The 144,179-nt window shown below is 41.6% G+C and overlaps 4 protein-coding genes and 1 pseudogene across 4 annotated transcripts; 2 read left to right on the top strand and 3 right to left on the bottom strand.

The window, feature by feature from the left end:
• The first annotated feature begins 10,945 nt into the window (after window positions 1–10,945).
• On the top strand, window positions 10,946–12,924 carry LOC123725616 (zinc finger protein 239-like). The gene is made up of 2 exons (XM_045692071.1): window positions 10,946–10,957; window positions 11,206–12,924. Exons 1-2 carry the CDS (start codon window positions 10,946–10,948, stop codon window positions 12,337–12,339), a joined length of 1,146 nt encoding a protein of 381 aa, XP_045548027.1. The 3' UTR covers window positions 12,340–12,924.
• A 26,472-nt stretch (window positions 12,925–39,396) lies between these two features.
• Window positions 39,397–57,015, bottom strand: LOC106564413 (zinc finger protein 271-like). The gene is made up of 2 exons (XM_014130503.2): window positions 56,900–57,015; window positions 39,397–41,406 (listed from the first exon to the last, which is right to left on the bottom strand). The coding sequence occupies exons 1-2, from the start codon at window positions 57,012–57,014 to the stop codon at window positions 40,121–40,123; spliced, it is 1,401 nt and encodes a 466-aa protein (XP_013985978.2). The 5' UTR covers window position 57,015; the 3' UTR covers window positions 39,397–40,120.
• A 10,619-nt stretch (window positions 57,016–67,634) lies between these two features.
• LOC106564398 (zinc finger protein 271-like) lies at window positions 67,635–86,617 on the top strand. The gene is made up of 2 exons (XM_045690979.1): window positions 67,635–67,982; window positions 84,016–86,617. Exons 1-2 carry the CDS (start codon window positions 67,831–67,833, stop codon window positions 85,199–85,201), a joined length of 1,338 nt encoding a protein of 445 aa, XP_045546935.1. The 5' UTR covers window positions 67,635–67,830; the 3' UTR covers window positions 85,202–86,617.
• A 4,283-nt stretch (window positions 86,618–90,900) lies between these two features.
• Window positions 90,901–114,478, bottom strand: LOC123725615 (zinc finger protein 2 homolog). The gene is made up of 5 exons (XM_045692070.1): window positions 114,245–114,478; window positions 109,271–109,456; window positions 108,939–109,166; window positions 108,638–108,875; window positions 90,901–92,762 (listed from the first exon to the last, which is right to left on the bottom strand). The coding sequence occupies exons 1-5, from the start codon at window positions 114,476–114,478 to the stop codon at window positions 91,555–91,557; spliced, it is 2,094 nt and encodes a 697-aa protein (XP_045548026.1). The 3' UTR covers window positions 90,901–91,554.
• Window positions 114,479–119,348: 4,870 nt separating this feature from the next.
• LOC123725445 (zinc finger protein 180-like) lies at window positions 119,349–120,662 on the bottom strand (annotated as a pseudogene).
• Window positions 120,663–144,179: the final 23,517 nt, after the last annotated feature.

The following is a 144,179-nucleotide window of genomic DNA, read 5'->3' as shown; positions in this document are numbered from 1 at the left end:
ATTGCACATGGACCGTAAGAAATCCTGAATGTATTGAAATGCCTGGGCTCGCAGGGGATGTGTTAATTTATAGCTGTTAGTTCATAACCCATAATTTATACCTGTTAATTCACAACCCATCATTTATACCTGTTTGTTCATAACCCATCATTTATACCTGTTCATTCGCAACCCATCATTTATACCTGTTAATTCATAACCCATCATTTATATCTGTTAATTCACAACCCATCATTTATACCTGTTAATTCATAACCCATCATTTATACCTGTTAGTTCATAACCCATCATTTATACCTTTTTGCTTGAAAGGGGTGGTTCAGGCAGGCTGGCACGCTCCCTGACCTTATTCGGCAGGAACTAATGGAGGATCCATAATAAACCCCAGGAAGAGTAGCTGCTGCCTTGACAGGAAATAATGGGGATCCACAATAAACCCCAGGAAGAGTAGCTGCTGCCTTGGCAGGAACTAATGGGGATCCATAATAAATACAACAACTTTATCAATATATTTGTCCCTCTTTACTCTCGGATTCTAAAATGCTAATTAGCATCAAAGTAGACGACATGCAAGACAACAAATCCCTGCAAGCTCCTGCATGTCATCTCTAGCTGACACCTTTCACAGAACAGTTCACTGAATTGTCCATTGAAATAAATGTTGACAATTTAATCATTGCTACATTAAGGCCTGATTTGTAGAGTGCTGCAGAGATGGTTGTCCTTCTGGAAGGTTCTCCCGTCTCCACAGAGGAAATCTGGAGCTCTGTCAGAGTGAACATAGGGTTCTTGTTCACCTCCCTGACCAAGGCCCTTCTCCTCCGATTTCTCAGTTTGGCCAGGCGGCCAGCTCTAGTAAGAATCTTAGTGGTTCCAAACTTCTCCCATTAAAGAATGATGGAGGCCACTGTGTTCTTGGGGACCTTCAATGCTGCAGACATTTTTTGGTACCTTTCCCCAGATCTGTGCCTCAACACAATCCTGTCTCAAAGCTCTATGGACAATTCCTTTGACCTTATGGCTTTGTTTTTGCTCTGACATGCACTGTAAACTGTGGGACCTTATATAGACAGGTGTGTGCCTTTCCAAATCATGTCTAATCAATTGAATTTACCTGAAGTGGACTCCAGTCAAGTTGTAGAAACATCTCAAGGATCATCAATGGAATCAGGATGCATCTGAGCTCAGTTTCGAGTCTCATAGCAAAGGGTCTGAATACTTAAGTAAATACATTTGCAAAAATGTCTAAAAATCTGTTTTTGGTTTGTCATTATGGGGTATTGTGTGTAGATTGATGAGGGTGGAAAATTATTCAATTTTAGAATAAGGCTATAACGTAACAAAATGTGGAAATAGTGAAGGGGTCTGAATTCTTAACTAATGCACCGTATACCACTGACAGAGTTTTCTACCTCTGGCAGAATTTTCTACCGCTCGCAGAGTTTTCTACCATTGTCAGTTTTGTACAAAGTCATGTGATACGTGGTACAGAAAAGTCCAATCTTAGGAGAGTACATGGGAAGCACGATACCGTGTGTCTGCAGGTGTCTATCTGGTCAAAACCACTGATACAGGTGCCCCTCCACCCTCTGGTGGGATGGATCATGTCTACAGAGAAACCTAGGTTCAAATATTTAGATTTGTGTGTATTGGGTATATGTTGTGAAATTGTTAGATATTACTTGTTAGATATTACTGCACTGTTGGAGCTAGAACCACAAGCATTTCGCTATACCCGCAATAACATCTGCTAAACACGTGTATGTGACCAATAAAATTTGATTCAATTTTGATTTGAAATAAACGTCCTATTTATCAAAGGTGCTTTTGGTTGGGGTCAAAATGACTCCAAAGGATTTTAATTTGTTACAAGTCCATATTGATACAGAAACACTAAACCATGATTTAGATTTATTAACAACAAGTTGATTGACAAAGTCATGATAAATTGGAAGAATTGAATAAACCACATTTTGGCTATGATAAAAGATATGCCTCTGGGGTCAAAATGATCCATGTCAGAAGTATGGTTCAACGCAAATATGTAGTGGGTGTAAAGTTTGTTTTAAATTCTCACTCATTAAACACGAATCAATCAACACATGCTTCTCTTTGAACAACAGAATATAATATTAACCTTTAATGAAATAAATTTAAAATACAATTTTGGTTCCCCACTCCAGTAAGCAGATGGCGATGTGCGTCTTTTATGTTCAGGCGATGCTGCCAGTGTGACGTATAATCTAGTGGGCGGGACGCTCCTTCAACAACAACATCTAGTCAGACACCTCCGTAGCTTTCTAGCAAACATAGCTACAACATTCACGCTATTTACATTGTTTTGGTGTATATTAGTCGCTGTGTATTAAACACACTTCTGTCGTATGTACTTGTTGGCCCATTTAATTATATATTTACGTTGTTTGTCAACTAGCTGGTTTGCTAAATTAGCTTAGAACTAAGCTTGTCGCTAATGCTAGCTAGCTAACATCCCCGACCATGAGTTCACTAAGCTACTCTCCTCCTGCTAAAGAAGAGGTCTGCTGGACGGAGAAAGAAACTCTCGTGAAAGAGGAGGAAGAAGAGGAGGCTGTTACAATACAAAAACAAGTAGAGGGTGAGGCTGTTACCGTGAAAGAAGAGGAAGACGCGTTCAGAGTGAAAGAGGAGGAGGATTTCGTTTTTGGAGTGAAAGATGAGGAGGGGGAGATGACTGTCACATTGAAAGAGGAGAAGGAGGAAGAACAGGAGGGTGGAGATCTGTTTAACACCAGTAAGTACCGTCTCTGCAGAACCAATATGCAGTAAAGGGGGTTCTACACTTTAATGTTCTGTAGGAATGGCTGAAGCTACACTAACGTGTAGAACAGTAAGAGTGTAGAGTTAACAATTGATCAAATTCATCCAATGACAATGTCTGACATACTGTAGTCCTCAATATCTCCTTTTAGCTTCGCCCAAGATGTTCTCTTAAAGGGGCAATCAGCAGTTGTTACATCCATTTTGGGACTTATACATTAATGATATGTACCCATTGTTTCTTGAAGAATTATAAATGCCTCATGAGCTTAGTTCAACTGTCGTACCCCATCAGAATCCAGAATGTGAAAATTGAAATTTTAAATATAAACTTTTTTTTTTACTCCAATGTTTGTCAGTAAATATGAACAAACACCGTATATCTTCAAAACATGGTTAAAACTATAATGTTGATATCATGGATGGTTGCATTTCTCCAGCCACATCCCTCAGCTTTTTACCGAAACTGGCGGGGAGTACTCTTTGTTTTTGTTTCTACTGCTTGTTGCTGCTTTAAACAACTTCTTCAGGATCTGTGTCCCGTCCACAGGACGGCTGAGCTAACTTATGCTGATGCAATTAGCGGTTGTAAGGTTGTAAGTAACAAGAACAATTTCCAGAACATAGACATATATGATATTGGCAGAAAGCTTAAATTCTTGTTAATCTGCACTGTCCAATTTACAGTAGCTATTACAGTGAAAGAATACCATGCTATTGTTTGAGGAGAGTGCACAGTTTTGAAAATGAAAAGTTATTAATAAACAAATTAGGTACATTTGGGCAGTCTTGATAGACAATTTTGAGCAGAAATGCAATGGCTCATTGGATAAGTCTAAAACTTTGCACATAGACTGCTGCCATCTAGTGGACAAAATCTAAATTGCTCATGGCCTCGAATAATGCACTGTTGCCTTTCTCTTGCATTTCAAAGATGATGGTACAAAAAAATACAAAATAACCTTTTTTTATTTTCTTTGTTATCTTTTACCAGATCTAATGTGTTATATTCTCCTACATTCCTTTCACATTTCCACAAACTTCAAAGTGTTTCCTTTCAAATGGTACCAAGAATATGCATATCCTTGCTTCAGGGCCTGAGCTACAGGCAGTTAGATTTGGCAATGTCATTTTAGGTGAAAATTGAAGGGAAAAAAAGAGGCGGATCCTTAAGAGGGTTTACCGTTACTCATCAAGGTCCAAGGACTGTATGTTATTTTCAGAGGTAGACTGGCTCTGGCAGCTAAAATACCGTAATTTCCGGACTATTGAGCGCACCTGAATATAAGCCGCACCCACTGAATTAAAAAAAATATATTATTTTGAACATAAATAAGCCGCACATGTCTATAAGCCGCAGGTGCCTACCGGTACATTGAAACAAATTAACTTTACACAGGCTTTAACGAAACACGGCTTGTAACAAAAATAAATAGGCTTTAACGAAACACGGCCTACCAAGAAAGTCATTGGTCACTATCTTCCTCCTCCTGTGCCCTGAAACCACTGAAGTCATCTCCTTCGGTGTCAGAGTTGAATAGCCTCAATTGCTTCATCCGATATTGGATCGTTTTCATTGTCGCTCTCGTCACTGTTTGACCTTAACCCGTTCGGCAATTTCATTGGTCTAATGAAAGCTTAAAAAAAACTGAGCACGTCACAGAATGTGTTTTTTTGTAGAAAAAAAAATTGAAAGCGGGAAAAATCCAAAATATTAACCGCGTCACTGTTTAAGCCGCGAGGTTCAAAGCGTGGGAAAAAAGTTGCGGCTTATAGTCCGTAATTTACGGTAGTCAAATATTCCATCTAAATGTGAATTGATTCTCAGTTGCGATACGTTTCTAGAAACATAAATCGCTCTACTTTCATATCACATCAAAATAATTTCACATAATACTTTCATATCACATCAAAATAATTTCAAATACTATCACATGAAAATAATTTCAATTTCTTTCACATCAAAATAATTTCACATTGTACTTTTATATCACATCAATAATTTCACATAATACCTTCATATCACATCACGATACTTTCAAACAATACTTGCATATCACATCAAGGTAATTTCAGATACTTTCATATCACATCAAAATCATTTCACATAATACTTGCATATCACATCCAAATAGGTAACCAGTAGCAACGCCCCATACTGTCCTAGATGGCAGTAGTGCCTTGCGGTCGAACCAAATGAGTTTCTCATCATCTCTCCTCCTTCCTTCAGGCTTCTTTGTCTTCTTTGGACTTTATATGGTGGTTGGCAACCAACTTTAAGGTGCATTACCACCACCAACTGGACTGGAGTGTGGACCTCAGCTCATCTTTCAATCACCCACGTGGGTATATGCTCCTAAAAAACAATGAGGAGATGGGAGAGGCCGGACTTGCAGCGCTTCGAGAGTCACAAATAGAAGCAAGTTCTATTTTAGCACCTGGCTACGCAGAAGCTCGTTGACGCGCGCAAGCAGTGTGGGTGCAATGATTGATTAACATGTATGTGTACATTTATTTTGCAATGCTCGCGCACGTGACGCGAGCACTGTGGTCAGCAGGTTAGTGGTAGAAAGTGCTCACCCCCTGGACTTTGTGTGGTTCTCATAGTTTCCTAATCACAAACAATGAGTTATTCTTCGGATTGCTTGTCCTGGCTAAAGCAATGAGTGAGATGGGTAAAAATGTGACCTAGACGATGAAGGTTAAGACAGATTCGGGTAAGCAACCATGCCCAAGTGAATAAAGAGATTCTCACATTTGTTGTCTTGTATGTCTCAGCTAGGTGCATGATTAGGCTGCCCTCACTCGAATCAGTTCATGTATGAGACTAGGGGACGTCTGGCACTGTTTCCCTGCTAGTCCACCCTCAAGTTCTCTTGACAATCGTGTCGTTTATTTATGAGGCTTAGTGTTTCTGATAGTGACTTCCTCTCCTTGGTGCCCGTACCTCGGCTAAGTCTGAGTTGCGGGACACGGAGATGGATTGGGTCTTTGGTCAGATCAAACGTATTGTCTGCCTGAGTGTGGTGTGTATGGTGCCTGCCCACGCTCAACCTAGCCTTGGGGCTGGGCGGAAAACCGTATTTTACTATATACCAGTATTGATGCACGGACCAGTTTGAGTTTTTATTTTGCCTTCTATAAGGGTATTTCAATGTTTGGTTTGTTAAATGTGATTCATTTAATGTCCGTTTTCATAGTTTAGTCCTGCATGTCACTAACCACACCAAGCCCTGCCCCCTGTCACTCAAGGAGAGAGCAGTTACTCAGTCATGAGCCCTTTCTTGCTGTTCACTCTGCTTGGTCAGATGATGTAACAATGTTGGAGACATACTGCTCTCCACAAGCGTTCTATACACTATTAGTTTGTCTATCTTACTGTCTGCAAACTACTCTCTGCTAGTTTGTCTTTTCTTAGCAAGGTGTTGCTAAAATAATGTGTTATCCGCTAATGCTAATCACTAGCTAATACTGCCTGCTACCAGTGCTGGTGTAGAGCTAGATAAGAATGATTGTGCAGGTGTATCTTACCAGAGAGGAATAAGAGAGTATGAATATGTTGGCTGGCTAGCCGGCTACATGACGTAAGAAAACATGTAAAATCGAATTAGTGTCACCTGGAAACACTGACCAACACTTTGGTTCCTACCATGTCTTCTTCTCTGAGTTTACCCGGCTACATGGTCCAAACACTTAAAAGACACCCTCGTCCACTTACACGCTGCTCAAACCGGATGTGTCGTGTGTGCGAACGTTGCAAAATCAATTTACACGTACATGTTATTCAATCATTGCACCCACACTGCTTGCGCGCGCCAACTAGCGTCTGCGTTGCCAGGCGCTAAAATACACAGCCAGGTCTCTGACCTCCTCCCTATAGGCTGTCTTGTCGGTGGTCAGGCCTACCACTGTTGTGTCATCGGCAAACTTAATGATGGTGTTGTAGTCGTGCCTGGCCGTGCAGTCATGAGTGAACAGGGAGTACAGGAGGGGACTGAGCACGCACCCCTGAGGGTGCCCTGTGTTGAGGATCCGCGTGGTGGATGTGTTGTTACCTACCCTTACCACCTGGGGGCATCCCGTCAAGAGGTCCAGGATCATGTTGCAGAGAGAGGTGTTTAGTCCCAGGGTCCTTAACTTATTGATGAACTTTGAGGGCACTATGGTGTTGAACGCTGAGTTGTAGTCAATGAATAGCATTCTCACATATGTGTACCTTTTGTCCAGATGGGAAAGGGCATTGTGGAGTGCAATAGAGATTGCATCATCAGTGGATCTGTTAGGGTGGTATGCAAAATGGAGTGGGTCTAGGGTTTCTGCGATGATGGTGTTGATGTGAGCCATGTCAGCCTTTCAAAGCACTTCATGGCTACAGACGTGAGTGCTATGGGTCGGTAGTCATTTAGGCAGGTTCCCTTAGTGTTCCTGGGCACAGGGACTATGGTGGTCTGCTTAAAACATGTTGGTATTACAGACTCGGACAGGGAGAGGTTGAAAATGTCAGTGAAGACACTTGCCAGTTGGTCAGCGCATGCTTGCAGTACACGTCCTGGTAATCTGTCTGACCCTGCTGATCACACAGTCTTCCGGAACAGCTGGTGCTCTCATGCATGTTTTAGTGTTATTTGCCTCAAAGCGAGCATAGAAGTAGTTTAGCTCATCTGGTAGGCTCGTGTCACTGGCAGCTGTCGGCTGTGCTTCCCTTTGTAGTCTAATGGTTTGCAAGCCCTGCCACATCCGACGAGCGTCAGAGCCGGTGTAGTATGATTCGATCTTAGTCCTGTATTTACGCTTTGCCTGTTTGATGGTTTGTCGGAGGGCATAGCGGGATTTCTTATAAGCTCCCTGGGTTAGAGTCCCACTCCTTGAAAGCGGCAGCTCTAACCTTTAGCTCAGTGCAAATGTTGCCTGTAATCTATGGCTTCTGGTTGGGGTGTGGGGACAACGTCATCGATGCACTTATTGATGAAGCCAGTGACTGATGTGGTGTACTCCTCAATGCCATCGGAAGAATCCCGGAACATTTTCCAGTCTGTGCTAGCAAAACAGTCTTGTAGCTTGACAACTTTTTTATTGATCTAGTCACTGGTGCTTCCTGCTTTAGTTTTCGCTTGGAAGCAGAAATCAGGAGGATAGAATTATGGTCAAATTTGCCAAATGGAGGGTGAGGGAGAGCTTTGTATGCGTCTCTGTGTGTGGAGTGAAGGTGGTCTAGAGCTTTGTGACATGCTGGTAGAAATGAAGAAAAAAACGGATTTGAGTTTCCCGGCATTAAAGTCCCCGACTACTAGGAGCGCCGCCTCTAGCTGAGCGTTTTCCTGTTTGCTTATGACCTTATACAGCTCGTTGAGTGCGGTCTTAGTACCAGCATCGGTTTGTGGTGGTAAATAGACAGCTACGAAAAATATAGATGAAAACTCTCTTGGTAGATAGTGTGGTCTACAGCTTATCATGAGGTACTCTATCTCAGACGAGCAAAACCTTGAAACTTCCTTAGATTTTGTGCACCAGCTGTTGTTTACAAATATACATACAGTGGCAAGAAAAAGTATGTGAACCCTTTGGAATTACCTAGATTTCTGCATAAATTGGTCATAAAATTTGATCTTCATCTAAGTCACAACAATAGACAAACACAGTCTGTTTAAACTAATAACACACATACATTTTCATGTCTTAATTAAACACACCGTGTAAACATTCACAGTGCAGGGTGGGAAAAGTATGTGAACCCTTGGATTTAATAACTGTTTGACCCTCCTTTGGCAGCAATAACCTCAACCAAATGTTTTCTGTAGTTGCGGATTAGACCTGCACAAGGAAGAATTTTGGACCATTCCTCTTTACAAAACTGTTTCAGTTCAGCAATATTCTTGGGATGTCTGGTGTGAACCGCACTCTTGAGGTCATGCCACTACATCTCAATCGGGTTGAGGTCAGGACTCTGACTGGGCCACTTCTGTTGAAGCCATTCTGTTGTTGATTTACTTCTGTGTTTTGGGTCGTTGTCTTGTTGCATCACTCAACTTCTGTTGAGCTTCAATTGGCGGACAGACAGCCTTATATTCTCCTGCAAAATGTCTTGATAAACTTTTCCATCGACGATCGCAAGCTGTCCAGGTCCTGAGGCAGCAAAGCAGCCCCAAACCATGATGCTCCCTCCACCATACTTTACAGTTGGGATAAGTTTTTAATGTATTTTTTTCTCCACACGTGGTGTGTGTTCCTTGCAAACAACTGAACTGTAGTTTCATATGTCCACATAATATTTTCCCAGTAGCGCTGTGGAAAATCCAGGCGCACTTTTGCAAACTTCAGACGTGCAGCATTTTTTTTTTGGACAACAGTGGCTTCTTCCGTAGTCTCCTCCTATGAACACCATTCTTGTTTAGTGTTTTACATATCGTAGACTTGTCAACAGAGATGTTAACATGTTCCAGAGATTACTGTAAGTCTTATGCTGCCACTCTAGGATTCTTCTTAACCTCATTGAGCATTCTGCACTTTGCTCTTGCAGTCATCTTCGCAGTATGGCTACTCCTAGGGAGAGTAGCAACAGTGCTGAACTTTCTCTATGTATAGACAATGTGTCTTACTGTGGACTGATGAACATTAAGGACCTGCCTTGTTGATAGCAGAGCAGCACTTTATTATTGACTTCTCCCCTTGACAGTTTACAATCCAGGGTTACACCAAACATTTAGTCACCTCAACTTGCTCAATTTCCACATTATTTATTACAAGATTTAGTTGAGGTTTCCGGTTTAGTGAATGATTTGTACAATGCTTTTAGTTTTTATAATATTTAGGACTAACTTATTCCTTGCCACCCATTCTGGAACTAGCTGTAGCTCTTTGTTAAGTGTTGCTGTCATTTCAGTTGCTGTGGTAGCTGACGTGTATAGTGTTGAGTCATCCGCATACATAGACACACTGGCTTTACTCAAAGAGCAAGGGGCCTAAACAGCTACCCTGGGGGATTCCTGCTTCTACCTGGATTATGTTGAGGCTTCCATTAAAGAATACCCTCTGTGTTCTGTTAGACAAGTAACTCTTTATCCACAATATAGCAGGAGGTGTAAAGCCATAACACGTAAGTTTTTCCAGCAGCAGACTATGATCGATAATGTCAAAAGCCGCACTGAAGTCTTTTTATCATCAAGTTCTCATCAGTCATTTGTGTAAGTGCTTGTTGAATGTCTGTAATCATGGCCGAGTGTGGCCTGATATCATTGGTCAATTTACAGATATAAATAGAACGTATAAAAAACATAAATGGATAGCATACGGTCATAGATACAATTTGGCTACATAGACCTACAAACATTTACAATGAATAGCAATATTACAATAACGGCTACGTTGAGACCGACGGAAGCAAGGGTCTTTAAATTAAAGATCCAGGCAGCCTCTCGTTTTAACGAGACAATTTTTTGTATTCAGATCTCTGAAATGCTCTCTAACTACGTAACATTTAGTGTCTCCTTATGTTACGCTGGGAAAACAGTTTTCATGGGCACAGAAATTATAAATCATTTCAGTGTTTGCTAAATCCAATGGTTTTAACCGAGAATCACCTTAACTTTATTGACGACACCCAAATGGATACTGTCATTAATGTGGTTCTTCAATAATTACTCATAATTCTTAATACAGTAGCTGTTTAGTTACAGTCACGTGTTCAACTATCATCAGCTGATCCAGGAAATCATTTTCTGAATGCCAGTCAAATGACAAACATCACGACATGCAACAACAACCAAAGTGCTTTTTCAGCCATTACTATGGTAAAGACAATTATGCCGTGCTCCATGTTGGATCAACATCCCAAACAAATTGATGTTATTATCAGCTTGATTTACAGTAGGGTCTCGTTAGTCAGTTTGGACACGAAGATACTTAGCTCATAATGTGTAGACAACTGTTCCTTGGTGGATAGGCTATTGTACAACACACATAGCTATTTTCCTTTATTCAGGACATTTAGAATGACAACACATTACAGAGTAGCCTAGTGGGATTATTCCCAAAATTATCTGGTGATTAGTTTATGAAATTTCATGACAAAGACATTTTAGTTTCGATGTTTCACCTGAAATATTAAAGGATTTATAGTTCTAGGTCTATGATGTTGTTTGGTGAAGTTATGGGTCCTACCGTAGGTCTATGTTATTGTTAGGTGAAGTTATGGGTCCTACAGTAGTTATCACTAATGTGAAAACAAGACAAAAGAAAAGAAAATGACTATTGTTGCTCACTTGACTGTCTTAATTGTCAAGATTTCAGACGTCTTTTGTTGTACAACTTCATGGCTATGCTCTGGGCATCACCTTTTACCTCAAATAAACAGTGGATTTCTGCAGTTGTGGGCATTTAACCATCTGTCTGACTTTGTCGTTCACACAGGAGAGAGACGTGACTATCGTGGATTTCTCTTGGGAGCCTCAACTACATCATGATGCTGACGAGGCAGAGAAGATTCTTTCCAGATCAGAACACCTCAAGAAACATCAGCAGAGACCCACAGGGAAGAAGCCCCACTGCTGCTCTGACTGTGGGAAACATTGTAAATGTTCATCAGAACTAAAAATACACCAGCGAGTACACACAGGAGAGAAGCCTTATAGCTGTACTCAATGTGGGAAGAGTTTTACTACGTCTTCCAATCTGACTAAACACCAGAGAAGACACACAGAAGAGAAGCCTTATAGCTGTACTCAATGTGGGAAGAGTTTTGTTACATCTAGCTATCTGACTTTACACCAGAGAACACACACAGGAGAGAACTCTTATAGCTGTGATCAATGTGGGAAGAGTTATGTTACATCTAGCTCTCTGAAGGTACACCAGAGAACACACACAGGAGAGAAACCATATAGCTGTACTCAATGTGGGAAGAGTTTTACTACATCGAGCTCTCAGAAGGCACACAAGAGAACACACACAGGAGAGAAGCCATATAGCTGTAATCAATGTGGGAAAAGTTTTACTCGGTCAAGCTCCCTGATAATGCACCAGAGAACACACACAGGAGAGAAACCATATAGATGTAATGAATGTGGGAAGAGTTTTACTCAGCCAAATGGATTGATATTACACAAGCGGACACACACAGGAGAGAAACCGTGTAGTTGTACTCAATGTGGGAAGAGTTTTATTCAGGCAAGCTGCCTGAAAGTACACCTGAGAACACACACAGGAGAGAAACCTTACCACTGCTCTGATTGCGGAAAGAGTTTTGTTAGATCAAGTGATTTAAAATCACACCGGAGAACACACACAGGAGAGAAATCACCATATAGCTGTACTCAATGTGAGAAGAGTTTTAATCAGTCATGCTCCCTGATATCACACCAGAGAACACACACAGGAGAGAAACCTTTTAGCTGTATTCAATGTGGGAAGAGTTTTACTCAGTCAAGCAGCCTGATAGCACACCAGAGAACACACATAGGAGAGAAATCTCATAACTGTCATCAATGTGACAAGAGATACTCTGTTAAAAGATCTCTGATCAAACATCAGAAAATACATAAATGAAGGAGTTGTTTTAATAATCTCACAGTGTAGAATGTTTTAACATTGTAGTATGAGTATTTTAATGATGTCACAATGTAGAACCTTAAAATGTTTGCCCCCTGTTCTATTGATTTCAGCATGATATGGATATTAGCATCACGGAAAAATACAAGCTCTGAATTGAAAGAGTACTATTTATGTGATTTAACAAAAAGTGACTAACAAAAAAAGAGTTGTGTTGCACTTCCCACATTGGCCACCCACTTGAATCAAAATGCAACACTTGAAAATGTAGCGAGCTGTCTACAAAGTTTACTCATTTTCCCCAGATTCTGTGTGGTTTTTGAGCTGTTAGTTTTAACAGGACATGCAATCTCAACTCGCTCCTGTCGCACAATTGATTTCAACATGATATCGATGTGGTGATGACAAATAAGTGTTCCATTCCTTTGTTTAGCGACCCCTTCATTTAAATGCATCACTCCAAAATGTAGCTGACTGTCTTCTGCAGGTTGTCCTCTAACCAGTGAGGTAAAATATAATGACTGAGTCGGGACATTGTAAAGTAATAGCCTATTTTGCTGTATAAAGAGAAAGAGAGCGACAGAGAGAGCTTGTTTCCCTTGAGATGGGTCTGAGTCTCAGAACTGAATTCATGGGGGGAGGGGGGTCACAGAAACATGCGACGGAAAAAGAGCTCTGTGGAACGAGGACATACATTACTCACACTTTTAACGCCCCAGAACTAAAGCTAAAGACAACCAATATATTTCTGAAAAAACTAAAAACGCTCCTTTATACATCTTAAGACTATGGTGATAGAAATATATACATTATAATGATTCCTTTGTTTGGGATGTTTATAGACAATACAGGCGGATCGATCAATCCCGATTGCTTTTATTGTAAGCAACACATTTTGATAGATTAAATAATTATTCATACATCTAATCAACAATCGAGACCGGAATCTCAACCCTGCACCTGACACTACAGGCCCTACCTTCATGAATAATTCATTCTAAACAAATATATATATACTGCTCAAAAAAATAAAGGGAACACTTAAACAACACATCCTAGATCTGAATGAAAGAAATAATCTTATTAAATACTTTTTTCTTTACATAGTTGAATGTGCTGACAACAAAATCACACAAAATTAATCAATGGAAATCCAATTTATCAACCCATGGAGGTCTGGATTTGGAGTCACACTCAAAATTAAAGTGGAAAACCACACTACAGGCTGATCCAACTTTGATGTAATGTCCTTAAAACAAGTCAAAATGAGGCTCAGTAGTGTGTGTGGCCTCCACGTGCCTGTATGACCTCCCTGCAACGCCTGGGCATGCTCCTGATGAGGTGGCGGATGGTCTCCTGAGGGATCTCCTCCCAGACCTGGACTAAAGCATCCGCCAACTCCTGGACAGTCTGTGGTGCAACGTGGCGTTGGTGGATGGAGCAAGACATGATGTCCCAGATGTGCTCAATTGGATTCAGGTCTGGGGAACGGGCGGGCCAGTCCATAGCATCAATGCCTTCCTCTTGCAGGAACTGCTGACACACTCCAGCCACATGAGGTCTAGCATTGTCTTGCATTAGGAGGAACCCAGGGCCAACTGCACCAGCATATGGTCTCACAAGGGGTCTGAGGATCTCATCTGAGGATCTCATCACAGCCCTCCATGGCGAGCACATGGAGGGCTATGCGGCCCCCCAAAGAAATGCCACCCCACACCATGACTGACCCACTGCCAAACCGGTCATGCTGGAGGATGTTGCAGGCAGCAGAACGTTCTCCACGGCGTCTCCGGTCTCTGTCACGTCTGTCACATGTGCTCAGTGTGAACCTGCTTTCATCTGTGAAGAGCACAGGGCGCCAGTGGCGAATTTGCCAATCTTGGTGTTCTCTGGCAAATGCCAAACGTCCTGCACGGTGTTGGGCTGTAAGCACAGCCCCCACCTGTGGACGTCGGGCCCTCATACCACCCTCATGGAGTCTGTTTCTGGCCGTTTGAGCAGACACATGCACATTTGTGGCCTGCTGGAGGTCATTTTGCAGGACTCTGGCAGTGCTCCGCCTGCTCCCCCTTGCACAAAGGCGGAGGTAGTGGTCCTGCTGCTGGGTTGTTGCCCTCCTACGGCCTCCTCCACGTCTCCTGATGTACTGGCCTGTCTCCTGGTAGCGCATCCATGCTCTGGACACTACGCTGACAGACACAGCAAACCTTCTTGCCACAGCTCGCATTGATGTGCCATCCTGGATGAGCTGCACTACCTGAGCCACTTGTGTGGGTTGTAGACTCCGTCTCATGCTACCACTAGAGTGAAAGCACCGCCAGCATTCAAAAGTGACCAAAACATCAGCCAGGAAGCATAGGAAGCATAGGAACTGAGAAGTGGTCTGTGGTCCCCACCTGCAGAACCACTCCTTTATTGGGGGTGTCTTGCTAATTGCCTATAATTTCCACATGTTGTCTATTCCATTTGCACAACAGCATGTGACATTTATTGTCAATCAGTGTTGCTTCCTAAGTGGACAGTTTCATTTCACAGAAGTGTGATTGACTTGGATTTACATTGTGTTGTTTAAGTGTTCCCTTTATTTTTTTGAGCAGTGTATATCTCCCATTTCCATGTGTTTTTTTGTTGTTGTTAGTTTCAACAGAACAACTCAAATCAAATCAAATGTATTTATATAGCCCTTCGTACATCAGCTGATATCTCAAAGTGCTGTACAGAAACCCAGCCTAAAACCCCAAACAGCAAGCAATGCATGTGAAAGAAGCACGGTGGCTAGGAAAAATTCCCTAGGAAAAACTCCCTCGAAAGGCCAAAAACCTAGGAAGAAACCTAGAGAGGAACCAGGCTATGAGGGGTGGCCAGTCCTCTTCTGGCTGTGCAGGGTGGATATTATAACAGAACATGGTCAAGATGTTAAAATGTTCATAAATGACCAGCATGGTCAAATAATAATAATCATAGTAGTTGTCGAGGGTGCAACAAGCACGTCCGGTGAACAGGTCAGGGTTCCATAGCCGCAGGCAGAACAGTTGAAACTGGAGCAGCAGCACGGCCAGGTGGACTGGGGACAGCAAGGAGTCATCATACCAGGTAGTCCTGAGGCATGGTCCTAGGGCTCAGGTCCTCCGAGAGAAAGACAGAAAGAGAGAATTAGAGAGAGCATATTTAAATTCACATAAGACAAGAGAAATACTCCAGATGTAACAGACTGACCCTAGCCCCCCGACACATAAACTACTGCAGCATAAATACTGGAGGCTGAGACAGGAGGGATCAGAAGACACTGTGGCCCCATCCGATGATACCCCGGACAGGGCCAAACAGGCAGGATATAACCCCACCCACTTTGCCAAAGCACAGCCCCCACACCACTAGAGGGATGTCTCCAACCATCAACTTACCGTCCTAAGACAAGGCCGAGTATAGCCCACAACGATCTCCGCCATGGCACAACCCAAGGGGGGGGGGCGCCAACCCAGACAGGAAGACCACGTCAGTGACTCAACCCACTCAAGTGACGCACCCCTCCCATGGACGGCATGGAAGAACACCAGTAAGCCAGTGACTCAGCCCCTGTAAAAGGGTTAGCGGCAGAGAATCCCAGTGGAAAGAGGGGAACCGGCAAGGCAGAGACAGCAAGGGCGGTTCGTTGCTCCAGCCTTTCCGTTCACCTTCACACTCCTGGGCCAGACTATACTTAATCATAGGACCTACTGAAGAGATAAGTCTTCAGTAAAGACTTAAAGGTTGAGACTGAGTCTGCGTCTCTCACATTGGTAGGCAGACCTACCTCCAGCCGTTTGCTTAGAAATTCTAGGGACAATTAGGAGGCCTGCGTCTTGTGACCGTAGCGTACGTGTAGGTATGTACGGCAGGACCAAATCGGAAAGATAGGTAGGAGCAAGCCCATGTAATGCTTTGTAGGTTAGCAGTAAAACCTTGAAATCAGCCCTTGCCTTAACAGGAAGCCAGTGTAGGGAGGCTAGCACTGGAGTAATATGATCAAATTTTTTGGTTCTAGTCAGGATTCTAGCAGCCGTATTTAGCACTAACTGAAGTTTGTTTAGTGCTTTATCCGGGTAGCCGGAAAGTAGAGCATTGCAGTAGTCCAGCCTAGAAGTAACAAAAGCAGGGATTAATTTTTCTGCGTCATTTTTGGACAGAAAGTTTCTGATTTTTGCAATGTTACGTAGATGGAAAAAAGCTGTCCTTGAAACAGTCTTGATATGTTCTTCAAAAGAGAGATCAGGGTCCAGAGTAACGCCGAGGTCCTTCACAGTTTTATTTGAGACGACTGTACAACCATCCAGATTAATTGTCAGATTCAACAGAAGATCTCTTTGTTTCTTGGGACCTAGAACAAGCATCTCTGTTTTGTCCGAGTTTAAAAGTAGAAAGTTTGCAGCCATCCACTTCTTTATGTCTGAAACACAGGCTTCTAGCGAGGGCAATTTTGGGGCTTCACCATGTTTCATTGAAATGTACAGCTGTGTGTCGTCCGCATAGCAGTGAAATTTAACATTATGTTTTCGAATGACATCCCCAAGAGGTAAACTATATAGTGAAAACAATAGTGGTCCTAAAACGGAACCTTGAGGAACACCGAAATTTACAATTGATTTGTCAGAGGACAAACCATTCACAGAGACAAACTGATATCTTTCCGACAGATAAGATCTAAACCAGGCCAGAACTTGTCCATGTAGACCAATTTGGGTTTCCAATCTCTCCAAAAGAATGTGGTGATCGATGGTATCAAAAGCGGCACTAAGATCTAGGAGCACGAGGACAGATGCAGAGCCTCGGCCTCAGATTTTTTCCCCCTAATCGATATCAGTGATTTATTGCTACTTGTCAAAACAACAGCGTTTTTGGTGCTTGTGCAGTTTATAAGGTGCTTGTTTAAAAAAATACAAGTAATATGATTGTGGCAGATGTTTGTGTAAATAATACATTTTATGTTTAGGTTTTCAATATAACACAGTTTCTGCGTATTGGTTATTGATTTTGATACGTTAACTTTGTTTTAAAACTGGGTTTTGACCAGTTCAAAGTCTCACCTCATACTGTATTGGAGCCGCAGCAGCTGACTGCCCGGTTCAACATCAGTTCACTGTCTCACCTCATACTGTATTGGAGCAGCAGCTGACTGCCCGGTTCAACATCAGTTCACTGTCTCACCTCATACTGTATTGGAGCAGCAGCAGCTGACTGCCCGGTTCAACATCAGTTCACTGTCTCACCTCATACTGTATTGGAGCAGCTGACTGCTCGGTTCAACATCAGTTCACCGTCTCACCTCATACTGTATTTGAGCAGCAGCAGCTGACTTGATCGTTGATGCTAATTATCATTTTTGAATCTGAGAGTAAATAGAGCCGACTACACTCTAAAAGTGAAGGGTTCAACTGGAGTTGTTCTCAGATCCCCTAAGAACCGTAGGGTTCTTGGTCAATGAAAAACAGCTCCAAAAGGTTCTTCAAAGAACTTGTTAGAAGGTGGGTTCATCGAGGAACCTCCGTTGTTGCTGGACTTCTTCCGGGAACTTCGCAATTACAACTGAAAACTCTGGTGACAAGTTTGGATGCGACAACAGTTAAAAAGGTACGTTTGGGTCGATGTTTGGCTCTGAATATGTATCGAAATAATTTATATAATAATATAACATACTAATGAATAACGAAGACAATGATGGTTTTCTGTGAATAGCTTCCATAACGTTACTGTAGCTAATTAACGTTAAAAAAAAGCTGGGTTTGACCGTCGGCGTTGTATGAGCTACAGTACAGTACCGTTAGCTAGCTAGCTAACGTTATGTCCTAACTAGGCAAAACTAGGTTTGGATTATTTCCTCAACTATATTCTTTCCCATATATTGTATATCGTTTCCATAAAGCCAACATGGCTTTACACTCATTAAAGTAAATTTCCAATCTAGAGCAGTTCTCACTTTTGTGATAATGAACTAGCTAACGTTAGCTTCGTTGACGTTAACTAACTAAGGACGGTGACCTGTCCAGACGAGATGTTACAACGAACTGAATCGTCAATGGAGGGCTTCCTCTTTATATAGCCTGCTACAGCATGCAATACTATTAACTCACAAGGGGGCATAACGTTACATGTACAATACTATCCCATTTTGGAAACAGTACATGTACAATACTATCCCATTTTGGAAACGTTACATGTACAATACTATCCCATTTTGGAAACGAGACATGTACAATACTATCCCATTTTGGAAACGTGACATGTACAATACTATCCCATTTTGGAAACGTTACATGTACAATACTATCCCATTTTGGAAACGTTACATGTACAATACTATCCCATTTTGGAAACGTTACATGTACGCCCCCTTGTGGAGGGAAATTAACAGCTAAGAAGAACCCCCACCCACACTCCTCTCATACTGGGAATAACCCCCCCAACTCCTCTCATACTGAGAATAACCCCCCCCCAATTCCTTTCATACTGGGAAGAGCCCCCCCCAACTCCCCTCATACTGGGAATAACCCCCCCCCCAACTCCTCTCATACTTGGAATAACCCCCCCCAAACTCCTCTCATTCTGGGAAGAACCCCCACCCCAACTCCTCTCATACTGGGAATAACCCCCCCCCAACTCCTCTCATACTGGGAAGAATGCCCCCCCCCAACTCCTCTCATACTGGGAAGAACCCCCCAACTCCCCTCATACTGGGAATAACCCCCCCCCCACCTCCCCTCATACTGGGAATAACCCTCCCCCCAACTCCTCTCATACTGGGAATGCCCCCCCAACTCCTCTCATACTGGGAAGAACCCCCCCCACTCCTCTCATACTGGGAAGAACCCCCCCCCAACTCCTCTCATACTGGGAATAACCCCCCCCCAACTCCTCTCATACTGGGAATAACCCCCCCCAACTCCTCTCATACTGGGAAGAACCACCCTAACTCCCCTCATACTGGGAATAAACCCCCCCAACTCCTCTCATACTGGGAATAACCCCCCCCCAACTCCTCTCATACTGGGAATAACCCCCCCCCAACTCCTCTCATACTGGGAATAACCCCCCCCAACTCCTCTCATACTGGGAAGAACCCCCCCCAACTCCTCTCATACTGGGAATAACCCCCCCAACTCCTCTCATACTGGGAATAACACCCCCCCCAACTCCTCTCATACTGGGAATAACCCCCCCAACTCCCCTCATACTGGGAATAACCCCCCCCCCAACTCCCCTCATACTGGGAATGCCCCCCCAACTCCTCTCATACTGGGAAGAACCCCCCCCCAACTCCCCTCATACTGGGAATAACCCCCCCCCAACTCCTCTCATACTGGGAAGAATGCCCCCCCCCAACTCCTCTCATACTGGGAAGAACCCCCCCAACTCCCCTCATACTGGGAATAACCCCCCCCCACCTCCCCTCATACTGGGAATAACCCCCCAACTCCTCTCATACTGGGAATACCCCCCCCAACTCCTCTCATACTGGGAAGAACCCCCCCAACTCCTCTCATACTGGGAATAACCCCCCCCCAACTCCTCTCATACTGGGAATGCCCCCCCAACTCCTCTCATACTGGGAATACCCCCCCCCAACTCCTCTCATACTGGGAAGAATGCCCCCCCAACTCCTCTCATACTGGGAATAACCCCCTCCCCCAACTCCCCTCATACTGGGAATGCCCCCCCAACTCCTCTCATACTGGGAATACCCCCCCCAACTCCTCTCATACTGGGAAGAATGCCCCCCCAACTCCCCTCATACTGGGAATAACCCTCCCCCCAACTCCCCTCATACTGGGAATGACCCCCCCAACTCCTCTCATACTGGGAAGAACCCCGCCCACCCCCCCAACTCCTCTCATACTGGGAATAACCCCCCCCAACTCCTCTCATACTGGGAATAACCCCCCCCAACTCCTCTCATACTGGGAATAACCCCCCCAACTCCTCTCATACTGGGAATAACCCCCCCCCAACTCCTCTCATACTGGGAAGAACCCCCCAACTCCTCTCATACTGGGAAGAACACCCCCCCCCCAACTCCTCTCATACTGGGAAGAACCCCCCCCCAACTCCTTCCATACTGGGAAGAATCCCCCCCAATTCCTCTCATACTGGGAAAATCGCCCCCCCCAACTCCTCTCATACTGGGAATAACCCCCCCAACTCCTCTCATACTGGGAATAACCCTCCCAACTCCTCTCATACTGGGAAGAACCCCCTCCCCCAATTCCTCTCATACTGGGAAAATCACCCCCCCCAACTCCTCTGATACTGAGAATAATTCCACCCACAATTCCTCTCATACTGGGAAGAACACCCCCCAAATCCTTTCATACTGGGAAGAACCCCCCCAACTTCCCTCATACTGGGAAAATCGCCCCCCCCCACCAATTCCTCTCATACTGGGAAAATCCCCCCCCAACTCCTCATACCTGGAATAATCCCCCCAATTCCTCTCATACTGGGAATAAACCCCCCCCAACTCCTCTCATACTGGGAAGAACACCCCCAACTCCTCTCATACTGGGAAGAACCCCCACCCCAAATCCTCTCATACTGGGAATAACCCCCCAACTCCTCTCATACTGGGAATAACCCCCCTCCCCCAACTCCTCTCATACTGAGAAGAACCCCCCCCAACTCCTCTCATACTGGGAATAACCCCCCCCAACTCCTCTCATACTGGGAAGAACCCCCCCAACTCCTCTCATACTGGGAAGAACCCCCCCCAACTCCCCTCATACTGGGAAGAACCCCCCCAACTCCTCTCATACTGGGAAGAACCCCCCCAACTCCTCATACCGGGAATAATACCCCCAATTCCTCTCATACTGGGAATAACCCCCCCCAACTCCTCTCATACTGGGAATAACCCCCCAACTCCCCTCATACTGGGAATAACCCCCCCAACTCCCGTCATACTTGGAATGCCCCCCCCAACTCCTCTCATACTGGGAAGAACCCCCCAACTCCTCTCATACTAGGAAGAACCCCCACCCCAAATCCTCTCATACTGGGAATACCCCCACCCCCCACCTCCTCTCATACTGGGAATAACCCCCCCCCAACTCCTCTCATACTGGGAAGAATGCCCCCCCCAACTCCCCTCATACTGGGAGTAACCCTCCCCCAACTCCCCTCATACTGGGAATAACCCCCCCCAAACTCCTCTCATACTGGGAATGCCCCCCCCAAACTCCTCTCATACTGGGAAGAACCCCCCCAACTCGTCTCATAATGGGAAGAACCAACCTAACTCCCCTCATACTGAGAATAAATCCCCCCAACTCCTCATACCGGGAATAATCCCCCCACAATTAATCTCATACTGGGAAGAGCACCCCCAACTCCTTTCATACTGGGAAGAGCCCCCCCACTCCTTTCATACTGGGACCCCCCCCCCCAATTCCTCTCATACTGGGAATAACCCCCCCCAATTCCTCTCATACTGGGAAGAACCCCCCCCCAATTCCTCTCATACTGGGAATAACCCCCCCCAACTCCTCTCATACTGGGAAGAAACCCCCCAACTCCTCTCATACTGAGAATTACCCCCTCCCCCCTCAACTCCTTAAATACTGGGAAGCACACCCCCCAACTCCTCTCATACTGGGAATAACCCCCCCACCTCCTCTCATACTGGGAATAATCCCCCCCAACTCCTCTCATACTGAGAAGAACCCCCCCCCCAATTCCTCTCATACTGGGAAAATCGCCCCCCCCAACTCGTCTCATACTGGGAATAATTCCCCCCAACTCCTCATACCGGGAATAATCCCCCCCAATTCCTCTCATACTGGGAATAACCCCCCCCCAACTCCTCTCATACTGGGAAGAACCCCCCCAACTCCTCTCATACTAGGAAGAACTCCCCCCCCAAACTCCTCTCATACTGGGAAGAATGCCCCCCCAAACTCCCCTCATACTGGGAATAACCCCCCCAACTCCCCTCATACTGGGAATAACCCCCCAACTCCCCTCATACTGGGAATGCCCCCCCAAACTCCTCTCATACTGGGAAGAACCCCCCCCCAACTCCCCTCATACTGGGAATAACCCCCCCCCAACTCCTCTCATACTGGGAATAACCCCCCCCCAACTCCTCTCATACTGGGAAGAAACCCCCCCAACTCCTCTCATACTGAGAATAACCCCCCCCAACTCCTCTCATACTGGGAAGAAACCCCCCCAACTCCTCTCATACTGGGAATAACCCCCCTCCCCCAACTCCTCTCATACTGGGAAGAATGCCCCCGCCAACTCCCCTCATACTGGGAATAACCCCCCCCACTTCCTCTCATACTGGGAATAACCCTCCCCCAACTCCCCTCATACTGGGAATAATCCCCCCACAATTAATCTCATACTGGGAAGAGCACCCACCAACTCCTTTCATACTGGGAAGAGACCCCCCCCCATTCCTTTCATACTGGGAACCCCCCCCAATTCCTCTCATACTGGGAATAACCCCCCCCAATTCCTCTCATACTGGGAAGAAACCCCCCCCCAACTCCTCTCATACTGAGAATAACCCCCCCTCCCCCTCCCCCCAACTCCTTTCATACTGGGAAGCACACCCCCCAACTCCTCTCATACTGGGAAGCACACCCCCCAACTCCTCTCATACTGGGAATAACCCCCCCCCCACCTCCTCTCATACTGGGAATAATCCCCCCACCTCCTCTCATACTGGGAATAATCCCCCCAACTCCCCTCATACTGGGAAGAACCCCCCCAACTCCTCTCATACTGGGAAGAACCCCCCCCCCAACTCCTCATACCGGGAATAATACCCCCCAATTCCTCTCATACTGGGAATAACCCCCCCAACTCCTCTCATACTGGGAATAACCCCCCAACTCCCCTCATACTGGGAATAACCCCCCCAACTCCCGTCATACTGGGAATGCCCCCCCCCAAACTCCTCTCATACTGGGAAGAACCCCCCCAACTCCTCTCATACTAGGAAGAACCCCCACCCCAAATCCTCTCATACTGGGAAGACCCCCCCCCCACCTCCTCTCATACTGGGAATAACCCCCCCCCCACCTCCTCTCATACTGGGAATAACCCCCCCCCCAACTCCTCTCATACTGGGAAGAATGCCCCCCCCCAACTCCCCTCATACTGGGAATAACCCTCCCCCCAACTCCCCTCATACTGGGAATGCCCCCCCAACTCCTCTCATACTGGGAATGCCCCCCCAACTCCCCTCATACTGGGAATGCCCCCCCCAACTCCCCTCATACTGGGAATAGCCCCCCCCAACTCCTCTCATACTGGGAAGAACCAACCTAACTCCTCTCATACTGAGAATAAATCCCCCCCAACTCCTCATACCGGGAATAATCCCCCCACAATTAATCTCATTCTTGGAAGAGCACCCCCCAACTCCTTTCATACTGGGAATAATCCCCCCCAACTCCCCTCATACTGGGAATGCCCCCCAACTCCTCTCATACTGGGAATAACCTCCCCCCCCAACTCCTCTCATACTGGGAAGAATGCCCCCCCAACTCCTCTCATACTGGGAAGAACCCCCCCCAACTCCTCTCATACTGGGAATAATCCCCCCCCAACTCCTCTCATACTGGGAAGAATCCCCCCCAACTCCTTTCATACTGGGAATAATCCCCCCAACTCCCCTCATACTGGGAATGCCCCCCACCTCCTCTCATACTGGGAATAATCCCCCCAACTCCTCTCATACTGGGAAGAACCCCCCAACTCCCCTCATACTGGGAATAACCCCCCCAACTCCCCTCATACTGGGAATATCCCTCCCCCCAACTCCTCTCATACTGGGAATAACCCCCCCCAACTCCTCTCATACTGGGAAGAACCCCCTCCCCCAACTCCTCTCATACTGGGAAAATCGCCCCCCAACTCCTCTCATACTGGGAATAACCCCCCCCAACTCCTCTCATACTGGGAATAACCCCCCCAAACTCCTCTCATACTGGGAAGAACCCCCCAACTCCCCTCATACTGGGAATAACCCCCCCCCCAACTCCCCTCATACTGGGAATGCCCCCCCACCTCCTCTCATACTGGGAATAATCCCCCCCAACTCCCCTCATACTGGGAATGCCCCCCACCTCCTCTCATACTGGGAATAATCCCCCCCAACTCCTCTCATAGTGGGAAGAATGCCCCCCAACTTCTTTCATACTGGGAAGAACCCCCCTACTCCCCTCATACTGGGAATAACCCCCCCAACTCCCCTCATACTGGCAATATCCCTCCCCCCAACTCCTCTCATACTGGGAATAACTCCCCCAACTCCTCTCATACTGGGAAGAACACCCCTCCCCCAATTCCTCTCATACTGGGAAAATCGCCCCCCCCAACTCCTCTCATACTGGGAATAACCACCCCCCAACTCCTCTCATACTGGGAAAATCCCCCCCCCAACTCCTCTCATACTGGGAATAACCCCCCCCAAACTCCTCTCATACTGGGAAGAACCCCCCCCAACTCCTCTCATACTGGGAATAACCCCCCCCAACTCCTCTCATACTGGGAAGAACCCCCTCCCCCATTTTATTTCAAATGTAGCACCCGGACAGAGAAAATCAAATAAGTGTTTTATAGTTACATCGCTAGGGTAAGTTAACCTAAAGTGGACACACTCCAGTCAGTTGCTGAGACAATTGACCAGACTTTGTAGACAGTTTAATGATGCTTAAACCTCTTTATCTTTATCTTTATCAAATGACCCATTAAAGATACCAACTCAAAACCTATGTTCGTCTACATATGGGTTGTTTAAATTGTATCTATTTATATTCCCAGTATTACTTAATCAAATCTCTAGTAATCATTATACACACATACAATTCATCATATTTTCATATATTCACAGAATCCATATAAAACGTAAGAAATTCTCAGATACTTACGACAACCATTCCATTTGCTTTTTCAAGGACTCTCCACAGCTACGAAGCAGCTCTCCAAACATACTCCCAGCGAACCAAAAAAATATAAGTTTGGTTCCGGGGCAACGACCGGATCGTCAACGGTTCTCTAACCTCCCAGAGACCGCGGCAAAATCAAGCCTCCCAGGAACTAGAGACCTTCCTCTGCTTTCTAAAATATCATCCCGCTCTCAATACCACCCAGTGATATTCTACGATGGAAGTGAAGGAACGGAACCCCAAGATAACGTTATATCAAAGCTTATTATCCAAATGTCAATCATCTGATTAAGCATATTTCTATACGTTACTATCCAAACTTCAGATTAAGACTCAGTCACACAACTCTCAGATCGCAGTCACACAACTCTCAGATCGCAGTCACACAACTCTCAGATCGCAGTCACACAACTCTCACATCACAGTTACACAACTCTCACATCACAGTCACAACTCTCGCAGTCACACAACTTTCATATCGCAGTCACACAACTCTCGGCCATGTTTACACCTCCAAGGTGACCCCCTCACACAGGAAAACACACTCAGAGCATACGAGGCTTTTCTAAAAACTCCACTTTGTGTGTTTCGCTCTCCTCTTTCTATTTTTAAAACTATGTTTGAGATGTGGTATCCACTCGGCTCGCTGCCTCTCAGATCAAATGTGGGTCCATCTGCTCCGTTCCCAAAGTGTGGTCTCCCTGGTGCACCAGGTCGTCAGGAGCGGTCACCAAGTGAAGATTAACATCCCCAAATGTGGTTCATTTCTTTCATATCAAATGAGACGACAAACTTTTCACAAGTCAGAGTTATTCTTAAACTAAATCTTTATTCACTTAATAAGGGAGCAGGTCGATACAACGCACACATATAAAGTGAATCAGTTAAGTGCTCTACGATAATGATGGCTGGTTGACGAATCACCCGTTGAGAGCCCCGAGACAAAAGTCTTTTACAGCCAAGATACTCCCCTTTCAACCTACATGATGAACGACAGATGTATAGAACGGGTCACAAGGTTAAGATTTGTATGAAAGATACTTATAATTCTCAGCAGACAGTATCTGCTGTAAAAACAGTACTCTTTGTGTAGAGACCAGGGTCTGGCCCTGGGGTCATCTCTCCCTGATACCATATAGAACAGAAACATTAACTCATGCTCTGGAATGCGGTCCCTTTAGGTTTTATCACCCAAAAGACATAAATCTCCTGTCAGTGTTTTCTCCCTGAGGCCCATCCTCAGTAGAACACACAGACACAATAGTAATAAGAACCCTCTAATCTGTTGCATAAAACAACCATTTGGTGAAATATATATTATAACATAAGATTGCAATTTTGCTCTCAGTGTCCATGGAAAGTTAAATAGTAACAACAACTGGGACATAAAAGTCACCCACCATGAGACCCACTAAATCTGCCCAAGAAGAGGCTAACGAAAGAAAAACCCACACCAAACTTAAAGACAGGAAGCAAACTTAAATGGTGGAGCAACTAAAGGTGTTGACTCTACACATCTATCAAGACAACTGGAGTACTGGGCCAGACACTCTTAAATAGAACCTGGACCAGCTCAGGTGAAACACCTTCCCACTAATGAGATGGACAAGCCAGCACAGGTGTAACACATACTGACTAACGAGGTGACACCAATCAGTGCACCCTACGTGCTAACGAGCTATACGTGCTAACAAGCTATACGTGCTAACAAGCTATACGTGCTAAAGTCCAACCTCAAAACATGAATGGAAAAACCAAAGCCTGTAACACCTTCCCCCTTAAGACAACAAATGTATCCTATATTTTTGTTGGACATGTTTGCTCACCACCAACAGAAAACAACTTCCATTTCACATTATAATAAACTACAATGCTTCACCAATATAAACATGGTGTCTACTGGCTCTCAACAATTAAAAACAAGTTTTTTTTCCCCCCGCCACTAGCTTCTAGAACTCTCGTCTTTCTAAAACTCACGAGCTTCTAGAACTCTCGTCGCCTTGGAACGAGCCCAAACAAAACTCATCTCCAAAACGGAAAACCGTGCAGTCAAAATAAATTGTGATCCATGGTAACTCACTGGCTAAAAGCAAAACACAAAACTTTTTGACTGCCCACCCTTGAGACAATCAGAAACCAAGTTGTCCTTACCATGGACATGTCTGATTTCAAGAGGAAACTCCTGCAATATCCGTAGTTACTTTACACTTCACTGCGGAGCTTCTCTCTCTTTTCAGGGTTCACTAGATAGGCATGTTGTTGGATCGGGGCCCAGTCCCCAATGTCATGCTCTAGTACATTTGGGTTGACACATCTGAGAATGAACCCTGATATTCTAAAAGCAGGGCAACAATGTCAATATAATTGTAGCCAAAAAATGTCAGTGGGTTGCATTAATAATAATCATTACTAAATGTTACATGAAATGTAAATATGAAATATTTGATTGCATAGTCCACTTTCAACAGCTTTTCAATTACATTTTGCTAGGTGGGATAGCCCAACATCAAAACACAGTTTTAACGTGTCCAAATCAATAACCAATATGCAGACAGTTTGGGATAAATTGAAAACCTAAACATAAAATGTGTTATATACATAAACATCTGCCACAATAACCACATTACTTAGATTTTTTTAAACAAGCACCTTATAAACTGCACAAGCACCAAAAACGTTGTGGTTCTGACAAGTAGCAATAAATCACTGATATCGATTAGGGGGAAAATCAGGTTGTACATGCTGTTGAAAGTAACAACTAAAAAAACACATGGAAATGAGGGATATCTGTTCCCACACTGATTAGAGGACAACCTGCAAAAGCGTAGCCATGATGTTGTACAAACATTTGACGTCTGTAATGAATGTTCAAATTATTTGACAATTGTCTTAAGACAGTCAAGTCAGAAACTATAGTAATATTTTGTCTTGTTTTCACATTAGCAGAAACATCGATGATTGTAGGCTAGAAATAAGTTATTAAAGTTGTTGAAATGCTAAGCAGTGTGCCAGACAACTTTTGGTCTCCAATATAGACCCCTTTCTGTGTTTGCTAAAATTGGCGCACGAGGGCGATGCACATGCAATTTGGTTGCAGAAACTCCTCCATGCTAATGCGGAAACTGCTAGTTATACCAATACCATAGACCTACTGTAGGACCCATAACATCACCAAACAACAGACCTACTGTAGGACCCATAACTTCACCTAACAATAACATAGATCTACTGTAGGACCCATAACTTCACCTAACAATAACATAGACCTACTGTAGGACCCATAATTTCACCAAACAATAACAAAGGCCTACTGTAGGACCCATAACTTCACCTAACAATAACATAGACCGAGGACTAAAGATAATTTAATATTTCAGGTGAAACATGGAAACTAAAATGTCTTTGTCATGACATTTCATAACCTGATCACCAGATAATTTTGTCAATAATCCCACTAGGCTACACTTAAATGTGTTTTCATTCTAAATGTCCTATTGTGTTGTACAATAGCCTATCCATCAAGGAACAGTTCTCTACACATTATGAGGTAAGTATCTCTGTGTGCAAACTGACTAACGAGACCCTACTGTAAATCAATCAGACAATAACACACTATAAACATCAATTTGTTTGGGATGTTGGAGCCAACGTGGAGCACGCCATAACTGTCTTTACCAGAGTAACGAATGAAGAAGCACTTTGGTTGTTGTTGCATGTCGTGATGTTTGTCATGTGACTGTCATTCAGAAAATGATTTCCTGGATCAGGTGATGATAGTTGAACATGTGACTAACTAAATTGCTGTAGTATTAAGAATGATGTGTAATTATTGAAGAACCGCATAAATGACAGTATCCATTTGGGTGTTGTCAATAAAGTTAAGGTGACTCTTGGTTTGAACCATTGGATTTAGCAAACTCTGAAATGCTTTAGGATTTCTGTGCCCTTGAAAACTGTTTTCCCAGCGTAACATAAGGAGACACTAAATGTTACGTAGTTAGAGTGCATTTCAGAGATCTGAATACAAAAATCTGTCCCACAGCAAGACCCAGTATTTAAGTTGAAGTTCATCATATGACAAGATTAACGTTATGACAATAACTACTGCTCCCTGAAGGAGTGAAACTTGGTACAACATACTATTAAATCCACACATTATGACTATAACTACTTGTCCCTGAAGGAGGGAAATGAGGTACAACATACTATTAAATCCACACGTTATGACTATAACTACTGTTCTCTGAAGGAGGGAAACTAGGTACAACATACTATTAAATCCGTGCCTCGCTGGAAGCCCGGCCTTCCACAGGTGATGAGCATGAGGCTTGGATTTATTCCTTAAATGTAATACCGCTCTTCACTGACCCAGGAAAGGGGTGGGGACAAACAGGTGTTGTACCTCGTTTCCCTCCTTCAGGGAAGAGTAAATATAATCAAAGTTACACTCCCTTTCAGTCGGTCAACTTCGGTACAACATACTATGGGGAAATACAATCATACCCCATGCCGACCCAAACGGATACTAAATGAAACGGCCCATGGCAGACCACCCAGACCTGACCCCGCAAGATGCATTAGTTTTGTCAATTTATTTGTCTTTTGTTTGAAACACTCCTGTCAATGTTGAGTAAGGACGCACACCTGTCCTGCGCGCAAATGTAGGCGTATAAATGTGCCCATTTGGGGATGTTTGATAGTATTTCTGATTGTCTTAACGCACCACCACTAATAAGTTGTGGAGCTTCTCAAATAAATGTTTTCTTCACCTCAAACAGCAAGTAAACAAAGTCTAATCAAAATCAATTGCGAATAACAATAGTTCCTCAAAGTATTTCAGTAAAAGATTTCCAGCTCTCGCCCTTTCGATAACCCCTTAGCATAAAAGGGAAAAATGTAATGCTCTGATCCAGTGGAAATGTCATAAATACCTGATTACTTCTTATTCTTTGCAAAAATAGCCGACAGCTGTGTCTGTCCCAAATTCACTGGCACGGGATACTGAGGGCCGAGAATATTTTATACAATGTTGCAAGCTTGCTATCACAACTTTTGGGCCGACCCAATTGATAGTTGATACAATGTTTCAAGTTCGTTGTAGACAGGCCATGTGAACAAATGTTATTTATAGGATATTTTCTACCTGCAGGCTGCAATGTTTTTATTTGTTTGCTTTATGTAGGCTATTTTTACATAGTTGGCAATGGCAATAAAAGTTACTTTTAGATTTGTATAATTTTCATTAAGATAGAATGTATATTAATCACAGACAATGATATTGAGATACTATTATAAATTAAATGAAACTGTTCTAGTAAAATGTGAATATGAAAACCATAACTGGCACCAGATCAGTAGAAACGGTCAGATAAATTGGCACCAAATGGAAAAGGTTGCTGACTGCTGGTGTAGTCTATTACTGAAAACGTCAGGAGCATAACAGCAGTCGGGAAGAGTTTTTCTTCTTCTGGATAGGTTATATTGATGACTGGCTCCCTCTAGTCATTTGTGCATCTGTAATTATTTAATAAAACAGCGTGCTTAAAGCATCAGATAAATTAAGTACATATAGTTGATTTTATTAAAACACATGGGGCGATTGGTAGAAAGAACAGACAACTCTTGGTTGACCTAGATATATTTTAGTTGGGGACAGCACTAGAACATGATTTTGGGGCTCCCGAGTGGCCAGCGGTCTAAGACACTGCATCTCGGTGCTTCCTCCTCTGCTTTTACTGTAACATCCTCCTCCTCTTTCACTCTGAACGCGTCTTCCTCTAATTTCACTGTAACAGCCTCATCCTCTACTTGTTTTTGTATTGTAACTTCTTTCTCTTCCACCTCCTCTTTCATGAGAGTTTCTTTCTCCATCCAGCAGACCTCCTCTTCTTTAGCAGGAGGAGAGTAGCTTAGTGACCTCATGGTCGGGATGTTCGCTAGCTAGCATTAGCGACTAGCCTAGTTCTAAGCTAACTTAGCAAACCAGCTAGCTGACAAACAACGTAAATATTTCATTAAATTGGCCAACAAGTACATACGACAGACGTGTGTTTAATACACAGCGACTAATATACACCAAAACAGTGTAAATAGCGTGAATGTTGTAGCTATGTTTGCTAGAAAGCTACCGAGATGTCAGACTAGCTGTTGTTGTTGAAGGAGTGTCCCATCCACTAGATTATACGTCACACTGGCAGCTTCTCCTGAACCTAAAAGATGCACATCGCCATCTGCTGACTGGAGTGGGCAATGCAGTTGAGGAATCAAACGTTAATTTTTAATTTATTTCATAAAAGTTTAATATTATATTAAGTCATTCAAAGAGAAGCATGTGTTGACTGATTCGTTTTTAATGAGTGAGAATTTAAAACAAACTTTACACCCACTACATATTTGCATTGAACCATACTTCTGACATGGATCATTTTGACCCCAGAGGCATATCTTTTATCATAGCCAAAATGTGGTTAATTCAATTCTTCCAATTTTTCATGACTTTGTCAATCAACTTGTTCTTAATAAATCTAAATCATGGTTTAGTGTTTCTGTATCAATATGGACTTTTAACAAATTCAAATCCTTTGGAGCCATTTTGACCCCAGCCGAAAGTACTGAGTAAAGGGTCTGAATACTTCTGTAAATGTAATATTTAAGTTTTTTATTTTGTATAAATTTGCAAACATTGGTTTGTCATCATGGTGTGTGTAGATTGATTAGGAAATAAAACAATTTAATCCATTTTAGAACAAGGCTGTAACGTCACAAAATGTGGAAAAAGTCAAGTGGTCTGAATACTTTATGAATGCACTGTACGCCAAAATGTGCATGCGCCAGTATTCATGCAAAAGTTGACGTGAGAATGTTCAAACTTTAGACTAGTGTTGTCACAATACCACATTTGACTTCGATACTGATACCAGGTTTAGTATCATAATATTCAATACCAAAATTATACTCAATACCAAAACGATACTCGATACCAAAACGATACTTGATACCATGGCAACACAAAATAAAGTTTATTAACTAAAGCCACTATATATATATTTAACAATATGTTGATAACTGGTAGAACAAATTAACTTAAAATAAATATATTCTGTTCTATATTCCATTTCTTAATGAAATCAAACCATATTAAATAACAGAAGAACCTGATGTTCCTGATGCAAAACCATATCAGAGACTCAGAGCTGATAAAATACTTTTACAATTACATCTAAACTGTTTTAAAATGTCATTTTTTACATATCAAGGTTATTTACTATCTGTAGTCATTTGTAGTCTTGAATGTAATCTACTTTGATGCTAATAAGCATTTTAGAATCCGAGAGTAAAGAGAGACAAAAATATTGATACAAGTATTTGTATTTATTACGGATCCCCATAAGTTCCTGCCAAGGCAACAGCTACTCTTCCTGGGTTTTATTATGGATCCCCATTAGTTCCTGCCAAGGCAGCAGCTACTCTTCCTGGGGTTTATTATGGATCCCCATTAGTTCCTGCCAAGGCAGCAGCTACTCTTCCTGGGGTTTATTGTGGATCCCCATTAGTTCCTGCCAAGGCAGCAGCTCCTCTTCCTGGGGTTTATTGTGGATCCCCATTAGTTCCTGCCAAGGCAGCAGCTCCTCTTCCTGGGGTTTATTGTGGATTCCCATTAGTTCCTGCCAAGGCAGCAGCTCCTCTTCCTGGGGTTTATTGTGGATCCCCATTAGTTCCTGCCAAGGCAGCAGCTCCTCTTCCTGGGGTTTATTATGGATCCCCATTAGTTCCTGCCAAGGGAGCAGCTACTCTTCCTAGGGTCTAGCAAAAATTAAGGCAGTTATACCATTTTAAAAACATTACAATAAATTCACAACACACTGTGTGCCCTCAGCCATCTTGTCCTAGAGAGATTTACATAGTTATCAAAACGTCACACCAGGGTAAGCCTAAACAAAACACAGCCCTATGGGAAAAATGAATGGTGGAAAAACGATTGGAACCATTTCCTCGTTTGACCTGTAGTTGTTATGGATATTATGACTCTGCAGAGCCCCACAGTGGACGTGTCAAAAGATGTTACATTGATAAAGCTCAGTTTATTTAACCTCAATGTCATCTTGTTTTTACATGGCGTTGTAGATTTTAGCAGTATACAGGATGTATTTTGGATGTTTTCAGTGTATTTCCAACGCTTTCAGACAATGGATTGATTGCAATAAAAAAATGGTGCACTAACATTACACAAAGTGAACTCAAGTCTGACAGTCCAAACAAAATCACTAATTCTCAGTCAAAAACACAAGTCAGAACACAGCCTCTCTATTCTCTCATGTGATTTCAGGTCCTCTGACTGGGAAAATGTCTTTCCACAATGAGAGCAGTGGTATGTCTTCTCCTCCTGTATATTTGTATGTATTCTTTCATGCTCTTTCAGGTACCTTAACCGGGTAAATCTCTCTCCACACTGGGAGCAGCAGTACATCTTCTTACCTGTGTGTGTCCTGTCATGCTTGTTCAGGTTTCCTACCTGGCCAAAACTCTTTCCACAATGGGAACATTGGAAAAGCTTTTCCCCTGTGTATCCCCTCTCATGTCTTTGCAGGCTCCCTAACTGGTTAAATGTCATTCCACATTGGGAACAGTGGTAAGGCTTCTCTCTGGTGTGTATTCTCTTATGTGTTCTCAGGCTCCCTAACTGAGTAAAACTCTTTCCATACTGGGAGCAGTGATGTCGTCCTGCTGGTTTGGACGTCTCAGGGTCTGGTTCCCCTGAAGGACTCTTCCTGCTGTCAGAAGGAGAGTCTGGTCTCTCCCCTGTCAAAGACAGTTTAATTAATTAAACAGAGACCTGAATGAAACCTCCACATGATAAAACTTCCTATGACGTTTAATCTAGACTAGATCCCTCAATCACCTGAAGTCAGTTTTCACACATATTATTAAACTGACTACAAAATGCAGGTCTCTGTGTGGTTCTTAGTCAGAGAGGCCTTCAGTCAGTATGGTCAGGAGGAGTTCAGGAGTCTGGTTGCCTTTTACAAGGAGCTCTTGACTAAGGCATGATTACACCAGAGGAAGTCATGTCAGAGTACTTCCAGTACAAGAGATTTGCCCAGGGCCCATCAGCTGGCCCAATGAGACATTTTCCTCAATGTCCTGCAGGCAGGTGTGTACTAGGATAATGTTCAATGCCCTTTGCCCTCACAGATCATTGTATAGTAGAGTTATGAACAGTACCTTCCTAGACAATGTGCTGGACAGTAATTATTTATGTTGATCTAAACTCCGAAAGTGTGAGGAAGGGTAGATTTAGACTCAACATCATGCTGTTACAAGATGAGATATTTAGCCAGTCACCAGCAGAGGAAGGGTAGATTTAGACTCAACATCATGATATTACAAGATGAGATATTTAGCCAGTCACTAGCAGAGGAAGGGTAGATTTAGACTCAACATCATGATATTACAAGATGAGATATTTAGCCAGTCACTAGCAGAGGAAGGGTAGATTTAGACTCAACACAATGATATTACAAGATGAGATATTTAGCCAGTCACTAGCAGATGGGCTCAACTGAAAGGATTTCCCCAGTGTGGGAAACCTCTAAAGCATGTATTATGGTAGGCTCTGGTGTATTAGAGGGGAAATAACATGTGTCCAGAAAGAAGAGAGAAGGGTCTGAAGCAGTAAAAAGATTAGAAACAGATATGTGGCCTGGAAAGGGATTTGGAAAGACATTTCACAGATAGCACATTTCAAAAACTGCCTGCAAATTCACATTTCCGATGCAAGAAATGTATAACAAAAAGGCAGAATATGCTCTGTTTAGACTTAGAACCAGTTTAATGAGGGAGGTGAGAAGACAGGCAGGCTACTAGCAAGACAAGAAAAAATGCACAACACTTGGAACGGAACTCCAGCAATTGAGAAGGACACTAAGATGGTGACCTCATCCAAAGAGATTAACAGTGTGTTATAATGTTATTATGAAGATTTATATAAATCCTCCTGTTCAGCGAGCCCCGTAGATATGGATACTTCTTTGTCTGGTGTAGAATTACCTAGATTATCAGATAGCCAGGTAGAGGACCTGGACTGTTCTATAACAGAAGAGGAGGTTAGAGCCGCCATTTCATCTATGAAAGCAGGAAAATCACCAGGTCTGGATGGCCTTCCTGTAGAATATTATAAAAGTATATTGACATTCTTGTACCTGTATTGACAGTGGTTTACCAGGAGACATTTAAAAATGTCTCCCTTCCGGACACCTTTAATGAGGCTTTGTTATTGCTGATTCCTAAAAAGGATAGAGATACTACAGAACCTGGGAATTTTAGCGCTATCAGCCTCCTTCATGTGGACTGTAAGATTCTCAATGAGACCCTTGTGATGCGCTTAGAGAAGGTACTACCTAATATTATACATAGCAATCAAGTAGGATTTATTAAGAACAGGACCTCAACTGATAATATGAGGAGGCTCTTACATCTCATGTGGTTAAACCGCTCAAATAAACTTCCTACCACTGCGGTCTCCTTAGATGCTGAGAAGGCATTTGATAGGGTAGAGTGGGGTTCTCTTCAGAACCCTTTGAAAATGTGGTTCTGGACCTGACTTTTGTAAATGATAGCGGTCCTCTATTCCAATCCTAAAGCAACAGAACTTACCAATGGAATTATGTCTCTTTTTTTGTCTTTCTGAGGCACAAAGCAGTGTTGCTCTCTCTCCCCTCTCCTATTCCAATCCTAAAGCAACAGTACTTACCAATGGAATCAATGTCTCTTTTTTGTCTTTCTGAGGCACAAGGCAGGGTTGCTGTCTCTCCCCTCTCCTAGTTACCAGTTTTAGAGCCTCTTGCGACAATGATCAGAACAGATCCAGAAATTAGGGGTGTCCATGGCGGAGGAAAAGAACACAAACTGCTTATGTATGCAGACGGTATTCTACTGCTGGTCTCTGATCCTCTTCGGTCTCTACCACCATTACTTACTTCTATTGAATCATATTGTAGTTTGTCAGGCTACAAAATGTATTGAAATAAAGTGGGAAGCAATGCCAATTAACGCCATGTATTACTCTGGAACCGTTACCCCATATCATTTCAAATGGGTTCCATACTGGGACTAAATATTGGGGTATTAAGTTGAGCTCAAATTTGGACAAAGTCAAAGTAGTCAAGATTAAGATTAAGACCAATTTAGACAAATTGGAAAATATGAAACTTTCTTTATGGGGAAAAGATCAACGTAATTAAAATGGTTGTGGTCCCACAATTTAATGAGATCTCTGCAATGTTACCTATGAATATTACAGACCGGTATTTTAAACAGTTGAACTAAATCCTTGATGTGGGAAAGGAAAAACCCCAGGATTAATATGAAGAAGATGTGCTCACCAAGGGATGTAGAAGGCTGTACTAGATATTACATTGTACCACTTATCATTTGAAATGGCTAAATCGGCAAAGCATTGGGGCAAATGGGATGCTGGCTTGGATTGGATAACAATAGAACGGTAACAAAGTTATCCTTTCATCTCTGTTGATACTCTGTCACATAGTCTTACAGAGGTCTGTTGAAACTCCCAACCCAATTTTGTTACACTCAAAAGAAGTATTGAGAACAGTACACAAGATATGTGGAATTTCACATCTAAAACAAGGATCTTCATCATGGTGGAACAATCCTAGGCTATGGATTGGAAAGAAGTCTGTGTACTGGAAATAGTGGGTAATGAAAGGAATTCATACTAAAGGTGATCTGTACAATGAAGTTGTTTAACTTCTCAAATTTGGTAAAAAAAAACATGATGTGGGAAACAAGGGACATTTCTGGAAATATTTACAATTGAGAGAATGTTTGTTAACCGGCTTTCAACAAAATCCAGGAAAGAACCCAATAGCTGAGTATTTGGAATTACCCAAACATAAAGCAGATGTTTTTTACTCAATATTTAGTCATCTGCAGAGTAAAGACTATAAAAACCTCAGAACAATTTATCAAATTGACCTTTACTGTGAAATTGAGGATGATACCTGGTTGAAAATATTGTCCAGCTCAGGGAGGAACATAAGGGAAGCCAGGGGAAAACTTACTCAATATAAGAGAGGTTTCATTGGACCCCAACAAGGCTTCATAAGATGGTGCTTATCAACAATTCTGTCTTGTTAATGCCAAAAAGACACTAGGACATTTTTTCACACAATATGGGAATGTACATTAGCGCTAGCTTTCTGGAACGATGTTTTGAAATATCTGGAGGAATTGAAGAGTTAAAGTTGATTTTGGGGGTCTTCTAAAGACCCCCACCACTGATTATGTTGTTATTAATTTGCTTACGTGCCATTGTACCTATTCTCACTGTATAGCTGAATATTGAGGCCTCTGTCTGTGTCTAGCTCTCTGCCAAAACCCGCAGCCCCGCGTCTGTGAGAAAAGGTGAGAAAAGGGACTGAGGGTGATAGCGAGACACAGAGAGACAGTGTCTGTTTGTCTCTTAAACAAGGGCAGATTTGCATACCGGTGAGACAGGTTCTCAGAAACCTTGTGTTAAGAATAACTTGTTCTTTTAGCTGCACATGCAGGTTTTGGACATAGGAGATAAGGTGTGATCTATATAAGATCCTGTCTTTCTTTTGTTCGGGGCAGAACTCAGGAGAGACATCAGTTGTATGTCTGATGTTTGATCTTTGACTTCTGTCTACAGCTGTATTTTGATGGAAATTGTTATGATTTATAAGTGCACATTGAGTATTACTTACTTGTTAAGTAAATAACGGAGCCCAGAAAAGTGGAACCAACACTTACCTTACTCCAGGACTCCAGTCTCTGACTAACTAAGCCAAATTTAAGACACGTTCACAAAAGCTACTTAAATGTCCTAGTTGAACTAGTCCTGGCTTAATCTATGCCCTGCAGGGTCTGAATCAAACCCAATGTCCAGTGGGATTGATCTGTTTGATCCAATTGTTTGTTTCAGTTTTCAGTTGTTGAATCCTTGACGTATTGTTGATTTCAAAACTTTTCAGTTTCAACAAATGCACTGGATTGGTTGAAAAGTGATACTAAACTTACATACCATGCACTATTTTGACATAGTGGAAGATATACTGAATTGATACTGTTTTTCATACTAAGATGGACCAAAATATGTGCTCATTGGTTTTGCAAGAGGGCATAAAAATGTTGTTCTGCCCCTGAACAAGGAAGTTAACCCATTGTTCCCTGGTAGGCAATCATTATAAATAAGAATTTGTTCTTAACTGACTTGCCTAGTTAAATAAAGGTTAAAAAAAATAAAAAATTAAGTCTGTTGATTGTCGGTCATTAAAGGTTTATTTACATAGCACATTTCAGACATGGATGCAACGCAATGGCTTCACAGGAAAAAAACTATGAAAATAAACAGAAATATTTAGTACACAACAAACAGAAGAGGATAACAAAAACAGAAGATTAACAACTGAAAGACTAATGAGCATCCTAAGGAAAATCCATTGATTAAAATATTAACAACTGGATGCAATATTCAACCCTAATGAGATGGACAAGCCAGAACAGGTGTAACACATACTGACTAAAGAGGTGACACCAATCGGTGCTCCCTACGTGCTAACGAGCTATACGTTCTAAAGTCCAACCTCAAAACATAAATGGAAAAACCAAAGCCTGTAACACCTTCCCCCTTAAGACAAAAAATATATCCTATATTTTTGTTGGACAAGTTTGCTCACCACCAACAGAAAACAACTAAAATGCTTCACCAATATAAACATGGTGTCTACTGGCTGTCAATTAAAAACAAGCAAAAACACATTTTTAAATATATTTTTATACAATCTTATTTTTTTCTCCTTTTTCTTTCTGAAAAACATACTAGCTTCTAGAACTCTCGTCTTCCTAAAACTCACTAGCTTCTAGAAGTCTCGTCTTCCTAAAACTCACTAGCTTCTAGAAATCTCGTCCCCTTGGAACGAGCCCAAACAAAACTCATCTCCAATATGAAAAAACGTGGATTCAAATAAATTGTGATCCATGGCAACGCACTGACAAAAATACAAATATTTTTGACTGCCCACCCTTGAGATAATCAGCAACCAAGTTGTCCTTACCACGGACATGTCTGATTTCAAGAGGAAACTCCTGCAATATCCGTAGTAACTTTCCACCTCACTGGAACTTCTCTCTCTTTTCAGGGTTCACTCGATAGGCATGTTGTTGGATCGGGGCCCAGTCCCCAATGTCATGCTCTAGTACATTTGGGTTGGCACATCTGAGAATTAACCCTGATATTCTAAAAGCAGGGCGACAATGTCAATATAATTGTACCCAAAAATTGTCAGTTGGTTGCATAAATAATTATGATTACTAAATATTACATGAATTGTAAACATGAAATATCAAAACCAAATGTACACCCCTTTGTTAATATGTATTGGCAATAATTCACTTAATGGTGAGGCATGGAATAATAAAACGTATCTTTCGTCAGGCTGAATGTTTGAAATATGAGGTGATTTGAGACCTGCTTCTTCAGTAGTGGAATAAAGACAATTAGCACTTGGATGTTGTCAAGAAATACTGGTGATGTAGGATTGTTAATAAAATTGATTATAGACTAATTTATTATACTGTGTCCATGTGTATAGGCTGCAAGTATGTTGAAATTAAGTTGTTTTCAAGTAATTTAAAAAAACGACCAGAAAAACATCTTCGGACTTAGTCTTATTTTCAACATCTTTTCAATTACATTTTGCAAAGTGGGATATTTCATTGATATCATGAAACAACTGCTTCATGTATGTATTTTCTGATGTTTGATGAGATGTCTTTTATCGGAGAATCTCTTGTCACATTGATCACAGCTACAAAGTTTGTCCACCTGTGTGTGTTCTCTGGTGTATAGTCAGATAGCCAGATGTACTAAAACTCTTCCCACATTGAACACAGCTAAAAGGTTTCTCTCCTGTGTGTGTCCGCTGGTGTACTATCAGGCTGCTGAAGTGAGTAAAACTCTTCCCACATTTACCACAGCTATAAGGTTTCTCTCCTGTGTGTGTTCTCTGGTGTGTCTTCAGACAGCCAGATGTACCAAAACTCTTCCCACATTGATCACAGCTATAAGGTTTCTCTCCTGTGTGTGTTCTCTGGTGTACAATTAGATGGCTAGATGTAGTACAACTCTTCCCACATTGATAACAGATAAAAGGTTTCTCTCCTGTGTGTATTCTCTGGTGCACTATCAAGGAGCTTGACACAGTAAATTTCTTCCCACATTGGTCACAGCCAAAAGGTTTCTCTCCTGTGTGTGTCCGCTGGTGTACTATCAGGCTGTCTGGTTGAGTAAAACTCTTCCCACATTGACTACAGCTATAAGATTTCTCTCCTGTATGTATTCTCTGGTGCACTATCAAGGAGTTTGACACAGTAAATTTCTTCCCACATTGATCACAGCCATAAGGTTTCTCTCCTGTGTGTGTTCTATGGTGCACCTTCAATGACCATGATGTTGAAAAGCTTTTCCCACAATCTGAACAATGGTGAAGATTCTTTCCTGTGTGTATTCTCTGGTGCACTGTCAAGGAGTTAGACACAGTAAATTTCTTCCCACATTGATCACAGCCATAAGATTTCTTTCCTGTGTGTGTCCGCTGGTGTACTTTCAGGCTGTTTGGTTGAGTAAAACTCTTCCCACATTGACTACAGCTATAAGGTTTCTCTCCCGTGTGTATTCTCTGGTGCACTATCAAGGAGTTTGACACAGTAAATTTCTTCCCACATTGATCACAGACATATGGTTTCTCTCCTGTGTGTGTCCGCTGGTGTACTATCAGGCTGTTTGGTTGAGTAAAACTCTTCCCACATTGATCACAGCCAAAAGGTTTCTCTCCAGTGTGAATTCTCAGGTGTACTTTAAGTGCATCTGATCTTGAGTAACTCTTCCCACAATCAAAACAGTGGTGAGCTTTCTCTCCTGTGTGTACTCGCTGGTGTATTTTAAGTTCCGATGAAGATTTGCAGTAAGATTTCTTCCCTGTGGGTTTCTGCTGGTGTTTCTTGAGGTGTTCTGATCTGAAGAGACTCTCTGCCTCATCAGCTTCATGATGTTGTTGAGGATCCCCAGAGAATCCATGATAGTCCCGTCTCTGTCCTGTGTGAACAACAAAGTCAGACAGATGGTTAACCTCTTACATCTAGACTGCTCCAATATCCAATGATAGGCGTGGCGCGAATGACAAATTCCTCAAAAATACAAAAACTTCAATTTTTCAAACATATGACTATTTCACAGCATTTTAAAGACAAGACTCTCCTTTATCTAACCACACTGTCCGATTTCAAAAAGGCTTTACAGCGAAAGCAAAACATTAGATTATGTCAGCAGAGTACCCAGCCAGAAAATCAGACACCCATTTTTCAAGCTAGCATATAATGTCACAAAAACCCAGAAGACAGCTAAATGCAGCACTAACCTTTGATGATCTTCATCAGATGACACACCTAGGACATTATGTTATACAATACATGCATGTTTTGTTCAATCAAGTTCATATTTATATCAAAAAACAGCTTTTTACATTAGCATGTGACGTTCAGAACTAGCAAACTTCCGGGGAATTTACTAACAATTTACTAAATTACTCACGATAAACGTTCACAAAAAGCATAACAATTATTTTAAGAATTATAGATACAGAACTCCTCTATGCACTCGATATGTCCGAAAGCACATTTTGCAATATTCTAAGTACATAGCCCAGCCATCACGGGCTAGCTATTTAGACACCCGGCAAGTTTAGCCTTCACCAAAATCAGATTTACTATTACAAAAGTTTGATTACCTTTTGTTGTCTTCGTCAGAATGCACTCCCAGGACTGCTACTTCAATAACAAATGTTGGTTTGGTCCAAAATAATCCATCGTTATATCCGAATAGCGGCGTTTTGTTCGTGCGTTCCAGAAACTATCCGAAATGGTAAATCAGGGTCGTGCGCATGGCGCATTTCGTGACAAAAAAATTCTAAATATTCCATTACCGTACTTCGAAGCATGTCAACCGCTGTTTAAAATCAATTTTTATGCAATTTATCTCGTAAAAAAGCGATAATATTCCGACCGGGAATCTCCTTTTCGGCAAACAGAGGAAAAAACACAAAGACGGGGGCGGCCAGTGCACACGCCTAAGCCCACAGTCCCTTGACCGGCCACTTGAGAAAGGCGATAATGTGTTTCAGCCTGGGGCTGAAATGACGACATTCAGGTTTTTCCCGGGCTCTGAGAGCCTATTGGAGCCGTGAGAAGTGTCACGTTACCGCAGAGATCCTTTGTAATTGAATGAGATGTCAAAGAAAGACAATAAATGGTCAGACAGGCCACTTCCTGTAAAGGAATCTCTCAGGTTTTGACCTGCCATTTGAGTTCTGTTATACTCACAGACACCATTCAAACAGTTTTAGAAAATTTGGGGTGTTTTCTATCCATAGGCCAATAAGTATATGCATATTCTAGTTACTGGGCAGGAGTGGTAACCAGATTAAATCGGGTATGTTTTTTATCCAGCCGTGTCAATACTGCCCCCTATCCTAAACAGGTTAAACTCTTTGACTATTGATACCGACAGAATAATAACAAGTCTTTGATATTAATTACTAGTCTGCAGCTAGGAATTCGGTATCATTGAACGCGAAGACCGACGAAACATCTGTCCTATAACGACAATAATGAATGTCACTTTGAAATATCCATTCTAACCGAGAGAGAGACAGAGAGAGAACGCGAGGACAAAACACACTAACAGAAACAAACTTTTCAACAAAGATCCCGACGACACACTCAGCGTAAATATATATATTGATTGCAATTGTTCCCGAATGAGTGAGCGTTCATGTGCAAAGGTTTAGCATATCAATTGCTATAATTATCAACTCTTTTGTCTAACAAGCCACCATGCTGGTTTAGCCCACTAGGGCACATTCTCCTATCATTTCCTTGTAACCATATCTGTTTGTTATGCATTTCTGTGAATTACTTAGTTAGTAAATAAATGATTTTAAGACAATTGATGTATGGATGACTCATAGTGAAGACTGGGTTCGTGCAGATAACCAACAATTTACGACGTTTGGAATGAGACTGACGAGGTAAAGAATACATCATTAATCCGAAGACTAATAGATCAGATATTATGATATCTGAAAGTTATATTAGGAAAATTATAACTTTGTAATCTGAATATTTTCCTTGTTGACCCGACCTCCTAGTTAATTACAGTTACACAATTAATTAGTTTAATCGCGTAATAATAATTACAGAGAGTTATTTGATAAACATGACTTCCATTTTAATGATGCCAAAGACACAACATTTATGGCGCCCCCTGTGAGGACTCTAAAACAAGGACGCACGTTTGGGTCATTTTGATAATATACATTTATGATGCCCCCGTGCGAGGAATCTAAGATAGAATTGGACTTTGCTGTGGAATTCTATATATCAATTGTGAAAACAGAATTGTACACAGGCTGCTATCTATACAAATTGGTTGTGTGTGTATTCCCATTGGAACAAGCTATTTTGAAGAGTGGATCTGGTCGTATGTCGATAGCAATGAGGGATAAATTCCAGATTTAGTCCGTTAGGCCAAACGGTACTATTTCTGTCGGTCAATATTAACTTCTAGAGCAAGGGCATAGAGCCAGTAAGGTTAGAAATTAGTAGATATTTGTTCGGTGACCGAGACGAACTATTCCCCTACTGCACTAAGACAGTGTGGGCAGACCACATGCGTATCTGTATTTATGTACCGTGTCGCTCCGGTCAACATAAACGCTAGCAAAGTATGCCGAATGGGTTAATGTGAGACGTCACTAGTAAACCCACCCTTTCCATTGTGAGAGGACCCTATTTTTGTGCTTGGAAGTGAGATTTCTGAACAAAGTAGGAATAGCTTGCACTTGATGCTAAGCTAAACAAAGGGGAAATTATTTCCTCTTCCTGTGCCCCGTTTAAATTCCTCCGCCTGGCGCGACGGAAGTCCCGCCCTTTGTACTTCCGTTTGATTTCAGCATTCTGCATCACTGGTGGTGAAGAATCGCCAGTACATCTTTTGGGAAAAGTAGGGGAAATCCAAACGTGGATCATGGTAAGATATCCAGCCAATCGCAATTGACTGGATATCGACGTCTCGTTCAATTTAACTAACAAGTGAAATTGCCAGATTTACCTTTTCAAGCGGATCTTTTAAATAATATCCAAATTGATTAGGCATCTACAATGAGACAAGATTAACTTTTTCCACATTTAACTTAGAAGAAGCAAAGCTCTCAGGTTAACTGAAAGTTAATTCCCAGATAGCCTATACAGGTTTGATTTATCATAAATAGATTAATCAGTAAAATCTGCTTTAGCAAAGCACATTCAGTAAAACCCATTACTGACGGGAGTGAATCCCATGTGGCTTCGGCCCTAGGGGAAATATACCATAGTGGTGAATTAAACTACATTACTTTTATGATAATCCAGCAATCTCAATTGCTTGGGTATCATTGTCTCATTCAATTTATTTATTTAAATTGTCGAACATACCTTTCTAGGTTCTTCCAATTAAATGAGACATCTTAAACTTTGCAATAGTAACCTATATGAACCAACTTCCCAGGTTAATTTAACGTTTAATTCCCAGATAGCCTATCCAGGTATGATTAATCATTATCATTGATTAATTAAATTTGCTTTTGCAAATTCATTCACGTCCAACTCCCACAGTACTGTACAGTACTGATGGGTCATTAACGTCTATAAATAGATTAAAATTGTCTTTGCAGCTCCCAACATTCCAAAACCAAATTTTGGAAAACTAGGAAAAACATTTTTCCTTTCAAATGTTCTAATAATGTGCAAGCTATCAGAGGGGGTAGTCCCCACTCGCCCGCTAATTAGTGAACCTCCACCCGTAAATGGATTGATCTCTGACCTCAGCAGCGATACCAACCCTAATTATGCCATTAGTGGAAAAGCAGACAACGCTTTCCAAAATCAACCATCGGGCGCAGGCCTCGTAAAGGTTCTCTCCAGTCTAGCCCTGATGTCTTGCCATCCGAGATTGGCATCTGTCCAATACCGCAGTGCACAGCTGAAGCACGAGCAGGTAACGGTAGACATAAAGGGACAGGTGGAGAGAACCGGGAAACCAATGACAAATGCAGAAAAGGGAAAAATTCTGCTAGCTATGGAACTGCGTTTGAAAACTGAACAATTAAATGTAATTGCAAAAACGTATGACGATGAACAAGCACAAGCTCTTCAACAAAATCATCTTCTACAGGAACAAAATCATATGCTACAGGAACAACTCGATATAGCCAAAACTAAATACGATGATGTCCACGCCAAACTAGATAAATCTGAAGAGTTATCTACAAACAGGAGCGCTCAACTTGATAACATGCATGCAGTTTTGTTGAACGTTACTCAAAGTAACACGGTTCTACTCAAAGCACTGCAGACCAAAGAAGATCAGTTAATGAACACAATGACAAAGTTGGATGACAAATCAGCAGAACTTATTGAAGTCGCTGACCAAATGAATGATGAGAGAACTCAGGTGATGAAGATGGAAATATTGATTTCTAAGCAAGCGGAGGAAATCTCATCACTGAATCTCTCACTCCGTACTCAAGACCTCTATCTGCAAACCATGACAGATAAGTTTGAGACCGAAAGGAGCAGGTGTGACACTCACGTGTCAAAAATCGGTACTCTAAACACTCAAGTGGACTCTGCAATGCAGCAGAATACCACCCTTAGGTACCATCTGGAGGAAATCCAGAATGGTCACGCTCTACAGCGCGACTACCCACCCAAGCAACTGGAGCCCTGTACTCAAAGGAGTAAAGACGATAGGTTTCAGACCTTGCCTCCCTCATGTGTCCCTCAGTCTTCTCCTCTTGGCCCTTCGGCACTGAGTAATATGGCGCCTCTTGGCCAACAACAAAAAGGCTTGGCTTCTCCTTTTGGCCCCAATCTCTCCACAGGATGAAGCCAACCCTCTCTGCCCGCTTGGCGCGGAATACCTTGACAAACTTTGACCCCGTTCCAGGTCAGCGAAACGATACTGAGACGTTCCTAGCTGACAGAGGACGCGTTGGATGGCTACCCGATCGCTATGGGTTCTGACAGGGTTTACCTGTTGAAGCGAACGTCGAATAGACACGTGACAAGGTTCATTCGTCTACAACAGCAACACGTGCTAAATTACTACGCTAAACTTACCACAGCTTTGAAATTAGAATTCAGTGGTTCTGCGACTCGCAAACACGATAGCTCACTGTCTAACACCGTCAAACAAGCTCGGAACGAACATCCACAAGCTTACTATCATAGGCTCCGTTCAGCTTACTTTGGCCTACTCATTGAAACAGGAATGGACGAGCTGTTACCATTCAAACAAATGTTTCTGTCAAACATGTATCCTACCTTCATTACCTACTTGGGCCCTGCTGCCCACGTTGGCTTGCCTATCCTACAACTCAGAGAGCTTGCAAGCACAGCTTTTGAGGCATCAAAAGTTCACAACGCTAAGAGCCCTGACCACTCGGTTTTGAAGTTTGACCAGGAGCACTCACTCCAGTTAGAGGATGCATTATCAGGTATTGGAGCGTTGAGAGATGACGCACAACAACAGTTTCTACCACGAAACCATGATTCCAATAACCTCCGCGGTCGAAATAACTAAATTATGTTGCCATCAACATGACTACCGCTACAATTGACTTTTTCGCTACGTTCCTGCACCCAACCCACAAACAGTGTCAGAGCACAAGGGTAACAAAGGGTTGAAGGACGATCAAAACGTAGACCAATGTTCTCCAGAAGTCCCACTACAGGAAGAACTAAAGCGAGAACAATTTGAGAAAAGGGTAAAAGAGAAGTCACAAGGACTAGACGGGGAATTACCGAACACCAGGTCCGCAGGAATTAACACACATAGCAAGGACGTTAAAGTTCAAATTTCTCCCGCTCTCATTCAAGACCCTATCCAGGGCCCGCTTGATCAAGAAACAAGCCCCCGGGCTTTGTCTACAGACTCTGATACAAAGGTTGCGAAGAAAAAGGTCAAATGCTTCGTTAAAGCCAAGCCCACTCAAAATCGGAAAAGTCAATCTGCTTCCACCTTGAACAGAAATGGCACATCACGTCGTTGCGAACGACCACTCCACTTTGTGGGGAATATGTCCACTAACCACGAATCTAAACGGCCATACCTGGAAACAGTCCTGGAGGACTGCTTAACTTGTCATGCGCTAATTGATTCGGGTGAGACAATATCACTCATCTCTCAAACATTGTTCGATGATCTCAAAAGGGCTTTGAAGCCAATTAAACGTTGGTTAACAGTGGAACGATGTGACACTACACTTTGAGGGGTCACTCAGACTACCTCGCCTCTCACATTGAGAGTCATGCTGAAACTACACTTCAAGGACGTATCGCTCGTTCACCCTGTGTATGTTACCAGCCTCGAAACTGTACCCCTGCTACTTGGAGCAGACTTGATGGATCGATTACTCCCATTGATGGATTGGAAAACCAACCAGGTATGGTCACAGGCCACAGTGCCTTCTCCACTGACCACACTGTCTTCCCCTAACGCTAGCTGCAACGCAGTCATTCACGAGGGGTATCTGTCGAAAGCACCCCTTGGGAAAAAGACGTTTAGAAACCTCTTGGTGCAGAATCCGATCCAAGGAGATATTACGATATCTCGACACATTCCATCAGCCAACTGGATTGACCATTCTTTTCATGATTTCGAGCCAGCTGTCTGTTAATAAGCAACTTCCCTCCTCCTTGCAGTCGTGCAATACGATAGTTGAGATGAACTTCTCTTGCCCTTCGGGCACTTCCGCAAGCACTGCAGCCGTCTCAGCAAGAAAAACATCGATGTGCACAGTATATTCTGCTTCCGATGATACACCTTCCTCTTTGTTGGGGACTGTCAACCCTTACAATTACACTAATGGTGTCAGTCCAGCAACTGACCCGATGACTCCCACTGGTGAAACACTTTGCGATATCACAGACCGATATCCTCGTCTCAGTTCGCAGGTACTGAAGAGGTTGCCACACGCGGACGCGGTGGTGACTGACATGCCTCGACAGCCACTGAGCGTTTTGAAGCACAAACACCAGGAGATTTGGTTGAAAGGTTACAACCATTCTCATAAAAAACTCATACATAGGGTCCGATCTTTTCGTTTGCGCCTCGGAAACCAACACCACCTGCTGGTGGGGGGGGTCACAAAGGGGGGGGAATAGTAGCCCAGACCCATGATGAGCCTCATCGAGGCCGGTGGGGGGGGTCGAGACTACGGACAACACCGTACGAGGCCGCCAGAGCATAAATCAAATCTAGTTGTAAACTCCCCTATGAGAACAGTGAGGAGCAGACAGGCCCCTAGATGGGGATTATCTTAGAACACATCTAAGATAGTACTGAGGTGTACCACACTGGTCGAAAAGGAAGTCCAGTGGACTTGTCCACCTCCAAAACAAATGGCAACAATAATCATTCCTTGCCATGTGTAGGTTCAACTACAATACAACTAGTAAAATGCTCCAATCATGTGTTCCGGTAGTATAATATTTCAGAATAAATCAGTAGGATAACTGGTCCCCTTGAGTACCAGTACCAATACCAGCAACAGTCAGTCCAGCTACAATCAGTAAGAAGGTTAGAGACCTAACCAATCAAATTACCCTTGACAACAGCCACATAGAAGTCACTCAGAGTGCAACACGCGGAGGGGAATCTCCAGTGCACTCTTCCAATGGTTAACACACGTCACTAATAAATGGGACCCTCCATTCAGGAGGAAAATTATTAAAAGTCATGAACGATGATCACACCACGTACGACTGGTCCAATACTTAAAAAGAGTACTTCCGTCGTGAGGTTAGCTCCTCCGTGGATAACATAGCTATGAAATAGACTTCATACCTATCGCCACTACAATAGTGGAAGACACAGTGACTTGTAGAAAAACTACTACAGACTCCCTTGACACCAATTCTGACTGACCTCCAGGCATTGACCTGAAAATTACCTGACTACGTCAGACTCATTCTGAACAAGTTGTAATCTGCTAGGATACTTGGTTTTCTTCCCTTGACATGCGTGCTTGTGTAAGCATAAATGCACATGCACAACGGAACATCCAATTAGGATTTATGCTACGATCACTTAAGGGTCCAAGCAAAATACCAGCCTTAGTAAAGTTGAACATTTACTTCTAGGCCTTTGACTCTACAGCACTCACCAGTTTTCTTCCCAAAAGTCCATAGGTAATCCCTGTCGACTGCCCAAAACTAGTGCATTACAGCTGTAGACTTATCATATAGTTATCAACGTAGGATAGTGTCTAAGCAACACAACACACCAAGTAGGAAAACCCTAGATATGGCATTAGAGACAATGCCATGATAATCATTTTGCCAGAACATTGGACGTATATAGAATACAGTCCAATTAGATGATTTTGTGTGAGAACTATATTTTGTATATCTTTTGTTTATGCTTTCATTCCTTTTCGGTTCAGTTCCTTTGACACTTAGGAAGTGATAGAGCCATAAACAAAGTCCCCATACAACCATCACTTAGTACCACAACGCCGCTCATTGGGGAATGAATGTAATTATATATATTTCATGAGTGTGTGTGCGTTGTTAACATCTGCCTAAGTTACTGGGTTTTCTATGCACCATCCCCCTACCTCTGTCTCCCCCACACAGGCTCTGTGAGAGCGGTCGTAAATTCCTAAGAAAATGTCCTGTCTCATGGCCACAGTATAAAGAGAGAGTGGGTTTCATAGAAAGAACCAAGGAGTTCTTCCACCTCACAGGATTGGAGAACCGAACGACATTTATGTTCTGGAGAAGGTATAAAAGATCGGTGAAGAATCCAGCTACAAACTGGCCCGTTTGGTACAATTTTGTGAAACTCATGAGAGACAATATGGCCATATTACCATAATCATGTTTATATAATAGCCTCAGTTGTGAGACTTACATCTAATGGTTGTATAAAAATTAATGAATAAGGATAAAGCTATTTGGAATATGTTGGGATGGTTGTAAGATGTTAATGTGAGAGAATTGTATTTCTGTTTAAAGTTTCACCAAGTCATCGGCACGCCCCCATGAACAGACGGGACCTGGCGTCATGAGACAGCCTTTTCTATCAGCAGACCGAGCTTATCTCCATTACGAGTGGCTAAAGGTTGGAGACCAGCTTACCTCGATAACGAGAGGGCCAAGGTTTGACCATGCATTCCTTGTTCTGAACTTTAACCATACCATGTGGTTAAACTCTTAGACTATTGATACCGACAGAATAATAACAAGTCTTTGATATTAATTACTAGTCTGCAGCTAGGAATTCGGTATCATTGAACGCGAAGACCGACGAAACATCTGTCCTATAACAACATTAATGAATGTCACTTTGAAATATCCATTCTAACCAAGAGAGAGAGAGAGAGAACGCGAGGACAAAACTCTCCAACAGAAACAAACTTTTCAACAAAGATCCCGATGAGACACTGAGCGTAAATATATATATTGATTGCAATTGTTCCCGAATGAGTGAGCGTTCATGTGCAAAGGATTAGCATATCAATTGTTATAATTATCAACTCTTTTGTTTAACAAGCCGCCATGCCGGTTTAGCCCACTAGGGCACATTCTCCTATCATTTCCTTGTAACCATATCTGTTTGTTATGCATTTCTGTGAATTCCTTAGTTAGTAAATAAATGATTTTAAGACAATTGATGTATGGATGATGTATGGATGACTCATAGTGAAGACTGGGTTCGTGCAGATAACCAACAATTTACGACGTTTGTAATGAGACTGACGAGGTAAAGAATACATTATTAATCCGAAGACTAATAGATCAGATATTATGATATCGGAAAGTTATATTAGGAAAATTATTACTTTGTAATCTGAATATTTTCCTTGGTGCCCCGACCTCCTAGTTAATTACAGTTACACGATTAATCAGTTTAATCGCGTAATAATAATTACAGAGAGTTATTTGATAAACATGTCTTCCGTTTTAATGATGCCAAAGACACGACAGAGGAAACCACTAGTTATGGATGTAGTATATCTGGTAATGAGGAAACCACTAGTTATGGATGTAGTATATCTGGTAATGAGGAAACCACTAGTTATGGATGTAGTATATCTGGTAATAAAGAAACCACTAGTTATGGATGTAGTATATATCTGCCTGGAGCAAAAATGGTGAGCAAAGATTTGAGTTTTTCACAATGTATTCTGAATATTACAGCACAATATCAGCACAAAATCAGTAGTGCTACTCAAGGAAACTCACATTCAGCACTGTCTATTTACTAATTCACCATCATGGGGAAAGCTCAGGGGAGTTCTCATAGGCTGACAGCAAAAATAGCTTCCATTTCCAGGTTGCTTATGAGTGCATTTCACATTACCTTTGGATTATAATTGGAAGGCTCGCTTGAATCACCTGCTTAATATGTTTGTGTTATTGCCATAAATCCACTGCTTTATACTTAAACACTTCAACTAGAAAAATGCTCTTTGTCTAGCTTTGCCATCAGCCTGACAATAAGGGTTTGTACACTAAGTTTTTAACCAATTGGCCCATAACTTCACCTAACAATAACATAGACCTACTGTAGTACCCATAACTTCACCTAACAACAACATAGACCTACTGTAGGACCCATAACTTCACCTAACAATAACATAGACTGACTGTAGGACCCATAACTTCACCTAACAACAACATAAACCTACTGTTGGACCCATAACTTGACATAACAGTGGTTAACTGCCTTGCTCAGGGGCAGAACAACACATTTTTACCTTGTCAGCTCGGGGATTCGATCTGGCAACCTCTCGGTTACTGGCCCAACACTTTAACCACAAGGCTACCTTCCGACCCACTTCACCTAACAATAACATAGACCTACTGTAGGACCCATAACTTCACCAAACAACAACTTAGATATAGGACTATAAATCATTTAATATTTCAGGTGAAACATGGAAACTAAAATGTCTTTGTCGTGACATTTCATAACCTAACCACCAGATAATTTTGTGAATAATCCTACTAGACTACTCTGTAATGTGTTGTCATTCTAAATGTCCTGAATAAAGGAAAATATCTCTGTGTATTGTACAATAGCCTATCCATCAAGGAACAGTTCTCTACACATGAGCTAAGTATCTCCGTGTCAAACAGACTAATGAGACCCTACTGTAAATCAAGCAGACAACAACACATTATAAACATCAATTTGTTAGGGATGTTGAATCCAACGTGGAGCACAGCATAACTGTCTTTACCAGAGTAATGAATGAAGAAGCACTTTGGTTGTTGTTGCATGTCGTGATGTTTGTCATTTGACTGTCATTCAGAAAATGATTTCCTGGATCAGCTGATGATAGTTGAACATGTGACTAACAAAACAGCTACAGTATTAAGAATTATGTGTAATTATTATATAACTGCGTTAATGACAGTATCCATTTGGGTGTTGTCTATAAAGTTAACGTGAATCAGAAACATTGGATTTTGCAAACTCTGAAATGATTTTGGATTTCTGTGCCCATGAAACCTGTTTTCCCAGTGTAATATAAGGAGTCACTAAATGTTACGTAGTTAGAGTGCATTTCAGGGATCTGAATACAAAAAACTGTCCCACAGCAAGATCTAGTATTTAAGTTGAAGTTCATCATATGACAAGCTTAACGAAGATTTCCTATCCCGACCGTTCATCACTGTGTGTGCTCCTAGAGGTGTGAGTATGGGGTGGTACCTAGCAGAGAGACTAAGGGCAGGAGAGGGTTGGCGGTTTTTGGGAAGAGTAGAGACTCTAAGCTGCATCATAGTTTTGGTAACCTTTCTGATACATTCAGATCCACCACCTTCCGGTACTAATCATAGGACACCGTTGTCATTGAGAAGAAGTAGAAGATAAACTATATAATACACTGATGAATGACATACAGAATAAGGAATCAAAGAAGATCAAGATGTAGAATTTAAGGTAAACATTAAACAATTTCCTGGGGAAGCAGACAACTGTACAGGAATTGGGGTTGGCCAGATTGAAGTACTCAGCCAACCCACCTCGGTTCACCTAAATTCCGGATGAATACCAGTGTTATAGATACAAGAATGGCACCAAGAACTAAGATGATTTTAATGGCTGAAAGTAATCGTTAATGTGACTGACTTAGGTTTGAAAGATGAATAAAAAAAATTTAACCTCACAGCACCTATAACTGATGAAGGGTGGGCTAGTACCAGTAAAGGACGCATACGACAGAAATTACCACAAAGGGTGGTTAGGAACTTGCGCCCTGGGGTTATTGGTCCAACCAGTTCGAGTTAGTCATCAGAGGCCAGTTATAGGAGGCTAAAGTAGGCACAGGAGGAGTTTTGACCAGGATGGGAGTGGTTTTGTCTAGAGGGATGCTATTGGCATCCTCAGGGAAGTTCCAGATGAATACAAAGCTATGAATCAAATATGTGAAGGCTTTAACACTACATTATTTTGGTGGTTGACAATAAATAGAAATGTGGATTGGATTAATGACATCTTTAATAATCAACAGAGATTCATGAATGAAAACAGGGATGCAGTAAAGAGGTTCTCTGACCAATTATCCGCCACCCCCCTCATGACCTGGTAAAATAGACTGACTCTCGATATGTTATTGGCAGAAGAGGGCAGTGTAGGTAGAATGATTAGGTTCATTGCTGCACGTACATTCCTGATAACACATCCCATGTTTGGGAAATGGTAAAGTGTTGTAAGAACTGTATTATGGGCTGCTTTCACCTGTATGAGTGTGTTTGTGTTGTGTGGATGTTGTCTCGTCCCATGTATGAGAGGTTTAATCACCAGGACTCTAGAGAGATCGATGACGCAGCAGATGGTGAGATATGGACGAATTCCGAGCTCCGATCAGTGGGATGGCGAATGCGGGCCTCCAGGCCAGGAAGATGGCTCCGTCTCTTTCAATAACGAGGAGCCAATGTTTGATGAAAGAATTTTCAACGTTTTGATAGACTGTTCCTTTAATGAAAATGATGATGAAAATCCTGAATCGAAGTGTCATAATTGGAAAGAGGCCTAGGACTGTCATTGATGGGTATAGGAGGTATAATTAATGTATTGGTTTTGTTTAATCCTTGTATCACAATTAAATTCCATATAGCGTGTGATTTCACAATTATGTATTTCCATATAGCGCATGATTATTGTATTTCCATATAGTGTGTGATTATTGTATTTCCATATAGCGTGTGATTATTAGTGATTACTTATAGCATGTGATCATCATGGTGAATTAGTGAATCATTTAAGGGTGGAATTGATAAGAGAATTATCTAATAAAGGTAAATGAATCAATAAACCATGATGAAATATTAGTCATACAGCATGGTTAATGAATAATCAATGTAATGATCAATGTAGGGATCGATTGGTCTGATTAGTTCCGGAAAGTCCAGGAACCACTGGAGAGGGAAAGAAATGTGTGTATGCAATTAGTATAGCTACAGAAGCAGATGGTCAAGGGAGTAAAACTTCAGAGAGTTCCTAACCTTGAAGGAAAGGAACAGGCTGAGCCAGAAGGTGATAAACAGTGTGAGAAGTTTATGGGGGTTGCAGGTCACCAACGGATTGTGTGTAAATGCATGTGCATAAGTTAGCAAGAACTATATAATGACTGTTTTGTTATCCTGACGGCAGAACATTCTCTGAATAAAGCTACAGAAACCTTTTGCAGAAAGCTGAGTCCTTGCCTAATTATTTTAACCCATTGTCTTACAAACCTTGGGCATTAGTCAAGGCGAATTGATTATTGATTATTATCATCAAGATATTAAATTCCTTCAACAACGCTCCGGCCGAGGAGTTGGGTTGATTTGACCGTTCTGACCTTAGCTTGCTAGCTACTTCCAGACACAAATGAGACTCTGACCATTTTACTCGCCCTAGCAGAGCTGGTTAGGCAGTTTTCATGTTATCCAGAGTGACTGTAACTGTGCTGCTGGAAAACATTTAAATTATGCTTTTTTTGCCTACGTTTACTGACACCTGGACATATTCAACGGGTGTTGAGGGCTAGTAAATTCATTATTCTGCACTCTGGTTCACTCAGACGAGAGTGCTCTGAAATCAGAGTAGATAGCCAGAGCGAATTTTAGTTAAAATTCCAGTACATACTGCTGTAATAACATGCTAACAAATTGTCTGCCAAAATAACGTGTAAGGTAACTTATTTGAAAAGTCATTACTTTATTACATTGTTCAACATTTTCTTAACATTTGTCATAATCAGTTAAAGGAATGAATTTGTATCGGCTCTCGTTGGACTTCGGCTGAATATTTTACGCCATTTTCTTCAAATCTGAAAACGATGTGAAGCCACGCCCATTTCCTGAAGAATTTCATTATGGGTCCTAAAGTACTGCGTGTATACGTCATATTTTGGCGAATTTAGTACGACATCCGGGAACTTTTGGCATACTAACTGCATCATACTATAACCAATAAGCATGCTATATACTCAATTCACGTCACAAATAGTACAGTTAGTATGAGTACTCTAAAACAGCTAATGACTTATCAACAGCTCTAACAAATTTGACCCCCTAAGGAAATCTACACTGGCAGGTATAGAAAGACCCATTTACTGTATAACCATTGATCCTTGAAGAATATAACATATAAACACCTCAAATGTTTCAACTGTATTACCCCACCAGAAACAAAAACATAAGCTCGTATAATGCCACTGTTAGTAAACAAGCACTGTATAGCCTTGAAATCTTGTTAAAACTATCATTTTGACCTTATGGATGGCCAGTCCTTGTATTTATAGTGTAGTCAATTCAGGGGGTAGCCCTGAGCTGGACTCAGGTCCAGCGACTGTCAAGCCAACACCTTATAACTGTTACACCAAGATGTCTGAACTTCTTGACGAGGTCGCTAGGTTTTGGGTTACGTTTGCTACAATAGCTTTCTCTATGAATGTGAGAGTGGTTACATTTCTCTAGCCCCCATCCCTCAGCTGTTTACCAAACCAAGTCTCAGGGCTGACATTTTGTTGCTGTTTAAATCCTAGGGTTCCCCTTTAAAAAAGACACACAATCAACCAACCAATCTGCAGTTCAAACAATAACAAAGCTGTAATTCCACCACTGTTTAGGTAATAAGATGATGATGGGGCTGGAGAAATGTAACTACTCTCAAATTCATAGACAGACCTACGGATGCAAGGACTGACCATCCATGATATCAGCATTATAGTTTTAACCATGTTGAGGCTATACAGTGTTGATTTACATTGTTTCTAAACATTGGAGTAAAAAAGCTTCTTTGGGGTTCTGATGGGGTACAACAGTTAAACTAAGCTCATGAGGCATGTGTTATATTCTTCAAGAATCAATGGCTATAAATTAACAATTAAAAAAGTCTAAATATGGATGTAGCTATTGCATATTTCCCCTTTAACACCACACATCAGCTCAACAACTGCAGAGTTTGTGCCTGTTTTTAAGACAGTACTTACTAGTGTTAATCAGGGTCCGTTCACCGTTAGAACCATTGGATGCCTTAACATGCCCTTGGGAAACCTGGCCCAGATATCCAGTTTCCTCCTCCTCTTCTTCCAATGTGACAGTCATCTCCCCCTCCTCCTCCTCTTTCACTTCCTCCTCTTCTTTCACAGTAACGTCCTCTTCCTCTTTCACTTTGAACGGGTCTTCCTCTTCTTTCACTGAAACGTCTTTCTCTTCTTCTTTCACTGTAACAGCCTCACCCTCTACTTCTTTTTTTATTGTAACAGCCTCCTCTTCCTCCTCCTCTTTCACGAGAGCATCTTTCTCCGTCCAGCAGACCTCTTCTTTAGCAGGAGGAGAGTAGCTTAGTGAACTCATGGTCGGGGATGCTATCTAGCTAGGCTAATGCTAACTTAACCAGTCCGCTAGCTGACTAATAACAACAACACCGTAAATATGAAATTAAAACGCATAACTAACTAGACGACAGAAGTGGGTTTAAAACACAGTGGCTAATATACACTAAAGCGTCTAAAGAGCTTAATTGGTTCGGCAATTTTGGCTAGCAAGCTACGGAGGTGGCTGACTGTTAATACTGTTGAAAGAAGCATTCCGTCCACTAGATTATACGTCACACTAGCAGCATTGCCTTAAAGCCCCACATGATGTATTGTTGCACCATGTAGGAGCAGTACAGACCTAGTCTGTTCATTATATACATCTACATGATGTATTGTTACACCTTGTACGAGCAGTATAGACCTACAGTAGCTAGCTGCCAATTTAGATGTAGTATGACTTAATGAAACTGCCTTACATATGCTGTTAAACATTTTTTTATTCGCACTAATCAATCAACACATTCCTGTCTTTGTATGTCTCAAATAATGGTATTATTTAATTAAATTCATTTAAAATAATCTTTGTCTGAAAATAAAATATTTCCTCAACTGCGTTTCCCACTCCAGTCAGCAGACGGCGATGTGCGTCTTTCAGGCGATGCTGCTAGCGTGACGTATAATCTAGTGGACGGTTCTTCATAAACAGCTAGTCAACCACCTCGGTAGCTTGCTAGCCAACATAGCCGACGGATTCAAGCTATTTATACGCTTTCGGTGTATATTAGCTGCTGTGTTTTAGACACACTTCTGTCGTATCTTCTTGTTAACCCATTTCATGTAATATTACGTTATTTTGTATTAGTCAGCTATAGTAGCTGGCTGGTTAAGTTAGCACTAGCTTAGTCGCTAATGATAGCTAGCTAGCTAACATATCCGAACATGAGCTCCCTAAACTACTCCCCTCCTGTTAAAGAAGAGGACGTCGGCTGGACGGAGAAAGAAGCTCTGGGGCTGTACATTGTCGTGAAAGAGGAGAAGGAAGAGGAGGATGTCACAGTTAAAAAAGAAGAGAAAGACGTTACAGTGAAAGAAGAGGAAGACGCGTTCAGAGTGAAAGAGGAGGAGGATGTTACTGTGAAAGAGGAGGATGTCGTTTTTGGAGTGAAGAAGGAAGGGGAGATTACTGTCACATTGAAGGATGAAGAGGTGGAGATAGGAGATCTGATTAACACCAGTAAGTGCCGCCTTCAATTTGTTTTTAACTTTGGATATTCGGAGTTGGCTCGTCAATACCTCTTCAACGGAGGGCCCTAGGATGATGACTGATATGTCTAGAATCAGACGATGTAGAGAGCAAGCTACCTCTTGTTTTCTCCGTTCCGTTTCCGACCCTTCTCAAATATATATCTGGGGGGCACATCATGTTGTGATTTTCGTGTAGTGATGTTTTACTACACACCGTGCCCCCCAATAGTGCCATGCGAGAGTTGGGTTGGCTACACCAAAGATTATGGATATACTGACAAGATGACTCTCCGCCCAAACAAGGGGAGTCGTTGTCCACAAAGCGGCACTGCTGGTTCTCTAGCTCCCTGTCAAAGGAATTTTATATCTTGATGATAATAATCAATAATCAATTCGCCTTGACTAATGTCCAAAGTTTGTAAGACAATGGGTTAAAATAATTAGGCAAGGACTCAGCTTTTTGCAAAAGGTTTCTGTAGCTTTATTCATGAGAACGTTCTGGCGTCAGGATAACAAAACAGTCATTATATAGTTCTTGCTTACTTACGCACATGCATTTACACACAATCCGTTGGTGACCTGCAACCCCCATAAACTTCTCACACTGTTTATCACCTTCTGGCTCAGCCTGTTCCTTTCCTTCAAGGTTAGGAACTCTTTGAAGTTTTACTCCCTTGACCATCTGCTTCTGTAGCTCTCTATACTAATTGCATACACACACATTTCTTTCCCTCTCCAGTGGTTCCTGGACTTTCCGGAACTAGTCAGACCAATCGCTCCCTACATTGATCATTACATTGATTATTCATTAACCATGCTGTATGACTAATAATTCATCATGGTTTATTGATTCATTTACCTTCATTAGAAAATTCTCTTATCACTCCCGCCTACCCTTTCTTTGGTTTGGTGGATACTTCTTATTATTGTAATCTATTTTTTTATATATTCTATGAGGGTTGTTGACGTCAACCGCCTGTATTCAATGGATAGAAATGCAAAGCTAGTACTCATGGCATGAATATGCATCGCCATCTCGAGACAACTCCTATAGTGTTTTTATTAGAACACATCGTTCTATACAGTCCACCTGATAGAGGTTCATATCTGACAGAGATGAACACACCGTTCTATACAGTCCACCTGGTAGAGGTTCATATCTGACAGAGATGAACACACCGTTCTATACAGTCCACCTGATAGAGGTTCATGTCTGACAGTTAGAAACTTAGAAAGAGGGGGAGTCTAAAGCTGCAACAACTAGGATTGTACCTTTTGGCTTGTGGACAACGAAATAAAGTTGATATGAAAACCAATAGAACAGGAGAGAAATGGCATAGTGGTGGGTCCAATAGAACAGAAGAGAAATGGCGTAGTGGTGGGTCCAATAGAACAGGAGAGAAATGGCGTAGTGGTGGGTCTAATAGAACAGGAGAGAAATGGCATAGTGGTGGGTCCAATAGAGCAGGAGAGAAATGGCATAGTGGTGGGTCTAATAGAACAGGAGAGAAATGACATAGTGGTGGGTCTAATAGAACAGGAGAGAAATGGCATAGTGGTGGGTCTAATAGAACAGGAGAGAAATGACATAGTGGTGGGTCCAATAGAACAGGAGAGAAATGGCATAGTGGTGGGTCCAATAGAACAGGAGAGAAATGACATAGTGGTGGGTCTAATAGAACAGAAGAGAAATGACATAGTGGTGGGTCTAATAGAACAGGAGAGAAACGACATAGTGGTGGGTCTTATAGAACAGGAGAGAAATGGCATAGTGGTGGGTCTAATAGAACAGAAGAGAAATGACATAGTGGTGGGTCCAACAGGTAAATAATTTGAAATAAATTTGCCTAAATGATATAATTACTCCTGTCTATACAGAAATAAATAAAATACTTCACCAGAAAGCATGACGTTGCCACAGAGGAATCGGGGATCATTACCTTCTTTAAAACAAATACCTGCGTTTGGTTTAAAATCACAAGCTTGGAGGCTTATGCCTATTTGGGCAGTGCGTGTGGCAATAGGCCTCGCTGATTATTGAGTTGTGGCTGTCAGTGAAAAGCATCTCAAATAGGTGTGAAGATAATGTCTCTTGAGTGTAATTTAAAATGTTGAGACAAGAAGAAGGGGAGGGTTGTGTGGTGAAGATATAGGTGAGTCTCTCTTCAGAATGTCCTCCGCTGGCTTCTACCAATTCTTGCTCCTTCGTTGTTTCATTGTGTGAATTGACTGCCCTTAGATTGAGTTTATTATATCAATTCCCCATTACAAATGTCACCAGTAGTAAATGTACTGTTACTTCCTGTCATTTGGTTACATTCATTTCTGTTAATGCATGTATTAATTACAATAATTTACTGTTGTCATTCTCGGAGTGGACACGTTGTCTGTTTAAAACCTGCTACACTTGTGAGAAACAAGTTTTGGTTTATTTCATAACCATCATTTACAATTTTGTACATTTTTTTCATTGTCTTTTTGTTTGGAGTGCTCCATGTGAGCAATGAGCATGTCTGGTTTCTCTGTCCTGATCATGTTGAGGGAGCGCCCACCTGAGCATAGAACTACTTGGCCTGCTGCGCGGAAATGTAGGAAAGCGTTTTTTTAAACATCCATTGTGACGTTTCCCGGCAAGAAAGCCAAAAATGTCTCTCAACCAGAAGAGTACACTCTACCAGTAATACATATGAACTACTATATAATGTCTGCATTATCAAATCAAATTTATTTATATAGCCCTTCTTACATCAGCTGATATCTCAAAGTGCTGTATAGAAACAGCCTAAAACCCCAAACAGCAAGTAATGCAGGTGTAGAAGCATGGTGGCTAGGAAAAACTCCCTAGAAAGGCCAAAACATAGCCTGGTTCCTCTCTAGGTTTCTTCCTATGAGGGGTGGCCAGTCCTCTTCTGGCTGTGCCGGGTGGAGATTATAACAGAACATGGCCAAGATGTTCAAATGTTCATAAATGACCAGCATGGTCAAATAATAATAATCACAGTTGTTGTCGAGGGTGCAACAAGTCAGCACCTCAAGAGTAAATGTCAGTTGGCTTTTCATAGCCGATCATTGAGAGTATCTCTACCACTCCTGCTGTCTCTAGAGAGTTGAAAACTGCAGGTCTGGGACAGGTAGCACGTCCGGTGAACAGGTCAGGGTTCCATAGCCGCAGGCAGAACAGTTGAAACTGGAGCAGGTGGACTGGGGACAGCAAGGAGTCATCATGCCAGGTAGTCCTGAGGCATGGTCCTAGGGCTCAGGTCCTCCGAGAAAGAAAGAAAGAAAGCGAGAATTAGAGAGAGCGTACTAAAATTCACACAGGACACCAGATAAGACAGGAGAAATACTCCAGATATAATAGCCCCCCGACACATAAACTACTGCAGGATAAATACTGGAGGCTGAGACAGGAGGGGTCAGGAGACACTGTGGCCCCATCCGATGATACCCCCGGACAGGGCCAAACAGGCAGGATATAACCCCACCCACTTTGCCAAAGCACAGCCCCCACACCACTAGAGGGATATCTTCAACCACCAACTTACCATCCTGAGACAAGGCCGAGTATAGCCCACAAAGATCTCCGCCACGGCATAACCCAAGGGGGTGCGCCAACCCAGACAGGAAGACCACATCAGTGACTCAACCCACTCAAGTGACGCACCCCTCCTAGGGATGGCATGGAAGAACACCAATAAGCCAGTGACTCAGCCCCTGTAATTGGGTTAGAGGCAGAGAATCCCAGTGGAGAGAGGGGAACCGGCCAGGCAGAGACAGCAAGGGCGGTTCGTTGCTCCAGAGCCTTTCCGTTCACCTTCACACTCCTGGGCCAGACGACACTCAATCATAGGACCTACTGAAGAGATGAGTCTTCAGTAAAGACTTAAAGGTTGAGACAGAGTCTGTGTCTCTCACATGGGTAGGCAGACCATTCCATAAAAATGGAGCTCTATAGGAGAAATCCCTGCCTCCAGCTGTTTGCTTAGAAATTCTAGGGACAATTAGGAGGCCTGCGTCTTGTGACCGTAGCGTATGTGTAGGTATGTACGGCAGGACCAAATCGGAAAGATAGGTAGGAGCAAGCCCATGTAATGCTTTGTAGGTTAGCAGTAAATCCTTGAAATCAGCCCTTGCCTTAACATGAAGCCAGTGTAGGGAGGCTAGCACTGGAGTAATATGATCACATTTTTTGGTTCTAGTCAGGATTCTAGCAGCTGTATTTAGCACTAACTGAAGTTTATTTAGTGCTTTATCCAGGTAGCCGGAAAGTAGAGCATTGCAGTAGTCCAACCTAGAAGTAACAAAGGCATGGATTAATTTTTCTGCATTATTTTTGGACAGAAAGTTAATGATTTTTGCAATGTTACGTAGATGGAAAAAAGCTGTCCTTGAAACAGTCTTGATATGTTCTTCAAAAGAGAGATCAGGGTCCAGAGTAACGCCTAGGTCCTTCACAGTTTTATTTGAGACAACTGTACAACCATCAAGATTAATTGTCAGATTCAACAGATTCTGACTGTTTCATCCTAACATCGTTGGTGCCAACGTGGATAGCAATAGCTCTATACTCACCAGTTTTAGCTTTAGCCAGCACCATCTTCAGATTAGCCTTAACGTCGGTAGCCCTGCCCCCTGGTAAACAGTGTATGATTGCTGGATGATTTGTTTATAAATAGTCTATCACTAGTTAACTGAAATATCGCTCTTGGCTTTGGGCAAAGGACCAACACAGTCCACCACAACCCTGCTGAAAGGTTTGTCAAAAGCAGGAATAGGCTGCAAAGGTGCAACCGGTACAGCTTGGTTCAGTTCACCTGTCCGCTGGCAAACGCCACAGGATTTACAGTGAGCCACAACATCCTGTTTCAGACGTCTTGTTGACCCCAAGATGGCCTGCCATACTACCATCGTGAGCCAACCTCAGTATCTCTTGTCGAAGTGTCACTGGAACAACAATTTGAGATAAACTGGGCCAATCGTCTTGTCCAGAAGTGGCGGGAGAATGCCATTTCCTCATTAGAACGCCATTTCCTCGTTAGAACGCCATGCCATTTCCTCGTTAGAGTGCCATTTCCTCAATAGATCACCATGTCCTCGTTAGAGCGCCATTTCCTCGTTAGAGCGCCATTTCCTTATTAGAACACCATCTCTGTCAAAATTACCAACGGAAACTTCATTAAACTCCTCTTCTGGATATATCTCAGCAAAAAGAGGGTAGAGGGAAACATCTTTACTCTTTTCAGCAATCAGCTGCTTCCTAGAAACATCTTTACTCTGTTCATCAATCAGCCTCTCCCTAGAAACATATTTACTCTGTTCAGCAATCAGCTGCTTCCTAGAAACATCTTTACTCTGGTCATCAATCTGCTGCTTCCTAGAAACATCTTTACTCTGTTCAGCAATATGCTGCTTCCTAGAAACATCTTTACTCTGTTCAGCAATCTGATGCTTCCTAGACATCCAAGTGTCAACTGTAGGGATCCCCTCTTCATTCAGAGGTTCTACAAACTCTCACCTTTGTGGTTTTCAAAGGAGAGATCAACTCAGGAGGTTTACCGAAATCAGGATCACCCATAAACGTCTCAGACAGATGGACCATGGTGGGATCGCTGACATCCTCAACACTAGACTTGCTCCCGGTGACTTTCTTAGACAGAGCACGTGTAATGGCACATGCTGGGAACACTGTAGGGTACTTTTCTGATAACCCATCAGGTTCCTCAATTCTGAGTTCTTTACTGTCGTGTCTTTGGCTATGCCGGATTAAGTGATATGACATGCTAACCTATAAAATTCTTTCTCTGTAATTAATATTACCTGATTAAGCTAATAATGTAAATGTAATTAACTAGAAAGTCGGGACACCACGGAAGAGTGTTTATAGAGCCGTTATCTTCCGAAATAAACTCTTAAAGACCTATTTATATTTTACATCGATAGCAGTCAATATTAACCCTTATGTTATTTTCAGTCTCATAATGAAAGTTGTAAATTCTTGGCTATCTTCACGAACCCTGACTAACAAGTTGAATCAGCAATACAAAATTGGGTTTAATTATTTATTTACTAAATACCTAAACTAATCACACAGAATTACAAATACACAGAATACAAATGATGTCATACAGAAAACGTCCCTGGTGGACGGAACCTGTATGATGGCTGGTTACACAAAGGAAAGGGGGTTGGGCTTGAATGAAAGAGCGGGAAGATTTAGGAACAAAGAAACAGCAGCTATGCTATCGTAAATACATTATCATATGCATTATTAAATTACCGCCCATTTGGAAAAGGAAAATGCAATAAATATTTACTCTGAGCTGCGCTTCGGTATATTGGTCGTAGATGCTGGCCGGGTTGGCCAACAGATCTTCCTGTCCTCGGAAGAATGACTCTGGTGGTAAATTGGGTACTGGTGGTATCTTCGTCTGTGGTAGACTGGATCCTCCGTCCTTTCCTAGCCCACGTCTACAGCGGCCGCTGCTAACTCAACGGCTAGGAAGTATCACTTCTGTAGTGAATAAGCTCAAAGTTCATACCATTCGCCACCAAAGCTCACGCCGAGGTTGGCTTAGTTCTGTACTTGACATGTGTGTCCTTCTAACGTAGAGGCTGCAGACCTCACGTACTGGAACATGTGGTTATCTTTTCGTCAAAGGCTTATATAGTGGAGAGGGGGAAGGATGTGTTTCATCGTTTATAACCCCTGTCTCTTCACAGGGGCAGGCCACTGATCAAGCAGGGCACTTTCCTTATGAAAACCCAATTCTCTCATTTGGAAGCTAAAATTACATTTAATCTCCTAACAAACAATTTCAATATCAAACATTTCAATTGCATAACAATTCCATGTGACTCTGATAACTAGAGGGTGTATACTTTTCCAGGTACAGTTTGTCGTCCTGTCATCAGTCATAATGTCTCAGATGACAACCGAACTGACATCCATACTCATTACGTTCCAAAGCATATTTCCAACTGGTTTTATTACCAAAATATGGTTCCTTTTCCCCATTTGTTTGATGTTCCCAGACTCTCTATATTTAACAAAGGCTATTCAACAGTCCTTCAGTAGGGTCAGAAAGAGAGGGGAAGGGAGAAAGGTATTTATGGGGGGGGGTCATACACCTTACCCACAGGCCAACGTCATGACATTACAAACCACAGGATTTGGCACAACCTTCCCTCCAGCCAAATCATTTCCCAATATGAATGAGACCCCCTTCACCAGTAGGCTAGGCCTCACTCCAACGACAACGGAATGAGACATAAGATCAGATTCCAGTTCCACATTATATAAAGGAACTTCCATGCAACCATCTCCACGCCTTGTACTAACACACTGGAACCAGTTACTGAAGTGTCAAAGGCAAAACACCCAACAACATGAAGGGTTTCCCCAGTATAGTACTGTAGAAACACCCTCCAATATGAAGGGCTTCCCCAGTGTAGAACTGTAGAATCACCCTCCAATATGAAGGGCTTCCCCAGTGTAGAACTGTAGAATCACCCTCCAATATGAAGGGCTTCCCCAGTGTAGAACTGTAGAATCACCCTCCAACGTGAAGGGCTTCCCCAGTATAGTACTGTAGAAACACCCTCCAACATGAAGGGCTTCCCCAGTATAGTACTGTTTTAAGGTTAAACCAAGGATAATTTGGCTTTCTGATTTTGAGTTGTAAGATGCCTTGAAGTATCAACAAAAAAATATTCAAAAGTTAATTTATGTCAAAAAGTTATTTGTCCATACTACTGTAACCCATAGTAACACATTGGATAACATTCACAACATGGAACAACAGTAACCATAGTAACACATGGGATAACATTCACAACATGGAACAACAGTAACCATAGTAACATTGTTTCCCCCCCAAAACATCTAAAGTATGTTTGTTCTGAAGTGTCGGTGCTATATCTGAGAGATATTAAAAAAATTACTTAACCCCTTTTTTTGTAACTTAAGTCTTTCCACATTTTATTACTTTACAGCCTTATTCTACAATGGATTAAATAAATACTAATCCTCATCAATCTACACACAATACCCCATAATGACATCACAATACCCCATAATGACAAAGAGAAAATAGGTTTTTAGAAAAAGAATCACGTTTATTAAAAATAAAAACCAGAAATACCTTATTTACATAAGTATTCAGGCCATTTGCTATGAGACTCAAAATTGAGCTTAGGTGTGTATACTGTTTCCATTGATCATCGTTGAGATGTTTCTACCACTTGGAGTCCACCTGTGGTAAATTCAATTGATTGGACATGATTTGGAAAGGCACACACCTGTCTGGCTACCACAGCATTCTGAAGCAATACACCATCCCATCTGGTTTGCGCTTTGTGGGACTATCATTTGTTTTTCAGCAGGACAATGAGCCAACACACCTCCAGGCTGTGTAAGGGCTATTTGACCAAAAAGAAGAGTGATGGATTGCTGCATCAGATGACCTGGCCTCCACAATCACCCGATCTCAACCCAATTGAGATGGTTTGGGATGAGTTGGACCGCCAAGTGAAGGAAAAGCAGCCAACAAGTGCTCAGCATATGTGGGAACTCCTTCAACACTGTTGGAAAAGCATTCCAGGTGAAGCTGGTTGAGAGAATGCCAAGAGTGTGCAAAGCTGTCATCAAGGGAAAGGGTGGCTAATTTGAAGAATCTAAAATATATTTTGATTTGTTTACCACTTTTTTGGTTACATGATTCCATATGTGTTTTCATGTCTTCACTATTATTCTACAATGTAGAAAATAGTAAAAATAAAGAAAACCCCTGGAATGAGTAGGTGTGTCCCAACTTTTGACTGGTACTGTATATCTCATGAATATTTTTACATTCAGTTACAAAAAGTCACTTTCTTATCACTTCTTCCATAGGCAAACATGTAAGGAAAGCTTTTTTTTTAAATCAAAAGGGATGCTGTCAAAAATGTATTGAATTCAAATGGATTTACCCAGCCTACAAAGCACTACAGCCACTCTGTGATGACCAGTCCTGCTCTTTTATTGAGGGATCTAGTCTAGATTAAACCTCATAGGAAGACAGTTTTATCATGTGGAGGTTTCATTCAGGTCTCTGTTTAACGAGATACTCTCTCACTCTGACAGCGGGAAGACTCCTTCAGGGGAACCAGACCCAGAGACGCCCAAACCAGTGAGACATCACCACTGTGAAAAGAGTTTTCTCTGGTTAGGGAACCTGAAACTGCATGAGAGGACACACACTGGAGAAAAGCCTTTCCAATGCTCCCAGTGTGGAAAGAGTTTTGCTGTGTTAGCTAACCTGAAGAGGCACGAGAGAATACACACAGGAGAAAAGCCTTATCACTGTTCCCAATGTGGAATGAGTTTTAATCAGGATGGGGACCTAAAAGCTCATAAGAGGATACACACAGGAGAAAAGCCTTTCCAATGTTCCCAGTGTGAAAAGAGTTTTACCATGTTAATTAACCTGAAAAGGCATGAGAGAATACACACAGGAGAAAAGCATTTTCTGCTCCCAGTGTAAATATAGATTTTCATGAATGGCGGACCTAAAAGCTCATGAGAGGATACAGTGGAGAAAAGCCTTTCCAATGCTCCCAGTCTGGAAAGGGTTTTACCTGGTTAGGGAGCCTGAAAGAGCATAAGAGGACACACAAGATAAAAGTCCTACCACTGCTCTCTCTCTGTGTGGAAGGACATTCAGAGAACCTGAAATCAAATGAGAGAATAGAAAGGCTGTATTCTGACTTATATTTTAGACTGAGAATGTGTTTTTGTTTATGCCACATGAAATCATATTGTGTATGATGACACCTGTCTATATAAGGTCCCACAGTTGACAATGTACGTCAGAGCAAACACAAAGCACATGAGGTCGAAGAAATTGTCCTTAGAGCTCCGAGACAGGATTGTGTCGAGGCACAGATCTGGGGAATGGTACCAAAAATTGTCTGCAGCATTGGTCCCCAAGAACACAGTTGCCACCATCATTCGTTAATGGAAGAAGTTTGGAAGACTCTTCCAAGAGCTGGCCGCCCAGCAGAACTGAGCAATCGGTGGAGAAGGGCCTTTGTCAGGGAAGGGACCATGAACCCGATGGTCACTCTGACAGAGCTCTAGAGTTCCTCTGTGGGGATGGGAAAACCTTCCAGAAGGACAACCATCTCTGCAGCACTCCACCAATCAGTCCTTTGGCCACTCTACCATAGATGGAAGCCACTCCTCAGTATAAGGGACATGGCAGCCTGCTTGGAGTTTTCCAAAAAGGCACCTAAAGGACTCTCCGACCATGAGAAACAAGATTCTCTGGTCTGATGTAACCAAGAATTAACTCTTTGGCCTGAATGCCTTTTGGCAACCTCCAAGCTGGCTGTCATGTGCCTTCTACTGAGGAGTGGCTTCTGTCTGGCCACTCTACCATAAAGACCTGATTGGTGGAGTGCTGCAGAGATGGTTGTCCTTCTGGAAGTTTCTCCCATCTCCACAGAGGAACTCTGTAGCTCTGTCAGAGTGACCATCGGGTTCTTGGATCCTTCCCTGACAAAGGCCCTTCTCCACCGATTGCTCAGTTCTGCTGGGCGGCCAGCTCTTGGAAGAGTCTTGGAGGATCCAAACTTCTTCCATTTAAGAATGATGGAGGCCACTGTGTTCTTGGGGACCTTCAATGCTGAAGAAATGTTTTGGTACCTTTCCCCAGATCTGTGCCTCAACACAATCCTGTCTCAGTGCTCAACAGATAATTCCTTTGACCTCATTGCTTGGTTTTTGCTCTGACATCCACTGTTACCTGTGGGTCCTTATATGGACAGGTGTGTGCCTTTCTAAATCATGTCCAATCAAGTTGTAGAAACATCTCAAGGATGATCAATGGAATCAGGATGCATCTGAGCTCAATTTGGAGTCTCATAGTAAAGGGTCTGAATACTTAAGTTAATAAATGTGCCAAAATGTCTAAAAACCTGTTTTTGGTTTGTCATTATGGGGTATTGTGATGTCGTTATGGGGTATTGTGTGTAGATTTGATGAGGGGGAAAAAATCTTCAATTTTAGAATAAGGCTGTAACGTAACAAAATGTGGAAAAGGTGAAGGGGTCTGAATACATTACGAATGCACTGTATACCGCTGGCAGAGTTTTGTATCCCTGGCAGTTTTGTACACAGTAATGTGATACGTGGTATAGAAAAGTCTAATCTTAGGAGAGTACATGGGAGGCACTATACTGTTTGTCTGCAGGTGTCTATCTGGTCAAATCCACTGATACAGATGCCCCTCCACCCTCTGGTGGGATGGATCATGTCTACAGAGAAACCTAGATTCAAATACTTAGATTTGTGTGTATTGGGTATATGTTGTGAAATTGTTAGATATTACTTGTTAGATATTACTGCACTGTCGGAGATAGAACCACAAGCATTTCGTTACACCCGCAATAACATCTGCTAAACATGTGTATGTGACCAATAAAATGTGATTTGATTTTGATTTGAAATAAACGTCCTATTTATCAAAGGTGCTTTTGGCTGGGATCAAAATGACTCCAAAGGATTTAAATTTGTTATAAGTCCATTTAGTTACAGAAACACTAAACCATGATTTAGATTTATTAAAAACTAGTTGATTGACAAAGTCATGAAAAATTGGAAGAATTGAATTAACCACATTTTGGCTATGATAAAAGATATGCCTATGGGGTCAAATTGATCCATGTCAGAAGTATGGTTCAATGCAAATATGTAGTGGGTGTAAAGTTTGTTATAAATACTCACTTATTAAACACGAATCAATCAACACATGCTTTTCTTTGAACGACTTAATATAATATTACACTTTTATGAAATAAATGAAAAATAAACTTTTGGTTCCTCAACTGCATTGCCCAATCCAGTCAACAGATGGCGATGTGCGTCTTTTAGGTTCAGGCGATGCTGCCAGTCTGACGTATAATCTAGTGGACGGGACGCTCCAACAACAACAGCTAGTCAGACACCTCGGTGGCTTTCTAGCAAACATAGCTACAACATTCACGCTCTTTACACTGTTTTAGTGTATATTAGTCGATGTGTTTTAAACACACTTCTGTCGTATGTACTTGTTGGACCATTTAATTATATATTTACGTTGTTTGTCAGCTAGCTGGTTTGCTAAATTGGCTTAGGACTAAGCTAGTCGCTAATGCTAGCTAGTGGACATCCCCGACCATGAGTTCAGTAAGCTACTCTCCTCCTGATAAAGAAGAGGTCTGCTGGACGGAGAAGGATGCTTTCATGAAAGAGGAGGAGGAAGAGGAGGAAGATGAGAATGTTACAATACAAAAACAAGTAGAGGTTACCGTGAAAGAAGAAGATAAAGACGTTTCAGTGAAGAAGAGGAAGATGCGTTGAGTGAAAGAAGAGGAGGATGTTACAGTAAAAGAAGAGGAGGAAGAGAAAGAGGAGGATGCAGTTTTTGGAGTGAAAGAGGAGGGGTGATGACTGTCACGTCAAAGGAGGAGGAAGAAGAGGAGGTTGGAGATCTGTTTAACACCAGTAAGTACCGTCTCTGCAGTCGTTGAACCAATATGCAGTAAAGGGGTTCTACACTTTAATGTTGTTCTGTAGGAATGGCTGAAGCTACACTGTAATGTGTAGAACATCAAGAGTGGACCATCACCAAAACGTTAACAATTGATCAAATGCATCCAATGATAATGCCTGAAATACTGTAGTACTCAATGTCTCCTATTAGCTTAGCCCAAGATGTACTCTTAAAGGGGCAATCAGCAGTTGTTACATCCATTTTGGGACTTATACATTAATGATATGCACTCATTGTTTCTTGAAGAAATCACGTATAAATGCCTCATGAGCTTAGTTCAACTGTCGTATCTCTGTTTCCTGTTTCCGGTCACAACTTGCAGACTTTTTTACGCTGCTGTGCGTTTTGTTGCCGATCTTACTTTGCTACCTGACGGTTTTTTACTTTTTCATTACCGTATATTTTTACTTTTTCCCTCACTCAACTTTTTTCATTCAACTTTTTCAACCCGGAGGTTTTATCTGGACATGGTTCGTCAGGACTTCAAACAGCCGAAGCTAAGTAACATTAACATGATGCCTTCTAATTGCAGTCGTTGTACTTATAATATACAGGAGAACGATCGCCTTACGGCAAGGATAGCTGTGCTGCAAGCCCAGCTTCAGACGCAATCGTTAGGAAAGGGTAATTTCAGTGTAGGAAAGGATGAAACAGCGTCTGTGCCACCAGTAAGTACAGATAGTACAGATACAGATAGTAACGTTAGTATAAACCCCCTCGCACGGTCCCCGCAGCCGGACATCTTTCTCATGGCTTCTGGAGGGAAACGCTGTAGGAATGCTCAACCGGTGTCGCTTATTCAGCCGACAGAAACTTTCAACCGGTTCTCCCCATTAAGCGAGTCGGAGTCGGAGGCCGAGACTTCTCTGGTCTCTACTCCTCCCGTTGTGGGGTCTGAGACGCCGACGGCTCCCACCATTAGCTCTGACAAATTGAAAACCCTAGTCATTGGCGACTCCATTACCCGCAGTATTAGACTTAAAACTAATCATCCAGCGATCATACACTGTTTACCAGGGGGCAGGGCTACCGACGTTAAGGCTAATCTAAAGACGTTGCTGGCTAAAGCTAAAACTGGCGAGTGTAGAGAGTATAGAGATATTGTTATCCACGTCGGCACCAACGATGTTAGGATGAAACAGTCAGAGGTCACCAAGCGCAACATAGCTTCAGCGTGTAAATCAGCTAGAAAGATGTGTCGGCATCGATTAATTGTCTCTGGCCCCCTCCCAGTTAGGGGGAGTGATGAGCTCTACAGCAGAGTCTCACAACTCAATCGCTGGTTGAAAACTGTTTTCTGCCCCTCCCAAAAGATAGAATTTGTAGATAATTGGCCCTCTTTCTGGGACTCACCCACAAACAGGACCAAGCCTGGCCTGTTGAGGAGTGACGGACTCCATCCTAGCTGGAGGGGTGCTCTCATCTTATCTACGAACATAGACAGGGCTCTAACTCCTCTAGCTCCACAGTGAAATAGGGTGCAGGCCAGGCAGCAGGCTGTTAGCCAGCCTGCCAGCTTAGTGGAGTCTGCCACTAGCACAGTCAGCGTAGTCAGCTCAGCTTTCCCCATTGAGACCGTGTCTGTGCCTCGATCTAGGTTGGGCAAAATTAAAAATGGCGGTGTTCGCTTTAGCAATCTCACTAGTATAAAGACCTCCTCCATTCCTGCCATTATTGAAAGAGATTGTGATACCTCACATCTCAAAATTGGGTTACTTAATGTTAGATCCCTCACTTCCAAGGCAGTTATAGTCAATGAACTAATCACTGATAATAATCTTGATGTGATTGGCCTGACTGAAACATGGCTTAAGCCTGATCAATTTACTGTGTTAAATGAGGCCTCACCCCTGGTTACACTAGTGACCATACCCCCGTGCATCCGGCAAAGGCGGAGGTGTTGCTAATATTTACGATAGCAAATTTCAATTTACAAAAAAAAAAACAATGACGTTTTCGTCTTTTGAGCTTCTAGTCATGAAATCTATGCAGCCTACTCACTCACTTTTTATAGCTACTGTTTACAGGCCTCCTGGGCCATATACAGTGTTCCTCACTGAGTTCCCTGAATTCCTATCGGATCTTGTAGTCATAGCAGATAATATTCAAATTTTTGGTGACTTTAACATTCACATGGAAAAGTCCACAGACCCACTCCAAAAGGCTTTCGGAGCCATCATCGACTCAGTGGGTTTTGTCCAACATGTCTCTGGACCTACTCACTGCCACAGTCATACTCTGGACCTAGTTTTGTCCCATGGAATAAATGTTGTGGATCTTAATGTTTTTCCTCATAATCCTGGACTATCGGACCACCATTTTATTACGTTTGCAATCGCAACAAATAATCTGCTCAGACCCCAACCAAGGAGCATTAAAAGTCGTGCTATAAATTCTCAGACAACCCAAAGATTCCTTGATGCCCTTCCAGACTGCCTCTGCCTACCCAAGGACGTCAGAGGACAAAAATCAGTTAACCACCTAACCGAGGAACTCAATTTAACCTTGCGCAATACCCTAGATGCAGTTGCACCCCCTAAAAACTAAAAACATCTGTCATAAGAAACTAGCTCCCTGGTATACAGAAAATACACGAGCTCTGAAGCAAGCTTCCAGAAAATTGGAACGGAAATGGCGCCACACCAAACTGGAAGTCTTCCGACTAACTTGGAAAGACAGTACCGTGCAGTATCGAAGAGCCCTCACTGCTGCTCGATCATCCTATTTTTCCAACTTAATTGAGGAAAATAAGAACAATCCGAAATTTCTTTTTGATACTGTCGCAAAGCTAACTAAAAAGCAGCCTTCGCAAATGGAGGATGGCTTTCACTTCAGCAGTAATACATTTATGAACTTCTTTGAGGAAAAGATCATGATCATTAGAAAGCAAATTACAGACTCCTCTTTAAATCTGGGTATTCCTCCAAAGCTCCATTGTCCTGAGTCTACACAACTCTGCCAGGACCTAGGATCAAGGGAGATACTAAAGTGTTTTAGTACTATATCTCTTGACACAATGATGAAAATAATCATGGCCTCCAAACCCTCAAGCTGCATACTGGACCCTATTCCAACTAAACTACTGAAAGAGCTGCTTCCTGTGCTTGGCCCTCCTATGTTGAACATAATAAACGGCTCTCTATCCACCGGATGTGTACCAAGCTCACTAAAAGTGGCAGTAATAAAGCCTCTCTTGAAAAAGCCGAATCTTGATCCAGAAACTATAAAAAACTATCGGCCTATATCGAATCTTCCATTCCTCTCAAACATTTTAGAAAAAGCTGTTGCACAGCAACTCACTGCCTTCCTGAAGACAAACAATGTATACGAAACGCTTCAGTCTGGTTTTAGACCCCATCATAGCACTGAGACTGCACTTGTGAAGGTGGTAAATGACCTTTTAATGACGTCAGACCGAGGCTCTGCATCTGTCCTCGTGCTCCTAGATCTTAGTGCCGCTTTTGATACCATCGATCACCACATTCTTTTGGAGAGATTGGAAACCCAAATTGGTCTACATGGACAAGTTCTGGCCTGGTTTAGATCTTATCTGTCGGAAAGATATCAGTTTGTCTCTGTGAATGGTTTGTCCTCTGACAAATCAATTGTAAATTTCGGTGTTCCTCAAGGTTCCGTTTTAGGACCACTATTGTTTTCACTATATATTTTACCTCTTGGGGATGTCATTCGAAAACATAATGTTAAATTTCACTGCTATGCGGACGACACACAGCTGTACATTTCAATGAAACATGGTGAAGCCCCAAAATTGCCCTCGCTAGAAGCCTGTGTTTCAGACATAAAGAAGTGGATGGCTGCAAACTTTCTACTTTTAAACTCGGACAAAACAGAGATGCTTGTTCTAGGTCCCAAGAAACAAAGAGATCTTCTGTTGAATCTGACAATTAATCTGGATGGTTGTACAGTCGTCTCAAATAAAACTGTGAAGGACCTCGGCGTTACTCTGGACCCTGATCTCTCTTTTGAAGAACATATCAAGACTGTTTCAAGGACAGCTTTTTTCCATCTACGTAACATTGCAAAAATCAGAAACTTTCTGTCCAAAAATGACGCAGAAAAATTAATCCATGCTTTTGTTACTTCTAGGCTGGACTACTGCAATGCTCTACTTTCCGGCTACCCGGATAAAGCACTAAATAAACTTCAGTTAGTGCTAAATACGGCTGCTAGAATCCTGACTAGAACCAAGAAATTTTATCATATTACTCCAGTGCTAGCCTCCCTACACTGGCTTCCTGTTAAGGCAAGGGCTGATTTCAAGGATTTACTGCTAACCTACAAAGCATTACATGGGCTTGCTCCTACCTATCTTTCCGATTTGGTCCTGCCGTACATACCTACACGTACGCTACGGTCAGAAGACGCAGGCCTCCTAATTGTCCCTAGAATTTCTAAGCAAACGGCTGGAGGTAGGGCTTTCTCCTATAGAGCTCCATTTTTATGGAATGGTCTGCCTACCAATGTGAGAGACGCAGACTCAGTCTCAACCTTTAAGTCTTTACTGAAGACTTATCTCTTCAGTAGGTCCTATGATTAAGTATAGTCTGGCCCAGGAGTGTGAAGGTGAACGGAAAGGCTGGAGCAACGAACCGCCCTTGCTGTCTCTGCCTTGCCGGTTCCCCTCTTTCCACTGGGATTCTCTGCCTCTAACCCTTTTACAGGGGCTGAGTCACTGGCTTACTGGTGTTCTTCCATGCCGTCCATGGGAGGGGTGTGTCACTTGAGTGGGTTGAGTCACTGACGTGGTCTTCCTGTCTGGGTTGGCCCCCCCCCCCCCTTGGGTTGTGCCATGGCGGAGATCGCTGTGGGCTATACTCGGCCTTGTCTTAGGACGGTAAGTTGGTGGTTGGAGACATCCCTCTAGTGGTGTGGGGGCTGTGCTTTGGCAAAGTGGATGGGGTTATATCCTGCCTGTTTGGCCCTGTCCGGGGGTATCATCGGATGGGGCAACAGTGTCTTCTGATCCCTCCTGTCTCAGCCTCCAGTATTTATGCTGCAGTAGTTTATGTGTCGGGGGGGCTAGGGTCAGTCTATTACATCTGGAGTATTTCTCTTGTCTTATCCGGTGTCCTGTGTGAATTTAAATATGCTCTCCCTAATTCTCTCTTCTCTCTTTCTGTCTTTCTCTCGGAGGACCTGAGCCCTAGGACCATGCCTCAGGACTACCTGGTATGATGACTCCTTGCTGTCCCCAGTCCACCTGGCCATGCTGCTGCTCCAGTTTCAACTGTTCTGCCTGCGGCTATGGAACCCTGACCTGTTCACCGGACGTGCTTGTTGCACCCTCGACAACTACTATGATTATTATTATTTGACCATGCTGGTCATTTATGAACATTTTAACATCTTGACCATGTTCTGTTATAATATCCACCCTGCACAGCCAGAAGAGGACTGGCCATCCCTCATAGCCTGGTTCCTCTCTAGGTTTCTTCCTAGGTTTTTGGCCTTTCTAGGGAGTTTTTCCTAGGGAGTTTTTCCTAGCCACCGTGCTTCTTTCACATGCTTTGCTTGCTGTTTGGGGTTTTAGGCTGGGTTTCTGTACAGCACTTTGAGATATCAGCTGATGTACGAAGGGCTATATAATTTTTTTTTTGATTTGATTTGATCTGAACCCAAAATATACGTTTTTCTTACTCCAATGTTTGTCAGTAAATATAACAAACACCATATATCCTCAAAACATGGTTAACCTCTATGGGCTAGGTGGGACGCTAGCGTGCCACCCGTGGTGCACTCCATCAACAGCAGGTGCATTTCAAGAGCGGCAAATTTGAATCCAAATAAATGTCAAAATTCAAATTTTTCAAACATACAACTATTTTACACCCTTTGAAAGATAAACATCTCCTTAATCTAACCACGTTTTACGGTTTCAAAAAGGTTTTACGGCGAAAGCATAGATTTAGAGTATGTTAGGACAGTACATTTACAAGAGTTGTGTGTAATGTTTTGTCAAGTCAAAGACAGGGTCACCAAAACCATAAAACCAGCTAAAATGATGCACTAACCTTTTACAATCTCCATCAGATGACACTCCTAGGACATTATGTTAGACAATGCATGCATTTTTAGTTCTATCAAGTTCATATTTATATCCAAAAACAGCGTTTTACTATGGCATTGATGTTGAGGAAATCGTTTCCCTCCAATAACCGGCAGTCAAGTCAGCGTCACAAATTAAATAATTAAAATTAGAAAACATTGGTAAAATATTATATTGTCATTTAAAGAATTATAGATTTACATCTCTTGAACGCAATCAACTTGCCAGATTTAAAAATAACCTTACTGGGAAATCACACTTTGCAATAATCTGAGCACTGCGCCCAGAAAAATACGCGTTGCGATACAGACTAGACGTCATGTTGGGGAGATCTAAAATCGAAAATACTATGTAAATAATCCATTACCTTTGATTCTCTTCATCAGATGTCACTTCCAGGTATCACAGGTCCATAACGAATGTAGTTTTGTTCAAAAAAGCTCATCATTTATGTCCAAAAATCTCCGTCTTGTTAGCACATGATCTAAGCCAGCCGGACTTCTCGTCATGAACGAGGGGAAAAAATATATTTCCGTTCGTTCAAACATGTCAAACGTTGTATAGCATAAATCATTAGGGCCTTTTTTAACCAGAACATGAATAATATTCAAGGTGGACGAATGCATACTCTTTTATAACGTATTGGAACGAGGGTACCCAACATGAACTCGCGCGCCAGGTGTCTAATGGGACATCATCGTTCCATGGCTCTTGTTCGGTCAGATCTCCCTCCAGAAGACTCAAAACACTTTGTAAAGGCTGGTGACATCTAGTGGAAGCAATAGGAAGTGCCAAAATATTCCTCAGCCCCTGTGTTTTTCAATGGGATAGGTTTAAAGTCAATACAACACATCAGGTATCCACTTCCTGTCAGAAAATGTCTCAGGGTTTTGCCTGCCAAATGAGTTCTGTTATACTCACAGACACCATTCAAACAGTTTTAGAAACTTTAGAGTGTTTTCTATCCATATATAATAAGTATATGCATATTCTAGTTACTGGGTAGGATTAGTAACCAGATTAAATCGGGTACATTTTTTTTATCCAGACGTGCAAATGCTGCCCCCTAGCCCTAACAGGTTAAAACTATAATGTTGATATCATGGATGGTTACATTTCTCCAGCCCCATCCCTAATAAACAAATTAGACACATTTGTGCAGTCTTGATAGACAATTTTGAACAGAAATGCAATGGCTCATTGGATCAGAATAAACTTTGCACATACACTGCTGCCCTCTAGTGGACAAACTCTAAATTGCATCTGGGCTGTAATAATCCATTATGGCCTTTCTCGTGCATTTCAAAGATGATGGTACAAAAAAATACAAAAGAACGGTTGTTTTTTTTCTTTGTGTTATCTTTTACCAGATCTAATGTGTTAAATACTCCTACATTCCTTTCACATTTCCACAAACTTCAAACTGTTTCCTTTCAAATGGTACCAAGAATATGCATGCCCTTGCTTCAGGGCCTGAGCTACAGGCAGTTAGATTTGGGAATATAATTTTAGGCGAAAATGTTTTAAAAAAGGGGCGGATCCTGATACGATCCTTTCATATCATATCAAAATAATTAAACACAATACTTTCATATCACATCCAAATAGTTTCAAATACTATCACTTCAAAATAATTTAATATACTTTCACATAATACTTGCAGATCACATCAAAATCAGTAACCAGTAGCAACGCCCCAAACGGTCCTAGATGGCAGTAGTGCCTTGCGTTCGAACCAAATTAGTTTCTCATCATCTCTCCTCCTTCCTTCAGGCTTCCTTTTCTTCTTTGGACTTTATATGGCGGTTGGCAACCAACTTTAAGGTGCATTACCACCAACAACTGGACTGTAGTCTGGATCTCAGTTCATCTTTCAATCACCCACGTGGGTATATGCTCCTAAAAACCAATGAGGAGATGGGAGAGGTGGGACTTGCAGTGCGTCGAGAGTCACAAATAGAAGCAAGTTGTATTTTAGCGCCTGGGTACGCAGAAGCTCGTTGATGCGCGCAAGCAGTGTGGGTGCAATGATTGATTAACATGTATGTGTACATTTATTTGTTTTGCAATGCTCGCGCACGTGACGCGAGCACTGTGGTCAGCATGTTAGTGGTAGAGCGTGCTCACCCCCTGGACTTTGTGTTCATGTACATCAGTTAATTTACGAGACTAGGGGACGTCTGACACTATTTCCCTGCCAGTCCACCCTCAAGTTCTCTTGACAATCGTGTAGCATTATTTATGAGGCTTAGTGTTTCTGATAGTGACTTCCTCTCCTTGGTGCCCTTACCTCGGCTAAGTCTGAGTTGCGGGACATGGAGATGGATTGGGTCTTTGGTCGGATCAAACGTCTTGTCTGCCTGAGTGTGATGTGTACGATGTCTGCCCACTCTCAACCTAGCCTTGGGGATGGGCGGTATACCGTATTTGACTATATACCAGTATTGATGCACGGACCGGTTTGGGTTTTTACTTTACCTTCTATAAGGGTATTTCAATGTTTGGTTTGTTAAATGTGATGTACCCCAAAAACAAAACATTTTCAGGAATCTGGGAGGGGGGGAACCTCTTCATTCAGTATTCTGGAGATCTAGAAATCTATTTGCCGCCTTCACAATGTCAAGCTTCTTTTGATTTTGTATTAGTGTGACTAGTGCAATTTATCTCTTGCACTATAAACACAACAAAGTCCACCTTCACTATTAGTGTTTTGGGATCCTTCTCCTGCATGGCTTCAATGCAGACTGTGGGACATCCACTACCTTCTCTCTACTCACTTCTTCAGCTATTTTCACTGCCTCCACATAGGACACCTGCTAGATGGGCCTAGCTACTGTGACATCCTTCATCCATACAGGGCATTCCAGGAACTTGGGAGCGTGATTCCCATCACAATTACAACAACATGCTTCATCTGACTCTTCAACTACAACATATTTATTCCTTAGACAAACACTTGCCACGTGTCCAAACTTTTACAATTGTAACACCGCAGCGGCTTCTATACATAGGGTCTCACCGCATATCTCACATACCCAGGTTATACATAAGATGGGAGAACCAGTTCACCAAACGACAGTAAAACCTTCCGTCTATCATTCAATTTAATCGACGTGCGTCTACCTGGAATGTTATCCCTAAACCACCCAGCCTCTATGTTCAACGCAACACCAGAGATGACACTTTTAACCGGTGCCCTACTCTGAAAGTTATAGCCTTCCACATCGTACGTCCACATCTTGTTGAGTCACAGAGCTTTCTCCTTTTGCGCTGTTGACACACGAAATCAGCATCATACCGCTCCTGGTCACTCAAACCAATTCCACTTTACCCAATTCATCCTTCACCATCTTTGAGACTGCTAACGGGTCACCCAAAAAAACATCCTTGCTGATGCACTCCAACCATAAACTGCTGTTCATTACCAACTTTAGCCCTTTTCACTCCACTGTCCTTTACCATCGTCCACTCATTCTCAACAACTGTACTCACTCCAAGAGAATCCCACAATGTTTCCTCCATTGCTCCTCCAGTCATCCCCCAGACTCCCACTCTCTTTGCTGTGAAAGATGTGAGTTTCTTGAAGTAGCATCTATATTGTTCTCATTCCAGCACATCTGTTGCTTCACCAACTTTTTCTCCCTTTCGTCTGCACTACTTGCCACCATTTCCCTTCCTGATTTCCCTCTCTTGGATGTCTCCACCACCCTCCTAACCTGTCAATAATTCCTCCCTGGTTTATTAGTTGGTAGTCATGAAAAAAACAATGTATTCAAGGTGCTGCACATTCTATTCCAGCTCTAGAATTAGAATAGTCATTATGTTTCCATGATTTCAACAGTTCACCATTTCACTAAGCCTATAATGTGGACACCAAGGATGTGGATACCAAGGAACTTGAAGCTCTCAACCTGCTCCACTACGCCCCGTCGATGAGAATGGGTGCGTGCTCTGTCCTCTTTTTTCTGTAGTCCACAATCATCTCCTTAGCCTTGATCACATTGAGGGAGTGGTTGTTGTCCTGGCACTACAAGGACAGGTCTCTGACCTCTTCCCTATAGACTCTCTCGTCGTTGATCAGGCCTACCACTGTTGTGTCATTGGCAAACTTAATGATGGTGTTGGAGTCGTGCCTGGCCGTGCAGTCATGAGTGAACAGGGAGTACAGGAGGGGACTGAGCACGCATCCCTGAGGGGCCCCTGTGTTGAGGATCATTGTGGCGTTTGTGTTGTTACCTACCCTTACCAACTGTGGGCGGCCCATCAGGATCCAGTTGCAGAGGGAGGTATTTAGTCCCAGGGTCCTTAGGTTATTGATGAGCTTTGAGGGCACTATGGTGTTGAACGCTGAGCTGTAGTCAATGAATAGCATTCTCACATAGGTGTTCCTTTTGTCCAGGTGGGAAAGGACAGTGTGGAGTGCAATAGAGATTGCATCATCTGTGGATCTGTTCGGGCGGTATGCAAATTGGAGTGGGTCTAAGGTTTCTGGGATAATGGTGTTGATGTGAGCCATGACCAGCCTTTCAAAGCACTTCATGGCTACAGATGTGAGTGTTACGGGTTGGTAGTAATTTAGACAGGTTACCTTAGTGTTCTTGGGCACAGGGACTATGGTGGTCTGCTTATAACATGTTGGTATTACAGACTCGGACAGGGAGAGGTGGGAAATGTCAGTGAAGACACTTGCCAGTTGGTCAGCACATGCTCGCAGTCCACATCCTGGTAATCCATCTGGCCCTGCGGCCTTGTGAATGTTGACCTGTTTAAAGGTCTTACTCACATCGACTGCGTAGAGCGGGATTACACAGTCTTCCGGAACAGCTGGTGCTCTCATGCATGTTTTAGTGTTATTTGCTGTAGTTTAGCTTGTCTGGTAGGCTTGTGTCACTGGGCAGCTCTCGGCTGTGCTTCCCTTTGTAGTCTGTAATAGTTTGCAAGCCCTGCCACATCCAATGAGCGTCAGAGCCGGTGTAGTACGATTGAATCTTAGTCCTGTATTGACGCATTGCCTGTGATGGTTCGTTGGAGGGCATAGCGGGATTTCTTATAAGCTTCCGGGTTAGAGACCCGCTCCTTGAAAGCGGCAGCTCTAGCCTTTAGCTCAGTGCAGATGTTGCCTGTAATCAATGGTTTGGGGTATGTACGTACGTTCACTGTGGGGACGACGTCATCGATGCACTTATTGATAAAGCCAGTAAGTGATGTGGTGTATTCCTCAATGTCATCGGAAGAATCCCGGAACATGTTCCAGTCTGTGATAGCAAAACAGTCCTGTAGCTTAGCATCTGCTTCATCTGACCACTTTTTTATAGACCGAGTTACTGGTGCATCCTGCTTTAATTTTAGCTTGTAAGCAGGAATCAGGAGGATAGAATTATGGTCAGATTTGCCAAATGGAGGGTGGGGGAGAGCTTTGGAAATCTTAGAAATTTGGTAAGACAGATTTAAGTTTCCCTGCATTATTTTTTATTTCTTTATTTCACCTTTATTTAACCAGGTAGGCTAGTTGAGAACAAGTTCTCATTTGCAACTGCGACCTGACCAGGAAGCAAAGCAAAGTCCCCGGCTACTAGGAGCGCCGCCTCTGGGTGAGCGTTTTCCTGTTTGTTTATGGCAGAATACAGCTCATTCAATACGGTCTTAGTGCCAGCCTCAGTCTGTGGTCGTATGTAAACAGCTTCGAAAAATACAGATAAACTTGGGAGGTAGATCGTGTGGTCTACAGCTTATCATGAGATACTCCTTAGACTTCCTTAGATATCGTGCACCAGCTATTATTTACAAAAATACATAGTCCGCCGTTCCTTGATTGGTAGGCTATTGTACAACATACAGAGCTATTTTCCTTTATTCAGGACATTTAGAATGACAACACATTACAGAGTAGTCTAGTGGGATTATTCACAAAAGTATCTGGTATTTTTACATTTTTCACCTGAAATATTAAATTATTTATAGTCCTAGGTCTATGTTGTTGTTTGGTGAAGTTATGGGTCCTACAGTAGGTCTATGTTATTGTTAGGTGAAGTTATGGACCAATTTGCAAATAGTGTACAAACACTCATTGTCAGGCTGATGGAAAAGCTAGCATTTTACTGGTTGAAGTGTTTTTTAAAGTATAAAGCAGTTGATTTGCAATAATGACACAAACATTATATTAAGCAGGACATTCAAATGAGCCTTACAATTATAATCCAAAGTAGTGTGCAATGTACTCATAAGCAACCTGGAAATGGAGGTTACTCCCCTGAGTTTCCCCCCATTCACATTCAGAATACATTGTGAAAAACTAAAATCTTTGCTCACCATTTTTGCTCCAGGCAGAAACACTACATCCATAACTAGTGGTTTCCTCATTAGCAGGGAGGAGTTTCTCCAACCAAATTGTGTGCGCATCGCCCTCGTGCCGCAATTTTAGCAAACACAGAAAGGATCCTGTATTGGAGACCAAAAGTCATCTGGCACACTGCTTAGGATTTCAACAACTTTAATAACTTATTTCTAGCCTACAATCACCGATTTACTACTAATGTGAAAACAAGACAAAATATGACTTCTTGCTCATTTTAAGACATTTGTCAAATAATTTTAACATTCATTACAGACGTCAATTGTTGTACAATATCATGGCTACGCTGTTGGCATCACCTTTACAGTGGATTTCCGCTGTTGTAGGCCTTTAACCATCTGTCTGACTTTGTTGTTCACACAGGAGAGATACGGGACTATCGTGGATCCTCTGGGGAGCCTCAACATCATGATGCTGAAGACGCAGAGAAGTCTCTCTCCAGATCAGAACACCTCAAGAAACACCTGCAGAGATCCACAGGGAAGAGATTCACCTCCTCAACAGGCATTAAAATTCATCAGAGAATCAACACAGGAGAGAAACCTTATAGCTGTGATCAATGTGGGAAGAGTTTTGTTAGATCTGGCCATATGACATTACACCAGAGAATACACACAGGAGAGAAACCTTATAGCTGTGATCAATGTGGGAAGAGTTTTGCTGCATCTAGCAGTCTGACTCTACACCAGAGAACACACACAGGAGAGAAACCTTTTAGCTGTGGTCAATGTGGAAAGAGTTTTACCTCATCTAGCAATCTGACTCTACACCAGAGAACACACACAGGAGAGAAATCTTATAGCTGTAGTCAATGTGGGAAGACCTTTGCTGCATCTAGCAGTCTGACTCTACACCAGAGAACACACACAGGAGAGAAACCTTTTAGCTGTGGTCAATGTGGGAAGAGTTTTGCTGCATCTAGCAATCTGACGCAACACCAGAGAACACACACAGGAGAGAAACCTTATGGCTGTGGTCAATGTGGGAAGAGTTTTGCTGCATCTAGCAATCTGATTCTACACCAGAGAACACACACAGGAGAGAAACCTTATAGCTGTGGTCAATGTGGGAAGAGTTTTGGTCAATCTGGACATCTGACTGTACACCAGAGAACACACACAGGAGAGAAGTATTTTAGCTGTAAGCAATATGGGAAAAGTTTTGCTGCATCTAGCAATCTGACTCTACACCAGAGAACACACACAGGAGAGAAACCTTATAGCTGTGGTCAATGTGGGAAGAGTTTTGGTCAATCTGGAGATCTGACAGTGCACCAGAGAATACACACAGGAGAGAAATCCTATAGCTGTGATCAATGTGGGAAGAGTTTTGCTGCATCTAGCAATCTGACTCTACACCAGAGAACACACACAGGAGAGAAATCTTATGGCTGTGGTCAATGTGGGAAGAGTTTTGGTCAATCTAGAGATCTGACAGTGCACCAGAGAAGACACACAGGAGAGAAACCTTATAGCTGTGATCAATGTGGGAAGAGTTTTGGTCAATCTGGGCATCTGACTGTACACCAGAGAACACACACAGGAGAGAAGTATTTTAGCTGTAAGCAATGTGGGAAGAGTTTTATTACATCTAGCATTCTGAATCGACACCAGATAACACACACAGGAGAGAAACCTTATAGCTGTGGTCAATGTGGGAAAAGTTTTACTCAGTCAAGCAGTCTGATACGACACCAGAGAACACACACAGGAGAGAAAGTAGTAGCAGTATTTTAATGATGTCACAATGTAGAAGCCTAAATGCTTGCCCCCTTATCAATTGATTTCAGCATGATATGGATATTAGCCTCAGGGGGAAAATCCAGGCTCTGAAATGGAAGAGTACTATTTATGTGATTGAACAAAAAGTGACTAACAAAAAAAGAGTTGTGTTACACTTACCACGTTGGTGACCCACTGGAATCAAGATGCAACACTTCAAAATTTAGCTAGCTGTTTTCTACAAATTGTCCTCTATCCAGGGATGTACACATTTCTCCCAGATTCCATGTGGTTTTTGAGCTGTTAGTTTTAACAGGACGCGCAACCTCATCTCCCTCCTCGCTCACAAATGATTTTAGCATGATATTGAAGAGTTATGACAAATAAGTGTTGTGTTCCTTTGTTTAGCGACCCCTAAATGTAAATGCATCATTCCAAATGTAGCTGACTGTCTTCTGCAAGTTGTTTTCTAATCAGTCGAGGTAAAAGATATCTCCCATTTCCATGTGTTTTTTTAGTTGTGCTAGTTTCAACAGCACGTACAACTTGATTTCCACCCTAATCGATATCAGTGATTTATTGCTACTTGTCAAAACAACAGCGTTTTTGGTGCTTGTGTACATGGTGAGGACAACTTGGTTTCTGATTGTCTCAAGGTTGGGCAGTCAAAAAGTTTTTTGTTTTGCGTTTAGCCAGTGAGTTGCCATGGATCTTATTTTGACTGCACGTTTTTCCATTTTGGGGATGAGTTTTGTTTGGGCTCGTTCCAAGTGGATGAGAGTTCTAGAAGCTAGTGGGGGGGAAAATGTTTTTTTTTTCTTGTTTTTAATTGTTGACAGCCAGTAGACACCATGTTGATATTGGTGAAGCATTGTTGTTGATTATAATGTGAAATAAAAGTTGTTTTCTGTTGGTGGTAAGCATTCTCTTAAGGTGTTAGTCTTTGGTTTTTCCATTTATATTTTGAGGTTTGGATTTTAGCACATAGCTCGTTAGCACGTAGGGCGCACTGATTGGTGTCACCTCGTTAGTCAGTATGTGTTACACCTGTGCTGGCTTGTCCATCTCATTAGTGGGAAGGTGTTTCACCTGAGCTGGTCCAGGTGCTATTTAAGAGTGTCTGGCCCAGTGCTCCAGTTGTCTTGATAGATGTGGAGAGCCAACAACTTTGGTTGCGCCACCTTTTTTGGTTTGCGTCCTGTTTTTCTTTTGTTTCTGATTTAGTGGGTCTCATTGGTGTCTTTTAGGTCCCAGTTGTTGTTACTAGTCAACTTTCAGTGGACACAGAGCAAAACTGCAAGATTATGTTAAAATACTTTTATTGCATCAAATGGTGGTTTTATGCAACAGAATAGAGGGTTCTTAGAACTATTGTGTCTGTGTGTTCTACTGATGGGCCTCTGGGAGATAACACTGACAGGAGATTTACAATGTCTTTTGGGTGATAAAACCTAAAGAGACCACATTCCAGAGCATGAGTTAATGTTTCTGTTCTATATGGTACAAGGGAGAGATGACCTGCTGAGAATTATAAGTATCTTTCATACAAATCTTAACCTTGTGACCCGTTCTATACATCTGTTGTTCATCATGTAGGTTGAAAGGGGTGTATCTTGGCTGTAAAAGACCTTTGTACTTTTGTCTCTGGGCTCTCAACGAATCATCTGGGGGTGATTCGTCGACCAGCCATCATTATCGTAGAGCACTCAATTGATTCACTTTATGTGTACGTTGTATTGACCTGCTCCCTTATAAGTGAATAAAGATTTATTTTAAGAATAACTGACTTGTGTGATAAGTTTGTCTTCTCATTTGATATTAACGAAATTAACAACCACATTTGGAGATGAGAATGTGAATCTTCACTTGGTGACCGCTCCTGACGACCTGGGTAAATCGTGCACGAGGGATCCTTTATCTTGGGAGACCACACTTCGGGAACGGCGCAGATGGACCCACCTTTGATCTGAGTGGGTACCACATCTCGAACGTAGTTTAAAAAAAAAAAGAATGAGGTGAGCGAAACACAAAGTGTAGTTTTTAGAAAAGCCTCGTAGGCTCTGAGTGTGTTTTCCTGTGTGAGGGGGGCACCTTGGAGGAGTAAACAGGGCCCAGTCAGGAGGCTCTGAGGCTGTCAGCTATCTGTGTGAACTGGATGAAAACTAGAATCTGTGTTTAGTTAAGACAATTTATGATATAGTATAAGATAGTAAGGTGCACCTGTAATTGTTTTAAACCTGGACCCCATTTTAGAAGTATTGAAATATGTAAATGTATGAGTTGCATTATCCTAGGAACTAACCATGAGATCGAAATGTTAAAATATTCCTGCAGGTTAAAATATTGTTGAAAAACAACTAATTGATTAGGTATGTTTGGGAATAGCATTGTGTGACTGTGATATGAGAGTTGTGTGACAGTCATAATCTGATGTTTGGATAGTAACATAGAGATCTATAGTTCCTCATATAGAAATATGCTTAATCAGATGATTGACATTTGGATAATAAGCTTTGATATAACGTTATCTTGGGGTTCCGTTCCTTCACTTCCATCGTAGAATATCACTGGGTGGTATTGAGAGCGGGATGATATTTTAGAAAGCAGCGGAAGGTCTATAGTTCCTGGGAGGCTTGATTTTGCTGCGGTCTCTGGGAGGTTAGAGAACCGTTGACGATCCGGTCGTTGCCCCGGAACCAAACTTATATTTTTTTGGTTCGCTGGGAGTATGTTTGGAGAGCTGCTTCGTAGCTGTGGAGAGTCCTTGAAAAAACAAATGGAATGTTTGCCGTGAGTACCTGAGAATTTCTTAAGTTTTATATGGATTTTGTGAATATATGTAAATATGATCAATTGTATGTGTGTATAATCGATTACTAGAGATTTGATTAAGTAATACTGGGAATATAATTAGATACAATTTAAACAACCCATATGAGTGTAACAGTGTAGGTTCCGTCCCCGGGACCCTTGCACACATCAACAACTGACACCCCACGAAGCATCGGGAAACCCTACTTCAAGACTCAGAGCGAGTGACGTCACTGATTGAAACGCTATTAGCGCGCACCACCGCTAACTAACTAGCCATTTCACATCGGTTACATGAGGACAAACGTAGGTTTTGAGTTGGTATTTTGAATTGATAATTTGATAAAGATGAGGTTTAAGCATTATTAAACAGTCTACAAAGTCTGGCCAATTGTCTCAGAAACTGGTGGGAGTGTGTCCACTTTAGGTTAACTTACCCTAACGATGTAACTATAAAACGCGTTTTAGATTTTCTCCATCCGGGTACTACATTTGAAATAAAACTGCCCTTAAGGCCTGAAAATTCGTGGGGGGTCTTCCCAGTATGAGAGGAGCTGGGGCTAGCTAGCTAACGTTACTGTACTGTAGCTCATACAACGGTCAAACCCAGCTTTCTAATATTTACGTTAATTAGCTATAGTAACGTTATGGAAGATATTAACAGAAAACCATAATTGTCTTCGTTATTCATTATTAGTATGTTATATTATTCTATAAATTATTTCGAGACATTCAGAGCCAAACATCAACCCAATTTAACCTTTTTAACTGTAGTCGCATCCAAACTTGTCACCAGCGTTTTCAGTATTAATTGCGAAGTTCCCGGAAGAAGTCCAGCAACAACGGAGGTTCCTCGATGAACCCACCTTCTAACAAGTTCTTTGAAGAACCGTATGGGGATGTTTTTCATTGACCAACAACCCTACGGTTCTTAGGGGATCTGAGAACAACTCCAGTTGAACCCTTCACTTTTAGAGTGTAGTCGGCTCTATTTACTCTCAGATTCAAACATGCTGATTAGCATCAACGATCAAGTCAGCTGCTGGAATACAGTATGAGGTGAGACGGTGTACTGAAGTTGAATCATAATGATTAAGTTAATTAAAATGAATTAGTGAAACTGTTAAAAAATAGTATATGGCATATTAAATATATTGTTAGAAACATCATGGAATATTGTACATCATATTAGCATCAACATATATTATTGTTTCATTCAATTTCACATAATAAGGATATTTCATATTTTCAAGTTCAGAAGTCAGAACCCATCATGTAAAAGAGACAGAAGAATGCACAATGGTCAATGCTATCCGGGATCCTTGGGACATCCCTATCCTAAACCCTGACCTTAACCCCTACCTTAACCATTTTAAATGTCAACTTTAATGGGCTAGGGACGTCTCAAAGATGTATCTCTACCTGAAAATACATGATCTAAGTGATAGTTAGTATTCGCAGTCATAAAGCCTTATTTACTTTAATGAACTACTAAAATAGTGATTTTGTCAGACAGCAGCTCTACACTTTGACTGACCCATCCATCCCTCCTCAGTCTTCCTCTCCTCTGAAGGCCCAGTGAGGGACTGGTTAGGAAGAACACTTCTACAGCCAGAGAGGTGAGAGGTCACACATGGTTTAGATGGTAAATATTTATGAACCCTTAGCGTTTCATCACGTCAGCAAAAAGGAATATGTTCCATCACATTCGTGTAATTTCTCACCCCTTTTGGCTGTATGAACGTGAATTTCCCCTCAGACACATTTGTTCTTTGATATTATGAAGGTAATTTGTGAAGAATGTACTTTGCTTATGCATATTCAGTGGCCTGACTGCGTCCAAGGCCCATCCTGGTAGATCTGAACCTAATGCAGCTTGGAGTGATCAGATAACAAAAGTCACATTTAGGTGCCAGGTGTAACTGAGGTCGTAGATGCTTCTTTGCCATTACATTGAGTGTTTTATATAATATGACTAAATGTGTTTCTTTGTTACAGGGGCAGTCAAGAAATGGAATGGCAAGGCCACAGAACATGACATAATCAGAGCTGCGGGAGACCACCTCAAGCCCCTGGTAGAGCCGGGGGTGGTGTTTACCACTCCACCACGCCTTCAGCATGCTGGAAAAGTGGGATTGATCCATTTGTTTGTTTCAGTTGAAGTAGTTGAATCCTTAGACGTATAGTTGATTTCAACAAATGAACTGGGTTGGTTGAAAAGTGATACTAAACATACATACAATGCACTATTTTGGCATAGAGGAAGATACACTGAATTTATTTTCTTTTTCATACCAAGATATGTGTTGCTTTTGCACATATTTGTTTGTTGATTGGTCAGTCATTGGGTTAATTTGTTTCGCAATATGTTCAAATCAAAACAAGCTTTATTTACACAGCACATTTCAGACATGGATGCAATGCAATGCAATGGCTTCACAGGAAAAAACTATTATTTACCACACAAACATAAGGTTAACAACTGAAAGACTAATGAGCATCCTATGGAAATGCCATCGATTAAAATAGTAAGAATTGGATAAAATATCAGCTTGTTTTACTACATTGTTTGTCGTTTCGTTCCCCAGCAGGAAAACCAGAAATGTCCCTTAGATAGAAGAGGGAACTAACTAGGCTGTCAACAATTAAAAACAGGAAAAAACACATTTCTAAATATATATATTTTTCTACAATCTTAATTTTTGAAAAACTCACTAGCTTCTAGAACTCTCATTTTCCTAAAACTCACTAGCTTCTAGAACTCTCGTCCCACTTGGAACGAGCCCAAACAAAACTAATCTCCAATACAGAAAAACGTGCAGTCAAAATAAATTGTGATCCATAGTAACGCATTGGCTAAACGCAAAACACAAATCTTTTTGACTGCCCACATCTGAGACAATCAGCAACCAAGTTGTCCTTACCACGGACATGTCTGATTTCAAGAGGAAACTCCTGCAATATCCGTAGTAACTTTCCACCTCACTACAGAGCTTCTCTCTCTTTTCCGGGTTCACTAGATAGGCATGTTGTTGGATCGGGGCCCAGTCCCCAATGTCATGCTCTAGTACATTTGGGTTGGCACATCTGAGAATGAACCCTGATATTCTAAAAGCAGGGCAACAATGTCAATATAATAGTACCCAAAAATTGTCAGTTGGTTGCATTAATAATTATTACATGAATTGTAAATCTGAAATATCAAAACCAAATGTACATTAATATGTATTGGCAATAATAAAACAGGCTGGATGTCTTTAGTCAGGCTGAATGTTTGAAATATGAGTCATGCTTATTCAGTAGTGGAATGAAGACAATTAGCACTTGAATGTTGTCAAGGAATACTGGAGTGATGTAAGATTGTTAATAAAATGTATTATTATTGATTACAGACCAATTTATTATATAACTCTATGTGTACAGATTGCAAGTATGTTGAAATTATGTTGTTTTCAAGTCACTGAAACAACTACCCACATTGTGAAATTATTAAAATACTCCTTCTACAATGTTAAAACATTGTGACATTATTTCATTGATATCATGAAAAAACTCCTTCATGCATGTACTTTCTGATGTTTGATCAGAGATCTTTTATCAGAGTATCTCTTGTCACATTGAAAACAGCTATGAGAGTTCTCTCCTGTATGTGTTCTCTGGTGTGATTCCAGGCTGTAAAGCCAAGTAAAACTCTTCCCACATTGAGCACAGCTAAAAGATTTCTCTCCTGTGTGTGTTCTCTGGTGTACCTTCAAATTTTGAGATGAAACAAAACTCTTCCCACATTGATCACAGCCATAAGGTTTCTCTCCTGTGTGTGTTCGCTGGTGTCTATTCAGGCTACTTGACTGAGTAAAACTCTTCCCACATTCATTACAGCTATAGGATTTCTCTCCTGTGTGTATTCTCTGATGTACAGTCAGATCGCTAGATGTAACAAAACTCTTCCCACATTGATTACAGCTAAAAGGTTTCTGTCCTGTGTGTGTTCTCTGGTGTACAGTCAGTTGGCTAGCTGTAACAAAACTCTTCCCACAATGATCACAGCTATATGGTTTCTCTCCAGTGTGTATTCTCTGGTGTGATTTCAGGCAGCTTGAGAGAGTAAAACCCTTCCCACATTGATCACAGCCATAAGGTTTCTCTCCAGTGTGTATTTTCTGGTGTGATTTCAGGTTGCTTGGCCGAGAAAAACTCTTCCCACATTGATCACAGCCATAAGGTTTCTCTCCAGCGTGTATTCTCTGGTGTGATTTCAGGTTTTGTAGCAGAGTAAAACTCCTCCCACACTGATCACAGCCAAAAGGTTTCTCTCCTGTGTGAATTCTTTGATGTATTTTAAGGTCTGACGAAGAGCCGAATCTCTTCCCACAGTCAGAGCAGCTGTGAGATTTCTCTCCAGTATGAATTCTCAGGTGTACTTTTAGTGAATTTGATCTTGAGAAACATTTCCCACAGTCAGAGCAGCAGTAAGATTTCTCTCCTGTGTGAATTCTCAGGTGTATTTTAAGTTCTGATGAAGATTTGCAACGTTTCCCACAGTCAGAGCAGCAATGAGATTTATCACCTGTGTGAATTCTCTGGTGCACTTTTAGTGAATCTGATCTTGAGTAACTCTTCCCACAGTCAGAGCAGTGGTGAGATTTCTTTCCAGTGGGTCTCTGCTGGTGTTTCTTGAGGTGTTCTGATGTGGAGAGACTCTTCTCTGCCTCGTCAGCATCATGATGTTGTTGAGGCTCCCCAGAGGATCCACATTTCTCTCCTGTGTGAAGACAAAGTCAGACAGACAGTTAAAGGCCCACAACAGCAGAAATCCAATATTTATTTGAGGTAAAAGGTGATGCCCAGAGCATACCCATGAAGTTGTACAACAATTGACGTCTGTTAAATTATATGACAATTGTCTTGTTTTCTCGTTTTCACAGTAGTAACATCAATGATTGTAGGCTAGAAATAAGTTATTCATGTTGCTGAAACGTTAAGCACTGTGCCAGACGACTTTTGGTCTCCAATATAGGCTCCAACCTGTGTTTGCTAAAATTGCAGCACGAGGGCAAAGCACACACAATTGGTTGCAGAAAGTCCTTCCTGCTAATGAGGAAACCGCCAGTTATGGATCTAATATACAGTGGGGGAAAAAAGTATTTGATCCCCTGCTGATTTTGTACGTTTGCCCACTGACAAAGAAAGGATCAGTCTATTATTTTAATGGTAGGTTTATTTGAACAGTGAGAGACAGAATAACAACAAAAAAATCCAGAAAAATGCATGCCAAAAATTTTATAAATTGATTTGCATTTTAATGAGGGAAATAAGTATTTGACCCCCTCTCAATCAGAAAGATTTCTGGCTCCCTGGTGTCTTTTATACACTCTTAAAGGGAGTGCTCCTAATCTCAGCTTGTTACCTGTATAAAAGACACCTGTCCACAGAAGCAATCAATCAGATTCCAAACTCTCCACCATAGCCAAGGCCAAAGAGCTCTCCAAGGATGTTAGGGACAAGATTGTAGACCTACACAAGGCTGGAATGGGCTACAAGACCATCGCCATGCAGCTTGGTGAGAAGGTGACAATATTTGGTGCGATTATTCGCAAATGGAAGAAACACAAAAGAACTGTTAATATCCCTCGGCCTGGGGCTCCAAGCAAGATCTCACCTCGTGGAGTTGCAATGATCATGAGAACGGTGAGGAATCAGACCAGAACTACACGGGAGGATCTTGTCAATAATCTCAAGGCAGCTGGGACCATAGTCACCAAGAAAACAATTGGTAACACACTACGCCGTGAAGGACTGAAATCCTGCAGCGCCCGCAAGGTCCCCCTGCTCAAGAATACATATACATGCCCGTCTGAAGTTTGCCAATGAACATCTGAATGACTCAGAGGACAACTGGTGAAAGTGTTGTGGTCAGATGAGACCAAAATGGAGCTCTTTGACATCAACTCAACTCGCCGTGTTTGGAGGAGGAGGAATGCTGCCTATGACTCCAAGAACACCATCTCCACCGTCAAACATGGAGGTGGAAACATTATGCTTTGGGGGTGTTTTTCTGCTAAGGGGACAGGACAACTTCACCGCATCAAAGGGACGATGGACGGGGCCATGTACCGTCAAATCTTGGGTGAGAACCTCCTTCCCTCAGCCAGGGCATTGAAAATGGGTCGTGGATGGGTATTCCAGCATGACAATGACCCAAAACACACGGCCAAGGCAACAAAGGAGTGGCTCAAGAAGAAGCACATTAAGGTCCTGGAGTGGCCTAGCCAGTCTCCAGACCTTAATCCCATCGAAAATCTGTGGAGGGAGCTGAAGGTTCGAGTTGCCAAACATCAGCCTCGAAACCTTAATGACTTGGAGAAGATCTGCAAAGAGGAGTGGGACAAAATCCCTCCTGAGATGTGTGCAAACCTGGTGGCCAACTACAAGAAACGTCTGACCTCTGTGATTGCCAACAAGGGTTTTGCCACCAAGTACTAAGTCATGTTTTGCAGAGGGGTCAAATATTTATTTCCCTCATTGAAATTCAAATCATTTTATAACATTTTTGAAATGCGTTTTTTGTTGTTGTTGTTATTCTGTCTCTCACTGTTCAAATAAACCTACTATTAAAATTATAGACTAATAATTTCTTTGTAAGTGGGCAAACGTACAAAATCAGCAAGGGATCAAATACTTTTTACCCCCACTGTATCTGCCTGGAACAAAAATGGTGAGCTAAGTTTTTCATTTTTCACAATGTATTCTGAATATTACAGTGCACTATCAGCACAAGATCAGGAGTGCTACTCAAGGAAACTCACATTAAGCTCTGTGTCTATTCACTAATTCACCACCGTGGGGGAAAACTCAGTGGAGTTCTCATAAGCTGACAGCAAATACAGCCTCCATTTCCAGGTTAGAGTGCATTTCACACTACTTTGTATTATAACTGTAAGGCTCGTTTGAATGTCCTGAATAATATAATGTATGTGTTATTGTCAAATGTACTACTTTATATTTTAAAACGACTTCAACAAGTAAAATGCTCTTTGGCTAGTTTTCCATCAGCCTGACAATGAGGGTTTGTACACTAACTGTTAAACAAATTGGCCCATAACTTCACCTAACAACAACAGATCTACTGTAGGACGCATAACTTCACCTAACAACAACATAGACCTAGGACTATAAATCATTTAATATTTCAGGTGAAACATGGAAACATAACTAGATAATTTTGTGAATAATCCCACTCGGCTACTCTATAATGTGTTGTCATTCTAAATGTCCCGAATAAAGGAAAATAGCTCTGAGCTAAGTATCTCTGTGTCCAAACAGACTAACGAGACCCTACTGTAAATAAAGCAGACAATAACACATTTTAATCATCAATTTGTTAGGGATGTTGGATCCAACGTGGAGCACGGCATAACTGTCTTTACCAGAGTAATGAATGAAGAAGGACTTTGGTTGTTGTATGTTGTGATATTTGTCATTTGACTGTCATTCAGAAAATGATTTCCTGGATCAGCTCATGATAGTTGAACATGTGACTAACTAAACCGCTACAGTATTAAGAATGATGTGTAATTATTGAACAACCACGTTAATGACAGTATCCATTTGGGTGTTGTGAATCAACTTAAGGTGACTCTCAGTTACAACCATTGGATTTAGCAAGCTCTGAAATTATTTTGGATTTCTGTGCCCATGAAAACTGTTTTCCCAGCATGACATAAGGAGACACTAAATGTTACATAGTTAGAGTGCATTTCAGAGATCTGAATACAAAAAACTGTCCCACAGCAAGACCCAGTATTTAAGTTGAAGTTCATCATATGACAAGCTTAACGTTATGACTATAACTACTGTTCCCTGAACGAGGGAAACTAGGTACAACATACTATTAAATCCACATGTTATGACTATAACTACTGTTCCCTGAAGGAGGGAAATGAGCTACAACATACTATTAAATCCACATGCTATGACTATAACTAATGTTCCCTGAAGGAGGGAAACTAGGTACAACATACTTTTAAATCCGTGCCTCGATGGAAGCCCCGCCTTCCACAGGTGATGAGCATGAGGCTCGGATTTATTCCTTCAATGTAATACTGCTCTTCACCGACCCAGGAAGGGGTGGGGCCAAACAGGTGTTGTACCTCGTTTCCCTCCTCCAGGGAACAGTAATTATAGTCATAAAGTTACACTCCCTTTCAGTCGGTCAACTTCGGTACAACATACTATGGGGAAATAGAATCATTCCCCATGCCGACCCAATGCACTGAATGAAACGGCCCATGGCAGACCACCCAGACCTGACCCCGCAAGATGCGTCAGTTTTGTCAATTTATTCATTGTCTTTTGTATGAAACACTCCTGTCAACGCGCTGAGTAAGGTCGGGCACCCGATTACGCATATAGAAGTAGGACTAGTCTACCTGTCCTGCGTGCAAATGTAGGCCTATAAATGTGCCTTTTTGGGGCTGTCTGATAGTACTTCTGATTGTCTTAACACACCACCACTAATGAGCTGAGGAGCTTCTCAACGCAAATTTCTCTTCACCTCAAACAACAAGTAAACAAAGTCTTATTAAAATCAGTTGCAAATGAGAATAGTTCTTTAAAGTATTTGTAATATATGTCCAGCTCTCACTCTTTCGATAACCACTCGGCATGAAAGGTAAAAATGTAATGCTCTGATCCAGTGGAAATGTCATAAAATACCTGATTACTTCTAATCCCTTGAACAAATAGCCGACAGCTGTGTCTGTCCCAAACTCACTGGAGCAGGAAACTGAGGGCCCAGAATATTTTATACAATGTTGCAAGCATGCTATCGCAAGCTTCGGCCCGACCCAGTTGATCGTTGATAGAATGTTAAGTTTGTTGTAGACAGGCCATGTGCAGCCAATGTGACATATAGGATATTTATTTTTATTGGGATATTTTCTACCTGCAGGCTGCAATGTTTTTATATCTAGCTTTATGCAGGCTATTTTTACACAGTTGGCAATGGCAATAAAAGTTACTTTTAGATTTGCATAATTTAATGTAAATTTAGATAGAATGTAGATTAATCACAGACAATGATTTTGAGATACTAGGTGTTGGGTTACGGTTGCTACAATAGCTTTCTCTATGAATTTGAGAGTGGTTACATTTCTCCAGCCCCCATCCCTCAACTATTTACCAAGTCTCTGGGCAGCCATTTTGTTGCTGTTTAAATCCTAGGTTGTCCCTTTAAAAAAGCCACACAACAATCAATCAACCAAGCTGGAGTTGGAAACAATAACAAAGCTGTAATTCCACCACTGTTTTGGTAATAAGATGATGGATGGGGCTGGAGAAATGTAACTGGTCTCAAACGCATAGACAGACCTATGATGGAAGGACTGACCATCAATGATATCAACATTATAGTTAACCATGTTGAGGCTATACAGTGTTGATTTACATTGTTTCTAGACATTGGAGTAAAACAAGCTTATTTGGGGTTCTGATGGGGTACAACAGTTGAACTAAGCTCATGAAGCATGTGTTATATTCCTCAAGAATCAATGGCTATAAATACATAATTTAAAAGTCAAAATATTGATGTAGCAATTTAAGATTTCCCCTTTAACACCACACATCAGTTCAACAACTGCAGAGTTTGTGGCTCTGTTTTCAAGACAGTACTTACTAGTGTTAATCAGGGCCCGTTTTTCGTTAGAACCATTGGATGCCTTAAGATGCGTTTGGGAAACCGGGCCTAGAAATCCATTTTCCTCCTCTTCTTCCTCCTCCTTTTTCACTCCAAAAACTGCATCCTCTTTCTCATCCTCCTCTTCTTTTACTGTAACATCCTCCTCCTCTTTCACTCTGAACGCGTCTTCCTCTTCTTTCACTGAAACGTATTTCTCTTCTTCTTTAACAGCCTCACCCTCTACTTGTTTTTGTATTGTAACAGCCTCCTCTTCCTCCTCCTCTTTCACGAGAGCTTCTTTCTCCGTCCAGCAGACCTCTTCTTCTTTATCAGGAGGAGAGTAGCTTAGTGAACTCATGGTCGGAGACGTTAGCTAGCTAGCATTAGCGACTACCCTAGTTTTAAGCTAACTTAGCAAACCAGCTAGCTGACAAACAACGTACATATATAATTGAATGGGCCAACAAGTGCATACAACAGAAGTGTGTTTAATACACCGAGACTAATATACACCAAAACAGTGTAAAGAGCGTGAATGTTGTAGCTATGTTTGCTAGAAAGCTACCGAGGTGTCTGACTAGCTGTTGTTGTTGGAGCGTCCCGTCCACTAGATTATACGTCACACTGGCAGCATCGCCTGAACCTAAAAGATGCACATCGCCATCTGCTGTCTGGAGTGGGCAACCCAGGTGAGGAAAAAGTTAAATTTTCATTTATTTCATAAAAGTTGAATATTATATTAAGTCGTTCAAAGAGAAGCATGTGTTGATTGATTCGTGTTTAATGAGTGAGAAATTAAAACAAACTTTACACCCACTACATATGTTCATTGAACCACACTTCTGACATGGATCATTTTGACCCCAGAGGCATATCTTTTATCATAGCCAAAATGTGGTTAATTAAATTCTTCCAATTTTTCATGACTTTGTCAATCAACTTGTTCTTAATAAATCTAAATCATGGTTTAGTGTTTCTGTATCAATATGGACATTTAACAAATTCAAATCCTTTGGAGTCATTTTGACTCCAGCCAAAAGCATCTTCGATAAATAGGACATTCATTTCAAATCAAAATCACATTTTATTGGTCACATACACGTGTTTAGCAGATGTTATTGCGGGTATAGCGAAATGCTTGTGTTTCTAGCTCCAACAGTGCAGTAATATCTAACAAGTAATATCTAACAATTTCACAACATATACCCAATACACACACATCTAAGTATTTGAATCTAGGTTTCTCTGTAAACATGATCCATCCCACCAGAGGGTGGAGGGGCATCTGTATCAGTGGTTTTGACCAGATAGACACCTGCAGACACACAGTATAGTGCCTCCCATGTACTCGCCTAAGATTGGACTTTTCTATACCACATGACTGTGTACAAAACTGCAGTGGTAGAAAATTCTGCCAGAGGTAGAAAACTCTGCCAGTGGTATACAGTGCATTCGTTAAGTATTCAGACCCCTTCACTTTTTCCACATTTTGTTACGTTACAGTCTTATTCTAAAATGTAATACTTTTCCCCCCTCATTAATCTACACACAATACCCCATGATGACAAACCAAAAATATTTATATTTTTTATTTTTGCAAATGTATTTACTTAAGTATTCAGACCCTTTGCAATGAGAGTCGAAATTGAGCTCAGATGCATCCTGATTCCATTGATCATCCTTGAGACGTTTCTACAACTTGGAGTCCACCTGTGGTAAATTCAATTGATTGGACATGATTTGGAAAGGTACACACCTGTCTATATAAGGTCCCACAGTTTACAGTGCATGTCAGAGCAAAAACCAAGCCATGAGGTCAAAGGAATTATCCATAGTGCTCTGAGACAGGATAGTGTCGAGGCACAGATCTGGGGAAAGGTACCAAAAAATGTCTGCAGCATTGAAGGTCTCTGTCACGTTTGTTGGAGAAATGAACGGACCAAGGCGCAGCGTGCGTAGAGTTCCACATATTTATTTCAGTGAAACTTAAAACAACAAAGAATAAATGAACGTGCAGTACGTAGCACACAATAGGCACTAAACAAAACAAAACAATATCCTACAAAAGCAGGTGGGAAAAGGACCACATTAAGTATGATCCCCAATTAGAGGCAACGATCATCAGCTGCCTCCAATTGGGAACCATACTCACACCAACATAGACATTTTAGACTAGAACACCCCCTAGTCACGCTCTGACCTATTTCACCATAGAGAACCCCAAGGGCTCTCTATGGTCAGGGCGTGACAGTCCCCAAGAACACCATGGCCTCCATCATTATTAAATGGAAGAAGTTTGGAACCACCAAGACTCTTCCAAGAGCTGGCTGCCTGGCCAAACTGAGAAATTGCAGGAGAAGGGCCTTTGTCAAGGAGGTGAACAAGAACCCGATGTTCACTCTGACACAGCTCCAGAGTTCCTCTGTGGAAATGGGAGAACCTTCCAGAAGGACAACCATCTCTCTATGGATCCCCATTAGTTCCTGCCAAGGCAGCAGCTACTCTTCCTGGGGTTTATTGTGGATCCCCATTATTTCCTGTCAAGGCAGCAGCTACTCTTCCTGGGGTTTATTATGGATCCCCATTAGTTCCTGCCGAATAAGGTCAGGGAGCGTGCCAGCCTGCCTGAACCACCCCTTTCAAGCAAAAGGTATAATTGATGGGTTATGAACTAACAGGTATAAATGATGGGTTATGAATGAACAGGTATAAATGATGGGTTAAGAACTAACAGGTATAAATGATGGGTTATGAATTAACAGGCATAAATGATGGGTTATGAATTAACAGGTATAAATGATGGGTTATGAATTAACAGGTATAAATGATGGGTTATGAATTAACAGGTATAAATGATGGGTTATGAATTAACAGGTATAAATGATGGGTTATGAATTAACAGGTATAATTGATGGGTTATGAATTAACAGGTATAAATGATGGGTTATGAATTAACAGGTATAAATGTTGGGTTATGAACTAACAGATATAAATTATGGGTTATGAATTAACAGGTATAAATTATGGGTTATGAATTAACAGGTATAAATTATGGGTTATGAATTAACACATCCCCTGCGAGCCCAGGCATTTCAATACATTCAGGATTTCTTACGGTCCATGTGCAATGTATATGGTTATCTCTCTCTCTCTCTCTTCTTTAGCAAGCAGCCATGTTGTTGTCATTCCACTAGGGACCTGTTTTCAGCATTTTAAGTCTCCAGTCAATAACCGGTGCACTGGAGTTATCCCTCAACACATGTACTGCGCTGGAATTATTCCTCTACACCCTTTACACATGTACTGCACTGGAATTATTCCTCTACACCCTTTACACATGTACTGCACAGGAATTATCCCTCTACACCCTTTACACATGTACTGCACTGGAATTACCCCTCTACACCCTTTATACATGCACTGTACTGGAATTATCCCCTTACACATGTACTGCACTGGAATTATCCCTCTACACCCTTTATACATGTACTGTACTGGAATTATCCCCTTACACATGTACTGCACTGGAATTATCCCCCTACCCCCTTTACACATGTACTGCACTGGAATTATCCCTCTACACCCTTTATACATGCACTGCACTGGAATTATCCCTCTACATCCTTTATACATGCACTGTACTGGAATTATCCCCTTACACATGTACTGTACTGGAATTATCCCCCTACCCCCTTTACACATGTACTGCACTGGAATTATCCCTCTACACCCTTTATACATGCACTGTACTGGAATTATCCCCTTACACATGTACTGCACTGGAATTATCCCTCTACACCCTTTACACATGTACTGCTCTTCCTCCCGGGGAAGGACTGCTCTTCCTCCCGGGGAAGGACTGCCCGTTCCATGATCTCGCCATCACGGTTGACAACTCCCTTGTGTCCTCCTCCCAGAGTGCTAAGAGCCTCGGCGTGACCCTGGACAACACCCTGTCGTTCTCCACTAACATCAAGGCGGTGACCCGATCCTGTAGGTTCATGCTCTACAACATTCGCAGAGTACGACCCTGCCTCACACAGGAAGCGGCGCAGGTCCTAATCCAGGCACTTGTCATCTCCCGTCTGGATTACTGCAACTCGTTGTTGGCTGGGCTCCCTGCCTGTGCCATTAAACCCCTCCAACTCATCCAGAACGCCGCAGCCCGTCTGGTGTTCAACCTTCCCAAGTTCTCTCACGTCACCCCGCTCCTCCTCTCTCTCCACTGGCTTCCAGTCGAAGCTCGCATCCGCTACAAGACCATGGTGCTTGCCTACGGAGCTGTGAGGGGAACGGCACCTCCGTACCTTCAGGCTCTGATCAGGCCCTACACTCAAACAAGGGCACTGCGTTCATCCACCTCTGGCCTGCTCGCCTCCCTACCTCTGAGGAAGCACAGTTCCCGCTCAGCCCAGTCAAAACTGTTCGCTGCTCTGGCACCCCAATGGTGGAACAAGCTCCCTCACGACGCCAGGACAGCGGAGTCAATCACCACCGTCCGGAGACACCTGAAACCCCACCTCTTTAAGGAATACCTAGGATAGGATAAAGTAATCCTTCTAACCCCCCCCCCTTAAAAGATTTAGATGCACTATTGTAAAGTGGTTGTTCCACTGGATATTATAAGGTGAATGCACCAATTTGTAAGTCGCTCTGGATAAGAGCGTCTGCTAAATGACTTAAATGTAAATGTACTGTACTGGAATTATCCCTCTACACATGTGCTGCACTGGAATTATCACATTGGCTGGCAGACACTTGCTGTTTTGTGTAATTGGTTACATTTCAGTCACGTGTGCATAAGGGAGAGGTGGTGTCTGATGTCTGCAGGTCAATGCAACTGAGAAATATGATCCTTGTAATTATTCAATGTGAATATCAGCAGTGGGAATGATTGTGAAATATTTTGTTCATTTCATCAGAGCAACATGATAATTAATGATTTCTGAACAACCATTTTTTATTTAATGTCAATTAAGAGTATCTTATCAACTTTATTTCACTTGGTGATGTTTCATTACAGAGAACATAACATGACAATACATGACATCTAAAGTGGCAAGAAAAAGTATGTGAACCCTTTGGAATGACCTGGATTTCTGCATAAATTGGTCATCACATTTCATCTGAGCTTCATCTAAGTCACCACAATAGACAAACATAGTGTGCTTAAAATAATAACACACAAATTGTATTTATCTTGTCTATATTGAATACATTTTAACATTCACAGTGTAGGTTGGAAAAAGTATGTGAACCCCCAGGCTAATGACTTCTCAAAAAGCTAATTGAGTACAATCAATGAGACAAGATTAGAGCTGCCTTGCCCTATAAAAAACTAAATTCTCACAAAATTTGAGTTTGCTATTCACAAGAAGCAAAGTTCAGCACTGTTGCTACTCTCCCTAGGAGTGGCCATCCTGCAAAGATGACAGCAAGAGCACAGCGCAAAAGCTCAATGAGGTTAAGAAGAATCCTAGAGTGTCAGCTAAAGACTTACAGAAATCTCTGGAACATGCTAACATCTTTGTTGACGAGTCTACAATATGTAAAACACTAAACAAGAATGGTGTTCATGGGAGGACATCACGGAAGAAGCCACTGCTGTCCAAAAAAAACATTGCTGCACATCTGAAGTTTGCAAAAGTGCACCTGGATGTTCCACAGCGCTACTGGCAAAATATACTGTGGACAGATTAAACTACAGTTGACTTGTTTGGAAGGAACACAGAAAAAAAGGCACAGCACACCAACATCAAAACCTCATCCCAACTGTAAGGTATGGTGGAGGGAGCATCGTGGTTTGGGGCTGCTTTGCTGCCTCAGGGCCTGGACAGCTTGCTATCATCTACGGAAAAATGAATTCCCAAGTTTATCAAGACATTTTACAGGAAAATGTTAGGCTATCTGTCCGCCAATTGAAGCTCAACAGAATTTAGGCGATGCAACAGGACAACGACCCAAAACACAGAAGTAAATCAACAACAGAATGGCTTCTACAGAAGAAAAAAACGCCTTCTGGAGTGGCGACCTCAACCCAATTTGAGATGCTGTGGCATGACCTAAAGAGAGCAGTTCACACCAGACACCCCAAGAATATTGGTGAACTGAAACAGTTTTGTAAATAGGAATGGTCCAAAATTCCTCCTGACCATTGTGCAGGTTTGATCCGCAACTCAAGAAAACGTGTGGTTGTGGTTATTGCTGCCAAAATGGGTCAACCAGTTATTAAATCCAAGGCTTCACATACTTTTCTTGCCACTGTAAGTAGCTGGATATGCTTAAGGACTAACAGTCTAACAGTTTGAAAGACACAACTCCTTCTGGTTAAACAGTGAGAGACTAGTTGATTATGGACTAACAGTCTAACAGTTTGAAGGACACAACTCCTGTTATTCTGGTTAAACAGTGAGAGACCAGTTGAGATTCATATTGGGGCTAAATGGCTAATGTAATGATGCATTAAGCCATGTATATACTAATATATAGATGTATATACTAATATATATATATATATATATATACAGCTGAAGTCAGAAGTTTACATACACCTTAGCCAAATACATTTAAACTCAGTTGTTCACAATTCCTAACATTTAATCCTAGTAAACATTCCCTGTTTTAGGTCAGTTAGGATCACCACTTTATTTGAAGAATGTGAAATGTCAGAATAATAGTAGAGAATGATTTATTTCAGCTTTTATTTCTATCATCAAATTTCCAGTGGGTCAGAAGTTTACATACACTCAATTAGTATTTGGTAGCATTACCTTTAAATTGTTTTACTTTGGTCAAACGTTTTGGGTAGCTTTCCACAAGCTTCCTACAGTAAGTTGGGGGAATTTTGGCCCAGTCCTCCTGACAGAGCTGGTGTAACTGAGTCAGGTTTGTAGGCCTCCTTGCTCGCACACGCTTTTTCAGTTCTGCCCACAAACTTTCTATAGGATTGATGTCAGGGCTTTGTGATGGCCACTCCAATACCTTGACTTTGTTGTCCTTAAGCCATTTTGCCACAACTTTGGAAGTATGCTTGGGGTCATTGTCCATTTGGAAGACCTATTTGCGACCAAGCTTTAACTTCCTGACTGATGTCTTGAGATAGTGCTTCAATATATCCACATAATTTTCCATCCTCATGATGCCATCTATTTTGTGAAGTGCACCAGTCCCTCCTGCAGCAAAGCACCCCCACAACATGATGCTGCCACCCCCGTGTTAAACGGTTGGGATGGTGTTCTTCGGCTTGCAAGTCTGCCCCTTTCTCCTCCAAACATAACAATGGTAATTATGGCCAAACAGTTCTATATTTGTTTCATCAAACCAGAGGACATTTCTCCAAAAAGTACGATCTTTGTCCCCATGTGCAGTTGCAAACCATAGTCTGGCTTTTTTATGGCGGTTTTGGAGCAGTGGCTTCTTCCTTGCTGAGCGGCCTTCCAGGTTATGTCGATATAGGACTCGTTTTACTGTGGACATAGATACTTTTGTACCTGTTTCCTCCAGCATCTTCACAAGGTCTTTTACTGTTGTTCTGTGATTGATTTGCACTTTTCGCACCAAAGTACATTTATCTCTAGGAGACAGAACGCGTCTCCTTCCTGAGCGGTATGACGACTGCGTGGTCCCATGGTGTTTATACTTGCGTACTATTGTTTGTACAGATGAACGTGGTACCTTCAGGCATTTGCAAATTGCTCCCAAGGATGAACCAGAATTGTGGAGGTCTACAATTATTTTTCTGAGGTCTTGGCTGATTTCTTTTGATTTTCCCATGATGTCAAGCAAACAGGCACTGAGTTTGAAGGTAGGCCTTGAAATACATCCATAGGTACATCTCCAATTGACTCAAATGATGTCAATTAGCCTATCAGAAGCTTCTAAAGCCATGACATAATTTTCTGGAATTTTCCAAGCTGTTTAAAAGCACAGTAAACTTAGTGTATGTAAACTTCTGACCCACTGGAATTGTGATACAGTGAATTATAAGTGAAATAATCTGTCTGTAAACAATTTTTTGAAAAATTACTTGTGTCATGCACAAAGTAGATGTCCTAACCGACGTGCCAAAACTATAGTTTGTTAACAAGAAATTTGTGGAGTGGTTGAAAAACAAGTTTTAATGACTCCAACCTAAGTGTATGTAAACTTACGACTTCAACTGTATATACATTACCAGTCAAAAGTTTGGACACACCTACTCATTCAAGGGTTTTTCCTTATCTTTACTATTTTCTACATTTTACAATAATCATGAAGACATCAAAACTATGAAGTAACACATATGGTTATCCTGAAGTAACCAAAAAAGTGTAAAAAAAAGTCCAAATATATTTTAGATTCTTCAAAGTAGCCACCCTTTGCCTTGATGACAGCTTTGCACACTCTTGGCATTCTCTCAACCAGCTGCTTTTCCAACAGTCTTGAAAGAGTTCCCACATATGCTGAGCACTTGTTGGCTGCATTTCATTCACTCTGCGGTCCGATTCATCCCAAACCATCTCATAGGCATAGTTGTGTTGTCTTCACAGTTAACTCTAATGAACTTATCTTCTGCAGCAGAGGTAACTCTGGGTCTTCCTTTCCTCCTCTGGGTCTTCCTTTCCTTGAAAGTTTCCGCATTGACTGACCTTCATGTGTTAAAGTAATGATGGACTGTCATTTATTTTAGCTTATTTGAGCTGTTCTTGATATAATATGGACTTGTTCTTTCAGCAAATAGGGCTATCTTCTGTATACCACCCCTACCTTGTCACAACACAACTGATTGTCTCAAATGCATTAAGAAAGAAATTCCGCAAATTAACATTTAACAAGGCACACCTGTAAATTGAAATGCATTCCAGGTGACTACATCATGATAGATAGATGATAGGAGATAGAATGATGGTCAAAAGATAAAAGTAAAAGTCAAAATAAAAGTCAAAATAAAACATAATAAAAAGTACATTTGAATGACACTAAGTGGTAGTGTTTTTACAACTAATGCCGGTTTGCCTGAGGCTGATGCCGTGCAGGTGTATGTACACATGCATATACACACACTCTCATTCAAATAAACACATACAAGAACACACACATACATGTAATAGTGCCAGACATGCACACAAACATATAAAGTGGGCATTGCTGTTATGATTTGAGTTGTCCTTGATGTCCTTTGTTTTAAATGTATTATTTTGTTTTCTTTTTTTGCATTGTTGTTTGCTGTTTTCTTCTGTCTTTTCCTTTTTTCTCTTTAGTTCATTCTCTTGGTTGTTGGTGCATTGGGGGGTTCTTGGGGTTGGGGAATGGAATTAATTGTATGTTTTATTTTTCATTTTTCTTCCTGAGGGGGGACTGTGGGAGGGGTCTCGAATGGTTGAAGGACAGCTATTGGGGATTTTGGAGGGTTCGGGTTCACGTTTTTTGGCCTGGTGGTAGATTGGTCAACGTGCTCTTGAGCAGGGCATTGACCCTGGATGCTTCTGTGTGTCACTCTGAATGGGAATCTATTGGATGACTGGTGTGAGGTAGTTGTTGAGCGGCTTCACTGCAAGGATATTGTATGTTTAGAATATTCAATAAATAAAAAAATAAATAAATAATAAAACAACTTTTGCAAGCTTGAGCTAGATATCGAGCTAGTGTGACCTTCCTGGTCCCACAAGTCAGTGAGTCAACACGGGAAGGTGCAATGGATGGATAGTTCATTTATTTCCAAAGCTGCAATGATGGGACACACACAGTATGGATGAATGATCAGTAGTGACGGGATATAAATAGCACTCACACAGCAATTCTCGATAAATCTGCCTTATAATATAGTAACAAAAAACTATCGAAATGTCTATCAAAGTTATTGTGATCGTATAGCGGATTTAACAATTCCTAATTGACTATAATAAAAATAAATACATTGTTTCCATGTGTAATCTCATACTCACAACATCAGAATAAACTAACATCCATTTTAGTATTCAAAATATATCAAATTAACCTGAAGAATTACTCAATGTCCCCCTCTGGTGGTGAAGAAGTATAATACACCTACACTAACAAAACCGGGCTAATAACTGGCGGGTGTTCATGAGTTTATAAAACATATACTTTTTACATTTGTCATAAATTACCTGCAATGACAGGACACACAGTATGGATGAATGATCAGTAGTCGACAGGGTAAAAATAGCACTCCTAAAGAAGATGCAGTGTGGTGCCAATTTGTAAGTCGCTCTGGATAAGAGCGTCTGCTAAATGACGTAAATGTAATGTAAATGTGTCAGGAAAACAACCTCTTACTCAACGTCAACAAAACAAAGGAGATGATCATGGACTTCAGGAAACAGCAGAGGGAACACTCCCCTATCCACATCGAAGGGACAGCAGTGGAGAAGGTGGAAAGTTTTAAGTTCCTGGGAGTCCACATCACAGACAAACTGAAATGATCCACCCACACCGATATCGTGGTGAAGAAGTTGCAACAGCGCCTCTTCAACCTCAGGAGGCTGAAGAAATTTGGCCTGTCACCCAAAACCCTGACAAACTTTTACAGATGCACAATCAAGAGCATCTGTATCACAGCCTGTGTACGGCAACTGCACCGCCCTCAACTGTAAGGCTCTCCTGACCCAATCACTGGACACTTTAATAAATGGATAAAACTTCACACACATTCACTGAACTTGAACATAAGCTACAACAATGTAAGTATAATACAAAAATCGAAAAAGCACTCCTTGGCAAAGAAATGTAGATTACAATGTTCACTCACTGGTGTCCATAAAGCAAACAGCACAACAATAAACACATCTATACACTGAGTGAATGAAATTGAACATTGGCTACATAACTGCAAGTATAATACAAAAGCCCCCAAAAAATGCCTCTGTACAAAAGCCTGTTAAGGAAGAGTCATAGCATAGCTACTTCAGAGTAACCAGGAAGTAATTACCACTAGTAAACCAGTAGGCGGCGCAGTAACTCACTGCTCTCTGACATCTTGTCAATGATATCATCTTTGCCAAGTCCCATAATAATCTCCTTCTCTGTTGCCATCAAAAGGAATGCTTCAAGGTTCTCTTGAGTGAGGGAGGTTCTTAGGTGGTTCTTCACAAATTTCATGGTGGAGACGGTCCTCTCACAAGCCACCTGAGTGATGGATAGGGTGAGGAGGAACTTGTAGCCCAAATTAATGATGTGATACGCATCCGTGAGCAGATTGTACTGAGACAGGAGAAGATAGCAGCATATCGGGCTGTTTTTACATGTGGAACAACCTCTGCTCACCAACTCCACCCTTTCATCAGGATCCTCAAAGCCTTCCCCTGATACATCACTGGTGGCGGCGGCAGCCCTGCTGTTGTACTCCTCCAATGCTGACTGTTTCAGTCTTTCCCACTGTTGTGCAAGGCTGATCAGTTCAGCCTGCAATGCCTCAACAGTGGCGTGTTCATCAAATTCCAGTAAGCATTTTTGCGGAGCTCCTTCATGGCTGTCTTTGGAAGGCTCTTTTCTCTGATCTCAGGAAAAGGCTTGGGATTCATGCAGGAGACATCTGCACACAGCACTGCATTTGCTGCATAACGGCGGTGAATACTTTCAACAACAGTGTCCAGTACCACATTGTGGATCTTGATTTTGTAATCCATGTCTGCATTAGCAATGGGTTCGTCTTCTGCCAACTCACCTGGTTTTCTCTTCTTTTTTGTTGTTGTTCTCTTCTCTGGGAGAGCAGTCTGAGCTTCGGCATCATAGTCCTGCTGCTCCTCCAGAATGCCATTGGCCCACTCAACAAAGTTGAGATACTATGATAAATGTTCTCTGATTACACATCAGAAAATACATGCATGAAGGAGTTGTTTCATGATATCAATGAAATAATGTCACAATGTAGAATATTTGTAGTAGGAGTATTTTAATGATGTCACAATGTAGAACCTAAACGTTTGCCCCCTGTTCTATTGAGTTCAGCATGATATGGATATTAGCCTCAGGGGAAAATCCAGGCTCTGAATTGAAAGAGTATTATTTATGTGATTTAACAAAAAGTGACTAACAAAAAAAGAGCTGTGTTACACTTACCACGTTGGTGACCCACTTGAATCAAAATGTAGCTAGCTGTTTTCTACAAACGGTCCTCTAACCAGTGATGTACACATTATTCCCAGATTCCATGTGGTTTTTGAGCTGTTAGTTTTAACAGGGCGTGCAACCTCATCTCGAGCAATTGATTTCAACATGATATCGATGAGTGATGACAAATAAGTGTTGCGTTCCTTTGTTTAGCGACCCCTACATTTAAATACATCACTCCAAAATGTAGCTGACTGTCTTCTGCAGGTTGTCCTCTAACCAGTGAGGTAACAGATATCTCCGATTTACATGTGTTTGCTTTAGTTGTTAGTTTCAACAGCACGTACAACCTGATTTCCCCCCCTAATAGATAGTGATTTATTGCTACTTGTCAAAACAACAGCGTTTCTGGTGCTTGTGCAGTTTATAAGGTGCTTGTTTAAAAAAAATACAAGTAATATGATTATTGTGGCAGATGTTTGTGTATATAGCACATTTTATGTTGAGGTTTTCAATTTATCCCAAACTGTTTCTGCATATTGGTTATTGATTTGGAAACGTTAAAACTGTGTTTTGACATTGGGCTATCCTACCTAGCAAAATGTAATTGAAAAGATGTTGGAAGTAGACTATGCAACCAAGTATTTCATATTTACATTTCATGTAACATTTACTACAGATAATTATTTATGCAACCAACTGACAATTTTTTGGTACAATTATATTGACATTGTTGCCCTGCATTTAGAATATCAGGGTTCATTCTCAGATGTGCCAACCCAAATGTACTAGAGCATGACATTAGGGACTGGGCCCAGATCCAACAACATGCCTATCTCGTGAACCCTGAAAAGAGAGAGAAGCTCTGCAGTCAGGTGGAAAGTTACTACGGATATTGCAGGAGTTTCCTCTTGAAATCGGACATGTCCGTGGTAAGGACAACTTGGTTGCTGATTTTGTCAAGGGTGGGCAGTCAAAAAGATTAGTGTTTTGCGTTTAGCCAGTGTGTTGCCATGGATCACAATTTATTTTGACTGCACGTTTTTCTGTATTGGGGATAAGTTTTGTTTGGGCTCGTTCCAATGGGACGAGAGTTCTAGAAGCTAGTGAGTTTTCGGAAGACGAGAGTTCTAGAAGCTAATGAGTTTTAGGATTCTGTAGAAAGAAAAAGGAGAAAAGATACGATTGTATATTATTATTATTTAGAAATGTTTTTAATTGTTGACAGCCAGTAAACACCATGTTTATATTGTAGAAGGTGAAGCATTGTAGTTGATTATAATGTGAAATGGAAGTTGTTTTCTGTTGGCGGTGAGCAAACTTGTCCAACAAAAATATAGGATATATTTGTTGTCTTAAAGGGGAAGGTGTTACAGGCTTTGGTTTTTCCATTTATGTTTTGAGGTTGGACTTTAGCAGGTATAGCTCGTTAGCACGTAGGGCGCACTGATTGGTGTCACCTCGTTAGTCAGTATGTGTTACACCTGTTCTGGCTTGTCCATCTCGTTAGGGTTGAATATTGCATCCAGTTGTTAATATTTTAATCAATGGATTTTCCTTAGGATGCTCATTAGTCTTTCAGTTGTTAATCTTCTGTGTTTGTTGTGTAGAAAATATTTCTGTTTATTTTCATTGTTCTTTTCCTGTGAAGACATTGCGTTACATCCATGTCTGAAATGTGCTGTATAAATAAAGCTCGATTTGAACATATTGCAAAACAAATGAACCTCATGACTGACAATACAGATTTTTATTTATTTAACTAGGCAAGTCAGTTAAGAACAAATTGTTATTTACAATGATTGCCTACCAGGGAGCAGTGGGTTAACTGCCTTGTTCAGGTGCAGAACAACATATTTTTACCTTGTCAGCTCTAACCACTAGGCTACCTGCTGCCCTCTTGCAAACCAATGAGCACATATCTTGGTCCATCTTAGTATTAAAAACAGTATGAATTCAGTATATCTTCCACTATGTCAAAATAGTGCATGGTATGTAAGTTTAGTATCACTTTTCAACCAATCCAGTGCATTTGTTGAAACTGAAAAGTTTTGAAATCAACAATACGTCAAGGATTCAACTACAGAAAACTGAAAAAACAAATGGATCAAACAGATCAATCCCACTACACATTGGGTTTGATTCAGACCGTGCAGGACTTAGATTAAGCCAGGACTAGTTAAACTAGGACATTTAAGTAGCTTTGAACGTATCTTAAATTTGGCTTAGTTAGTCAGAGACTGGAGTCCTGGAGTCAGGTAAGTAAGCCTAAATGAGAACACCTGGGTTAATCCTGATTAGGTTCAGTATGAACACCTGGGTTTATCCTGATTAGGTTCAGTATGAACACTTGGGTTAATCCTGATTAGGTTCAGTATGAACACATGCTGTTGGTCTAGTGGTGCTCATTAAAACCCGGAATAGAAAACACCAATACTTGTGTGAATCTTGAGATGAAACAACAGCAGAGGCCAAAATAATTTGTTCAAATTTTTTTTTGCGTGTATGAAAAAACGCTCCAAAACAAATGTTAAACCATCCAGTATTGAAGGTTAAAACCACACCGCTGCTACTGAGCAGTAGAACAAGCGGGTTGAGCTGCAATTTGCAGTGAATTCAATGGAAATGTAACCACAAGAAGAGTACAACAACTAGAGGTGAGATATCTGCATTATTATCAGGATTACAAGAAGAAACAACAACTAGAGGTGAGATATCTGCATTATTATCAGGATTACAAGAAGAGACAACAACTTCAGGTGAGATATCTGCATTATTATCAGGATTACAAGAAGAGACAACAACTACAGGTGAGATATCTGCATTATTATCAGGATTACAAGAAGAGACAACAACTAGAGGTGAGATATCTGCATTATTATCAGGATTACAAGAAGAGACAACAACTTCAGGTGAGATATCTGCATTATTATCAGGATTACAAGAAGAAACAACAACTTCAGGTGAAATATCTGCATTATTTTCAGTATTTCACATTTCTCATATTCATATTTTTGTGACATCACTTCTATTATTAAATGATATCTGCCTTTTATAGACTCTGTGGAAGAACCTTAAAATGGCTTTAAAAAGAGAAAAAGCAGAGATCAGAAGAGAGCGATTTACTACTGGTGGTGGACCACCAAAACAAGATGAATTGAGTGACTTCCTGTCTGGAATAATAGAGCAGCAGCAACCTCTGGATGGTATACCAGACGATGACCAACCTCTGGATGGTATACCAGACGATGACCATTTGGACAGTTCAGATGAAGAACTCAGCACAACTGGTACATATACCAAAGACAGTAAATTGGTTACTTCCTTTGGTAAATATATTCCACTGTCTGTGTCAATCTTTATTCTTCTTCATTCTAAAGACCATATGAGTTTATTTGTGCTTCTAACCGTGTTCTTTTTCCAGAGGAAAGGAATGTGAACAGGTTGGAAGAGCTAGTACACAGTGAGTGTGTAATGTGAACAGGTTGTACATTTACATTTTACATTTTAGTCATTTAGCAGACGCTCTTATCCAGAGTGACTTACAGTAGTGAATGCATACATTTCTTCTCCGTACTGGTCCCCCGTGGGAAGCGAACCCACAACCCTGGCGTTGCAAACACCATGCTCTACCAACTGCGCCACACGGGACTAAGAGCCAGTACACAGTGAGTGTGTAATGTGAACAGGTTGGAAGAGCCAGTACACAGTGAGTGCGTAATGTGAACAGGTTGGAAGAGCCAGTACACAGTGAGTGTGTAATGTGAACAGGTTGGAAGAGCCAGTACACAGTGAGTGCGTAATGTGAACAGGTTGGAAGAGCCAGTACACAGTGAGTGCGTAATGTGAACAGGTTGGAAGAGCCAGTACACAGTGAGTGCGTAATGTGAACAGGTTGGAAGAGCCAGTACCCAGTGAGTGCGTAATGTGAACAGGTTGGAAGAGCCAGTACACAGTGAGTGTGTAATGTGAACAGGTTGGAAGAGCAGTACACAGTGAGTGTGAACCCTCCACATCTGCTATAACATCCCTGAGAGAAGATGCTGCCACCACCTTTAAGCAGAGAACAAAGAAGATGACCATGCATGAAACGTTAACCAGAGAATTTCATGAGAATAAAATGAAATATCTGAAGGAAGAACATGAAATAAGAATTGTACAGGTTGAATTGGATATGAAGTTGGAAGCGAGAGGTATGATCCAAAAAAGAGACAGTAATGAGACAATTGTGATTACCAGCCATGGTGAACAATATGATATGTAAAAAAATACATGTTTTTGTCATTTGGATATTCATGAGAGAGAGTATTTTAATTTCCACAAACTACATTTTAAACCAGCCTTGGTTTAGTAACTCATTTAATTTTGCTGCACACTATTTGAATTTTGTACAGAACAAACATTATCAAAGCAAAAATAAGACATAATGAACACATTCCATATTTAAATGAATCTCATCTAGTTGAAATGCTGCAATGTGAAGCAACTGCGTGTGCAAGTCATCGTTGGTCATTGCCTGCCTCAGTCATGGACACATCTGCCTCAGTCATGGACGCCTCTGCCATGGATACATCTGCCTCAGCCACGGACACATCTGCCTCAGCCACGGACACATCTGCCTCAGCCACGGACACACCTGCCTCAGCCACAGACACATCTGCCTCAGCCTCGGACACATCTGCCTCAGCCATGAGCACATCTGCCTCAGCCACGGACACAACTACCTCAGTCATGGACACATCTGCCTCAGCCATGGGTACATCTGTTTCTCACCCTAATATCCTCTGACCATATTACTATGTAGTAACTGTTAGTAGACCATATTACTATGTAGTAACTACTAGTAGACCATATTACTATGTAGTAACTATTAGTAGACCATATTACTATGTAGTAACTACTAGTAGACCATATTACTATGTAGTAACTATTAGTAGACCATGTTTCTCACCCTAATATCCACTGTCACCAAGTAGTGATCCACTATGTTGTCCTCTCTGAAACTGAGACCAATGAAGAGTTGAGGGAAATCCTTCAATCCTGAGTTGCACCTTTCTAACGGGCAACAATGTTCGACAACTCTAAATTAGGAGTGCATCCACCCTGAACATTGATGGAAAACCAGTTGTTATGGTTCCGGTACTCCTCAGCATCAGGAGTTGATGATAAACCAGTTGTTATGGTTATGGTACTCCTCAGCATCAGGAGTTGATGGACACGAGATGGGAACATGACATCCATCTAACCAGCCAATCACTCCTGGGAAGTGCCCATATTCAGAGAAGTGCACTTTATAGTTGCTTTGGCCTGCAGCATCAGGAAACTTGATGTAAAGACTCCTCAGTTCACAAATGGCCATGCAGACTTTGAACTATTCTATACACAGTTGCTTCATTGGCACCACACAAATCACCAGTTTCACAATGAAAGATTCCAGATGCCAAAAACCTCAAAGTGATCAGAACTTGGAGAGAATTGGGTGAAGGCCTTCCTCTTTGAGACAGAGAGGAAAGTAGGCTCAAGCAGAGATATTATCTCCAATGCATTTTCTTTGTACATACGAAAGCGGTCTCAAAGTAATTTAATGGTTTACTCCCATCCACAAGTACTGGTCTGGCTGGCCTCTGTAGTGCATGTTGGTCTTCATTTAGATATTACAAATAGTCCAGGCTTCCTCACAAACAGCACTAAGCAGAAGTTAAACCTGCCTCTTTTGAAATATGTATTTAAGCTTCAATTTAGTCCTGGAGTAGCTCTAATCCTCCTTCTTGCAATCGGCTTGTTTAGTCCAGAACAGGCTAAATCTACCACTATTTTAAGATAAGTCTGTGCAAGTCGCTTTGAGTTAAGACAGCTCAAACAAGCATTTTAGTCTGGGACTAAGCTTAAGCCTTGTCTGTGAAACCGGCCCTGAGTGTTTTATATACTATTACTAAATGTGTTTCTTTCCATGTTGCAGGGGCAGTCAAGAAATGGAACAGCAAGGCCACAGAACATGACATAAGCAGAGCTGCGGGAGACCACCTCAAGCCCCTGGTAGAGCCGGGGGTGGTGTTTACAACTCCACCACGCTTGAAAAGTGATAGTTTTTCATACTAAGATTGACCAAGAAATGTGTTGCTTTTGCACATATTTGTTCATTGGTTTTGCAAGAGTCTTGTTTGGTCAGTCATTGGGTTCATTTGTTTTACAATATGTTCAAATCAAATCAAGCTTTATTTATACAGCACATTTCAGACATGGATGCAACGCAATGGCTTCACAGAAAAAAACAATGAAAATAAACAGAAATATTTAGTACACAACATACATAAGAGGATAAAAAACAAGACTAACAACTGAAAGACTAATGAACATTGATTAAAATATTAACAATTGGATGCAACATCCAACCCAAAATATAAGCTTGTTTTACACCATTGTTTGTTGTTACGTTTCCCAGCAAGAAAACATAAATGGAAAAACCAAAGCCTGTAACACCTTCCCCCTTAATAAGGCTAGGCGTCCCGCTAGTGGGAAACCAGTCGACAACATCCGGTGAAATTGGAGGGTGCGCAATTCAAATCTATAATTGTAATATTAAACATTTATGAACATACAAGTATCTTGTATCGTTTCAAATCGTAAATTATTGTTAATCTAACTGCATTGTCCGATTTACAATAGGCTTTACAGCGAAACCATGCGATTGTTTGAGGACGGCGCCCCACAACATATTTGTCAACCAGCACAGGCTTCATAAAAATCACAAATAGCGATTAAATAAATCACTTACTTTTGAAAATCTTCCTCTGTTTGCAATCCCAAGGGTCCCAGCTACAACATGAATGGTCATTTTGTTAGATAAAATCCTTATATCCCAAAAAGTCAGTTCAGTTGGCGCCATCGATTCCAGTAATCCACTCGTTGAACGTGCAGACAAAGGAGTCCAAAAAGCTTCCGCTAAACTTTGTTCAAACAAGTCAAACTACGTCTCTAATTAATCCTCAGGTATCCTAAAATGTAAATCAACTATAATATTTAATACGGAAAGAAGTATGTTTAATAGAAAAGTAAAATTAGCAAGCGCGCATCCTCTTCATCGCACGCCAACAGACTGATATTGTACTGGGACTCTTTGTACAAAAACTTAATTCTTGCTCAATGAACACAATGAACACATTGAACACAAACTGTGAAACAATGAACACAAACTGTTGACATCTAGTGGAAGCCATAGGAATTGCAATCTAGGAGCTGGAATTACATAGAACCCATAGCTTTCCATTATAAGAGCCTAGGAGCTCCAAAACAATTCTAGTTGGTTTTTCTTTGGATGTTCGCCTGCCATATCAATTGTGTTATAGTCTCATACATTATTTTGTGCCCAAAGTAAACTGCCTGTAGCTCAGGCCCTGAAGCCAGGATATTAATATAATTGGTACCATTGGAAAGAAAACACTTTGAAGTTTGTAGAAAAGTTAAAATAATGTAGGAGAAAATCCAAAGAAAAACCAACCGGAATTATTATTTTTTTCCAGAGAGACCATTCTCTTAGAATTGCAAGAGAAGGGTCATATTGAAAATTAGCTCCCTGCATGCAATTCCTATGGCTTCCACATGGTGTCAGTAGTCTATGTTCAAGGTTTCAGGCTTGTAACTTCAAAAACAAATAAGAAATATCAGTTTTAGTAGAAGGACAGTCTTGGAAATTCGTGTTTGCGCTCCATAAAGACATTACGCACCTGCTAAAATTGGTTTCCGATTGAACATACTTCTTTCCAAAAGAAATATTATAGTTTGATTACATTTTAGGGTATCTGAGGAGTAAAGAGAAACGTATTTTGACTTGTTGAAACAAAGTTTATGGGTAGATTTTCGGATTCCTTTCTCTGCATGTTGAACGAGTGGATTACTCAAATCGATGGCACCAACTAAACAGACTTTTTGGGATATAAAGAAGGATTTAATCTAACAAAACGACACTACATGTTATAGCTGGGACCCTTTGGATGACAAATCAGAGGAAGATTTTGAAAAAGTAAGTGAATATTTAATCGTTAATTGTGAATGCATGAAACCTGTGCCGGTGGAAAAATATTTTGATGTAAATCAGATAGTGCAGTTAGATTAACAAGAAGTCAAGCTTTCTGCCGATATAAGACACTTGTATATGACACATAAATGATTAAAATCCATAATATTTCTGATTATTTATTCCAACAGGAAGTTGTCCGGCTAGCGGATCTATTATTACCATGACTACGGGGACTCCTATCCCTAAAACTGATTATAGACTCAATTCATTATACTGCGTCCATGTGTATTGGCTGCAAGTATGTTGAAATTAAATAGATTTCTTTTCAACTTTCACCTACAACTTATATTGTACGTCAGGCATAGTTTTATTTTCAACACCATTTTGTAAGGTGGGATAGCCCCAATGTCACAGTTTAAAGTTGTCCAAATCAATAGTCCTAATGCAGAAAAAGTTTGTGCTAAATTGAAAACCTAAACATAAAATGTGCTATATACACAAACATCTGCCACAATAATCATAATAAGTATTCTTTTAAACAAGCACCTTATAAACTGCACAAGCACCAAAAACGCTAAAACGAACAGCTCAAAAACCACACGGAATCTGCAAATAATGTGTACATCACTGGTTAGAGGACAACTTGTAGAAAACAGTTAGCTACATTTTGAAGTGTTGCATTTTGATTCAAGAGGGTCACAAACGTGGTAAGTGTAACACAGATCTTTTTGTGTTACCGTAATTTCCGGACTATTAAGTGCACCTGAATATAAGCCGCACCCACTGAATTTAAAATGTTTTTTTTTTTTTATTTTGAACATAAATAAGCCGCACATGTCTATAAGCCGCAGGTGCCTACCGGTACATTGAAACAAATTAACTTTACACAGGCTTTAACGAAACACGGCTTGTAACAAAAATAAATAGGCTTTAACAAAACACGGCTTGTAACAAAAATAAATAGGCTTTAACGAAACACGGCTTGTAATAAAAAATTAGCAGTAAGCTTTAGTTGTCTTTTTGCACTGAGTCAATTCCTCACACTGCTGTTTCCAAAGTCTTATCATCGACTCATTAAGACCAGGCTCCCGTGCAGCAGCTCTATTTCCTTTTCCAACAGCCAGATCAATCACCTTCAACTTGAAAGCTGCATCATATGCATTTCTCCGTGTCTTTGCCATGATGAGGGTGACAAAATGACTACCGTAATCAGAATGATGGGAAGTTTGAGAGCGCTCGATTTAATCTAAACAGTAAACAAAAAAGTTGTTTGACCTTGACCCGTTCGGCAATTTCATTGGTCTAATGAAAGCTTCATGCCGCCAAAAAACTCAGCACGTCACAGAATGTGTTTTTTTGGAGAAAAAATCCATATATTAGCCGAGTCATTGTTTAAGCCGCGAAGTTCAAAGCGTGGGAAAAAAGTTGCGGCTTATAGTCCGGAATTTACGGTAGTCACTCTTTCAATTCAGAGCCTGGATTTTTCCTGAGGCTAATATCCATATCATGCTGAAATCAATAGAACAGGGGGCAAACATTTATGGTTATACATTATGACATCATTAAAATACTCCTACTACAATGTTAAAACATTCTACATTGTGACATTATTTCATTGATATCATGAAACAACTCCTTCATGTATGTATTTTCTGATGTTTGATCAGAGATCTTTTATCAGAGTATCTCTTGTCACATTGATCACAGCTATGAGGTTTCTCGCCTGTGTGTGTTCTCTGGTGTACAATAAGACGGCTAGATTTAACAAAACTCTTCTCACATTGATCACAGCTATAAGGTTTCTCTCCTGTGTGTGTTCTCTGGTGTACAATAAGACTGCAAGATGAAGTAAAACTCTTCCCACATTGATGACAGCTATACGATTTCTCTCCTGTGTGTTTTCTCTGGTGTGATAACAGGCTGCATAAGTGAGTAAAACGCTTCCCACATTGAGTACAGCTATAAGGTTTCTCTCCTGTGTGTGTTCTCTGGTGTACAATCCGATTGCTAGATGTAGTAAAACTCTTCCCACATTGATCACAGCTATAAGGTTTATCTCCTGTGTGTGTTCTCTTGTGTACAATCAGAGGGCTAGATGTAGTAAAACTCTTCCCACATTGTTCACAGCTATAAGGTTTATCTCCTGTGTGTGTTCTCTTGTGTGATAACAGGGTGTTTGACTGAGTAAAACTCCTCCCACATTGATTACAGCTATAAGATTTCTCTCCTGTGTGTTTTCTCTGGTGTGATAACAGGTTGCTTGACTGAGTAAAACTCTTCCCACATTGAGTACAGCTATAAGGTTTCTCTCCTGTGTGTGTTCTCTGGTGTACAATCCGATGGCTAGATGTAGTAAAACTCTTCCCACATTGATCACAGCTATAAGGTTTATCTCCTCTGTGTGTTCTCTTGTGTGATAACAGGGTGCTTGACTGAGTAAAACTCATCCCACATTGATTACAGCTATAAGATTTCTCTCCTGTGTGTTTTCTCTGGTGTGATAACAGGTGGCTTGACTGAGTAAAAGTCTTCCCACATTGAGTACAGCTGTACGGTTTCTCTCCTGTATGTGTTCTCTGGTGTACAATCAGATAGCTAGATACAGTAAAACTCTTCCCACATTGATCACAGCTGTAAGGTTTCTCTCCAGTGTGAATTCTCATGTGTACTTTTAGTGATTTTAATCTTAAGTAACTCTTCCCACAATCAAAACAGTGGTGAGATTTCTCTCCTGTGTGTACTCGCTGGTGTATTTTAAGTTCTGATGAAGATTCGCAACGTTTCCCACAGTCAGAGCAGCAAATAGATTTCTTTACTGTGGGTCTCCGCTGGTGTTTCTTGAGGTGTTCTGATGTGGAGAGACTCTTCTCTGCCTCGTCAGCATCATGAGGTTGTTGAGGCTCCCCAGAGGACCCACGATAGTCACGTCTCTCCCCTGCGTGAACAACAAGTCAGACAGATGGTTAACCTGTTGGGGACCCTTTCGAGATAGGATCCCGTTAACGGGATTGCTTGACAAGATAGCATGGTGCGAAATTCAAAACAGAAAAATCTAATAATTTCAATTTCTCAAACATACAACTACACTGCTCAAAAAAATTAAGGGAACACTAAAATAACACATCCTAGATCTGAATGAATGAAATAATCTTATTAAATACTTTTATCTTTACATAGTTGAATGTGCTGACAACAAAATCACACAAAAATAATCAATGGAAATCCAATTTATCAACCCATGGAGGTCTGGATTTGGAGTCACACTCAAAATTAAAGTGGAAAACCACACTACAGGCTGATCCAACTTTGATGTAATGTCATTAAAACAAGTCAAAATGAGGCTCAGTAGTGTGTGTGTGGCCTCCACGTGCCTGTATGACCTCCCTACAACGCCTGGGCATGCTCCTGATGAGGTGGCAGATGGTCTCCTGAGGGATCTCCTCCCAGACCTGGACTAAAGCATCCGCCAACTCCTGGACAGTCTGTGGTGCAACGTGGCGTTGGTGGATGGAGCGAGACATGATGTCCCAGATGTGCTCAATTGGATTCAGGTCTGGGGAACGGGCAGGCCAGTCCATAGCATCAATGCCTTCCTCTTGCAGGAACTGCTGACACACTCCAGCCACATGAGGTCTAGCATTGTCTTGCATTAGGAGGAACCCAGGGCCATCTGCACCAGCATATGGTCTCACAAGGGGTCTGAGGATCTCATCTCGGTACCTAATGGCAGTCAGGCTACCTCTGGCGAGCACATGGAGGGCTGTGCGGCCCCCCAAAGAAATGCCACCCCACACCATGACTGACCCACCGCCAAACCGGTCATGCTGGAGGATGTTGCAGGCAGCAGAACGTTCTCCACGGCGTCTCCAGACTGTCACATGTGCTCAGCGTGAACCTGCTTTCATCTGTGAAGAGCACAGAGCGCCAGTGGCGAATTTGCCAATCTTGGTGTTCTCTGGCAAATGCCAAACGTCCTGCACGGTGTTGGGCTGTAAGCACAACCCCCACCTGTGGACGTCGGGCCCTCATACCACCCTCATGGAGTCTGTTTCTGACCGTTTGAGCAGACACATGCACATTTGTGGCCTGCCGGAGGTCATTTTGCAGGGCTCTGGCAGTGCTTCTCCTTGCACAAAGGCGGAGGTAGCGGTCCTGCTGCTGGGTTGTTGCCCTCCAACGGCCTCCTCCACGTCTCCTGATGTACTGGCCTGTCTCCTGGTAGCGCCTCCATGCTCTGGACACTACGCTGACAGACACAGCAAACCTTCTTGCCACAGCTCGCATTGATGTGCCATCCTGGATGAGCTGCACTACCTGAGCCACTTGTGTGGGTTGTAGACTCCGTCTCATGCTACCACTAGAGTGAAAGCACCGCCAGCATTCAAAAGTGACCAAAACATCAGCCAGGAAGCATAGGAACTGAGAAGTGGTCTGTGGTTACCACCTGCAGAACCACTCCTTTATTGGGGGTGTCTTGCTAATTGCCTATAATTTCCACCTGTTGTCTATTCCATTTGCACAACAGCATGTGAAATGTATTGTCAATCAGTGTCGCTTCCTAAGTGGACAGTTTGATTTCACAGAAGTGTGATTGACTTGGATTTACATTGTGTTGTTTAACCTCTCTGGGCTCGGTGGGACGAAATCGTCCCACCTACGCAACAGCCAGTGTAATCCCGTGGCGCGATATTCAAATACCTTAGAAATGCTATTACTTCAATTTCTCAAACATATGACTATTTTACACCATTTTAAAGACAAGACTCTCGTTAATCTAACCACACTGTCCGATTTCAAAAAGGCTTTACAACAAAAGCAAAACATTAGATTATGTCAGCAGAGTACCCAGCCAGAAATAATCAGACACCCATTTTTCAAGGTAGCATATAATGTCACATAAACCCAAACCACAGCTAAATGAAGCACTAACATTTGATGATCTTCATCAGATGACACTCCTAGGACATTATGTTACACAATACATGTATGTTTTGTTCGATAAAGTTCATATTTATATCCAAAAACAGCATTTTACATTGGCGCGTGACGTTCAGAAAATGTCAGAAAATGTTTAGCCTCCAGAACTACCGGTGAATGAGCACAATGAGCACATATATTACAGAGATACTCATCATAAACGTTGACAAAATACATAACAATTAGTTTAAGAATTATAGATACAGTAGTCCTTTATGCAATCGCTAGGTCAGATTTTAAAATAGCTTTTCGGCGAAAGCGCATTTTTCAATATTCTGAGTACATAGCTCAGCCATGTTGTCGATGTGTTCCTGGTTCGAGTCCAGGTAGGAGCGAGGAGAGGGACGGAAGCTATGGCAATACTAAAGTGCCTATAAGAACATCCAATAGTCAAAGGTATAAGAAATACAAATCGTATAGAGAGAAATAATCCTATAATAACTACAACCTAAAACTTCTTACCTGGGAATATTGAAGACTCATGTTAAAAGGAACCACCAGCTTTCATATGTTCTCGTTCTGAGCAAGGAACTTAAACGTTAGCTTTTTTACATGGCACATATTGCACTTTTACTTTCTTCTCCAACACTTTGTTTTTGCATTATTTAAACCAAATTCAACATGTTTCATTATTTATTTGAGGCTAAATTGATTTTCTTGATGTATTATATTAAGTTAAAATAAGTGTTCATTCAGTATTGTTGAAATTGTCATCATTACAAAATAAAAATAAAAGTTTTATTTTTAAAATCGGCCGATTAATCGGCATCGGCTTTTTTTGTCCTCCAATAATCAGTATCGGCGTTGAAAAATCATAATCGGTCGGCCTCTAAAATCAATTTATACAATTTTTGACATGCGTTTCTCTTGATTTTTTGTTGTTGTTATTCTGTCTCTCACTGTTGAAATAAACCTACCATTAAAATTATAGACTGATCATTTCTTTGTCAGTGGGCAAACGTACAAAATCAGCAGGGGATCAAATACTTTTTCCCCCTCAGTGTATATGACTATTGTTGCTCACTTGACTGTCTTAAGACAATTGTCAAATAATTTTAACATTCATTACAGACGTCAATTGTTGTACAACGTCATGGCTACGCTGTTGGCATCACCTTTTACAGTGGATTTCTGCTGTTGTGGGCCTTTAACCTGTCTGGGCTAGGGGGCAGTATTTTCACGGCCAGGTGAAAAACGTACCCAATTTAAACAGGTTACTACTCTGGCCCAGAAATGAGAATATGCATATTATTAGTAGATTTGGATAGAAAACACTCTGAAGTTTCTAAAACTGTTTGAATGGTGTCTGTGAGTATAACAAAACTCATATGGCAGGCAAAAAACTGAGAACATTTCAACCAGGAAGTGCAAGGTCTGAGAACTGTAGTTCTACTTTTGAATCCCTAGAGAAACTACAAATAGTTAGGGGTCACGTTGCACTTCCTAAGGCTTCCATTGACTGTCAAAAGCCCTCCGAAAGTTGTTTCATACATATCCAGTAACCGGGCAGAATATAGGTGCTCAGTTACTGAGTGGACTGCTGGAGGACAAAGAGATTGGAAATGCGCGGTCACGTGAGCACGCATTTCCTTATTTTTCTTCTGAAATGAATACGCTATTGTCCGGTTGGAATGTTATCGCTTTTCTACGAGAAAAATACCATAAAGATTGATTTTAAACAGCGTTTGACATGCTTCTAAGTATGGTAATGGAACATTTCGACTTTTCGTCTCTGGTTCTGCGCTCGCTACCCTTTGGATAGTGCTCTAAACGCATGAACAAAACAGAGGTATTTGGACATAAATATGGATTATTTGGAACAAAAACAACATTTCTTGTGGAAGTAGCAGTCCTGGGAGTGCATTCTGACGAAGATCGGCAAAGGTAATACAACATAATGCCTTGGGGGTGTTTTTCTGCTAAGGGGACAGGACAACTTCACCGCATCAAAGGGATGATAGCTATTGCATGAAATCTGTATCCTGCTCTCCTGTTATCTTTGTTGTTTTCTTCCCGTCTGGTGAGGTGGCCTCCTGTATACAGGACCGTATTATTACGGAGAACCTCACTTCTGGGGATGTGGCCTCCTGTATACAGGAATCTGTAGCTAGTCTTTCTGGTGAGGTGGCCTCCTGTATACAGGGACCTGTAGCTCGTCGTTCTGGTGAGTTGGCCTCTTGTATACAGGGATCTGTAGCTCGTCTTTCAAGTGTGGTGCCTTCTCAGACAAACTCATTACTGAAAGTTGACAACACTATCTCTGCTAATCTCACCGTGATCTGGGTATGTGTAACGTTCAATTTAACTCCATAGTCTCTGTATTGTACACAGTTAGCTGTCCCTCTACTACCAGCTATCCCCTGTCACAATATACACAGAGGAGTGGTATCATTCCCCAGAGACTCTATTAGCTGTCCTTCCTCTACTACCAGCTAATGCCTTGGTCCCCAGTCATATTACATTCTGCTCTCCCAATTCCATGTAACATTAATGCCTTGGTTTTTGGGACTCAACAGAATGACTGATATTGGTCCTGCCAGAATCTGCAACTAACACTCCATAAGACTGACCCTTGACCCCCCCATCATACTGTCTACACTCATGGATATCTGTCAGTCACTAGTTCAGCCCCTAAATGAGTCTGGAAGTCTGTCTTCCTCTGCTCATATGCATCTTCTTCCCCCTGACGCTTAACAGTAAGAATAGTTCGGTTCCCATATTCCCCCCTTAGGATGTTGTCCAGGGTATAATTACCCCAACAAGCTGCCTCTCCCCAGGCTCCTGGTCTCCTGGAAGTTGTACCCCTGTAATAGAGTATTTCTGTCCGTTTCTTTTCTATACAGAGTTGTAAACAGGGTTCCATTTGATTTCTCAATCCACATATCGAGGTAATGAATGCGTTGAGTGTCACATTCAATAGTAAATCTTGAAATCTTGTAAGTATACCCAAAAAGAAAAAGACGTACCAAATATACAATGGATTCACTACGAGAGATCAACTCACTTACTAAGCATTGTGCGAGTACCCTTTCATTCACACAAGAAGACGCTGATAAGATTATTTCCCCTACCTCCAACATGGACAACCCAGTTTAGCACTCGACTGTCGAACTCAAAATCCAACTCCAGAGACTTCGAGAGAAAGAAACTCGTTTGTTCCTGCATGGCACCACTCTTAGCGAGTATTGGCGCAACAAGTGCATTCCAAGAGGACTTAGAATACAGAAGGAGCCTACAATAGGGAAAAACGACAAAACCTTCGTTCATCAATGGGATGAAATACTCAATAAATGTTCACTAGATTTAATGCTATTAATCGTTGAACATGTGTCGAAGGAAGCAAAAGAAGTTGAAGTTAAGATTAGCGAACATGAGGTTGTAATGAAGGAGATTCTAGGCCCTAATTTTACAGCCATAGACGACATGATCAACCAGTCCATTGGGAAATACAGAGACTTTCTACAAGCAACAAAGATCAAGAAATATCAGCGAGACACAGAGGGCTACCAGCTTAACCAGGTGTACGCATGGGAAGGCCCAAGGACAGGAGCACGTTGAGGCCGACGTAGGGACGCACCACTGATCGGGGGACGTAGATACGCAGCAGCGGGAGGACATGGAAACTTGGACACAGAGGCATCCACCGAGAGCGAATTCCCTACAGACAGTGACTCCAGCTACCATGGCACACAGTCTGGTTTTCTAGCCCGGAAGCAACACAAGGCTCCACGAAAGAAAAGAAACGATGTAGGAGAGGCAAGCGGTCGAAGAGGAGACCAGGATCACAGGCCGTGGACACGGAGCTACAGCAGGACGCGGTATTTAACCTCTCCAAAAAGACCTTACTGATGCTCAAGTCTCAGTCTTATCTAAGGGCCTCTCTTTTGTACCTACATGTACATTTACATTACATTTAAGTCATTTAGCAGACGCTCTTATCCAGAGCGACTTACAAATTGGTGCATTCACCTTATGATATCCAGTGGAACAACCACTTTACAATAGTGCATCTAAATCTTTTGGGGGGGGGGGGGATTAGAAGGATTACTTTATCCTATCCTAGGTATTCCTTAAAGAGGTGGGGTTTCAGGTGTCTCCGGAAGGTGGTGATTGACTCCGCTGTCCTAGCGTCGTGAGGGAGCTTGTTCCACCATAGGGGTGCCAGAGTAGCGAACAGTTTTGACTGGGCTGAGAACAGATAAACCATTTGATACGAAAGTAGATCTGTTTAAATTCTTTCGCAAGATTAAACTTAAGCATGTGTTTTCACAAAACACTGTTTCGGGCCTAGAAACACATCAACGAACTGGTACCCATTTTAAGCCCAAAAGCAAATTCTGTCCCATGATTAACAACTCCTCGATTAATACCTATTTGTAGGTTAGTCAAACAAGAAGCCATGTCAGTGTATACGAGACAAACAAACCACATTCAGAAAAATCTCACTTGAACAGAAGAACAGGCACTTAATGAATTAATGAAAGATTCATCTTTGGTTATTAAACCTGCAGACAAAGGGGGTGCTGTGGTTGTTTTAGACTATGAAAAATCTAAAGAAGAAATTCAGAGACAACTCAGTAATTAACGTTTCTATAGAAAACTGGGTGTTGATCCCACACAGGTGTTTCAAAGGGATATATGCTCTAATCTGGAGCAAGCCCTATTAAACCACCTTATCTCAAAACCTGAATATCTTTGCTGTAAATGTGCCATACGTCCATGCCTGTACATTTTACCGAAATTACACAAACCTAAAACACAACAAGGCAATTATCCAGGCAGACCAGTGGTTGCAGGAATAGGCTCAATGCTAGAGCCATTGTCGAACTTTGTAGACTCTTTTATTAAAACTCATGTGCAAGCATTGCCATCATATGTAAAAGACTCTATAGACTTCATAAACAAGATCTCACCAATAACGGGTTTAAAAGAAGACTGTATTCTGGTCACATTAGATGTCAAGTCTATATACCAGCATTCCCCATGTGGGGGGGCTGGCAGCACTAGCACACTATTTGGGAGACAGAGATACTAATGAATAACCACCCAAAAAAATTTATTCTAGAGCTGGCAGAATATGTTTTGAAGTATAACTATTTTAGATTTGATGATGAATACTACCTCCAAACGAATCGAACATCGATGGGCTCCACATTCGCTCCGAGCTATGCTAACCTTTATGTGGGTCTATTTGAAGAATGTTTTGTCAATAATGAAAACGAAAACTCATTTTTGAATAAAATCCTGAAGTGGTATCGATATATTGACGACATTTCTTGCATATGGGAAGGAACTGAACAAGAGCTGTCAGATTTTATGGCACTACTCAATGACATTGACCCCAATCTCAAATTCACTATTGAATGTGACACTCATCGCGTTCATTACCTCGATATGTGGATTGAGAAATCAAATGGAACCCTGTTTACAACTCTGTATAGAAAAGAAACGAACAGAAATACTCTATTACAGGGGGTCAGCTTCCATCCTGAGCCATTAAAAAGAGGACTTCCAAGAAGCCAATTCTTCAGACTGCGCCGTATATGCGACTCCACAGATGATTATCTAGCAAAAGCAGCAGAGATGCGCATTAGGTTTCTAAGAAGAGGCTATTCGCCACAATGCGCGGATGAAGCGCTTACTTTGGCATTGGGAAAAACACGAGATGAATTGTTACAAAAAACACCCGCTAAAGCCAAAGAACACTCCGTAATGTTCACAACCACATATACTTTGAATTCGCGAAAAGTGGGAGGTGTGGTCAAGAAACACTGGCATATTTTATCATCGGACCCAGCTTTGCCGGCCGAATTTAAAAATCCACCACTTATTGTGTATAGGAGAGGTCGCAATTTACGCGATAAATTGGTTCATGCCAACTGCCAGCCACAAAAGAAAATCAGCCAGGCTCTTTTACGCCCTCTACCAAATGGTAGCTATAAATGCAGAGGATGCGCACAGTGCAACAATATGATGAAGTGTGAATATTTCTGCCACCCCTAAACAGGAAAATGGTTTCAAATAAATTATATAATTACGTGTACCACCACCCATGTTATTTACATTATTAAATGTCCATGTGGGCTCTGCGATGTCGGTAAGACCTCCCGCTCTCTCAAACAGAGAATTAGTGAACATAAAAGTTCAATCAGGCGAAACGACAGGGATTATCCAGTCGCAGTACATTTTAATGACCTAACACATGACATTTCTACATTTAGATTTTGTGGCATAGAGAAAGTCAAGATATCAGACAGGGGAGGTGATATTAATAAAACTCTGAGTAAAAGAGAATGTTTTGGGATTTTCACCCTCCAGACATTATTTCCTAAAGGACTTAATGATGAAATGCCTATGTATGTTATGTTGTGAATTTGAACATGAATTATGTGCCTATTTAAGATTACTCTAATGTTTTTTGTATGATGTACCCAGTGATTAATGAAAACTTGCTATGTCCTCATTGTGGTTTTATGGACGTGTTTAATGCGTCTTATTTATACACTTTTGTAGTGTTTGAACTGCATATTGTTATGTTTGGTAGCACTTATTTAATATTCCTTTGCCTCCAACCCCTTTCCATGTGTGGAACGGATGTGGGTGGGGTTAGGTCTACATAGAGGTGCTGTTTTCAGAAAATTCACAAAAGCTCTGACGAAGGCCGTGAGGCCGATACGTAAGCTTATTAAATTTCAGTGATACTATCAAGAGCAGTGTGCGGTTTCCTTTTTCCTTCATCCTGTTTCAACTGTTGCCATGCACCTGCAAAAAGATTGCTCAGATGTGCGAATGCCTTTTGAATTTTGTATCACACATTAGTAGTAACATCGATGATTGTAGGCTAGACATAAGTTATTAAAGTTGTTGAAATCCTAAGCAGCGTGCCAGACAACTTTTGGTCTCCAATATAGCCCTTTCTGTTTTTGCTAAAATTGGCACATGAGGGCGATGCCCACGCAATTTGGTTGCAGAAACTCCTCCATGCTAACGCGGAAACCACTAGTTATACAATTACCATAGACCTACTCTAGGACCAATAACTTCACCTAACAATAACATAGACCTACTGTAGGACCCATAACTTCACCTAAGAACAACATAGACTGACTGTAGGACCCATAACTTAACCTAACAACAACATAGACCTAGGACTATAAATCATTTAATATTTCAGGTGAAACACGGAAACTAAAATGTATTTGTCATGACATTTCATAACCTGATCACCAGATAATTTTGTGAATGATCCCACTAGGCTACTCTGTAATGTGTTGTCATTCTAAATGTCCTGAATAAAGGAAAATAGCTCTGTATGTTGTACAATAGCCTATCGATCAAGGAACAGTTGTCTACACATTATGAGCTAAGTATCTCCATGTCCAAACAGACTAATGAGACCCTACTGTAAATCAAGCAGACAATAACACAATATAAACATCAATTTGTTAGGGATGTTGGATCCAAAATGGAGCACGGCTTAACTGTCTTTACCAGAGTAATGAATGAAGAAGCAATTTGGTTGTTGTTGCATGTCGTGATGTTTGTCATGTGACTGTCATTCAGAAAAGGATTTCCTGGATCAGCTGATGATAGTTGAACATGTGACTAACTAAACAGCTACAGTATTAAGAATGATGTGTAATTATTGAAGAACCGCGTTAATGACAGTATGCATTTGGGTGCTGTGAATCAACTTAAGATGACTCTCAGTTAAAACCATTGGATTTAGCAAACTGAAATGATTTAGGATTTTGGTGCCCATGAAAACTGTTTTCACAGCGTAACATAAGGAGCCACTAAATGTTACGTAGTTAGAGTGCATTTCAGAATACAAAGAAACTGTCTGACAGCAAGATCAAATATTTAAGTTGAAGTTCATCATATGACAAGCTTAACGTTACGACTATAACTACTGTTCCCAGAAGGAGGGAAACTAGCTACAACATACTATTAAATCCACATGCTATGACTATAACTACTGTTCCCTGAAGGAGGGAAACTAGGTACAAAATACTATTAAATCCACACGTTATGACAAAAACTACTGTTCCCTGAAGGAGGGAAACTAGGTACAATATTAAATCCACGCCTCGCTGGAAGCCCCGCCTTCCACAGGTGATGAGCGTGAGGCTCGGATTTATTCCTTCAATTTAATACCGCTATTTACCGACTCAGGAAGGGGCGGACCCAAACAGGTGTTGTACTTGTTTCCCTCCTTCAGGGAACAGTAATTATAGTCATAAAGTTGCACTCCCTTTCAGTTGGTCAACTTCGGTACAACATACTATGGGGAAATAGAATCATTCCCCATGCCGACCCAAACGGATACTAAATGAAACGGCCCATGGCAGACCACCCAGACCTGACCCCGTAAGATGCGTCAGTTTTGTCAATTTATTCATTGTCTTTTGTTTGAAACACTCCTGTCAATGTTGAGTAAGGACGCACACCTGATTACGCATGTAGAAGTAGGACTAGTTTACATGACCTGCGCGCAAATGTAGGCCTATAAATTTGCCTATTTGGGGCTGTCTGATAGTATTTCTGATTGTCTTAACGCACCACCACTAATGAGTTGTGGAGCTTCTCAAAGTAATTTTTCTTCACATCAAACAGCAAGTAAACAATTTCTAATCAAAATCAATTGCGAATGACAAAAGTTCCTCAAAGTATTTTAGTAAAAGATTTCCAGCTCTCGCTCTTTCGATAACCACTCGGCATAAAAGGGAAAAATGTAATGCTCTGATCCAGTGGAAATGTCAGAAAATACCTGATTATTTCGTATCCTTTGCACAAATAGCCGACAGCTGTGTCTGTCCTGAACTCACTGGTGCGGGAAACTCTGAGGGCCCAGAATATTTGATACAATATAGCAAGCTTGCTATCTCGAGTTTTGGGCCGACCCAGTTGATAGTTGATACAATGTTTCAAGATCATTGTAGACAGGTGTCACGGCTCCTCCTCTGCAGTGCAGGGGTGGTTCCCCCTGCAGGCAGAGGAGGGTCGTTAGTGATTGCAGCTGGTGTGATTGGAGCCACCTGGGCTCAGGGTATTTAACCAACTGCTCCACTAACCTCTCTCTGGTCTGGCTGCTCGCTGAGATCCTGGCTCGCTCTCTTTCTCCCTGCTCCTCCAGGTATGATCCGGTTTTGTTTGTTCCTTTATAGCTGTATTTAGTTTCCACTCAGTCATGTTAACGCATCCATGCACCTTACATACACTTTACATTATGACATTTCCACACCTCATTCCTTTTTCTTTGTTTATAGTTAATAGTTTTGTTTTATAATAAAGAACGTTTTGAATTGGCCTATACCAGTTGTCGATGTCCTCTCATTTTTGCCACAGGCTATGAGCCGGCCTGTTGCACAGGCCATTTGCAGCAAATGTGATTTATAGGATATTTTCTACCTGCAGGCTGCAATGTTTTTATTTGTTGGCTTTATGTAGGCTATTTTTACATATTTGGCAATAAAAGTTACTTTTAGATTTGTATAATTTTCTTTTAGATTTAGATATAGTGTAGATTAATCACAGACAATGATTTTGAGATACTATTATAAATTAAACTGTTCCACGAAAATGTGCATATGAAAATCATAACTGGCACACAGATCAGTAGAAATGGTCAGATAAATTGCCACTCCAAATGGAAAAGGTTGCCGACTGCTGGTGTAGCCCATTACCGAAAACTTCAGGAGCATAACGGCAGAATTTTTCTCCTTCTGGTTAGGTTATCTTGATCTCTGGCTCCCTCGAGTCATTTGTGTGTCCTAATTATTTGGTCAAAATGAATGCTTAAAGCATCAGACCAGTTCAGTACATATAGTTCATTTTATTAAAACACATAAGGTGTGTCTATATATGGAAAAATACACAACTTTTCAACCAATCGATTGGTAGAAAGAACAGGCGACTCTTGGTTGACCAAGGTTTATTTTAGGTGGGGACAGCACTAGAACATGATTTTTGGGCTCCTGAGTGGCACAGCGGTCTAAGACACTGCATCTCAGTGCTTGAGGTGTCACTACAGACCCCCCGGTTCGACTCCAGGCTGTGTCACAACCGGCTGTGATTGGGAGTTAAATAAAGGTTATATTTTTTTTTATTAAATAAAACAGTTCATTCAGAAAGTTCAGACCCCTTCCCTTTTCCACATTTTGTTATGTTACAGCTTAATTTTAAAATGGATTTAAACAAATAGAATCCTCATTAATTTACACACAATAATGAAACAGTGAAAACAGGTTAAAACAGATACCTTATTTACATAAGTATTCAGACCCTTTGCTATGAGACTCGAAATTGCTTTCAGGTGCATCCTGTTTCCATTAATTATCCTTGAGATGTATCTACAACTTGTTCGGTGTCCACCTGTGGTAAATTCAATTAATTGGACATGATTGGGAAGGCACACACCTGTCTATATAAGGTCCCAGAGTTGACAGTGCATGTCAGAGCAAAAACCAAGCAATGAGGTCGAAGGAACTGTCTGTAGAGCTCCGAGACAGGATTGTGTCGAGGCACGGATCTGGGGAAGGATACCAACATCAACAAAAATCTGCAGCATTGAAGGTCCCCAAGAACACAGTGGCCTCCATCATTCTTAAATGGAATACTCTTCCTAGAGCTGGTCACCTGGCCAAACTGAGCGATTGGGGGAGAAGGGCCTTGGTCAGGGAGGTGACCAAAAACCTGATGGTCACTCTGACAGCGCTCCAAAGTTCCTCTGTGGAGATGGGAGAACCTTCCAGAAGGACAACCATCTCTGCAGCACTCCACCAATCAGACCTTTATGGTAGAGTGGCCAGACGGAAGCCACTCCTCAGTAAAAGGCACATGATAGCCTGCTTGGAGTTTGACAAAAGGCACCTTAACCTCTATGGGCTAGGTGGGACGCTAGCGTGCCACCCGTGGTGCACTCCATCAACAGCAGGTGCATTTCAAGAGCGGCAAATTTGAATCCAAATAAATGTCAAAATTCAAATTTTTCAAACATACAACTATTTTACACCCTTTGAAAGATAAACATCTCCTTAATCTAACCACGTTTTACGATTTCAAAAAGGTTTTACGGCGAAAGCATAAATTTAGAGTATGTTAGGACAGTACATTTACAAGAGTTGTGTGTAATGTTTTGTCAAGTCAAAGACAGGGTCACCAAAACCATAAAACCAGCTAAAATGATGCACTAACCTTTTACAATCTCCATCAGATGACACTCCTAGGACATTATGTTAGACAATGCATGCATTTTTAGTTCTATCAAGTTCATATTTATATCCAAAAACAGCGTTTTACTATGGCATTGACGTTGAGGGAATCGTTTCCCTCCAATAACCGGCAGTCAAGTCAGCGTCACAAATTAAATAATTAAAATTAGAAAACATTGGTAAAATATTATATTGTCATTTAAAGAATTATAGATTTACATCTCTTGAACGCAATCAACTTGCCAGATTTAAAAATAACCTTACTGGGAAATCACACTTTGCAATAATCTGAGCACTGCGCCCAGAAAAATATGCGTTGCGATACAGACTAGACGTCATGTTGGGGAGATCTAAAATCGAAAATACTATGTAAATAATCCATTACCTTTGATTCTCTTCATCAGATGTCACTTCCAGGTATCACAGGTCCATAACGAATGTAGTTTTGTTCAAAAAAGCTCATCATTTATGTCCAAAAATCTCCGTCTTGTTAGCACATGATCTAAGCCAGCCGGACTTCTCGTCATGAACGAGGGGAAAACATATATTTACGTTCGTTCAAACATGTCAAACGTTGTATAGCATAAATCATTAGGGCCTTTTTAACCAGAACATGAATAATATTCAAGGTGGACGAATGCATACTCTTTTATAACGTATTGGAACGAGGGTACCCAACATGAACTCGCGCGCCAGGTGTCTAATGGGACATCATCGTTCCATGGCTCTTGTTCGGTCAGATCTCCCTCCAGAAGACTCAAAACACTTTGTAAAGGCTGGTGACATCTAGTGGAAGTAATAGGAAGTGCCAAAATATTCCTCAGCCCCTGTGTTTTTCAATGGGATAGGTTTAAAGGTAATACAACACATCAGGTATCCACTTCCTGTCAGAAAATGTCTCAGGGTTTTGCCTGCCAAATGAGTTCTGTTATACTCACAGACACCATTCAAACAGTTTTAGAAACTTTAGAGTGTTTTCTATCCATATATAATAAGTATATGCATATTCTAGTTACTGGGTAGGATTTGTAACCAGATTAAATCGGGTACATTTTTTTTATCCAGACGTGCAAATGCTGCCCCCTAGCCCTAACAGGTTAAGAACTCTAAAACCATGAGAAACAAGATTCTCTGGCTTGATGAAACCAAGATTGAACTCTTTGGCCTGAATGCCAAGAGTCACGTCTGGATAAAACCTGGCACCATCCCTGCGGTGAAGCATGGTGGTGGCAGCATCATGCTGTGGGGATGTTTTTCAACAGCAGGGACTGAGAGACTAGTCAGGATCGAGGGAAATATTAACGGAGCAAAGTGCAGAGATCCTTGATGAAAGACCTGCTCCAGAGCACTCAGGACCTCAGAATGGGGCAAAGGTTCACCGTCCAACAGGACAACAACCCCAAAGCACACATCCAAGACAACACAGGAGTGGCTTCAGTAGAAGTCTCAATGTCCTTGAGTGGCCCAGCCAGAGCCTGGACTTGAGCCAGATCTAACATCTCTGGAGAGACCTGAAAATAGCTGTGCAGTGATGTTCCCCATCCAACCTGACAGAGCTAGAGAGGATCTGCAGAGAAGGATGGGAGAAACTCCCCAAATGCAGGTGTGCCAAATAAATTAGCTAAATGAAAGGGGGAAAAAATGATTTCATCAATTTTAGAATAAGGCTTTAACGTAACAAAATGTGGAAAAAGTCAAGGTGTCTGAATACTTTCCGAATGCACTGTATACAGCAACACCTCCCCCAACAGCATTCCTGTCTTTTCTGTAGATGTTATATCCCTGTATTGCTACTGCTGTATCAAAGGAATTATCTCAGTGAGTTTCAGAGATGAACAGTACAGTGCATTCCAAATTCAATAGGCAGGCAAGTAAACAAAAACATTTTCAAATAAAAACTATTCCAGAAAATGTCAAAGCGTATATAACGCCCGTCCAAGAGACTGTCGGCCAATCACGTTCACATTGTCATGCTGTGACACGCAGTTCCTAAGCTAATTCTCACTAAATCCCTTTTTAAAGTCAGGGTATGAGTCGAGAAACATGCCTATTTTCCTTGAAAGTACGTAATGTCACGATTGCAAAGCTATACGATATTACAGAGAACAAATTAATTATCTCACATCTCTGAAAATATTTGTGATGTTGTGCTTCTTGTTCATAGAGGGTAATTCATGCCAAAGTTCTTTTCTTTAAGCTGTTAACTTCTACGGGCTAGGTAGGACGCAAGCGTCCCACCTGCCTAACATCCGGTGAAATATCAGAGAGAAAAAAATTCTAAATACACAATTCGTAATATTAAACATTCTTGTAAATACATGTATCTTACATAATTCAAAAGATTAACATTTTGTTAATCCAGCCACAGTGTCCGATTTCAAAAAGGCTTTGCGGTGAAAGCATATTTATAATAATCTGAGGACAGCGTCCCGTAAACACAAGCATTACTAGCATTTTCCAACCAAGCATTAGCATCACTAAAGTCAGAAATAGCAATAAAATAATCAATTACCTTTGAAGATCTTCTTCTTTTGGTGATACAAAAGGCCCAATCTTCACAATAAATGGTCGTTTGTTCGATAAAATCCATTTTTATAGCATAATACGAAACATTTTCTAAACGGCTAGTGTCATGAATTCCGACTCCTTCAACTTTCCACGAAGCATTCGATGTAATTACTCCCGCTAAACACACGTTTATCCAGTCATGGTTGGTTTCATTGCAATCTTCTGTTTGTTAGTAACACAACCATACTTGATTGTTCTTTTTGCGGGACGTATTGACCGAAAAGACCTGATTTGAACACACCTAACACGCCAATGATATGACCAGTGCTTCATTGATTGACTGTATTTCGGACCAATGACCACTGATCGTCTTGAAATCTAGCTTGGTAGATAGCCAATGAGCTAAGGTAAACGGCAATATCTAATGGTTATATCCGGGATGACCAGCTCTTGAACGAAAGCCGAGCGTAACACAGCCATTCGCCAATGAAACTTCTACCTGCAGGAGCCACATTTGTTTGCGCGTAGCAGTTTTGAGTCGAGATAATTTTCAGCTATTTCATCGATAAAATTATGGCGAGTAAATCTGGAAAATCAAAGGCTAAGTCCAGGTATACAGATGTACATGACATAATTGATGAAATAGATAGAGATAGTGACACCGAATTACTTGAAGAGGAGTCGGATTGTGAGTCAAGTTTGGACTCCCAGTTTGAGGAAATGTTTTTGTATGGAGAGGACGTGATTTTGGACGGGTGAGTACCTCTCATGCCGTTGTTTGAAATTAATGATATCAAATATTATTCATTTGAGTGGTTTGGAGATATATATATATTTTATTTTATTTATTTGACATATATATATCAGTAATGAAATGTGTTAAGTACACATGGCTAAACATTATGAGTGTGTGTCTGTGTCTGTATATATTAGATACATGTAAAAAAAATATATAATATATGTTTTCCATGTATTTTATCTAGACATGGGGTTCACAACTCTATATATAATCTGTCTGTATATATAATATATTTTTTTCATGTATTTTATCTAGACATGGGGTTCACAACTCTATATATAATCTGTCTGTATAAAATATGTTTTACATGTATTTTATCTAGACATGGGGTTCACAACTCTATATATAATCTGTCTGTATATATAAAATATTTTTTACATGTATTTTATCTAGACATGGGGTTCACAACTCTATATATAATCTGTGTGTCTGTGTCTTCACAGTCCTTCTGATTCTGACTGGGAGCCCCCACTGCCAAGGTGCCCATCCCCCACAGGAGCTGATTCATCTAGCCGGACCCCTGCTGTCTCCGGCTCCACACCTACCCCCACCCGGCCAGGTGTGAAGTCTGTGACAAAGAAGCGGAGGTGGGGCAAAGCTAAACCAGCAATCAGAGAGGAGGAGGGTCGTTGGCACTCTGTGCTGGTGGAGGATGTGGGCCCACCACCTCCAATATTCAGACCGAAAAGGCCACCAGGACCTCAGCTGGACATGACCTCCAACTACAGCCCCATGCAACTTTTTCAACTGTTTTTTACATCTTCAGTTATTGATTCCCTTGTCTTCAACACTAATAAATATGGTGATAAGAAGCAGGCAGGCAAAAAAGAGGCATGGAAGCCTATTTCCATGTCAGATATTTTTTGTTATTTATCAATGGTCATGTACATGGGTCTAGTGAAGCTGAAAACCCTGAAACAGTATTGGAAAACTGCACCCCTCTATCAACTGCCTTTCCCCTGCACTGTCATGTCGTGCAAAAGGTTTCTGACAATCTCACGGGCGCTTCATCTCAGTGAACCAGAAGTTGACGAGGACAATGACAAGAAGCGAGGCACAGCAGGGTATGATAGGCTCTGCAAAATTAACCACAGTGTGGTTGAGGCCTGCAAGACCTATTTCCAGCCCGCCCAGAACCTGTCCATAGATGAGAGGATGGTAGCCTCAAAGGCCAGAATCAGCCTAAAACAGTACATGCGTAACAAACCAACTAAATGGGGTTACAAACTGTTTGTTTTGGCTGATTCTGCGTGTGCATACACGTGCATTTTTTTGTTTGAGGGGAAGAGCAGTTTTGCGACCGGTAAGGGACTCAGCTATGATTCTGTCATGGCATTACTAGATTTTCAACTGCTGGGGAAGGGCTACAAACTGTTTGTTGACAACTTCTACACAAGCCCTACCCTGTTTGCAGACCTGAGGAAGCTGGATGTGTGGGCTTGTGGCACCATTCAGACCAACAGAGTGAGCTTTCCAAAAACCAAGGAGAACGACATGCCTAAGCGGGCTGAGCGGGGTAGAATCCAATGGATTCGCCAAGATGGCCTGCTCTTTGTGAAGTGGATGGATACCAGAGAGGTGGTCATGTGCTCCAGTATCCACAAGTCCTTCAGTGGAGATCACATCATCAGGCGTGTGAAGGGCGCTACTGGGGCATGGACAGCCAAAAATGTCCCCATTCCTGGAGCTATCAAGGACTACAACAAGAGCATGGGGGGTGTAGACCTGTCAGATGCGCTGATAGGCTACTATAATGTGCTCCACAAGACCATGAAATGGTACAAGACTTTTTTCTATCATTTCATTGATATTGCTGTTGTGAATTCCTTCATCATACAGAAGGAAATGGCCAAGAGCTGTGGACAGCCCCCCATCTCACAGCTAGCCTTCCGAGAGCTGCTCATCCGGGAGCTTGCTGGCTACAGCAAGTCCACTGCAGCACCTTCTGTCCCCTCTACCTCTGTCCCTTCTGCTCCTTCAACCAGTGGTGTTCACCTGCCCAAATTCATCTCTGCAGGCATGAATGTGCCTCAGGGCAAAAAGGGCAATGTGGGGAGGCGACGCTGTGCCCTTTGTCACAGGAAATGCCCCATCACCTGCACCACCTGCTCAGTAACTCTATGCTTTACAGCAGAAAGAGACTGCTATGGACCATGGCACCAGCAGCACAATTTTGTGTAGAGGACTGAGGGTCCTCACAATATTGTACATTATACATTGAATGTCTGTAAATAGTTACCCTTGTTGTTAACATTTTTCAAAATTGTATATATATTTTTTTTTGTACTTTTTTTTGAGGGGTGTGTTAGAATATAATTTTTGTATTTTGTATATAGTTTTTACATCAAAATGTATCACTGTACCAATTTGGCCACTTGGGTACATTTGTGTGGGACACCTGGGTGACTTCATGCTCAATGTCATGTAGCTCGCTCATTCCTGAAGATATGTGTCTGAAACTTTTCTCAGATACTGTTGCCCTCTTATGTTCTGCATAGAAATTATCCCCAGCATCCTATCTGACTGTTTGGCTGTTCCTGTTCAGTTGAAAGATGGTGCAACAACAATAAAAACCAGAAAACGTATGTTTGTTTCCTTGTATTTTCTTCTACCAGATCTATTGTGTTATATTCTCCTACATTCAATTCACATTTCCACAAACTTCAGAGTGTTTCCTTTCAAATGAAACCAAGAAAATGCATATCCTTGCTACTGGGCCTGAGCTACAGACAGTTAGATTTGGGTATGTCTTCAGGCGGAAATTAAGAGAAGTGGGGGGGTAGCCCAAACAGTTTTTTAATAGGAATCGAAAGGAGTTTCCAATATCCTAATTTCTTAAAGTATTTCTGGTGATAGCAAGTCATAGTGATACACAAGCTAGGTCTATTTGAAACATTGCCATCCCATGGCAGCATTTACCAGCCACCAGGTTCAGAAGCTTTAAAACCACATAAAAAAATATTATATTTTTGCTCAAAGTTAAGATATAAATTATTCAAACTGAACATAATTCATGCTGGTTATTATGTTAGGCTATTTTAGTTTTGGAGTCAAAGATAGTTTTTGGAATAGTTTTCATTTTACTAAATAGTTTTCCCCAAATTACTTTCTCTATAATGAGCATGGAGGTTTCCCCTATCAACCAGTCATAGGTACTGGCGACAAAGCGCCTCGTAACCTAGCTGGGAATGGGACAGACGGAACCCTTCTGTGGTAACAGACAGGGGTGATTTGTAATCAAATCTAATTCCCAGGAATGGGGTTCACATGAACCACAGAGACCGTGTGTGGGATAATAACATGGCCGTGTTCAACCCTGCTTGTTCCCTCGACTCCGCTACCAACCACCAATCTCCAAAAGGGCCCTTAACCTGTATCACTAGACACATCATAGTGAACTACAGGTACGGATCAGTAATGAATCCCAATAATGAGACACCTCTGGGGAGGGGAGTCAGCAACATTTAAAAAAAAATATATATAGTGTTTCATGATGACAAACCGTTATTTACAAATCCGTCAAGACACCAACTTAGACTTTACAGTGAAATGCTTTACTTACAAGCCCTTAACCAACAGTGCAGTTCAAGAAGAAGAAAATATTTACCAAGTAGACTAAAATAAAAAGTAATAATAAAAAGTAACACAATGAGAATAACAATAACGAGGCTATATACAGGGAGCACCGGTACCGAGTCAATGTGCAGGGGTACAGGCTAGTTGAGGTAATCTGTACATGAAGGTGGGGGTGTAGTGACTATGCATAGGTAACAAACAACCAGCGAGTAGCAGTGCACAAAAGGGAGGGGGTGGGGGGTCAATGTAAATTGTCCGGTGGCGATTTTATGAATTGTTCAGCAGTCTTATGGCTTGGGGGTAGAAGCTGTTGAGGAGGCTTTTGGTCCTAGACTTGGCGCTCCGGTACCACTTGCCGTGCAGTAGCAGAGAAAACAGTCTATAACTTCATTGACTGGAGTCTCTGACAATTTTGTGGGCTTTCCTCTGACACCGCCTAGTATATCGGTCCTGGATGGCAGGAAGCTTGGCCACAGTGATGTACTGGGCCGTTCGAACTACCCTTGGTAGCGCCTTATGGTCGGATGCCGAGCAGTTGCCATACCAGGCGGTGATGCAACCGGTCAGGATGCTCTCGATGGTGCAGCTGTATTACCTTTTGAGGATCTGGGGATCCACGCCAAATCTTTTCAGTCTCCTGAGGGGGAAAAGGTTTTGTTGTGCCCTCTTCAGACTGTCTTGGTATATTCCCACATGGGTGATTGAAAGATGATCTGAGGTCCACACTCCAGTCCAGTTGATGGTGGTAAGGCACCTTAACGTTGGTTGCCAACCGCCATATAAAGTCCAAAGAAGAAAAAGAAGCCTGAAGGAAGGAGAAATGACGAGAAACTAATTTGGTTTACCGTTTGGAGCGTTGCGACTGGTTACCTATTTTGATGTGATATGAAAGTATTGTGTGAAATTATTTTGATGTGGTATTTAAGTATAGTGTGAAATTATTTTGATGTGATATGAATGTATTGAATGAAATTATGCTGATGTGATAGGAAAGTATTGTGTGAAATGATTTTGATGTGAAAGGAAAGTACAGCGATTTATGTTTCTAGAAACGTATCGCAATTTTGAATCGTTACACATTTAGATGGAATATTTGACTATTTTAGCTGCCAGAGCCAGTCTACCTCTGAAAATAACATACAGTCCTTGGACCTTGAGGAGCAACGGGGTCAGCAATCAGCAGTAGAAACAATAACAAAGCGTTCTCCCTGCTCGTTTCGGTAAAAAGCTGAGGGATGGGGTGGAGAAATGCAACCATGCATGATATCAACATTATAGTTTTAAACATGTTTTGAGGATATACAGTGTTTGTTTATATTTACTGACAAACATTAGAAGAAAAAAAAAGCTTATTTTGGGTTCTGATGGGGTACGACAGTTAAACTAAGCTCATAAGGCATTTATAACTGATTTCTTAAAGAAACAATGAGTACATATCATTAATGTATAAGTCCCAAAATGGATGTAACAACTGCTGATTGCCACTTTAAGAGTACATCTTGGGCTAAGCTAATAGGAGATATTGAGAACTACAGTATTTCAGGCATTGTCATTGGATGCATTTCATCAACTGTTAACGTATTGTTGATGGTCCACTCTTGATGTTCTACACATTACAGTGTAGCTTCAGCCATTCCTACAGAACAACATTAAAGTGTAGAACCCCTTTACTACATATTGGTTCAACGACTGCAGAGACGGTACTTACTGGTGTTAAACAGATCTCCAACCTCCTCTTCTTCCTCCAATGTGACAGTTATCTCCCCCTCCTCCTCTTTCACTCCAAAAACTGCATCCTCCTCTTCTTTTACTGTAACATCCTCCTCCTCTTTCACTCTGAACACGTCTTCCTCTTCTTTCACTGAAACCTTTTTCTCTTCTTCTTTCACGGTAACAGCCTCACCCTCTACTTGTTTTTGTATTGAAACAACCTCCTCTTCCTCCTCCTCTTTCACTAGAGCTTCTTTCTTCGTCCAGCAGACCTCTTCTTCTTTAGCAGGAGGAGAGTAGCTTAGTGAACTCATGGTCGGGATGTTAGCTAGTTAGCATTAGCGAGTAGCTTAGTTCTAAGCTAACTTAGCAAACCAGCTAGCTGACAAACAACGTAAATACATAATTAAATGGGCCAACAAGTACATACGACAGAAGTTTGTTTAATACACAGCGACTAACATACACCAAAACAGTGTAAAGAGCGTGAATGTTGTAGCTATGTTTGCTAGAAAGCTACCGAGGTGTCTGACTAGCTGTTGTTGTTGAAGGAGCGTCCCGTCCACTAGATTATACGTCACACTGGCAGCATCGCCTGAACCTAAAAGACGCACATCGCCATCTGCTTACTGGAGTGGGAACCAAAAGTTTATTTTTCATTTATTTCATAAAAGTTTAATATTATATTAAGTCGTTCAAAGAGAAGCATGTGTTGATTGATTCGTGTTTAATGAGTTTACTATTTTCATTGAACCATACTTCTGACATGAATCATTTTGACCACAGAGGCATATCTTTTATCATAGCCAAAATGTGGTTTATTCTATTCTATTACATGTTTCATGACTTTGTCAATCAACTTGTTGTTAGTAAATCTAAATCATGGTTTAGTGTTTCTGTATCAAAATGGACTTTTAACAAGTTCAAATCTTTTGGAGTCATTTTGACCCCAGCCAACAGCACCTTCGATAAATAGGACGTTTATTTCAAATCAAATCACATTTTATTGGTCACATACACATGTTTAGCAGATATTATTGCGGGTGTAGCAAAATGCTTGTGTTTCTAGCTCCGACAGTGCAGTAATATATAACAAGTAATATCTAACAATTTCACAAAATATACCCAATACACACAAATCGAAGTATTTGAATCTAGGTTTCTCTGTAGACATGATCCATCCCACCAGAGGGTGGAGGGGCACCTGTATCAGTGGTTTTGACCAGATAGACACCTGCAGACACCTAGTATAGTGCCTCCCATGTACTTTCCTAAGATTGGACTTTTCTACACTGCTCAAAAAAATAAAGGGAACACTTAAACAACACAATGTAACTCCAAGTCAATCACACTTCTGTGAAATCAAACTGTCCACTTAGGAAGCAACACTGATTGACAATAAATTTCACATGCTGTTGTGCAAATGGAATAGACAACAGGTGGAAATTATAGGCAATTAGCAAGACACCCCCAATAAAGTAGTGGTTCTGCAGGTGGGGACCACAGACCACTTCTCAGTTCCTATGCTTCCTGGTTGATATTTTGGTCACTTTTGAATGCTGGCGGTGCTTTCACTCTAGTGGTAGCATGAGACGGAGTCTACAACCCACACAAGTGGCTCAGGTAGTGCAGCTCATCCAGGATGGCACATCAAT

The sequence above is a fragment of the Salmo salar genome, chromosome ssa12, assembly GCF_905237065.1.
Source record: "Salmo salar chromosome ssa12, Ssal_v3.1, whole genome shotgun sequence".
Taxonomy (NCBI): Eukaryota; Metazoa; Chordata; class Actinopteri; order Salmoniformes; family Salmonidae; genus Salmo; species Salmo salar.
The sequence above is the reverse complement of the archived record's forward strand: the minus strand, read 5'-3'. Positions and strand labels throughout refer to the sequence as shown.

Excerpts from the sequence above, each read along its gene's own strand:
- LOC106564398 (XM_045690979.1), top strand. The coding sequence starts at position 67,831 with ATGAGTTTTAATCAGGATGGGGACCTAAAAGCTCATAAGAGGATACAC. Across the intron at positions 67,983-84,015 it reads ACAGGAGAAAAGCATTTTCT|CTGTGATCAATGTGGGAAGA; the intron begins GCTCCCAGTGTA and ends GAAACCTTATAG.
- LOC106564413 (XM_014130503.2), bottom strand. The coding sequence starts at position 57,014 with ATGACTGTCACATTGGAAGAAGAGGAGGAGGAAACTGGATATCTGGGC. Across the intron at positions 41,407-56,899 it reads ACGGACCCTGATTAACACTA|GACAGAGACGGGACTATCAT; the intron begins GTAAGTACTGTC and ends TTGTTCACACAG.
- LOC123725615 (XM_045692070.1), bottom strand. The coding sequence starts at position 114,478 with ATGGCTGAGGCAGATGTGTCCATGACTGAGGTAGTTGTGTCCGTGGCT. Across the intron at positions 109,167-109,270 it reads AAATCAAGATCCACAATGTG|AGAAAAGAGCCTTCCAAAGA; the intron begins GTACTGGACACT and ends TCCTGAGATCAG. Across the intron at positions 92,763-108,637 it reads TGACAAGATGTCAGAGAGCA|CAGGAGAGAAATGTGGATCC; the intron begins GTGAGTTACTGC and ends TTTGTCTTCACA.